This window comes from Lampetra planeri, chromosome 14 (genome assembly GCF_965212315.1).
Source record: "Lampetra planeri chromosome 14, kcLamPlan1.2.h2, whole genome shotgun sequence".
In the NCBI taxonomy this organism is placed as follows: Eukaryota; Metazoa; Chordata; class Hyperoartia; order Petromyzontiformes; family Petromyzontidae; genus Lampetra; species Lampetra planeri.
Window position 1 is genome coordinate 6118715 of NC_136120.1, and position 144179 is coordinate 6262893.

Consider the following 144179-nt stretch of genomic DNA (forward strand, 5'->3'; position numbering starts at 1 on the left):
ATCAACTTGTCCAGATTATAAATAAAAATAGTAAAAAAAAAATTTAAGTGAGAAGTTTAAATTAAACATGCCAATTTCAGTTTCATTTAGTTTCATTTATTAAGTATAGCCCTGTGAGCCATGAGGCTCTTGACTCGGGTGCAATCGCAACAAACTAAATATGAACAAAGAACATCTTAAAGTAACGACGCGCAACAGAAACATCCAGGGACTAGTAAAATCTTCCAGAAAAAAGCACCGTATATCAACGCTGTGTGCAAAAATCCCAGTGGGATGCAAGTCGAACAATAAAAACCATAAGACAATTTAGATAAAGTTGTCGGGCCAACTCCGTACTTCAACAAACGAACATGGCTTAACCATACGTTTTCGAATATCACCAATATAAAGCTATAAAAACAATGTAACAGTGATCATACGAACATTAATTAAAATTTAACAACAAACGATATACATAACATGTACAATCAAACTTTGCAGCCATAGCTGGCAGCATTATTCACTCCATAACAGCAGGAGTATTAGCAGGAGTATAACACATTTTCAATGCACCTTTAATGATCAGCACACTATAATCGAAACTCAACATACTTTGCAGCAGACATCCAGAGCTGTGCATTTCACTTCAGGCCACTCTGCATAGCAGTGACATCGGGGGGTGTACAGCTCCTCAAAATCAGTTTTGAGTGCAGATCTCAGTTTTTTGACGATAGCATTCCAAACCCTTGGGGCATCAACAGCAAAGGACGTTTTTCCAGTATTTGTATGGCAATAAGGAATGTGAAGATGGTAAATGGTCACATTTGTTCTTCGAAACAGTGAGGAGATCCAGCAGGTAGCCTGTTGATTTTTTTGCAAGTACATCGTGAATAAATAATATCTGATGCACAAGCGGTCGATCATTTGGAGAGGTTAAGTTGACCCAATGGGTCCTCTATGGGCAGTTCAATGCAAATCTTAAGGCTGAGTGATAAATTGGGTCAAGCTTCTTCAGTACAGTACTGGGGGCTGATTTATATACGATATCACAGTAACCAAGTAGAGGAAGTATGGTCGCTTTTATAAATTCCAAACGGAACATAGGGGGGAACCAATGCTTGTGTCGATACAGAATTTTTTTTTGTCTTTTTACCAATATAATCAATGTGATCTCGAAAATAATTATTGAAGGAATGTAATTGGGAAAAAATAACTTCCTGCTTTTGTCCTGGTGAGAAGCATAGCACCTTGGTTTTGGAGGTATTCAGGACTAGTTTAAGAGCAACTAGCTGATTTTGTAGTTTGTTGAAATCAGCCTGGAGCTTAGCAATCACGTCATCCGGAGAGCGGCCAGCACTAATCAGTATCGTGTCATCTGCAAACAGATTTACCCTGGAATTATTCAGGTCAGTGCCCAAGTCATTGACATAAATAAAAAAACAAGAGGGGCCGAGGATGGAACCCTGTGGAACCCGTTTTGTTGTGTTAACACTGTTTGACCTCCAACCATCTATGAATACAGTTTGGGTGCAAGAAGAGAGGTAATTTTACAGGTTTCCAAGAGAGGAAATTGCTTTCAAAATAAAAATTGTCTTAAGAAATCCTCAAAGTTCTCCGTCTCAAGAAATCCTCAAAGTTCCCCATTTGATTCACTCACCAATCCACTTCAGCTCATCAGTAGTTAGTCACCTCCTTATTACCTTTCTATGGCTACTACCATGATTACTGTTCCCGTGAACTTTACTCTCAGATTCCTCCACCCATGTTGAGGACTTTGTCTACAAAATTGTTGGCCGGTCGGTGGCGACTATGCAGGCCTTCAATCCAACAATAGGGAGGTGAGGGTTGGTGGATAAAGCACATATTGTGAAATCCCTTCCCTTGGGCATCGAGGAGAAGCCATACCCTGGCTTGCCAGGTGAATGCAGAACAGCATAAATATGTACTCCACCTTTTCTGTGTGTATATATGGGATCTAGTGTTTCCCTATCGCATGCGTGGGTTTTCTATGGGTGCTCCATTACCTCCCACATGTAAACACATTAATTGGCCGATAACGCCTTAACACCTTAGGAAGACCACAAAGCCTGGGTAATTGTTGGCACCATATCACCGTGTGGCTGCCTTCCGGTGTGTTTGTGGTTCCTTACACCTCTCAGTCGTTCTCCCTCGTTGCTCAGTCAGCAACTGTGATGAAACAAATGATGCTTTGCTGATTGTGAAAGTGTTGCCGAATGGACAGCATGATAACAGTAATGCATTTTGTTTGGGACCCGTGTACGTGCATGAGCCATGCTTCCGGAAATAAAATGAGGTCTGCTCTTGTAGCAGTGGAGCTGCTTCTGGCATAATGAGCAGTGTGGCTTCGAAGGGGTTGAGGCTAATGAAGAAAAATGGTCCTAAGGCCCCTAGCATTGCTTTGCATTCTTTTCTCATTACAAGCAAGCCGGCGTGCACTCGCACAAACCAAATACGGGCTTTGATCAGAAAGTAATTTTTCGCAATGACAATCTTGCACAAACATCTAGGATAATTTTGTCAATTTTTTATAACAAAACAAAAGATCATCTTGAAAATACAGTATCACACATGCTGAATTCATTTACAAAAAAATGCCACTTGCAGACAGCCGTGATTTGTTTTCATAGCGGTTAATTCAATCGGCTTGTTAAAGTAGCATGTTTATGTTCATCACAATGCAAACGCAGAGGGCACGAAATACTGTTTACGCAGGTTACTGTCAAAAAGAAATGTGCATGTAAGCTCCATCATTACAGAAAGACATTATACTGCCACAACAAAAGCACAACATTTCCACCACCCCCACCCAACCCCATAAAAGACCATTAAGCCAAACCTCTCCCACCTCTATGAGAATATCACTCTTTGTGCGCATGTGGACAGTGTACACTAATGAGAGGCTGATCAATAGCCAGCCTGGTGAGGTCGTCACCCATGCCCGCCCGGGCAGCGGCAATGCAGGCAGCTGTGGTCGAACACCAGTGGACAAGGCCACTCTTCCTCGAGTCAATTTTCCCGTTTAATGCGCGGTGTTCAAAATTAAGACGTCTGTCCCGAGCTAAGATGCTTTATTTCAGTGTAACTTATTTCCAAAAGCAAAATTTAGGGCCTCGAGATATTTTGCAGAGTGTCCTGCACGTTTGCTTCTCACTTCCATCTGCACTCCTCATCGCCTGCAATGTGCAGGGGTGTGCATGCGATGGCCAAAACACCCGTTTTACCATAACGTTCGGTACAAGTGCTGTTAGTGAGCACCTGGTAAAATGAGGGGTGACGTCCACTTTGTCCAACCACTTTGTTGACACATCTTACCGGCCACTCGTTATAGGCAAATCAGTATAAGGGAGGTCCAGATAAAATATCAATTGAGTTGGTGGTGTGCATATCCAGGCTTTCAACGTGGGTTAGGAGGATTTGTGGTTGCGGTGTTGTGACTAGCACGCCACTACCACACACGCACACACACAAGTGTGCGCACAAACATGCTCACATTGATATGTACGCAATTCCAAGTGTTTTAAAAATGGAATACAAGTCAATTAAGAATGCAAACGATAAAATGTTTTATTTAAATTGCACGCATTTGTTTAAAACACAGATCACTTATCTGCATACCATTAGTACATTTAATAGACACAGCTAAGCAATGACAGGAATAATATGATGATATAATATAACATTGCATTATGATTACAACTAGTTGTTTTTAATAATTATTTTACTTTCTGTTGAAACTCAACAATCCATGTTCTAAAATAAATGTATATTGTTAACTATTTAATTTAACTTGCATTGCATTAACGTCAAATTTGTATTGAACAATGTATCTGCAGAGTCTTTAAATTAGTATATTGCTCTTTACCAGAAGAAGTTAATAGTGTTTCACCAATTTTCCTCAAACTACAGCATATACAATCTATACAATTAATAATACAACATAACCTTTCCTCATCACAACAACTAAAGCATTTAGTATTTCAATAAGGTTTTGCATGTATTTAGTGCTTAAATATTATGGTATTACAAAGCATTATATTGCTAATGTAAATGCTTCAGCTATATTTTAGATAGCTAGTGTAGGCAGTAAATAAATATCTTAAAATCATAACGGAAGTGTTAAATCCACAATTGGCAAAGTGCATTTGCCAGCATTTGAACATTTCTCCTATGATTTTTTTTTCATCAGCATCGAATGTGATGACAACAAATGCTGTATTCGCAAAGTCATAATTAGGGCATAATTTTTCTAAATCTCAAAGTTTAAGGAACCCATCTCAGGAGGCATCGTCTTCTGGGAAACTGCCTCATGCGTTTCAAACCACAAGAAGTAAAAATGGTAATGAGTTTGCTGATATATTTACAATCCTTTTTTAACTCTTATTGCCAATCACTTATTTTCACTCACTTGCTACACAACTAACACACCTGTCACGTGTACAGATTCCAATGCTGCATAAGCATGAGGATTAAAATTCATTAAGCTGCTGGAAGAAAATACATGTTGAATTAAAGGTTTCCCTGCTTAAAAAAATTCAGACAATCTCTGCTGGTGTTCCCTGAGCCTGTGGTCTAAATTCCATATCAACATGACAGAAACCAGTCTCTCCATCGGACAACATTTTTTAAAACTAATTTGAATGTCTCATAGGGATGATTGTTGCACAGACGATCCCTGACTGGAATGTTCACTCTTGCAAATCCAAAGATTGCCAGTTCGTTCTCCTAGCACGGGAGTCAGTGGCGGCTCCTGCAAAATCTCTCAGGGGGGGCAAATGTCTGGATGATTGATAAGGATAAGGTCCACCCATACAATGAATAAATTACCAGCTTAAGCATGTAAAGGCAACTTCACTTCTTTAATATTAATGAAAAATAAAGTGACTCTTACAATTCATCTTGTTTGTTTATATACTCACTATTAAAACAAACCACTCAAGTTTATTTTATTAAAGATTCCACTAGGTGGCGATAAATTATATTGTTGGATGAAACGTGCTTACGTATGATGACGTTAGCACGTATGATGACGTAAGCACGTTAGTGCATGCCCTCCCGGAAGCCATAGAGAATGCATTGCAGCGCCCACGTTCGAAAAAAAACATCTTTGAATGTAAGTCTATGGGGCCACTCGGGGCGATTCTCAGCCGTAGTGAAATCGCCCAAAAAGAGGCGGTACTCCACAGAACGTGACATGACGCTGATTGGACTATATCCAGAGGCTGACAGTGACGGCTAGCGTGACTCTGTGGTTGAATGACATTGGTGGTGCGTCGCCCAATCGCCCTAATGAAGAAACCGCCCCTGACGGGAGTTGAAAGAACAGTGCAAGTTTCTTAAATCCCCCCCCCCCAGCATCTGTCCACCAAGCAGTGTAAATGTGTACACTACGATTAGTCGAAAACACTTGGGGAGTTGATACGCCAGCATGGAAGAGCAGACCAAGTACCCTCTAGACTGTCTATCTTGTGTGCTATGCAGTGGAGGCACTTCCGCGAACTGTGGAATGAGCAAGACATTGCAGGGCTGCTCTCTTCACGTTTATCTATTATATATGCCTTGAAATCTATCTGCAGACCACCCTATTTTCCACATGTTTGCACGGATTAAATGGGAAAAAGCATCCTAGTATTAATGCCAGACATAACTCGGAAGCACTTAATTTATCTTCCATTGAGTATTGGAATTTGTGGAATATGCCTGTTAATATGTGTGTTCATCGGCATCTTTTCAGAAGGACAAGCAGAGAAAAATTATTGTATACATGCAGATAACAGGGTCTTCTAAAAGTGTCACCATATAAGCACAAACATTTTTTTTGATGGAATTCTTATTCCAATACTGAAGACCAAAAGAACCCCCACAATAATGCTGGTTTCTGATACAGACAAAAAACAGCGATTCAATAAAATAATTCCTGGTATTTGCATGTTTATTTCATTGTTAAGGCCATATTTACGTATAAAAGGTACATCGGAGTAGCATTTAAGCTTCTCTTACTGACAGGCCAAACAAATCTGGATGAAGTGGATGCATTTCCATAATCAGTCCCACAATTACACTTACACAGGTTGCTGCTGGGTAAATCGAAGCAATACCAAATTAACTATCTTCCAAAGTTATCAAATTATTTTTTTGAATTAATTAATGCATTTCATATGAATGCCATGCTAAGATTAGGCTGCATGATGACACATTGGCAATATTCTCATCATAACCAATTAATTCACTTATCTAACTCATTTATACTGTCAAGAGGTATAGTCTACTATGTATTTGTGAATGACAGAACCACTACATTTAAAATATCCCACACCTGTTGAGTCAAACTAGTTTTTTTCAGTGTTGCTCTTAATTTTGGGCACAAGTAAGTAAATGGTTATTCGTTTGTTTGGTACATCTTTACTGGGGTGGAGAAACATGTTGTTTTTTGTGGGACGGCTCTAGTTTGGTTGTGTGAACAACTAATTTTTATCAATTTTCCAAGCGACAAGCTGGAGAGCCCAGAGAAAGCCGATGAGTGCGAGGAAAAAGAAAACCCCCCAAAGAACTGCCATGGTAAGTGAACAACGTATTTGCTGCAACTCCTCCCCAAAGGCACAACATTGCTGCTGGTATGTCAACACTTGAATTCACAATGTGATCCACCAACTTCAACCAACCGGGTATCTCGGATTACAAGTATACTTCACCTTTATTTTGATCAAGCAACCTCTTGAGGCCATAATTTTTGGACAAGTGGTGCACAATAGGGTGTGGCGTTTTGCAGTTAACCCACACACCTCCGTTTATAACCACGTGATAAAGCTCTATGCTAATCGTGCAAAAGGAAAAACAATCCATACGTGCTTGTTAACACTTGGACATGTAAGAAGCTATCCTTGACAATTATAATAAATGCAATTGGCATGCATTTGTACATTAGCAATCGTACAGCTGTAAACTTATTCTATTTACCCTTGTTTTACAAATAATTACAATACACTGATATATAAGCCCATCAGCGAATTTTCGATGTAAAGCTTTCGTGACTGCAGGGATTCATCTTCTTGGTTCTTTCGGTAAAGTCACGTAGAAGGGAAGTAATAAAATAATAAAAATAAAACATAATAAAATAATTCTCACGACGTTTCGGCCACAACGCAAGCAGCCGTCTTCAGGTGGAGAACAGGTCTGTCAAGTAGACAGAGTCTGAATGGCACGCTCCAGGCTTGGAGCGACTATTTATGCTGGGATGGAGGGGCGAAGAGCGTCTTGACAAAATAATTTGCATATCAAGAGGAATTTAGCATATTTATGGGAAATGCAGATATGCGATTAGTACTACTTGTGAAATGCGTAGGAGGTTTGGCGAGGGGTTTAAAGTCATTATGCCCATGTATTATGCAGGATTAACAGTATCAAAAGGAGGGAGTAAGGTTAGAATGAATAAAGGTCAGTAGAGTTTAGTACCGCAGAGGTGGTTTTTCCAGTGAAAGGCCGTTTCGACAATCAAGGGGATTTCCCTGTCCCCAGACGACCTGCTTGTCAGTTTTGATGTGGTTTTCTTATTCACCAAAGTTCCTGTAGCTGACACCATCGCAATCATTGAAGACTTGGTTCATCAAGGACTGAATGCTGGGGTACCCCCCCTGGTGAGACACTGCTTAACCAATACGTACTTCACCTGGAATGGAACTTTCTACAAGCAAACTGAGGGCACCCCAATGGGCTCCTCCCTATCTCCGGTTGTAGCCAACGTCTTCATGGAGAAATTTGAGACTAATGCCATCCAGACTGCCACTCTACGCCCGACCTTATGGAAGAGGTACGTAGATGACACTTTTGTCATCTGGCCACATGGCCGGCTTGCTCTAGACCAATTTCTCGACCACATCAATTCCATACACCCAGCCATCAGATTCACCATGGAAGTAGAAAAAGATGGCAAGCTACCCTTTGTGGATGTCCTAATTAAAAGGAGACCTGATGGTTCAATGAGCCACTCTGTCTACAGGAAAGCCACCCATACGAATGCTTACCTAAAACCGGATTCCCACCACCATCCATCCCAGAAGAATTCCCTCATGAAGACTATACCATAGAGCCCAATGCATTTCCGACCAGGAACACATTAGCAGTGAACTCAAACACGTACGCCAAGCTCTTAAGGCTAATGGTTACTCCGACTACACAATCCGCAAAGCCATCACTCCAACCATCAAGAAGGATCCTGTTGAGGAGCCTCTCAAGACCATCACCTTACCCTACATTGCTGGGGTCACAAAAAGATCTCCAAAATCCTGATTAAACACAAGATCCAGGTCCGATTCAACACAGTACATAAAATCCGTGATCTGGTCCCGTCTGTAAAATATGTGGTTCTAGACATACAGTACCCTGGCGTCTACAAACTAAGTTGCCTCTGTGGTAGCAGTTACATTGGAGAAACCAAACGACATGTCTCGGACCGCATCCGTGAACATAAAGCAGACTTGAAACACGGTAGGACAAACACCTTAGCCGTGGCAGATCACTGTTACAATTCAGTGGGTTCACATGATATTGACTTCTCCAAGACAGAGGTTCTCTGCAAGCCATCTGGCTACCATGAGAGATTCGTTCATGAGGCGATCCACATATACAAACACAGAGATATTTTCAACCGAGAAGATGGATTCCGGCTTAGCAATCATTGGAAGGATGTAATAAACCTTTTCGGATCTTAACTGATTATGTCCACGTTTACGGTGACTTTCAGACCACGTTCCACTCACTGACATTGGCGATATATCCTGTATTCTCCGCATGGAATCGATTCGTTGCTCCGCTGCAAGCTTCCTACCACCACTCTCCCATTGACATATTTCGTTGCTTCCTCTTAGTACCTTCCACGCGACGGTCAATGGTATAGTGTATAGCATATTGTATAATAATAAATAGTATTAAAGTGTAATGTTTAATACAATGTATAAGGTAATATATAGTATCGTAATTGTATAGTGAATATACAGCAGTGTGGTATACAGTTGGGTGGGCAGAATAATACATAGTGTAATATTACAATGTATAGTCTAAAAACATATTAGTTGCTGCGGCGCCATATTATTAACATTCTTTCCCTTTATTAATTCTAACCTTACTCCCTCCTTTTGATACTGCTAAGCCTGCATAATGCATGGGCATAATGACTTTAAACCCCTCGCCAATCCTCCTATGTATCTCACAAGTAGTACTAATCGCATATCTGCATTTCCCATAAATATGCTAAATTCATCTTGATATGCAAATTATTTTGTCAAGACGCTCTTCGCCCCTCCATCCCAGCATAAATAGTCGCTCCAAGCCTGGAGCGTGCCATTCAGACTCTGTCTACTTGACAGACCTGTTCTCCACCTGAAGACGGCTGCTTGCGTTGTGACCGAAACGTCGTGAGAATTATTTTATTATGTTTTATTTTTATTATTTTATGACTTCCCTTCTACGTGACTTTACCGAAAGAACCAAGAAGACCCATCAGAGAAGTTACACAGCCTTCTACAGCCATTGAACCTCAGCCCACTATCTGTGTAATGTTGTTATTTTTATTTACATGCTATCAATGAATAAATGTTAAAATGTAAACATTTAGTAGCTTTTTAAGAACGTGTCAGGTGTTAATAATATGCAAATGCAATGCAAATGTTGTCGTTATCTTTTTAAATAGCGTTAAATTATACAGAGTATATTGGACATCCTACATAACTAAAAAGGCACAGCCCCCAATTAGTCTGGATTGAGAGGTTTCCCTGTAATAATAATTATATGTTTCGCACAGATTAGCACGTACCAAACAACACCGGCAAAAATAATATAAGCGGCCATTTATGCCAAGTCACAGTGAGGCACAATCGCGTCTCAGAGGATTAATGTATTTTATCTCTAATGACTTTAACCTCAGCTTTGAGGTTTAACTATTCCTTTACCCCAAAAGGTTCAATGGAAGGAAGTGGCTTTGAAAATGCAGATTTACAGCACTTAACAAGGCTTTAGAGGCTCCCAGAGCTGCTACAGAAGCCATAACGTGGTCCGTGTGTAAAATACCAGCTAAAGGGCCCCCGTATGCACAAATACAAAGCGAACCCAACCTTTCGCATTTGCCTCAGGTGCACAAAATTAGCATTGTCTAACATGAAGGCCTTCCAAGTAAAATGTGGATATATATTTTTGCATCTATATGCAACTGCATCTCAAGATGCTTCACGTAAATAGTGGGCATATTGTTGTTGCTTTTGCAGAGAAGCAGTCACGAAAGTCATGGCAGAGGGTACTTATTAAGCTTGAAATCGATCAGGGCCAGGGAGTCGACAGAACATAATGCCTAGGGAATAGGAATTCTATATTTTGTGGGCAGCAGAGGAATATTACACACCTCTGACTGAGCAAAGGTTGACTATGGGCTTAAAGAAAAAGCATTGGTTGCTGGGACAGAGAATGCATGAAAGGATAAAGTGAGATTAGTGGGCACAGGTGAGTATGTAGGGGCGAGTCCATGGATGGTCTTGAAGATGGTTAAAGTGCGATCTTGAAATGCATTGTGTGATTGGCAATGGAGTGATCGGAGTATTGGGGTGGTCTAGTCTCGTTCATAGCTGTGGGTGAGGAGTCTGACACCAGAATTTTAGATAATTTGGAGTTGAGAGCTCACAAAAGATTTGCGGATTTGGAATGTAAATGCTGTCTCCTTGTTGAGGTGATTATGGGTTTAGTTTTGGGAACCAATGATGTAGGCATTTAATTTTAAATAACCTGCTACCATTAACATCATTAACACATTTTCATAAAGCAGACTTCCCTTTGTACAAGAACAAAGTTGGCATGTCTGTTTAGGTTTTTAAAAATAGAAAAACATTGCAGCTCTGCTTTACATTATATTACCGATGCTAATTGTATGCGTTCGTGTTATCTTGATTCGGATACCAGGCTAAATTTCCTGAAATGAAAAAAACGCATTCACCACTACATCACACTATGTGTAGGTGTTTTCTTCAGAATGAGGATATTAACTAAGATTGTAAAAAAAATAGCAATTATCAATATTGTAATAATGTATACATCCCGTCACCACCAACCACTTCCATTTTAACTATTTCGGCAAGAGTAAACTAAATGACAAAATGACAAACATTACCACCACGGAAAATAAAAAAAATACACACACAACCCTCGAAGATACAAAAGCTAGGAATACAGTTTTTTTTTATTTTGGTTGTAATCTTAATTCAACATTATTTCATGCTCAGATAGAGCATGACAGTCCCATCAAATGGACATACCAAATTCAGGCAAACAGATTGCAAAGACCATCACTTCTTCACAGCATGAAGAGCTGCATTGCTCGATGGAATCTTAGTGTTTTGACTGCTGTGACCAATGCAGTGGCTATGTCACATTTCAACAAGTGGACATCATATTGACTCATGACTTGTGAGCAGATGCACTGTCGTTTTTGACATGCAAAGGATCTGTCAAGTAGCTTAATGAAACAGTGTGCCCATGTGTATCACACTGCGCACCAACTACTCCACCATAGCACTGATTACTATTTTCACACAACTTGATACAAAATTCTTATTGCACGTCATGTTAGCTACCGCTGCAATGACCTTTCCAAAGGTAAATAAAAAAAACCTTACCACTTCATTCAGAAACATGCCTTAGAAACATAAAGTGTGGGCTAATATCCGTTTGACATCAAACTGTTGAAAAAAGCTAGTGGGCTTGGGAAAGACACATACCTAGACGAGATGATGGCAAATCGTCTAGAATAATAATAACAGAAATTACAGTGGCAGCCAAGTACTGGGACACATATGACAGGATGACCACCGAGAAGATGGAGCGATGAAATCAGGTCGCTCGCAGGGTGCTAGGTGGGATTGTTGCACTGGTCAATTGTCAGAGATGCCCGCGGCTTGGAAGGTCTCCATCCAGCAGTGAATTGATCATGGCTGCTGATGATGAACCGTTTGGGTGCTGCTCCATAGCAGAGGGTAGAAATATTGACAGACTTGCAGCCAAATACAAACAAACACGTTGATGTGGAGCCTTGGATACACTGGGGAATTTTGAGTTGACATTATGAGCCTACCGTCTATTTTATTTTATAAGGTAGTGTTGATGAGTTTCGTTTTTTTCCCTTGTTCACACTAGCAATGTGATGTCTTCTTTTCATTTTATAAAATTAATTCAGTTGTTCTTTGTTCACACTTCAAAAAATACATAATGCAAACTTATCTATCACACGACAGAAAATTCAGTTTAATTATTTTGAATAATGCAAAATATACTAGTCTTTAAAACAATACCAAGCCAATCCGTTTCCCTGCATTGATAGATTTAAATGCGTAATGCATTGTTCATAATACCAATCTGAACCATTGGGTATACACATTTAATCTCTGCTCATAGACCAAAAAAAAGTGTAGTCAGTAAAATACTCCAACATATCACAAATCGTGCCTTTTAGTAAATTGTGCCAATTTCACATTTCCATGGTTAATCATCGACAGCCTTCTCCCAAGCCACCGTGCCTCAAATAAACAAGCATAAAACGCGTGTAAATAATAACACATTCAATCCTTCAGGCACCTGTGCCAAACCTCTTGAGAATGCATCATAATGTTTGCAATTCCTGTTAGAATTCATGTATCCATTTTATGTGAAATTGGACCTTCGCCTCCATCAATATTGCTTCCTTCCCATACAGCCGCGTTGGCGCTGTGACTCGAGCGTTCAACCCACATCTAAATTCCGGTCAGAGCTGACTCAACCGATCAACTCTCTGGGGCAACAAAATAAATACCACTTTTTTGTCAGAAGCCAACAGTGGGCATAGCATGTTGAATGTCTGCCACTGGCTTAGGGCCACTGACAAAGATGGGCACAGCCCCATCGCTCATTGAGCAGGCGAGATGCTCTCCTTTTACGTAAACGATACAACATAAAATCGCCGCCTCTCTTTGGCTCAGCATTTGCTCAAGCCGAAGGCATTTTTCAGCTCCCTGCACGATCTCTCCGTCTCCTCCTCCTTCAGCCGCGTTGCATGCTCTTGTTTACATGACCCCGGCAGATGCCAGGCAATGAAGGCAGCAACCACCTATTCAGTGTGGGCTGCGACCGTGCGGTCGCTTGAGGGAATATGGCAGCGAGTTTCAGGTTGAGAGACTTTGCCGTGGTGCCACAGCACAAGTGTAAACACAGCGTAAACAGCAATTGCACCGCTACTAACCGTGCCAGCGATTGACACAGCAGTGTGCCCTTCACTTTGACTTTCTGCGCTCTGCATTACAGCTGAGTCGATCTGATCCGCGGCTGTAACTGCCGTGTGTGTGAGATGCTCTTGCGTTATATGTATGCTACTTGGCATAGTTTTTTTGCAGGTGCTTAAAACAATACATTTCTCCAAACCCTGGGTATATAGGGTCACATTCAAGCTTCTTAGAGGGTAACATTAGCCATGCTCAAATGGGATCAAGTGAGCATGGGGTAGTACTTATCTTTGTAAGTGACCCTGCGCCAGTGATGTAAATTCTACATTCCCATAGCAGGAGGGAGTCTCTGTAGGATGTCGAGTGTGAATTTCCAGCAGTGGTAATTGCTTTACCAACCCCCGATGGATGATGGGCTGATTTGACCCCAAAGTGCAATTTGCACTTCATGACCTTCTGATTATTTTGGCGCTTTCAATGTCCAAATGATGGGCCGTTTTATTAAGCTGTCATTTGTGGCCAAGTAGCTTCTGAAAAACATGTTGATACCTCAGTAGGCTTTGTCTGATAGATGGGGATGGTTTAGTTGTATGTGTATGTCTTTTGCCAATTTGTATACCTTTCCTATACTTTGCACTCCTATCGTATTTTTTTATTGATTGTTGTTGTAACGTTATTATCTGCCCCAACTGGGCATCTGTGAAAAAGAGCTGTATAGCTCATCGGATTCCTCCAGGATAAATGAATATTCTGATTATGATTGTATATCACGTACTTTCCCATATCATCACCTGGCAAGACACATTCAGCTCGCAAAATAACATATTCAGTTGCCAGAGAAAGCATTGCATCAGGTGGAAAGGCAGTATTTACCATGTGCTTATATACGATTGCCAATGCAGTCCCTTCAGTTTTAACCACCGTCACTGCACATGGTGCTGGTCTCTATGCAGAGTATACGATTCGATGGGAATTCTAGTTTGCTTCTGAACCAAGAATAATGCCAGTTTATACTGAATTACATATGGGGGGTAAGTAAATGTATTTATTTATAGCAGACTGGTTATTCATTTTATATTTTACCTGCATTCCTCAAAATCTTTTGCTTTTTTATAATTATTGTCAAAAAGGTGAAACACTAAGCAGTATATTTAAATTCTACATCAAACACATATAATTCCTTATGTCACATACATCCATTATCCTTCATTGGTTTCCACTTTGTTTGCACGGAGAACAAAAAAAAGATAACATTTAAATCCGAAAAATATTATATCGTTTAAATGACCTAACGATCCAATACAAAATACGCTCTTAGGTGTCCGATGTTGAAATTCCATGTAACTGTTATCTCAAAAACCCCTTTGAAAACCTACATTAATGTGGTTAACTCAAAATAACATTCGATTTAAGTGTCATATTAATGCGTACCAGTGTGTAATACATTAATATCAAAAGTTTGTTTTGGCACTAATTTTTATAATAGTGTGTTGCATAGACATGCGTACACACACATACTAACGGCTCGCTGCTGGCCTCTTAATGGTGTGGTGTTCACACAGCAATACACTTGTGAGGCAGTGTCCCAGTGTCGGCCTCCTCCATGCGGCCGTGGCTGACCCTTCCACCTTCCCGTCCCTCGACGGAATTGAGTATTAAATACCATTGGCAGGATTATTTTTTGTTTACAAAGCGATACGCACGTTCTTTGGATGTGACCGTCCGTCTGTTCCTTCAGCGAGCCAGCATTTTTTTCATCATAACAATCTTAATGCTTTGTAGTTGGTGAAAATTGTTTCAAGACTTACATTGGAGTGAAAGTCATGCACGATTGAAACTGCTAATTTGTGCATTTTAATACAAAAACAAAGTGGCTATATTGGAGGCATTATATCTGTATAATCGCACATTTGTGCAAACATCCACAAAATGTAATTAATTGTCGAATGGACACCTAATCCTTAAGGCGTTGATGTATTTCAGATGTTTAGTTTCAGTATCGCTTCCTTAACACACATAGTACACGGTGCATTACATATGTATTTGGAAGGCATGAATGTTTACAAAAGAGTCAACAAATATAACGACTGCAACTTACAGAATCCTAGTCCACTGCTTCTCGTTTCCATTTTGAATGCTCGTTCATATTCCTGGTGGACAATTCAGTCCAGAAACCTTTAAAGACTTCTCACAGCTTAGCAAGAAAAAAACATTTGTGTAATTAATAAATGCATTGAACATCTGCGCACTCCGTTAATTACAGCCTTCTTCTAGCCAAAACAATAAAGCCAGCTAAGTACTGTATAATGTAAATAGCCATGACAATAAATGCGTTGAACTGCAAACTTGAATTTCCCACAATGGGATTGTTTTGGAGGGGTCATTTGTTTTATGAAGGAGAAAAGTCAAATATTACTTTAGCCATTAAACCAGAGCTACATATTCTTTGAATAAATGCCTAAACAATTATTGATGTTCAGGTGTAATTAACTCAACTTAGTCCAAGCATCCCAAGCGAGTGTGGGACGGTGGTTATCACCGATTAGCAATGTTGGCAACGTACGGTGCAAAATAAGTTCAACATACATACGTGCATGGCCCTGAGAAAAGTGAAAATTACACAGTACTATGATGAGGTCCAGTTTATCCACGGAACAACTACTGATGGTTTTCCATAGAGAGGTACTGAACTTATTTAATCAACCTAGGAGGGATGACATGCATCGTCGCTCCCTCACCAGGATTTTAACTTGCAGCCTAATCACTCGTAATAGACAAAGCCAAATAGTAAGGTTTGTCACGTAAACAGAACATGCCAATTCATTACTAGTACAGCACACCGGTGTGTTGGAGAGCCAAGCCACAACATTTGCAATCTGATTGTAAATGTTGGCTGTGTCGGATGGTGGCGGGTTTTAAAGATACATTTATATATTTACGCGATCTCACCCAAAACAACTAAATTATGGATGATATTGGTCGCGAAAGCCTACGTGTTAAACTGAGCCTCATCACTGTTGAGTTGAATGCTCTAATCGTAACGACACTTGGCCACATGTATTAATGAACATGTATATTAATGTGGATTTACAAAGCAAATGAAAACATTTCAGACCATATTGCATACCAAAAGGATCAAACCACAACATATCAACACACCGGATATAAATTATCATTGCATATAACACAATGGGTTAGCATTGCAGCTAAATAGTGCCTCACATGTTCCATTCATTACGTATTTTAAAACTTTGCTGTGTTTTATTGGATGTCAAGTTATGCTTACTGTTCATATATTGCTTCATGTAAAAGATGATTTAAACATCATAAAATGCAATTTGTCACTTTTTTTATTAAAAAAAACACATTTGAAAAGTGTGTTTTTTATTCTCACATAAATAAACTTTGTTAAACAAATAATATGAACAAATGCACACGCAACGACAATATAGATGTTCCACGTCCAATGCCTTCTTGAGAGTAATTGCATTCTAAGTTAAAGTGTATTATTTATTTCCGTAAATCCAACCATGCATTTTATAGGCTTTCCGGAAAGTCGCAGCACATTATCTGGACACTTTACAATAATCGTTTTGCGCATACTGTACAGTTTTATTCCATAATTCTATAATCAATGGAAATTATCCACGTTTGCACTCACGTAATTTTGCAATTGTTTATTATCCTGGATAAGTGTTAAAAATATCCCTCAAAATATGGTGGCCATATTACTGTGGGCTAAAATATGTGTTTAGTTGCATCATAGTCCACCTAAAACATTAATATTTTCTAATTAAAAACGAATTACGTGAACCTCAATCTTTAACATTTTTTTTTAATCTGAGTGGATAGTCTGTGGTTTGCGAATTGATAAATCAATAAAAAAAATTGTTACCATCCATGGAATCCTTGCGGTTTCAACTACAAGATACAGCAAGAATATATGCAATACACAAACATTATTTATACACAAACAACATAGCTATTCTAGTAGTCATAATTACATGCTGACCATGTACTACTAGAATGGGTATCATTAATTTCACAGGTATCTAATGGGTATCTTGTATTAGATGATTTCAATTTTAAGTTACATCTACCACAAAAGTGGAATATTTATATGTTCCTTGGTCTAAATAATACTGATCTGACACAGTTGGCCAAACTAATTATATAAATAATAAAGGTTTTTGCTTGTGTTAGATTACATATGTGTCGTTAAACCCACCACCCGACACAGCCAATTAATAAGGTTTGTCACGTAAACAAAACGTGTCAATTAGATACTACTTAAACAGAATGTTGGAGAGTAAACCCACAATATTTACATTTCTAGTATGATGTTTCGCTGGTGATTACAACCAGCTTTATCAGGCGATTAGCCAACATTGTGAAGAAGGCCTCCTGTTTCAGTTTTAAATAGAATAAAGGAGATGCCATCACTGTGAGCCTATCAGGTGCAAAGACCAGACGGACGTTAATGTTACAATGGGTCATGTTAATCTGAGAATATGCTGTACTTACCACTGGTTTGGTTATTCACAGTGAATAAACATACAGTGGATTGATTTTATGTTTAGTTTATTGGACATACATGATGTTAATCTGAGAGTATGCAGTATCTATTATTGGTTGGGTTATTCACAGTGAATAAACATACAGTGGATTGATTTCATGTTTAGTTTATTGTACATACATGATGTTGATCTGAAAAAATGCAGTATCTATTATTGGTTGGGATATTCACAGTCCATAAACATATGGTAACCTGCATATGCATGCAATTAAACAGTTCATTACACGACAATACGCTTCCAAGCAGACTACCGATAGTCTAACACATACGTCCAAATTGATTACTCTTTATTCATTCTAAATGATTGCTTTTGAAAGCTCTATGATGGCATACGTGTAGAAATGATCTTGTCTTATCATCGCACACAATTGCACTGGAACGTATCAGGAAGTAATTCAAATGAAGTTGAAACCAGCCAGTGTGTTTTTTCCCTCTCCACTCATTCTCACGACTGTGTGTTAAACAGCAGTGTATAACATTCATGCTTGACCCTTGTCCACTCGCGAATTACCAAGGGAGTTGTCGTAATATTCATCCAGGAGCCCTCTACGATCTTTTTCAACTTGACCCTTTAATATACCGTCTTATTGAAGCATCATATCCACGTGTAAGATAATGTTTCATTTTAATGCTAAGTATTTAATAACCTATGTATTATTTGATGCCGAGGGGTTATACAACTGAATATTTGAGTTCAACCTAAGCAGTTTTTTTTTCTAAGTTCTACTGATCTTATTCCTAATGCCATAACATGTTTTTTTTTCTACTGCGAATAAAGTTGCTTGGATTTTTTTCCACTGTTAATTTGCTGTGTTTATAGTCTGGCATCCTGTTTAGATATATATACTTGATGCGCTCCATTTGCGATATGTTTCATCCAGTGCTCGTCCTTTTACAAAAAAATTAGGGGTCAAATTCATACACTTTCCATCCCTGTATGTCACATGATGTTCTTAATAAGTCAATTTAAGAGATCTCGATCCACAAATCGCCTAAAAGATTGTTGAGATGTTTTTTTTTAATACATAGGTTTCTAGCATAGAAATATTTGACCTGCAACTTGGGGGAAACCACGGTGCATGCAGACAATTCACACAAGATGGGAAAATGCTTAAAACTTCACACAGATAGGTCAATAAACCTATTGGTTGTAGTGCCACCTACTGACCACAAGCATCCCATCTGTTTAGCAGTCTCACAAAACATAATGATCTATGGGTAATTTACCAAGCTAAGCATGTGCTGCCAGGTTTGGCATATACAGTATAGAATGTTGTATTCCCCACTCCACCATCATTCATGCAATGGGAGCAATCCATTACGTTCTGCCAAACTAACAAACCATTTATGCAACCTTGGAGTCATCATCGATCCAAAGCTATCATTCTCTCCAATCATTTCTCAACTCTCCTGGACCTCCCACCTCCATCTGTGTATCAGCTCCCAAATACGCCACTTCCTTTTTCTATCTGCTGCTAAGATCACGATGCATGCCTTCATCACATCTCTCAAATTGGCGACTGCAACTCTCCTCTAAGGCGTCCCAGAATCACTCAATGTCAAACTCCAATCAATCCAGAACGCCTCCCCTAGATTTGTCTCCAAAGCCAATAAATAAGACCAGATCACCCCCATTCCTAAAATCACTTTGTTAGCTTCTAATTCAGTCGCAGATCCACTACACGATCAACTACAAGATGTTCAATATCCTTCAAGGAATCACCACCACTCAAATCTCTCGAATACAATTTGACTCAATGTTTTTGATACACGGACTTTTATAGGTGAATTACAATGGTCTAAATGGTCACTAATATCCAACCCCCAAAAGGTTTGTAAACGTTGTACTTCCAACACGACTGATTTTAATGCAGTTCTAGGTATTTAGCAGTAATTGGGCTTGAAAAAATATTGCCTATTGACCCAGCTCGTTTTTTTATCTTATAATTGATGGGTCACGCATTTTAGTCACCTATTTAATTAATCTGTGACATGCTTTGTAGCTCACACTATCAGCTGTCTTGAACAAATCCCTTCACTTAGCACATGCAAATCAATGCGATTCACACGTTTATTCCACCTGCTTCATTCACTCTACCTGCATACTGTACTCTGCAAGATATTGCGGCTAAAATGAACCCATCATATGGATATTGCTACCTCATATACCAAAATAGAAATTTGCTCTGCTTATACACGTGACTATGTGGCACTGCGGTTACAGCATTTGGCTAAAATTTGGAAGGCTGTGCATTTAAGTCACAGGAATTAACGCTGCCCAGCAACTATATAGTGTTCATAAAATGAGTATAGATTTACATCGCCCGCCTTACACGTTCTGTGTGATTTCGCGTACATGCAGCTTTCTAATTTGTTCTCAAAGTTCGCTCTATGCGGCTATGCGGTTTGACCGTGGGACAACTGTGTGTGTATGCGCGTGTGTGTGTTACTCGGTCCGGCAAAACAACCCCCTACCTACTCGTGGTGCCGGATGGGCAACGCCGTCGTGGACAGTGCTGTGGGGGGGAGGGCCAATTCTGATTGGCCTTTCCCTTTCATGGCGTTTGTAATCACCACAGGTGCCAAATGGGGGCTCCGGACGGGTGCGAGGGGCTGGTAACCCCTCCACCTTCAATTAATTACCACTAAACCACGAATGAAAAATGTAATTAATAAGTTTGTGCCGGAGGCCCCAGGGGACAGGCGTCTATGATGTCTCCTGGCCAAACCCCATTTGGCGGAGCCAGGAGATTGAATCTTTACCCTCAGGGCTCCTCCAGAAACAAGAAAGAGCCACTACAAATGGCCACTTGGAATGTTCGAACGCTCACTGTGGAGGACAGGCTGCCACTCCTCTGTCGGGAGCTGGACCGGTACCGCCTAGATCTCTGTGGTATTCAGGAGGTCCGGTGGACCGGCTCTGGCTCCTGCCATCATGAGGGGTGGACAGTCCTCTACTCGGGGCAGGAGACTACCAAACCACAGGGAGTGGCTCTTCTTCTGAACAAAATAAAGAAGGGGGCGTGGGAGCGTGGCGGTGAAGTTTGGGAAGCTGTAAGCCCCAGGCTTCTTTGGGCTCGCCTTCCCATCAACCGGAGGCAAGGAATGGTGGTCATGGTTACTTATGCCCCCACCGAAGACGAACATCTGTGGAGGAATGCAAGCAAGGCTAATGAGTCTGATGCCTTCTATGACCTCCTGTCACAGGTGCTAGCTAAAGTGGCCCCTCGGGATAGAGTCATCTTGTTGGGTGACTTCAATGCCCGAGTTGGTCATGATGCTGGCACCTGGTCTGGAGTGATTGGAAGGCATGGGCCAGATCAGCTCAATAACAACGGTAGGAGGCTGCTAGATTTTTGTGCAGCTCATGGGCTTATAATTACCAACACGCTGTTCTGGCATCGGCACATCCACACAACATCATGGATGCATTCCAGGTCCAAGCAAGAACATCTGCTGGACTACATAGTGACGGAACAGTGTATGCGGGCCCATGTCCTTGACACCAGGACCTACCGTGGAGCTGATCTGCCTTCTGACCATCGACTTGTCATCTGTAAGATGCACCTGCCATTCTTCCACTCCAGTGGTAGGTGTACACCCAGGACCCCATTCAAATATAAGGTGGCCTGGTTTCAGGTAGCTGATGAAAGTTGCAAGAGAGAATTTCATCATCGCTTTCAGGTGGGGTTGGCATTGTCCCCCATTCCTCCAGATGGCGAGGGGAAATGGGCGAGGTTTAGGACTGTGACTCAGGCAGCTGCAATGGCTGCTTTGGGTACGTGGTTCAGACCTCCCCAGAGGCCCTGGCTGACAGAGGAGGTGTTCAATCTGCCTGAGAAAAAGCGACAGGCCCACTCTAATCGTCTACAGCATCCCACGTCAGAGAATGAGGAGGCTTACCGCAGCCTTCGCTCAGAGGTTCGGAGAGCCATGAGGTGCTGCAAGGATGGGTGGTGGTCGCGGGTTTCTGAGGAGATGGAGTCTGCCTCAATGGCCTGCGATCACAAATCCCTATATAACTCCATAACAAAGTAACCTGCAGGGCCACACCTATTACCATCATTAGGGGAAAAATGGTGATCCAATCTCCGACCCCCAAGAACAGGTTTGCAGATTAGCTGGGCAATTCTCTGAAGTCCTGGGTGAGGGGAAATCGATCTATATGGGAAACATTGTAGGACAAAGTGGGGATGACCCTGCTGAGGCTGCGGTGCCTCAAATAATGCAAGAAGAAGTCACCTCCTGTGAGTGGCTGGCTGAGGTGCCATCTGTTGAGGAAGTACTAAAGGCGATCCAGAGTCTAAGACCAGGAAAGGCACCGGGAAGAGATGATCTCCTAAGCGAAATGCTGAGGGAGGGTGGCGGTTGTGCATGGACTGCCCTTCATGACATCATAACAACAGTCTGGACCACTGGACAGGTTCCGCAGGGTTGGAAGCATGCCCTTGTGGTCCCCCTCTTTAAGAAGGGGGACCGCACAAACTGTAACGACTACAGGGGCATTTCACTACTCAGTGTGCCGGTCAAGGTCCTGGCAAGGATTATTCAAAATTGCCTTGCCAGGCATGCTGAGGAGAGCCTTGCGGAGCCCCAATGTGGTTTCAAGAAAGGGCGGTCCTGCACAGATGTCATATTTTCTGTCCGTTTGCTACAGCAGAGGTGTAGGGAATTCCAACAAGACCTACATCTCTGCTTTATTGACCTGGTCAAAGGCATATGATACCATCAGTAGACCTGGGCTTTGGGTTGTTCTTCGTGCTTTCGGAGTCCCTGACCCCTGCACCTTCAATCATGATCATTAAGGACCTTCATGATGGTGAGCGAGCCCGGGTTAAACTACGTGGCCGGGAGTCGGAACCATTCCCTGTTCACCTTGGGGTGCGACAGGGATGTCCTCTGGCTCCAACATTATTTAACATCTTTTTCGACCACGTCGTCCTTGAAGCCTTTGATGGCTGTATCAGGGGAATTTTCATCTGATTTTCATCATCATACAATGGGAGGCTGATCGATGCCCTGTTGCGGTCAAGGAATGGCTCCCTATTGGTCAACCAGGTTATGTATGCCAATGATCTGGTAATTGTCGCTCACTCAGAGGAGGAGTTGGAGGCGCTGCTGCTGAAACTGGAGCGTGCCACTAAGAGGTGGTGCCTTACCATCAGCCCACCAAAACAAAGCACCCGCCTGGGTATTTTGTACCATTGGGCACTCCACTCCCACAACTCCCAATCGGTGATGGGGCAGTTGTGGAGAGAGTGGAGAGTTTCTCATACCTGGGCAGTGTGCTCATGACCGGTTCCGATTTGACAGCAGAAATCTCACTCAGAATCAGTCTGGCGGCATTATCTTTTTATCGGTTGCGTAACGCTGTGTGGAAGCTACCTGGTCTGTCGCTCCGCACGAAGCTTCAAGTCTTCTCAGCCACGGTCATTTCCTCCCTTCTCTACGCTTGCGAAACGTGGACCACCCTAATGGAGCATCTTCACCGATTGGAAACATTTAGGCTGGCCTGCCTGCGATCCATCCTGGGTTTAACCAGGCTGGATTGTGTGAGCAGCTCACAAATCTTTGAAAGATCTGGGCAAAGTCCCATTGGTGAGGTCCTCCAGCAGGCAAGGCTGTGAATGGCGGTTGTTGTTGTGTTACTCGGCAGACAGCTGTCTCGTGCTGTTTCGCATGTACTACAAAAAGCTAGCGAAACCTGTGCTGCCATGTGGGAAGTTTTACAGTTCTATGCAGGTTTTGGTCCCCATTTTAGAAACGTGGAAATGCCACCAAGGAAGAGGAGCACAGTACGAAGGTTTTACTTGACGTATACAATGTTCACTTTATTCAGTCTATATATATGCTTTTTTCCCCCCACGCATTTTTGCACCCACACATAATAAACACATTATACCGATTTGCCTAATTTTATAGACAGGAATTCTATAAGAACACCGCAATGAACAGAATAAGTAGTAAGGGTTTTCACGTAAAAAAAACAACCTGATTGTCTCACAAGTGACATCACATTTATGCCTCTATTTTAGACCAAAACAGGAAGATTTCTCCACAACTCTAGGTGTCGCCTGATGAGGCTGGTTGTAATTACTGGCGAAACGTACTCGAATTGTAAATGTTGTGGGTTTACTCTCCAACACTCCGGTGTGCTGAACCAGTAACGAATCAGTTGTACAATATCTATCATACGCTGCCATGGTAGATTGTATGTTTTGAACACTAAGGAATTGAGTAAGTCGAAAACATTAGTTTTTTGTTATTGTGGAAAAACAAACTTTCATAAATGTTTCAAGACAATGGTGTTAGCTATTAATGGAGCCCCTTCGTGTACGCTGCATTCCTTTCGTATCGACGTAGCCTGGATGTGTTTTGGCTTAATCCATGGAATGTGGATTCGGATCAAGAGGAGTTAACTGGAAGAATTAAAAAAACACGCACGGACTTTGTAACCTTTCCCTGCTAAGAAACGAGAGTACGGTATGCTTTCAACCGTGTTTATTTCCCCGCTGATCGCTGCTCGGAGACTACTTTGAGTGCATTTCCCACTGCTGCTTGCAAGCATCTGCCCGAACACGCGAGTATCGCCGAGTTGTTAAACAGAAATCTGCAGTAAATAAAGCAACAACATCAACAAAATGCACACGTAATTGCAAACTGCAGCACTCGAAAATGTATCCATGCTCTTCGTGGCTCTGCGATCGGCGGCGTTACACGGGGATCGTTTAATACAAAGGGACCATTTAATACAAAGGCACACAAGGGGGCAGCCCTTCATTAAGCTTCGTATGAAACTAGCAAGGAGTAAACGCCGAGGATTGCGCGGTCAATTTGGAGGAACGCGAGAGGCACGATAGCAGTCACTGCTGCAGAGGTATAGGGGAGATGTCTCGCACTCTCGTCCCATAGCCTCCCGCCAATCAACTCTCCACTTTACACATGAACACAACTCTGCCCGCTTCCCCCCTCCCATTGTTAATTAAACACAGACAACAGAAGCGATTGCTTTCTCCTAACCGAGCGCGCTGAGCCACAGCTAAATATTAATCACTGACATATAATACAGGGTTAAGCACCAGCCACCCTAAGTCGGTGATCACGCGCATATTGTGGAGCGAATATACCAAATGATTTTGGTTTAATTAAAGAGTTAAAATGTAAATGAAAGTAGAAAATTACCGCACTCCATAATTGCATTTAAATGTACTTTTATATTCGTGTAATTAAATTATGCAATGCATTATTTATTGAATTTTGTAAAAATTAAGGCAATCCATTAAATGCCTCATTATTCCACGTTAGAAATGTAATACCTTTTACCTCAATTTAGTTGATTCAAGGACACGTTGCCACAAGTGTTCTTATAGTAATGAGGACATATCTTGCCTTCGAGTGGCATGTGACGCGTAACATGTTACAACACATCTCGCATACAGGAATATATATATTGTTTTCATTTTGCACTACACACTTGTTCAATGCTATCAGAGGTGTCATGTATCTGTGAAGGTCAGCACAATTTAGCGTGCAATGTACCATCAAACATATATATTGCAAACCTTCCTCATGACTACCATGAAGCAAGCTGTAATTTTGGAAAATAATTTGTAAATTTTCGAGTTTGAAAAACAGAGGGCACTATCTTGAAATGGCATAGTGGCAAAACAATCTATAATTCCACAGGGTGCATTGAGTGCATCGTAGGATCTTGGGGGGCGGGGGGGGGGGGCGTGTCGGCGACTTATGATGACCTTCATCCAGCAGTGGATTGATTGTGGCTGATGACGATTTTTTTTAAAGTGCTTACTTGTTGTTGTTTGTGCAGAAACACTTCAGCATACAGCCGCAGTGGAATTATGTTATCTCTGCATCTGGTATCGAGGAGGTGGTGGGTTCGATCCCAATCTTGACGATGCCTATATATTTGAAGTTTGCGTGTTCTCTTTCCCTGTGGGCGCATAGATTTTTCTCCTCGTCCTCCGGTTTTTTCTTCCAGATGTTATACATTTTCACATGATGATAAGCCACTTCGTTAAGCTATCATTTGTGGCTACGTCGCTTCTGAACAAGAACTACATACCTTAGTGGGTTTTTTTACCTGGTAAAATACAAAAAAAACGTTACTTGCCCATCGATTTGGCAGTGCAAGATAATCGCACATATGAGCTGTCTTAAATTCCACATGTTTAACTGCCCATGGGAATCCAACAAAAGTATAGACTCGAAATCTCAGTGGGATTAATTATTTTTGAAGAATTGTTTATTTAACTTTTTATTGACAATTGCATTTATTTAGCACGCGTACCAAACGTGGCGTTATTTTCCACCCATCACCTAAACAATGAACAGAATTAAAGCGGTATTTTCTGGTTGATCGGTTGGTGAATGCTAACGCCACAGAACGTATATGTGCGTGAAGGCAGCTATTTCTTTTTTGGAGAATACCTTTATATCACTGGCCACAACTATAATAAATGTTTGTAAAGGTATGAGTGCAGCAATAGGCGGTGCCTACAGTGATCACATTACAATGTTCACTTGATGCATTTGGCAGGTAAGAACTTCCACTCTTGACTTTTAAAAGAAATGCATGGATTCGACAGGCTGGACCAGAAGCCTATTGTGGAGCCTAAAGATTAGTACTGTTGGAAATAGACCAAACAGCCCTGCAGTATAATACGGCCAAGTCCGCGGTCAGACCTAAATTATGAATGTGGTTGTTTACATTCTGTAATGTGACATTGCTTACGTGTTTTGAATGCGTTAATGATACTATGGCTGCATTGCAGGGAGACATTAGACAATTATTGCTTGTTGCTTACACATTTGTTTCCCACGGGGATTGCAGTATAATTATTATCAAGCTGAATGCTAAAGGCATCGTGCAATACTTTTGTAACCACGAGGCAATTATTATCATGTACAAACATAAGAAATTATTAGTTATTTTCTATCACTTTGAAAATACGACTGCATGTGCAGTATGTTACTCGTAAGCTGAGTGAAGTTGCATTTAAATATAATGAGCGCATAATGCCATGTCTGGCTGGACTCACCTAGGGTGTATGTATGTTGAACTTCATTCGCACCATACGTAATCAACCGTGCTAATCGGAGGTACGGGAGGACAACAACCAAACACAAAAAGCAGTTCTCAAAAAATGAGTTTTTATTCCAGATTTGAAAGTGCATAGCTCCAGTGGCTTCCTGATATCGGAAGAAAGAGCGTTCCAGGCGGCCGCTAAATTGCATCTGAAAGTGCACAATGAAGTTGACCGTCTTTGTTTTATGGTAATCCAAAAGCCGCAGCAATTAAATAAGCCCGATTCCGCCAGTTGGTGTTCACGAGCGGGTATTTCCAGCACTGCCAGGGCACGTCCCAGCACGCTACTGGGCACAGCAGAGTCACTGTGGCCACGGTGCTGATCGGGTGTCCCCCGCACGAGCGGCGCTGTTTGTGCACGCTCACCGCCACCTCCGGCCTGCCGCTAACTCGTGGAGGATAGGGCCAGATTTAGCCGCTTGCCTGAACCTGGTGTTTATTGAATGCAGCCTGCATGTACATTTCAATAATATAAGGGGCACCGTGGTAGCGGGATATTAACTACCTTCGCCTGGTATACTGGAGGTAGTGGGTTCGATCCCGACCCTGACGCCTGTACATTTGGAATTTGCATGTTCACCCCGTGGTCACGTGGCTTGTTTTTCGGGTCCTCCGGTTATTTCTTCCACATTTTAAAACGTGTGTTTATTATTCTGCTGTATATGTCCACATAATACACTTTGTTGAGCTATCATTTGTGGCGAGGTCGCTTCTGAAAAAAATAGCTATATCGCTCAGTGGGCCTTACCTGGTAAAAGAAGCATTTTGCATTACAACCACATCTGAGTAGGTGTAAGGGCACTTGAGAGACGTCGGACACACCCGGTGGGTAGTGACTGTCATTAAGGTAATATCAGGATCCTCTTGTTAAAGTATTATATTATGGACACGGGTAATGCAATGCATTTAAAGTTTTTTCATTGTTTGCATGATTTGCTTAGATTATATATTATGCATGCGATGAGTTTGAAAAAGTCCTTTGTACTCTAGCTGTGGTTACATATTGCCACACCATGGAGGCCAAATTCTCTTCATCCAGGCAATTATCCACAAAAATGCATGTAACTTGCTGATTTGAAACTTACATTATTCACGATTTATTACGTTGCAGCACCAAAATACAATCTATTCCTTTTTTCACCAAATATCATCTGCATAATATTTACACAGGTATATTGATAATTGTGCCCATAGCACCATCTTAACTTCGACTTCGATATTAAATGACATAGTGGCCTTCATGGACACTTAAAATAAACCAATTAAATAATGTACTGTACAGCATTTGCACAGCCGGGCTATCGGCCACTGTGGTTAGAGCAATCGAATCACGAGTGGAAAGTTAAATGTTCACATTTAGTTTGGAGATTGCTCAACATAGGAACCTGGGATTTCTACTGCTGGCTCAGGTCCATCAATGAGTGCACCGCTCCATGCAGATGAAGACCAGGGGAGACACTTGGCCTTCGACGTTTAACTGACACATTACGAACGCCTCAAGTCACATATCGCCATGCCCCCATCAGTGCAGCAATGTGAATTTTCGCAGTTAATTTTGCACATTCTGTAATTTTCACTATAAAACAGGCAGTGAGCAACCCGAAAGTTGTCTAGAAAGCAGTCCATGAGCAGCAGGGGTGATTGCAAATCAGCAGCCATCGCATATTGGTCAGAGATTGATTTACGCATTGATCTGACGCCCACTTCTAAACATCTCCTTATGAGTTATGCTACATTTTTGCATTATTTACGAGACCATTCCAAAGACATTTTGCACATCCTATTTTTATTATTATATCTGCCTTGCAGCACTAGTTGAGCAAAATTGCCTATAAATTGTTGATGTTTTGATAATTTATGTACCTCTTTTCATAAACTGTAATTTATAAAGGAGGAACAACTTTTTTTTGAGTATCCCTAAACACTGTGCTGAATAATAATATTTTTGTTCACCTTTAGTCAAATCACGAGTAAATGAGACCCCCTCCCCAGTGCTGTGTCAGCCACGGGGGTTGATTGACCATACTTGATCACTCTCGTCAATGTTGAGTTGGTGAGAGAGCGACCCATACCGGTTTAGATTTCACCTACCAAAATGTTTGCCACGTGGAGAATACGAACTCGGGTCACAAGCTTTGTGATACAGTACGTGAACCACTGCAACTTAACAATATTTATTTAAAAAATGCCGTAGTGTAATTGGATTTTTTGGTTCTCAACAGTAATTCATGCTTGAATAATCCCTGCACATTTTGATTATACAATTCTTATTGGTGTTATTATTTTATTTTTGTTAATGATAATATTTGTAAATTAAGTGTAACCACATCCGAGTGAATTGGGCCTTATAAATTGGGGCACGACAAAAAAAAACATATCTATAGAGGATTATATCATCGTTTATTTCACAACTAGATTTTATATTCATAGATTTTATATATGTAATGTGTATGTACAAAATTACGAATTTAAGCAGCATAGTATATGTCAAATGTTGAAGTACTGTTGATGTCATAAGTTGAAAATATGGAACACGAGCCTCTGGAATAAAACACATGGTGCGTTCATAAGGAATATATTGTGAATTAATATTTACCGGCATTGGGCATATTCTCAGGTTGTGATTGCTGAAATGCACGGTATTCTATAGCTTCTTGAAACAACAACAACAACTGCCATTCTCCACTAAATGGCCATGAGTACCCCACCGCACGTCTTCTGTCACACTTGGTGCATTTCAATGGAACGTGAAGTGAGAATTGGTTGCTGGCAAAAAAAGTCACAGGACAGGACTATGTGTTATGGATTAACAGACATGTCTGGTAGATTCTCCACTCTCCATTGTTTCTAGGGGGGGGGGGGGGGGGGGTTACAGCTACCACCAACTGCAGAGTAGGGCCTTTCACAAGCCTCTCCTAAAACGCCTGCCCTGTACACCGCTAATAAGTGACCGCAAAGTTCGCTCAACTAGAGCTCCTCTTCCACCGTGAGAGCTTCTGCTGCTAAACAGTTTGCCATATCGAGGTGCGGCCGTACCTCCAATCCCACCAAAACAAGCAATAGTTAATTAAAACAAAGGCAATTATCCCCCCATAATAGTCTGACGAGGCAATTAGGGTAAGTGTTGTTTAGCAAGCACCTATTAAGGCCGAAATGTAGCACGAGCTAGTGGTGTGGCCAGCACCATGCGTCTGCCCAACATCTCGCCAGTGCAGACTGTTTCGCACCACAACAGGGCTGAGTCCACCAAGGGGAGACCCAGGGCAGGTTGAAATTTTTGTCACTAATGTTGCCTTAAGCAGAAATAAAACTCAGATCACCGGGTTTTTGTTGTGCAGCGCTCTTACCTCTCTTCACTACCACTCCCCATGCATTCCCGTTTAGTCTAATAGACTGTATGAGAAATTGATCTTAACAATAAACTATTGAGGTAGACATAGAAATTATGGGTGATAAAGCCAGCATCCTGCCCAGTCACCTTTGTATTTCCTGTGGAGATATTCATAAGTAACATTGAGGATTCATTTGGGGCTGGGGTTGACCCAGGGGTCAGCTCAGGCACTTTCTCGACCACTTGGCTTTGAGCATAGACACAAATAAAACCTACACACAAACATGTTTATACAGCATGGGGTAACCATAATCTACGCCTATATTTAATAAACATTAAAATTACTGGAATTCACTAAATTGGGAACTTTTTTCCCCTGCAACAATACAGTAATAATACTTCACATGTAAGCAGGCTTTAAATGTCATTTTATACGTTTGCAATGCACTGTTTAGAAAATGTAGTTTTGTGCAAGTTTAGGAACAAATGGACGTATACTAAAATAACATCTAAGGTCAATGTTCACACTGAGGGATTCAGGCTCCCACAACCTTTTTTGTATTCATGGACAATTTTAACAATATCCTTTTAGTTAAGCCTTACCAAGAATTGTCTGAGGGCATTTGCATTGACTTCGGGGTCCATAACTCAGTTAACTTATCAACACTTCTAAAGCAGCTTGCACCGTTCAAATTGTTGAAATAATACGCTGCTTATGGAGTGTTACTTTTAACTTGATAGTCAGTCCCAAGCGAACACAAAATCCCCTGAGTGTCATAGCTGTACAGCTGTCCATTTCAAAGTACTATAATACGTGAACCGGCTAAGTATGTTAAGAGAGGCAGTGACTTTAAGGCTCCGAGGCCTTCATTAACTCTGCTTTGCCAAACTTTCCTGAGATAATTGTTCCAATAATCACTTTTATATTGACCACGAGGTAAATGAGCTGCGAGACAAGTGAATATGCAGTATGTTAGCTAGACATTATCACGAGGAAAGATGGAGAGCAAGCTACTAGAGCTAAGTATTACCTTTTCGCAAGATAAAGTATACATGCAATCTCTTTAAACCTCTACCATCAATGCAAGTCAAGTTGATATAAATATATATGTATCAAGATGTCAAAGTGTGCTCTCCCCACATAAAATTTGTATTGGGCAGGCCCCACCTCTATTAATAGCCCTAAGCCAGTGATGTAAATTACAAATTAATAGGATTGGGATTAACTTCCCCATAGCAGTAACATTGTTGCCATTTCATCAAGTCTCAAGAAATGCTCGTCGAGTTAACCGCTCACCATCAGTTGAACTCGCATCCTTTTGATTACAGATCAAGCACTCTGCCCAGTGGCATCTGGAAGAATACTTGTATATTTGCAGTACTGTGTACATAGGCCTGAGCAGGATTTGAGCCTGGATAGTGCATGGGTGGGTAACCACTAGGCATAAAACAGGTGTCATAGGCTGCTGCAGGGCTGCCTTGTCAGCAGAGGGTAGTACATGAAAAATACATTGTTATTCTCTATTATTCTCCAACATCTATGCTCCATGCCTTCAACCCGTACGGACCAGTGTGGTCAAGAATTCAGCAGTGGACTGATGAAAGGGCTGCACATGGAGATGTCAACAGTGATAGCAGTTTTGATTTATAGTCAGTTCATTGAAAGAGAGAACTGATAAATACATTAGAACATAGTTGTACTTCGTGAGGTATGCAAATTACAGATAAAAACTCCATATATTATTAAAATAGTAGTAAACGTTTTCACCACAAATGGAGAGAAGACAGTTATTACAGATAAGTAAGATTCTGAGTCTCAGGGAATTGAACACGACGGTAGGATTTAAAAGTACTTTATTTTACATTGAATATACTTGCTAACATTCAAAGGATCAAACCCCTGCAAGTAAAATGTAATTCAAATTTATACTCCAACGACATAAATATGTAGTCGACCACATGTATTAAGAAAATTATTAAATTATGAATGAGTGAAAAACACACTTCATCATCTTCTTGGTTCTTTCGGTAAAGTCACGTAGAAGGGAAGTAATAAAATAAAAAAAATAAAACATAATAAAATAAAATAATTCTCACGACGTTTCGGCTACAACGCAAGCAGCCGTCTTCAGGTGAAGAATGAGACACTACCAAGCTAGGAGCTTATATATAAGCTGGGTTGGAGGTGGAAGAGCGCCTTAACAAAAAGAATGTGCATATGATCATAATAATAATTGGTGACTTGAAATGTAAAGGTAGTTAAAAAGTGTAGATATGAGAGAGTATGATTTTAAAATGTGATACACGACTCATGCATGTGAGGAGAATGTCTGTTAAGAGTTCACATCAAGCAAAGACAATAAGATAATAAACACATTATTCAAAACTAAGGAGTCTAGAAAATAACCATTTAGGAGCTCGATGCAGGCATTAGAAAGTAAAATGTACTTAATTTTTACTGACAAACTGCACATTGTTAGATATAGCTCTCCTCAGCAAATAAAATACAGGAAGCGATAACAGGCTGAATAACAACATCAATTTGAATTGACAGTATACAAGATCAAAGTGCAATCGTGTCTCAAGACGCTTTACTAAAAAATGCATTAGGCCCTAAAAAGAGGGGAGAGGGTGGTAGGGTAGGGGTTATGGCAGGGAACCATGGGAGAGTGCAATACTGTGATCCCGCCAAGATTAAGGCAACAAAACAAAGGCCCAACACCAGCAATGTGCCCCAACTACAGCTGGGGTAGTCAGGCCAATCCAACGTAGAAACGAGTTCCACACTATATGCACGGGCAGCTCAGGTGCTGCACAGAGTTCAAGAGCAGCCAAGGGAGGAATGAGGCCCCCCATTTGGCCAACGAGTCTCAGCAGAGGCCTTGGCGGCAGGCCCATGGCAGAGACAGGGTAAAGTTAGCGTTGAGGCGCAAGAAGCGGGGATACGGAGGAGAGGTCAGTCGAGGGTAAGGAGATCCCATGGGGAATAAGCTAAATGATGTGGGAGACAAAAAATAGACATGGCAAGGGAGGTGGAGGGAACGACCCAGCACAGTTTTGGTGGAATACTCGTTACACTTCAACATTGACATAAAGCACAATTACAGGCAATTAAAAAAGACAGTTTCCATCAACAATGTAGTTCAAGTAGTGTGGTAATAATCAGCATATACAATTGTGCTGCTTGTTGCTAACCAGTGACATTCGGGGCATTAGGGTCTGTGCTCAGCAACCGTGAATAAAAAAAAGTTTTACTAATATTCAGCTCCTCATATTCTTGGGTCTTTCGGTAAACTCACGTAGATAGGTTCAAAGAAAATAACAAATCTACGCAACTTTACCAAAAGACCCAAGAATATGAATTCCTGCAGTCACGAAAGCTTTAAGTCAAGATTCAGCTCCTCGTGAAGCCAGTTTCAATGTAGTCAACCTACAGATTACTCGAGACCTTTGCAGAAGAGATTACGCAATTGCAGTGGGTTTTGGTGACAGCGCACATTACCCGATTGCACTGTCTCACACATTCCCCTATTATTGTGGATCTGCAGATGGAAGAGTTAACCAATGAGCACCTACATAAGAAGAGGACTCAGCTGGGAAAAGAAGAAACCGACGGTTAACAATCTCATTAATATTCATTTTGCTCCAGCATAATAGGAACGATTATAATTATGCATCTGTTTCTGTTACTGCTACTAGCTCCGGTTATTACAGAGATGAGCATTCAAAACTCCATGGGATTATCATTGAAGCAATAACACAGGTCGTTTGGGAGCTAATCAGAAAGTGGCATGACTTTTTAATGTGGTTTTCGACCTCTAAGTTCTCCAAATTGGAGTGTAGACAATTAAGAACTTTTAAACCACTGCACTACCTTAATATTGCTGATGTGTTAAGAAACACAATTATTTTAAGCACAACTGACCAAGTAACTTTACCTCCAACTACTTGACAATAATACAAGTTAAAATTATGCACCAATTTTACATTAAAAATATATTAACACTTTTAAAATTCACCTAAGGAGTTGTTTAGTATTTGTAATGTATTAATTGATCGTAAAAACACAAGAGTACTTCTGTCAAACCCGCTGCTAGATTAAAGTTTCTAGTCGTGTGAGTTGTTTGACCCTACATCATTCTGGTCAGTGTAGGCAGGTGAAGGAGGGACCCAGGGCTAGTTTACATTTTACTCAACACTCGATGGTATCCATGGCAGGGACCAAACTCAGGCCATGAGTTTCGATTTAAAGCTTTCGTGACTGCAGGGATTCATCTTCTTGGTTCTTTCGGTAAAGTCACGTATAATATAAATAATAAAATAATAACAATAAAACATAATAAAATAATTCTCACGACGTTTCGGCCACAACGCAAGCAGCCGTCCTCAGGTAGAGAACAGGTCTGTCGAGAAGACAGAACCAAGAAGATCAGGCAATGAGCTTCATAATGCAGCATGTGAACCATGTAACATAATAATTATATAGTTAAAAAAAGGTAGACCTGTTGATGAGTGTGATTGTATGTTTTTTATTTAACAATAATTAACACCTAAATTACTCAGATATTTTAATGATTCAATTGTTATTTTTCTTATTATTTTGATGTTTATAATATTTTCTAAATAAGTAAAACCACATCCGAGTTCATTTGACCTCATTATATTGACGTATTTACAGAGGATTACAGCCACTGTTGACTTGCCACTCAAAGCTTGAGATCTCAGAGGATTGAAACTTACAATTCAGTGGAAATATTCTTCCATTGAATTTGATCTGGAGTTGGCCCAACATCATGACATAGGGCCACAAATCTGGGGCAATTGTTGTCATAGTTTTTTTACTGCATCATTGCTTATCTGTGGCTTTCCTCACCTCTGATCAAACTTTCACTGTCAAGAGTGAAGGAAAACTTTGCGCTTTACAAACGTGACATTACAATCAAATGTGTGGGTCAGAGTGAAATGGTCTCCTTTAATGTGTCTACAGTACTGTAAATGTATAAACCATTCGATAATAACCAACAATTTTCTACACTTGAGTTATTTTCTTTCATAATTTACTTCAAAACAGTTTACAACACTTACAATAACACTTTTTCCTGAACTATACATATTTTACATTTACAGGTCGCAACAAAATGTTCCAGATATTCAAGACAAAGTCAATAACAGACAGACCATGTGCCTCAAGCACTGAACTAAAATAGGAAGCTCTCATCCACATGCCAGTATTTTCCACAATCTATTCACAACCATTACACACCCCTGCCTTCCCAGCACTGTCTTGTGTGCTGAGCTGTCATACATTTTTAAACAACGAAAAACTCAAGACGTTTTGAGAAAGGAGGAAACCACTTAGCTTATTCTAAGTGTAAGAACCAGTAAATTCACGGTGAAGATTAAAGGGTATACTCAAAGCATTGCTGAGCTACGCTAAAACATTAACAGTACCAGAGATGCAATTGCCTGCCCAAGCCATGACTGGCAGATGGGCTTATACTAGGAACCAGAGAGCCTTTTCTGAAGGCATATGGCCTCCTATTCCATGCTGGACAAATGTCTTGCAAGAGGTGGAGATGTCCACAATTTAACCCCTTCGTATGCGATATGCCAATCGACTGTGGTGAACCCATTTATACTGCTGGGTGGACAGAGGCCGAGGGATTTAATAAACGTTCCCCCATTTCATGGGCCCTCTTTTTCCAGTACCAAAATATGACAATAGATTTCCCCCTTTTTCTGGCAACAAAACAGGTGTTAAGATGTTAAAACACCAAACTGAAACCTTTTACAAGAAATTATGTCTGCATTAACCACAATACTTGTGGTCAGAATGCAAAAAAAACATACTCTGATAATATATGCATTGTCTTTGCAGTGGCTGACCATTGCTCTCCTAGCGTCAACGCAACGCTCCCGTCCCCCTACCCCCCTCCCCTGCCCCCCCCCTCTCTTACCTATATAAGCTCTTACCACGGTATCTGTCCCCCACTTCAGCAAACAAATCATTGCTGTGGGTTTCCCACCTGATGATGATTGCTTGTGTTGCACCCAAAACGTCGTGAATTAATTTATTTTATAGCTACGTGACTTTACCGAAAGAACCAAAGAGTAGTATGGCTTAAGAATGTTTAATGTTTAAATTTGTATTACTCTGGAAACATGCATTGATCCGAAATATCTCATGGCCCATGGACTTGATGATTGTTTTATTCTAGAAATAAAAATTTCCGTTGTTCATTCTCGTTCAGGTTCAACAAATTAGTATAATTTTATAGGGAACCAAATGTCTTCGTTTTAGTTTTGATAGACTGGCTCCTGCCACATGAATGTGGAATTTCAACACAGACTGAGGCCTTCCAATGCACTCCCCAATCATAAGTAGCCTATAATCATTTGTACAATGATATTTGACGTAGAATCTGACAATAAGTTATAAAGTAATTTAATGGTTATATATATGTATATGAATGTTATTTATTGAATTGTCAAATGTTAAAATAATATACTGTATATCATAGTTAATTTTGTGATAATAACAACATAAACCATTATTTAATTATATATTGCTACTAAAATGCACATCCAAAGCAATGCTGTTTTAGTTAAAGTTAGCATGTTTAATACATCACCATGTTTGCTTCACAGACGTTTGAAAATAATTTATACAAAGACATCACGACTTAAAAAGCAACTCTATTTGTGTTAATCTCACCCAACTCTTGGACTCAGTCTAATAATGCACTTTAAATTGATTTACACCCTGCAGCTTACACATGGATTTTTAATTATGGCAATTTAAGCAATGAAGTGGTACTATGAATCAAGATGTTTTATTACTAACGGATCAATACAGCTGTTATCATTCCACAGTGGCTTTAGGGTTTTCCTAAGAGATCACAAAGCAAATGAGCAGTCATGGGAAGGCCTCCGCGGAAATGACAAAGAATTAAACCTTTGGCGTTATTTCGTTTCTGAAACATAGAAATGCTCACATCGAAAATATTTGTTTTCATTTAGATCACCAAATCATGGACGTGTAATCTTTTGGTTTTCATCAACACCGTTCAGTTGTTGTCTAATCAAATATAACATTGATGATTAGTCATATACATTGTTTGTCCTTTCGAACAACAGGACACCGTAGGCATTTCCATCGCCTTCTAAAAGCAACGTATATGCTCGATTCTAGCATATGCCCAAGTGCCAGTTCCATTCTCAATAATGTATTTACCATGGCTAGACAACGCACTTGGAATTCGACAGTGTAGTCCCCTCCACCCATCAACACAGATTTAACCTCCTCTAGCCTGAATCTCAAGCCTTTGAATCCACCTTCTGATTGCTACGATCACAGCATGAAGTAGCCACACATTTTAACGTGCATTTACCAATTAAATCTGTTATAAATGTGTCGTGTGAAGAATGTGACAACTTTATAACTATTTTTGATGAAAGTGCATTTAGAAACCTGGTCACGTTTCAATAAAAAAGAAACCCCAGTCAATTTTAATACTGGGTCATGTAAGGTCAGCAATACTATGCTTGGCACAATTATATAATCTGACCATATTATGATGTATTATGGATGATATTGGTCGCGAAAGCCTACGTGTTAAACTTATTATGGTAGTATATCGAACGAGGCATCAAAGAAGTGTCACTTTCTAATCCAAAGCACAAATGTGGCTGAAGTTGAATTACTGTTGACATATTTGGAGTGAACTCCAAGTTCCCACCTGACTGTACTTGGTAGATTTCAACGTAATTAAGTTAGGTTAATTGCTATACTCTTTGGTTCTTTCGGTAAAATCACATAGGTATAAAAAATATTAAATAAATGTAATCACGACGTTTCGGGCGCAACACAAGCGTCCGTCATCAGGTGGGACAACCACAGCAAGAAAACAATTGCTGAAGTGGGCAAAAGAGCTGCTGTAACAAGAGAAGGGGGGAGGAGCCAGGGAGGAGATATAGAGAGTGTGGGGTAAGGGGGAGTGGAGCGCTGAAGCTAAGGCACATACACGGCAAAATGTTGCGCCCGAAACGTCGTGATTAAATGTATTTTATATTTTTTATACCTACGTGACTTTACCGAAAGAACCAGTCACCTACACTATGGATAGCACCATGGTTACTGTTTCCATATCCTTACTCCTTGATTTATCCTCCAATAGTTGAGGACTTGTTCAACCAGACTGCCCATTTCATCTCAGCCAAACTGTATTCAACCACCATGCTGCAGGTCAAAACACATCTCTTTCGCATATTTTCTTACATTGTTTGACTTTGTAATTCCCAAAAATCGTATAACCTATTTTTAGCTTGGTGCTTTGAGCCTTTGAGCCTGTCCTCAGCAACCGTGATAACCAATGTAATTCTACAAGAATCAGATGAAGTTCATCGCTATACTTAAATGAGCGATGGGGGAATTCTCATCAGATCTGTTGAGCCCGTGGCAATTTTTCTTTTTCCATGGTGGTGGCCACTTTTTCCATGGAAAAGCACTGCTGATTTTCCACAAAGTTTGTTGACCCCAGAAGGATTTGAACTTATGATCTGTTGAATGCTTGCTGAGCACTGAGCGTAACTCACCCGGTTGGATAGCCTAAAATATCCCGTACATTATCCCTTCTGAATGCTGGCTTGAGCCCAGGTGGCTTTGGAAGAAATTCTGTCAAGTGCAAAGCAAAGCACCAAGCACTCTGACCTTTCTGCCTTCCCAAAAGTGCCTGCAGAGAAATGTGTCCACTACTCCAATAGGCATTGGGCGCACATCCGTTAGCATGTACCCACATAGCCATATCACTCGTATTGAGACAAATCCTAATTGGCAGCTTATGTTATTTTTAGTGAACGGCTTATGAATAGTACTTGGATCTTTTGCTAAACTTTAGAAGTGACTTATTTGTACTCCATTCTTCTGTAAGAGTAATCCCTGCTCGAATAAAATCCTACCATGATAGGTATAAGGATATACACAAGCATCCATTTGCCGAAATAAATAATAGGAATACTTTCACCATTAATGGGTCAACACATTTTGCAAAATACATTCTCCATATCCAATGCTATATATGCTAAATTTTTCAGACTATGCTATACAAAGATAAGAACAATTAACATTGATTTCATTGCCCTCCTTAATTCAGTGAAATATGTTCGGTAAAAGTACACACAAAACGTAATAACAAGCTATATTTCGATATTTGGTCTCTGCCAAAAATATTGGGTTAAGACTTTATCGGATTCGGTTTTAGGTAACGCCAAATTGCTTGGGGAATTAAGGTCAACTTAAAAGTACAGTGATATATTCTTTAACTGACAGGCCTGCATGTTTGAGTAGTCCCCTTAATATGCGTTTCAGGGTATAAATCACTGGGTGCTTGCAATGTATGGTAATGATGGTTTGTGGCCTGTCTTTGAGTGGGCTTCTGTCAGCATGATAAATAGGCTTAGGCTACTGGGAAAATTCCATGCATCCCACACTTTTTCACAATACAGAAGCTCCCCAAGGCATTGAAATAAAATGAAACCTATTTACTTCTTACCAATTTCACATAGTGAAAATAAAAATAAAATAAGACCATGTTAAATAATAAACATTAATAGAGTTAGATAAACAGAGCCTTTTTTTACTACTTATGCCATGCTTCATGCAATTTCTATAACAATCATATGAACTCATCACAACTTATAACATCTAGTTAATTATTAGTCTAATTTAAAATATGGTGTTACACATTAACGTTAAAAATGGTCATTATTGTTTTGCTTTGTAGGGTGTCAAATGTCGGAACAAAATGTAAATCATTCTTTCTTTCAATTATGCAGTAATGAGCACGCAAAAAAACACAACTGGAAATGTATTACGATCATCGGAAACATTTTGAAAGATAAATTACACGCGCGTCCTCTTTTGCAGACTCCTAATTAAAGTTTTGTTGAAAATTCCATCTAAAAATAAATTGACAGCAGTTGGAGTAGGCTCATTTGCAATGTACTGAAGTGGCACAAAATTCATCTTTCTTCCAAATATTAGCAGCCCGGACCAATTATGTGAGGTAGCCAGGCCTGTTATTTTTTTCATTTAAATAAATAAGAAGCAGCCATCTGTCTTTGTGACAGTGGATCCAGATTCAAATCCTGGTGATACATTGGTTAACTATCTTTCCTGGACTTGTTAAAAACTCACCCCAGCAGTCCAATGCCCTCTGCATGCACAAGTGTCAGCACACGTGCCACTTTGAAATACTTTAACAAGCCACAATTGAAGAAAAAAAATTGCAGCACAATTCTGACACATTTTGAAAGCAACATCAAGTATCCAAACTCAAGCAATTAATTATTTAGCTACAATCGTCTCACACAATTTAAATACCGTGCTACTTCATTCCTGTCAAAACTGATACGGTTGAAATTTTAACGAGTCATATTGAACAATTTCAGGGCTATATGCTTGACAAGAAACTGACACGTATTCATTCTTCAATGTTTAGGGTACATAGCATAAGGCAGGGCGGGTATGTTCATTAGTTTGTATTGAGGTAGAGACAGCCAAGAACGCAACTACTGCAGATAATTTACAAACTCAAACAATCCAATCAAATACATTACTGGATGTAAAAACATTCTTATGGGATGCATATGAAGCCATATCAGAAGGTTTAATTAAAATAACACCTCATAAAATAACACTGCCTATAATTTTGCTCCACATATCCACAAAATAGGTAAATCCGGCTGGAATAAAGATCACTTTGTTCACATGCCAGTATGGATTGTCCATTTCATGAGGCTTGCCATGCCACAGGGACTGGCTCTCCATGGGATACTGCAACAGAAGAGTCTCCGCTCTATTCCCTACCATTCTGTCACGATCATGACGAACCCTGGGCAGGACCCGAGACCAGCGTTAATATTGCCCGTTAGGACCCAGTTATCCAGCTGCCAGAACAAGTTATTTTTGTCTATGAGCCCACAGGGTTCAGGTGGTGAATGATAGCAGACTCAAAGGCCCAAAAACGATGATAATGGCTTTGAGGGTGCAGGGTGACATTGATACTGAATTCACAGGTTCGGCTAAATAGCTCCATGATCAGACGTTTCGCCTTGCAATCCAATGTTTTACCGAGTTCAAATCCTGGTCAGGTGTCAACTGAGCCCATTACCTTACCAGGGTCAATTAAATGTAGTTACACTTTGTGGGAATTAACAGCTCTTACTAAATCAGAAACAGGGTACCTACAATATGACCGTAGTATGTGCAGCACTCATTCAGGGTCACCAAATGAGATGAGCAACCTCTCCCTGCTCATTTGAGCCCAGAAGTGAATGTCTCCCCTCTCATTTGAGTGGGGAGACACTAACTTTTTACGTCATTTTCAGGTGAATATTAACCACTGCTCACCACAAAAGATGTCGTTTTACATAAAAAAAAAAAAATACCAATTCATATTCTTTGTTTCTTTCGGTAAAGTCACATAGATAGAAAAAAAAACTATGACGCTTGGATTGCAACACCAGCGGTCGTAATCAGGAGAAGGGGGTTAGCCTCTAAAAGCAAACTGTTTATAAAGGTGTAATAAAAGACTTGACCACGATATCTGGCTCAGTGTCCTTTATTCGGTCCGTACTGCGTCCCCACACGGCTGTCTCTCTTATTCTCTCTGTGCTGGTTCCGATGTCACTCCAGTCCACATCAGCAGCCCCGCTGCTGTTCTTGTCGCTCTTGCAGCCCCACAGCAGCTCCGCTGCTGTACTCTCACACAGCTCCCTTGGCTGTTCCTGCTGCAGCTCTGACGGCCTCGTGCTGTCTCGCCTTCTCGTCGCTCCTGCGACTCCTGGCAGCCACCCCGCTGCTCCTCACACACAGCCTTACTGCCTATCTCTATCTGCAGCTTACACCTCCCAGTAGCTCCCTACTGTTCCCAGGGTTGGCTCCCGCTTCTGACGGTGCCCCCTCGGCTCGTACGCCCGCGTGGCCCCACACCTTTCCATTCACACCCCGACTGCCTTCTCCTTCCGGTTTACCCGCTTAAGGACCCCCTACCTTTCACCCACGTCACCTGGCTCCGCCTCCTCGTGACGTCACATCCGGAAGGTCGCTTTCGCCCGCATTACAAAGGTTTAAAATAGTCGTAGTGGGCAGCTACAGCCCTGGTGGTGGGTTTCCACCAATTAAGGTGCTGCCAGGTAATCATTGCACCTCGCTTTACAGTCACACTGTTGACGGTGGAGGTTGCTGCTAGAGGTGATAGTAGTAGAAGGTAATGATAGTACTGGTGGTAGGCTTCCACCAAAAAAGGGCTACTGACAGTGGTGATGGTAGTATTGGCCAATGATGATCCTGGTGGTGGGCTTCCACCAATTAAATGGCTGCCAAGTCTAAAATGGAAACATAACAGCCAGTTATGACTTGAACTGGTTGATAACATCCTTCCAGTGATTGCTGAGTTTGTACCCATCTTCTCGGTTGGAATTATGTCTATGTCTGTATATATGGATGGCTTCATGAACGAATCTTTGTTGATAGCCAGTGGGTTTGCAAAGTACCTTCGTCTTTGAGAAATCAATTTCGTGTGAGCCAGCCCCATTAAAATAATGATCAGCTATGGCAGAAGTATTGGTCCTCCCGTGTTTCAAATCTGCCTTATGTTCACGAGACATGTTGCTTAGTTTCCCCAATATAACTGCTGCCGCAGATACAGCTTAGTTTGTAGATGCCGAGATATTGCATGTCAGGGATCTTGTCCTTCACAGATGGGATCAGATCACAGATTGTATGTATTGTGTTAAATCAGACCTGGATCTTGTGTTTGTTCATGATTTGAGAAATATTTTGGATACCCCTGCTATGTATGGCAAGGTGATGTGTTTTATTGGATCCACATATGGCTCCTTCCTCACGGTTGGGGTGATGGCTTTGCAGATTGTGTATCCATTCGTCTTGAGAGCTTGGTGTACATGTTTGAGTTCACTAGTTAGGTGTTCATGGTCGGAGATACATTGAGCTCTACGGTGTAGAGTTTTGAGAAGGTAATTCTTCTGGGATGGATGTTAGTGGGAGTCACGTTTTAGATATGCATCAGTATCGGTTGCTTTCCTGTAGACAGAATGGCTTATTGAGCCATCTGGTCTCTTTTTGATTAAGACATCCAAGAAAGGTAGCTTTCCATCCTTTTTTTTACCTCCATGGTGAATTTGATGGCTGGGTGTATAGAATTGATGTGGTTGAGGAATTGGTTCAGAGCTGGTCGGCCATGTGGCCAGATGACAAACGTGTCATCTACGTACCTCTTCCACAAGGACGGGCGTAGAGTGGATGCCTGGATGGCGTCCGTCTCAAATTTTTCCATGAAAACATTGGCTACAACCAGAGATAATGGATAACCCATTGGGGTGCCTTCAGTTTATTTGTAGAATGTTCCATTCCAGTTGAAGTATGTATTGGTGAGGCAGTGTCTAACCAGGGCTGGTACATCATAATGTAATCCTTGTGGGACCAAATTATTGCATTGGTGAAGGGCACAGGAACTTTGGTGAACAAAGAAACTACATCAAAACTAAAGAGCAAATCACCTGGCGACAGTGAGATGTCCTTAATTGAAGATACCAGATCAGCTGAGTTACTGTAAGTACAAAAGAGGTGGTCTTATCAGTGAATGGCTGTAAGGTCTCAGACAGATATCAGGCCAGTTTGTAGGTGGGTGAGCCAATGGTGGAGACGATGGGATGAAGGAGTCTACATTTTTATGGATATTTGGTAAGCCATATAATTTGGGTGGTCTAGCAGCAGAAGATTGTAAGGAAAACCGTTTGTTCTGTTCAATTAATGAAGCTGAATCAGTGATGATACTGTTCGTTTTTGTAACTAGGCTGTTGGTGGGATCTCTATGAATGTTTGTGTAGCTACCATCATTAAGTAGGTCCTGAATTTTGTTGTTGTATACAGTTTTGTCAATGATGACCATGGCATTGCCCTTGTCGGCTGAGAAGATGATGATATCATCCCTATGTTTAAATTGAGATAACTCAAAACGCTCATCCTTACTGAAGTTGCTGACTGGTATCTTAGCGATTTTGAGGGTTGCAGTGATTTCAGATCTTGTCACGTCTGCAGCGATGTGTTAATTCCATACACCCAGCCATCAAATTCACCATGGAGGTAGAAAAGGATGGGAAGCTACCTTTCTTGAATGTCCTAATCAAAAAGAGACCAGATGGCTCAATGAGCCATTCTGTATACAGGAAAGCATCCCATACTCATGTCTACCTAAAATCTAACTCCCAATACCACCCATCCCAGAAGAATTCCCTCATCAAATCTCTACACCATAGAGCTCAATGTATCTCCGACCATGAACACCTAACCAGTAAACTCAAACACGTACACCAAGCTCTCAAGGTGAATGGATACTCTGACTACACAATCCGCAAAGCCATCACCCCAACCATGAGGAAGAAGCCATCTGAGGATCCAATCAAAACCATCATCATGCCATACATAGTAGGAGTAACCAAAAATATTTCCAAAATCATGAACAAACACAAGATCCAGATCCGATTTAACATGGTACGTAAAATTCGTGATCTGATCCCGTCTGTGAAGGACAAGATCCCTGACATGCAATATCCCGGCGTCTACAAACTATGCTGAATCTGCGTCAGCAGTTAAATTGGGGAAACTAAGCGATTTGTCTCAGACCGTGTTCATGAGCATAAGGCAGATTTAAAACACAGGAGGACCAATACTTCTGCCATAGCTGATCATTATTTTAATGCAGCTGGCTCACACGAAATGTATTTCTCTAAGATGAAGGTACTTTGCAAACCCACTGGCTATCAACAAAGATTCGTTCATCAAGCCATCCATATACACAGACATAGATACAATGTCAACCCAGAAGATAGGTACAAACTCAGCAATCAACCAGTTCAAGTCATAACCGGCTGTTATGTTTCCATTTCAGACCTGGCAGCCCTTTAATTGGTGGAAGCCCACCACCAGGACCATCACTGCCCATTACTACCATCACCACTAGCAGTAGCCTTTTATTGGTGGAAGCCCACCATCAGCGCCATCGTTGTCCACTACTACTACCATCACTTACATTAACATTATCTGCCCCACCCATGCTGCTACACCCATTTTAAACCTTTAAAAACAGTTTGCCTTTAGAGGCTAACCCCCCTTTTCTTAATGACGACCGCTTGTGTTGCAATCGAAACGTTGTGGTTTATTTATTTATTTATTTGTATTCACTTTATTATTATATCTACGTGACATAACCAAAAGAACACAAAAATATTAATTCCTGCAGTCACTAAAGTTTTAAGTAAAAAAAACATAAATAATACCAAGTATTATTATTGTCGTAAGACATATAATATTCAACCCCCTGTTAATATACTTCTGAACTCCTAAACATGTTTTATTCGTCATGGCAGTTGTTTTTGCGCATATATATAACCACACTGGTCAGTGCGAGTTGGAAAATTTTGATTCAGGCCAGATTTAGATATCACTCGTCACTCATGTTGGCCAAGGCTGGGAATCAGATGCAAGTCACTGTGTTCATATCACAATGTGTTAACCACTGTGCCACTTCTACACCCCCCGTCAATTATAATTCAGTACTGTGATAGTGCAATTGTGCTAAAAGAGCCACTCTTGGAATAACCTATACATCATAAATAATATGTCTGATGGAGATTATATTTTGGAACAAAAATGTGACACGAAACATAAACATCTACAAAATACGAAAATGAAGTGTCTATAAAACAGACTGTACACCTTTTAATATTTCTACAAATGGTGAATACAAGTCGCATTTGCCAGCCGAGGTGGTACCAACCATCTCCCTTGGCCGAGGGCCATGGTATTGTGGCAGTGCCCCCTCATGGGTTTTACGACCCTGCTGACAAAATGCAGGTAGTACACAGATAAAGCATTGCCCTGGAGAAGGTAATGAAGAAAATACTGCACTTAAAAAATACCCCAAAAAAATATTTCCAGGCCTGTTGGTGCAAAGTCTCATTATATGCACGTGGACACTGTTGGTTGACTGTATGCCTTTGTTTTCTGAAGGTAAGAACACATTTCTCAAGAGCACAGGCTACGTCGGGTCTTCTGTTGACACCACCATCGGTGTAATGTTCTTCGTATGTAGTCATTGTGTACTGCCAGGCTATTACCTGCAGGAGAAAAGGGGTAACAAAAACGAACTCTCATGGAGACCACATTGTGTTTGGCACAGGCAATCATTTGCTATGTTGTGAATTTATTTTTCGATATCTTCCCCCCACTCAACCATATGTTTTCATTGGTGAGACATGGCCAAGGCAAAGGTAACAGGTACGGGTAAAATAAAGGGCTTGGAGTGTTCAACATTAAAGTTTGAGAGGTGGTGACTTTGTTGTGGATGGTGTTTGCAGGGTCACGGTGCTGAATCAATCTCCAAGATTGCTTCTGGGCAGGGAACATCGCAAGCAGCTAGAGCAAAGGTGAGGGGCGGTAAGAATAACTGCAAGCAACAAATCCTTGTTTTAAAATTGTGTGCTGTGCTGTTGAATGTGTTTGGCTGTTATCACAAACAAAAACAAATGTACACGTTTTTGTTCGGATATCTCTGGGGGCGTTGGATATGTGCACCTACAAGTTATGGCAATGGGTAGGCTTTGAATACGACTAAGCGCCCAGATAATGTTAAACAGACAGAATACCGATGTACATATGTACACGAATATAAACGTGTAGATATTTTGTCGGATTGTATTGGAATCGTTAAAGATGTAGGACTTGAAATATCACGCGCCACGCGTTCTGTTGCTAGGCAAGCGAGCAGAGTACAGTGGGAGCATCTGAGGACACGGTTGTTGTTGTCGTGGCATTAAGGGGGGGGGGGGGGGTCGTTAAGAGACGCGACAGGTGTTAGGGGTGACTGAGGACGCAGGCCGGTGATTGGTCAGGAGGGTGAGTGGCTAATGACCGGCGCCGGCCTGGCGGCATTAACATGGTCACGTGAGGCTGGGGGGCCTGGGGGCGAGTAGCAAATCGGGGGACGAGATAATTGATTGGGACTGATTGGTGCGGGGATAAAGGGCACAGCGTAATGGAGAGACCGGGAGTCTTGGTTGGGATTGGAGCTGGAGTGGTTGGTGCCCGGGAGACAGATGGAGCAGCAGTGAGCAGGGATAGATACGATAAGGATAGAGAGAACACAGTGTGCGGTAGCAGTGGATAGAGAGAACACAGTGTACGGTAGCAGTGGATAGAGAGAATACAGTGTACGGTAGGAACGGGGAGACATGGAGTGTTGTTAATGGCGGGTTGTGCATCGGAGCGAACGGAGAGACACGGAGCGATGATGAGGAGGAGGTGTGAACTCTATGCGTGAATAAACGAGACTAGAAAGACAACGAGAGTACGAGTCCTACACATACATGATTCTGTGCACAGTGGCTGACACCTTCACAATATCTACAACAGAGGAACACTGTACACTATTTTCGCCTAATTTTAAGGTAATCTAATTAAAATTCGAAGCTATTTGCATTGAGATATGAAAGTTTAATTCATGGATAATTTTTGATGGAATAACAGTCGTTTTTGCAGCAAAACGGCCCCAATGTAATTCAGGTGCACTCAACAAGCCTATTCCGCTCCTTACTACTCTACAAATGCAGGATGGGTAGGGGTAGGGCCAAATATATCAATGGGAAAAAAAAACTACGTATAGTTTAGGTGATCTGTGCCTAACACCTGACACTGTACGCTGTGTGGTGTAACACCGGGTAGGCGACGTGGATCTGAGTGACGTCATAAATGATCCGATTTAATTTCTGCATCACGCGAACACCATCTGGAATGCTACCTCATAAATTAATTCCTTATTGTCGTACAAATACTGGAGGAAGGGCCTTTTCTATTTATGCCCCCAGGGTCTGGAATGCTATTGCCAATAAAATGGAACTTGGATCACTACCATTGAGATCTTTACTTAAAACTGCTATAGAGGAGTTGTACTGTACACCCCTAGCTGCCACTGCTATTCAGAATGGCCTGAAATAAAATGTATGATCTTGAGTTTTTATTATAGTTTGCTGATCTTTAAAGGTGTATTTAATTGTTTTGATTCTCCTATTGATACTCCTGCTGTTATGGAGTGACTCATGCAGTCAGCTATGGCTGCAAAATTTGATCGTACATGTTATGTATATCGTTTATTATTAAATTTGAATCACAGTTCCTATGATCACTGTTACATTGTTTTTATAGCTTTATTTTGGTGACTTTGAAAATGTTTTGGTGTAGCCATGTTTGTTTGTTGTAGTACAGAGTTATCTTGATAACTTTAATCTACTTTGTCTTATGGTTGTTATTGTTTGACTTGCATCCCACTGGGAATTTTGCACACAGCGTTGAAATACTGTGTTTTTTCTGGAAGACTTTGCTGTTTTTTCAAGGATTTTTCTGGTGCGTGTAGTCACTTTAAAATGTTTCTTGTTCATGTTTTTGTTTTGTTGCGGTTGCACCCGAGACAAGAGCCGAATGGCTCACAGAATTCTACCTAATAAATGAAACTGAAACTGAAATAAACTGGGAAAACAAAAAGTAATTGTAATGCTCACTCGAAATCTAAACCCCAAAAAAGGATGATGCAATGGCATATGTCTGTTTATTCGTTAGTTCTGATTCAAACATTCATCTCAAGGAAAACTTTCGGCAGATGATCGTAAATTTACACCAGATTCTTATATATAAAAGTCTCTATGCGCATGCTTGTGGGGAATTTGGCTCTCGGACGGTGGGGTTTAACACCGAAATAATTTGCCAGCCGGCACGACCTTAGCCCCGTGGTGGGAATAGGCTATTCCGTTTTCACGTCCGTACATTTTAAAGTCCTTTAATTAACGAATTAGTGGCATTCTTATTTTAATTATTTACTTATTGCGCGCCATCCACCATAGCAACTCACGACAATGTCCTGGTGGGAGGGGGGGCGGATCCTGTCAAGTGATGCGCATTCACTCCGGCTCACAGGGGACATTTTATTTTATGCGTTTAACATGGAATAAATATATACATCACGCTGCCGATTTCTCTTCACAGTGTGATGTCCTCTTCCCCACCCCCCACCCCAATGCGTGCAGTTTCTGCTATGAAGTCCTTAGACATTCATTTAATATTATTAAAGTGCTTACATAATATTATTCTGCCTCGGGCGGGGGGATAGTGGGGGGGGGGGTAGCGGCCCAGCCCGCAGCCTGGGAATGTCTCGCCTCCTCCGGCTTGCCAATCTAGGCGAGGCCGCGGGCTCTGCATGGGACGAGGCGTCACCACGCCACTGAAAAGTACAATTTTATTGAATCTTTCGCTAAGAACTGAGGTTTATTGTTTACTATTATTAAACAAATAAGTTTACAAATATTACAATGATAATGTTTGTGTGCACATAACAACTCTGCTTCATTGTTTACTATTAGGAAACTAATAACTTGCCTAATATTACAATTATAATGTTCGTATGCAGAAACAACATGTGTGTCCCTAAAGTCGATGTCTGTGTGTGTGAGTCCATATGTGCTTGTGTGCGTGTAAGTCAATGGGTTTCTATGTGTGTGGGTCCATGTCTGTGTGTAAGTCCATGTGTGTGTCTGTCTTTTTCAAACGGATAACGCACCATGTGTGTGTGTGTACGTACAAGTGTTTGTGTGTGTGTGTCAGTCCATTCGTGTGCGTATCAGTCGCCGTGTGTGTGTTAGTCCACATGTGTGTGTAAGTCCATACATGTGTGTTTCATTCGATGTGTGTGTCTAAGTGAATGCGTGTGTGTGAGTCCATGTGTGTGCATGGCTCCATCTGAGTGTGTAAGTCAATGTGCGTTTGTGTGTCTATGTGTGTCAGTCGATGTGTGTTAATCCATGTGTGTGTATCTAAAGTAGATGTCTGTGTGTCACAGTCCATATGTCTATGTGTGTGTAGGGCAATGTGTGTGTCAGTCTATGTATGTGTGTGTAAGTCCATGTGTGTGTGTCTTTGTCGATATATGTGTGTGTAAGTACATGTGTGTTTACGTCAATGTGTGTGTGAGTCCACGTATGTCTGTGTGCGAGTCGATGTGTGTGTGTGTGAGTCGCTGTATGTGTGTACGTCGATATATGTGTGTGTAACTCCATTTGTGTGTATCTAAAGTGCATGTCTATGCGTGTGTGAGTCCATGTGTGTGTGTGTGTAAGTCCATGTGTTTGTATGTGTGAGTCGATATGTCTGTGTGTGTCAGTCCATGGGAGTTTGTGTTAGTCGCTTTGTGTGCATGGCTCCATGTCAGTCAGTCTAAGTCCATTTCTTTGCGTGTCTGTATGTCCATGTGTGCGTGTGAGTGAATGTATGTGCTTTATTGACCTGCTCAAGACCTATGATACCATTAGTTGGCCTGGCCTCTGGGTTGTTCTTCATGCTTTCGGAGTCCCTCAAACTTTGCTCACGATCCTCAAGGACCTTCATGATGGTGAGCGGCCCCACGTCAAACTACGTGGCCGTCAGTCAGAGCCATTCCCTCTACACCTTGGGGTGTGACAGGGATGTCCTCTGGCTCCACATTATTTAACATATCTTTTGACCACTTAGTTTATGAAGCCTTCAATGGCTGTACCCGAGGAATTACCATATGGTACAGATACAATGGGAGGCTGATCCATGCCCTGGTGTGGTCAAGGGATGCCTCCCTATTGCTCAACCATGTTATGTATGCCGATGCTCTGGTGATTGCTGAACCTGCAGCTTGCCACTAAGAGGTGGGGCCTTACCATCAGCCCCTCCAAAACAAAGCACCTGCCTGGGTATTTTGTACCATCCAACAATCCACCCCCACAACTCACAATTGGTGATTATTATATGCGTAGTGATTATTATATGCGTAGTGACATCGCTGGATGTCACCATGCTGTGGGTGCAGTTCCGGCCCTAGAGGGGCATGGTGTGCGATGTAATGACATCGCTGGATGGTACCAGGCTGTAAGTGCAGTGCCAGCCCTACAGGACAGGGTGTGTGGGTGCCGACCAAAGGTTAATGTTGCGTGAGGCCATGGCACTCTGGTTGACCCAGTAGGACACGTGACCGGTTAAGTGACCGAGATCCTTCCCTAAGATTCTGGAAGGTGGACGTGGCCAAGGGCCACGTCCACCTTCCAGAATATAAGCCGGGTCCCAAGATCTCCATTCAACAAGTCTTCCGGCACGTGGACCGAGGCAGATGTTGTAGTCCTGGGTCCGTAGTAATAGTTACGTGGTAACTAGTGTAGTTATCCGGGTGGTCACCACCTTAGGTTGTTATTCTGTTAAGGGGAAGTTACCCCGTGTGGTGTAATTGAATAAATGTGTTGCCTCCAAAGTCTACGTCTGTGACTCAGTTGAACCCATTACATATGTATATATGTAGTGAGTCCAACTGAGTCGCAGATGTTAACTTGGGAGCATCACTATTTATTTAACACAACAGCGCCAACATAGCATAACCTATGCTCGGGTCTTGAATGCCCATCTAGCCACGCGATGGCAGAACTAGACACGGTTCGCTATCCCGGTCCGGACCACAAACTTTGTCCCGGTCCGCCTGGCTAGAGGCTTCTTCTCCCCGACGTGGATCTTCGAACACCAACACTTGAAGAACCCTGAGCTCCTCACGGAGCTCTCTTTATAAGCCCCCGGGCTGAGGCTGGCTCCGCCCTTAGCCCCTCTCACCTTCCAGGCTCTTCGGGCCCCTTCTTCAACGTTCCCGAGAGCTCTCCGGAACCACGTGACCGCCCCGCGGCCCCCGTCCACCGGTGCCCCCCCTTCAGTATCGTCCGGTCACGTGACAACAGGTCAGCCAGAGTATCATGCCCCAGCGTAACCCTGGCTGGCTGACGCTCGCTCTCGCTCCCTCATTGGGAGCCGGCACCGCACGCTGCTCGTGGTGCCTTCGCGTTCTCCCGCGCTCACCCAACCACCGCTAGAGTTGGTACTGCAGCCAGTAACCTGGGCTGCCCGCAATGACAACATCACCTGCCGTGACTTCGCAAGTCCAGCACCATACAGTGACACGTACAGTGACTACATATATATAAAAATGTAGATTTAATATTTTTTTCTTTATAATTGATTTTTGCATTTAGTTTGTTATCCTTCCCCCGCAACTCTGATTAGCATTGTTGACTACTTACGGTATGAAAGAAATTCAACATACACAATGATTATTTTCATGGTGGAAAGTTTCCACTGTTGGGCCCATGACTGCTGGGAGGATAATTCAGAGGACATGGTGGCCCATTCCGCCATCCGTCATGCACTAGTTTGTGGCCACCATTATGAAACGTTTGCATAGAATTATCTGCGAATAATTTAGAGATTTATTTTGGTACACACGTAAAGAAAGCTTCGAGATTAAGATTAATAAAATAATAATTATGACGATGATGATAATGAAAACGGCATTGGTTATGAAGATGACAATCAGGACGATAATGGCACTTTTGCTACTGCTGCCGATGATATTGCTTCTGCTGTTGACGATGATGGTGAAGATGGTGTAGAAGATATAATAACGTTCCTGGGAACACCTACTGCATCATAAAACCTTTATAAATGGTATTTTGCACGTGGTTAGAAACCACATGAACCAGACAAAGGTCACATAGAGTGAATGACACACAAATCTCCACACAGATGCACTCACGAATCCACTTGCTTCACCATCTGCTGGCCATCCTGCAACTCAGTAGTTTAGTTTAGGAAATATGTTATTTTACGAAGTAAGGCCCACTGGGCTATATAACTATTTTCAGAAGTGACCTGGCCATGAATGATAGCTCAACGAGGTGACATCATGTGGAAATGTACATCAGCCAAATACTCTAAATGCATTTTTCTAAATGTGGAGGGAAAAACCGGAGGACCCGGAGAGAAATCCATGTGACCATGGTAAGAACATACAAATTCCAACTATACAGTCATCTTCAGGGTCAGGATCGAATCCGCGACCTCCTGCATACCAGGCAAGTTGGTTAACATCTCCCCACCGTGGCGTCCCATATCATGGGTTTAACGTGATGACTGCAGCTGTTTGTGTTGTACTCTGCACCAGGCACCAAATTTATGTTCAAGTTCAGCTGGAAGAGGCCTAGAAACGGTTGCTCTCTTACCGCTCGCCAATGGTGGCAGCCATACTAGCCGCCAATCAAACTCATGTCTCCAATAACCGCCGTTGACCTCAGTGAATAAGTTCTCATTTTAGCAACCCAAACATAGTAAAGGGCATTTAATTACGAATTAGTGTATGAATTACTAATCTGTTCACCGATTAACAAGTGTAGCCTCAACTTTGTTGCCTTGATAAACACACTAAATTTACTTTTCGTGCATGGAATGAAGAAAATCAACATTGTATGTCATATCATTTTTTTGGAAATTTTAGAATGGGATACATATTATGCTATGAGTGCATTATGACATATATTCACTCACACGCACACATGGACATACAGACACGCAAAGAAATGGACTTACACTGACTGACATGGAGCCATGCACACAAAATTACTAACACAGACTCCCATGGACTGACACACACAGACATATCGACTCACACACACAAACACATGGACTTACACACACACATATGGACTCACACACGCATAGACATGCACTTTAGATACACACAAATGGAGTTACACACACATATTTCGACGTACGCACATACAGCGACTCACACACACACATCGACTCGCACACAGACATACGTGGACTCACACACACATTGACGTAAACGCACATCTACTTACACACACATATCGACTAAGACACACACACATGGACTTACACACACATACATAGACTGACACACACATTGCCCTACACACACATAGTCATATGGACTGTGACACACAGACATCTACTTTAGATACACACATATGGATTAACACACACACATCGACTGACACACATAGACACACAAACGCACATTGACTTACACACTCAAATGGAGCCATGCACACACATGGACTCACACACACACATTCACTTAGACACACACATCGAATGAAACACACACGTATGGACTTACACACACATGTGGACTAACACACACACAGCGACTGATACGCACATAAATGGACTGACACACACACACAAACACTTGTACGTACACACACACACATGGGGCGTTATCCGTTTGAAAAAGACAGACACACACATGGACTTACACACAGACATGGACCCACACACATAGAAACCCATTGACTTACACGCACACAAACACATATGGACTCACACACACAGACATCGACTTTAGGGACACACATGTTGTTTCTGCATACGAACATTATAATTGTAATATTAGGCAAGTTATTAGTTTCCTAATAGTAAACAATGAAGCAGTTGTTATGTGCACACAAACATTATCATTGTAATATTTTATAACTTCACCAGAGTTGTTTCTTTTTGTTTGCATTTTGACTGCTTGTGTTGTGGTTATTGCAAACATGATGCCTTGTATAAAGGTGTCAGTTTTTGTACCAGTTGAAAGGGTAAAAACCTATTACTATATTTTGCCACTGGTAAAGGAGGTCTCATAGAGTAAATGCTTACCCCGAGCTCTCAATACTCTGATAGTGCGTTGTCTTTAAGTTGTACGCCTTTTGGCGTCATCTGGTCCAACACCAATGGAAACTAGGCTCTAAGAAAAGCTGTCTCGGGTGTGGACCAATCAACTTCAAGGACAGTGCATATCATTATCATCATCAGAGTTGTTTCTTTTTGTTTGCATTTTGACTGCTTGTGTTGTGGTTATTGCAAACATGATGCCTTGTATAACCACTGGTAAAGGAGGTTTCATAGCGTAAATATGGAGATTGTCATAATGCTGTACGTGAAATTAAATGTATGAAAACTAAATGCACAGTTCAGTGTTGTTTATTTTAGTATGTTATATGTAACTAAACACGTACGTTTCAAATATGATTCACGATTCAATTCTGATTCGTAATTCGATTTTTAGTTAGGCCACAATGATCTGATCTAGAAAGTCAGAGTAACAATCCCGACTGTTGAAGTGGTGTATCTTTTTCTCTGATTTCCTGGATTGTTACTCTGACTTTCCAGATAGTGTCCTCATGATGTCTGATGGAGTCTCAAGTGAAACACCACACCTAATTGCTGGATTTGGCTGTGAGGATTGCTTTTCTTTTTGTGCTGAGCTGAAACAGTAATAATGAACGTGTTGAAATATTGTAAAATTAACATTCGTTTATGTGGCTCTGTTGGGTGGTGAAGGGTTTTAACGACATATTTGGTCAGATCATTATGTAGCCTAATCAATAAATAAGACCAATTTATTATACATATGTATATTTATAAGGCACATTTCATCCATATGTGGCACATTAAGAATATACCACTCTTTTAATTATTTCCTTGTGCAGCAAGGGAATAAAGTGTGATTCTGTGAAAGTCCTGATGTACTGTGCAGTGCATCAATGCATGTGTGTACAGCAGCATGTGATGACTGAGTTGTGCCTGTAGGTGGCTGCAGGGTTATTGCATAACTGCACTTATACACCAGTCACATGGTTAATGGCGACTCGGTTCAAGAATTGCTGTGTATGCACACGTGCTGTTGCATCTTACAGGTAAATGACCCAAATGTTGTTTTAATCGTTATAGAAATGTTCTAGACCTGTTCTAGACTTGTTCTAGACTTCAAGCTTGGCTTTGAATTGTTAGTTTGTGATTTATTCAATTGGAGGGGTTTTAGCATTGCATTGTAAAGGATGACGCAGTGTAATTACATACTGTAATTGTAATTCTCTAACCCTAATACTGTTTAGTCTATTACCATGCCCCTGTACCCAGAGTATGACTACATGCAATGCTATTGAGAATATAACACATGTAAAGTAGTAAGTTGTACAACGGTGATGAATACATTACATATACTGTACATATACAGTACAGATAATTGGTGTAAGATACCGATATAAGTGGATGGTATAGATAGACATACAGCTTAGGATTAAAGTAATATTCGAATAGTGAAGTGCAAATGTTATTGTCAAAGACAAAGATGGTTTATCAGTAGTGGAATTAGGTTTAAGAGAAAACTATTATTAAAATAACCGCACTTGTACACCAGTAACATGGTTAATGGCGACTCGGTTCAAGAATTGCTGTGTGTGATACACGTGCTGTTGCATCTTACAGATTAACCACAATAAATGTGTTTGCCCTCGATTTGGAGCACCTGCCCACATCCTTCATTTCGAGTGTGCAACACATGGATCAAAATGCACCACACAAATCAAGTCAAAGACAAGTTATATTAATTTTTGCTCTTCATGAGGATAATAGAGTAATATAATGCAAATGACAGTTGTACATCACATATTTGCAAATAGTTAAGTCTCAAGCCAATGGATTGACCATTGGATTAAAATGCATCCAAATCTTAGTCGACTAAACCGACCGTTTGTCTCAGCTTGCATATATACAAAGACAAAGGGACAAAACTACGTAGCTATTTTGATAATCATTCTGCCACTTTTTGGCAGAATAACCGTTATTGCAGGAAGACTGCCCCATTTATTCAATTGTATTTATATGTAGGGGCCATTCAGCACTTCAAGACCACTTGCTTCCACTTACCTTCTGACAATTGTGGAATTGTCAGAAAATATTTTGTCGAATTTACACGTGAAATTTAGTGCACCTTTTTGTTACCCTGAATGGGCCATCCTTTATTTTAAAATACCGCTTTTATATATTGATGAAGTAATCCTACAATTAATTATAAATGCTGACGTAAAATGCATCCATCTCACAATCATCGGTGTCGGGAAGCAATTCATTATCCAATTGTGACTGTGGTTCTAATAAAAAAAACTATTTGCAAACATTTGTATTCGTATGCATTACTATTGTTTTAATTTGTTTTCAATATTTTATATAGACAGTTATTATAACAGATGCACCTCGTGGCCATTGACTGAAATAGCCAACCTTCTGGGCCATGTGTAACATTAGCTGTCAGCGATATCTTAACCGGTCCTGGGTCACCCAATTCTTCAATCCATGCAAACCAGAGTCTTGAAGTGTGGTCAAATAAGCATCCGTGGTCCATTTTGTTGGCATTGAAAACGGCCAAGGTAATTTTTTCAACATCAATGCCGATGGTGCCTGGCACGACCTTTGGCACTAAAACGACCCCTGACCTTGAGCACCCACTCAGCCAACATTAGCACTGCTCTTCTTCAGCTTAGGTCATTGGCGTTCTAAACGCCAAACTACTGAGCAGCTCGGTGCTCCTAACTCAATCGATGGAATATTGAGTGGCTTAGTGGTATTTTTTTTCTTTTAGCCTAATCGAGTGTCTCAGACATGTGGACTAATATAATCAAACACGAAAGTTCCGACAACAGCGAGGCCTACCATCATGGCGGACCCATCGACTCACCAAGTTTGCCTACTGGGTCGACTGCCTCCAACCCAGCCAAAGGTATGTGTGCCGCTGGAATCGGTTGTTATTTATTGATTTATAACATCACCTTCCAACAACGTCCTTTGCGGTCATTCTATGAATGCAATCTGGGTGCCAGTATCAATTTCGTCGAGTTACTTATGTATAGGGGCATCACCTTTTCCACATACCAAACCTAGACATATTTGTGTTAGTCAGCCTTCATCTATCAAAACTGTGTGCTACACTGGAATATAAGTTCAGCACGATAATACCACTAGATCTGGGTACAAATCAATTTCTGCCACCTAAACACTGAAGCCAATTCCTGGACTGTCCCACTCAAATCTGAACAGGCAGTTATCCTAATCCTATTGCAGTGCACTCACTAATACATTGCCAATCAATCTTGAAAGGCCTTCAGTCACAAAGGGCTGTAAATGATTATTCTAACTACGTATTCATGTATACTGCATGTTTTCAGTTATTTAAGACAAAATTGGTGTTTTTGTACAGATATGTTCTTCTCTGAGAGCATAGTAGGTACTGTACTCTTCGTAAGTTATACATTGATGATTAAGTGACACACAAAACGCTTAGTGGCACTGGTAAGTAAGACTCTCAGGATACATAAATAAGCAATAATGAGCTATAAAGTTGGTTCTCAGTGCTAATGTTACCCCCGCGATATTAATTTATAGTACTACCATATTTGCAGCTGCAGTAAATGTGAAAGCTGCAAGCTGTTGTAAATGGAAAATCATTTAATTGACAGGTAATGGACTGCCAAGTGAGTGCCCTTAAATGCTGACTCGGCAGTGCAATGTCCCTTAAATACTGTTGAATCATTGTTGGTGGGCAGTTTGTGGCTAAGGGCTCTCTGACCATAGCACTGATATCAAATTACGGCACAACTATGACACTAAAATGTTAGGGGCATATTAATGAATCGATTTATCAATCACTATGGATAAAGGTCACGATACAGAAACTGAATCGCATGTGCATGAATTGACTGGAATTGCAATCCATAGGTCAATCTCCCGGTGTGGCAGTATACATGGGTAGAGAAGTGTGAGTACTCTCACCTGTTCAGATTGAAAGAGTTGGCCATAAATAGCATATAGATGGGCTCTCTAGACCTCCCCCTAGTGGCGCCCCTTAGGTATGTAGCCGGTGTGACCTATACTGTGTTAAATCACACGTATAATTTTCCACTTTATGTGTGGCTGTAATTGCTACGGAGTGCCAGGTGTGTTTTTCATAACTGTCAACCCATACGGTTTACTAGTATTCTTGTACAAGTACATTGCGTTTTCAGGTCCATACGGCATACAGCCGTTGATATAGGGCATTTTTTGTTGTCTACTTGTGTTTCTCCCTTTAGATGGGACTTTGTAGGATGAAGGTTAAGATTCATAAGGGCACGGGGTGATCAATAAGGTTGAATTGGTCTGTAATAAGGTAAGCACTGATAAGGGGTTCACAGGTATGTTTTTTTTGTATTAGTATAAGTCAGGTCAATGATGATTAGAGATAGGACCCCAAGCCTCTAGTGCACAGCGGCCCACGCCCAGTGGTTTTTAGACTATGCAGAGGACGGGGTACACCTCCAATTCAGATTTGTGGTGGATTCTGTGCCGAGGGACTGCGCTGAGGTGTTGTGTGATGTAGAGGGTGATAGGGGGTTGCGTCTGGTCATGAATGAAGGCACGCAAATTCTCCTCGGAAGAACACTTTGAAATAAAGCGTTGCCGATTCACACACCTCTGGTGCTCGTCGGTTGTGGAGTCGCTCACTTCTCCGGAGGACAGAACAGAACGCCGAGTATCGTCCCCATCGTCTCTGAACTTTATTATTGCTATTGTTGTCGATTTAACCTACCCATCTCCTCGTTACGATTCACGGGAGGAGAGGGTACCGGGCGGGCCAGCTACATGTAAACATGAGTAATGCCAGGGTTGCACAGTTACCTTTTACATGCTGTGTGCAACGGGTTCAAGTGATTTCTCGAACCATTCGAGGCTGTTACATTCACCATAGTGTAAATAAAGATTAGATTTTTTTTATAGAATTGCAATCCAGAAATGTGACCATTTTTTATTCTGATGGGAGCGAATCGCCACACCTCGAATACATAATTATCAGTATTCAATAATGCAGATGCAATGGTAGAATTTAATATTCTTTAAGATTAATAGGGCTCTAACGTTCTCAGATTTCAGCTCATGCGAAGTGTCACGCCACTAATTTGAACATTCTTGACAACGTATTCACTTGATTAAACTACAGTTTCCCATAATCTAATAGTGCACTGCACATTGACATTGATATAGCACAGTTGCTCATTCAGTCAGGTGCACAGAAAGCGAGCAAATATATCAAAATGTGTCAGAATGTCAGGAATACATATTATGTATCTGTGGAGTTAAATGATAGTAGAAAGGAAATGTTTATGATTTCCGGGCTCACACAATGATTAGTCGTAATGATGACACAGTGATGTATTGATAACTTCAATCAGGTGGCCTCAAATCTCGTGATTTCACTTCTCAAAATATCCTTTTCCCAATAGCGATATTGAAAACCTGTGTTAGTCTAAAGTATAGGGCTATGGTAATACACTGATTTTTACTTTGTCTTTCACCCCACAATTCTATTGCAATTCGATTTCAATATCATGGGATGATGAAACATCCATTTATAACTCAGGCAGACAGGATTGCATTATCCCTTGTTGGAGAAATGCCTCTGAGATATATTGTACTGCATATTATCCACATTATGGATGCTGCATATTTCACATTCTCTTCGAATGGAGATGTTCACCACATGGCAGAGAAATAATGTTTTTTTAATTCCAATAGCTGCATTAAGTGAACAGTTAAATATAATTTATTTTGTAGAAGACATTAAGAAGCCAGGCGGAGAACAGAAACTCATAACACTTTAGAACCTGGCTGACTGCTGACGAGCAACTTGAATGGATGTGTGAAAAAAAGAGCTTCATAGCTCATCAGATTCCTCCAGTATAAATATATATTCTGATTCTGAATGCTGAAACCCACCCAGAGTCTGCTTGTATTTAACCAGTGGTTGCTGAAAAAATTAATTCCTAGAAGGCAATACGGAGGGACAGATATGGGAAGGAGGCTCAGTTTCGTCATTGTTGCCTGCCTGGCTTCATATCGAGGATGTCAACAGTGCGAGCTTCATGCTCTGACCTCTGAGTCCGTTGGCCACCTCAGCGTATATCGGGTGTTCAGTTTTACCTCCGATATTCGTTCATATATCCCAATCCATTTTTCGATCCGGAGAAACCTTTTGTAAAAGCCCACCAACTTGACCTGCCAATACATGAATAAATATGGAAATATGATATAACAACAATAATTACCAATGCATAATCAGCACCATAAATACATCACTGTAGTTAGTGCTAGCTCCATCGAAGATGCTAAAGTGAAAAACTATACACTTTATTTTATTATACTACAGCATACAAGATATTATGTATACCCTATCTTGTTGGCAGGCACCTATTTTGGACAGCACATGAAGAGGTGTTGTGGCTGCAACCGCACATGCCCACCTTTGTCTCACAAATATTCTGCGGTTGAATTGTACCTAGAACCAATTTAAAGTAAACTTCTTATTTGGGCTCAAATTCTAATTTCAGTCACTGTTAAAATTATACAGTGCACTAACAACTATAAATACAAATATTTCCCCCTAATAGCCTTCACAGACTGTTGGTTGTAAGTGCTGTTAGTGAGCACCTATGAAAGCCAACATGGCACACAAGGGCCAACACCATGCCCGGCCACCTTTGTCTCTGTTCATGTTAGCAGTAGGGATTTTGTCTGGAGTATATTGTCACGAGTCAGAGTATCACTGCCTTGTTTAAGAAGCCAACAATATAGACAACAACTATAGTCAGTGGGCACAGGTACGAAGTCCCCACACTTTCCGAACTTGGGTGGCAAACAAAGACTGTAGCCCCCACATCAACTTCTCCATTAACAGTTCCTCCGTACAAGGAAGATGGGATTTAATTGACTTCATTTTAGAAGCAAAATGTACGTAGTATTAATACGAACCTTTGTTTAAATAGCGTCTATAGATTTGTAACGTTATAAACTGTTTTTTCTGTGGATGGACACTTAAACCAAAAAGGGTCAGTAAACAAAATTAGCACTTAATCTGATGCAGGGATTAAAACTCATAATAATTTACGCGTTGAATTCAGCCACATTTGTTTCCTACTACCTCAGCTACAGCTCCTCCACATTAAAAAAATAAACTCCGTGACCACTCCCCGTGTACCTCGTACCTACCCACTTTCCCTTCCTTACTTGTTCCAACCAACTTGGTGACACTGCTCACCTCAGCAGCTATTTGAAATGCATTTTATACAAAAAATGTTTACGTATAATTACAGCTATTTTGTCTTCTCGTTACCTGTTATGCTGTGCTTTTAAACTTCAAGGTGTAAATAATTTGTAGCATGGCACTTTGAGTTAGGCAAACATTTGTAATGCAGTTGTTAACTCTGCACAAGTTTTAAAACTGCCATATATAAGACCGCATTTGTGAATTCCCTGTGACAGATATGGTCCACGCCACGGGCATGTGGGATATTTACCATTGACTGAGGACCAATAATGAAGATTCATATTGCCAATGGTAATTTGTGCAGGAACGCAATGGATCGTTTAAGTGCTTCGCGTTTGTCCTTTCTCTGGATTGTATTTCTTGCTTGAACCATTTTTTTCGTGCCACGTTTTTTTCCATCTGTTTAGCCTCTATAGTTTTCCCACATCCCTATTGCTTGATACTGTCTTAATGAGCTCTCACTTGGTTATGAATAAAGTATGTGAATACATGGCGTATTTACTTAATCGCTTCCACTGGAGGTGTTATGTGAAGTCACATGTGTGCTTTAATGACTGCGCAAGTGATTTATCAATTTAAACACAAGCAGATACACCAGTTGCAAAATCCGTCATTTCCATAGCCAGTGGGTGCCATCCTTGCTCGAAAGTGTTGGCTTTGTGTTGGTGGTTCTCAGCTGTGTTCCCTAGAAAGCCCAGCTCAGCCAAACGCCGGTACTTCGTATTTTTTGTATAACAGAGCCATGCCGCAGTGATGAGCCTGCCTGGCGTGGCTCAGGAGGTGCCAGGAGGGTTGCCACAGATCAAACCCAGACATCTCAGTCAGCTAAGGTATCTCAAAACTGCGCAGCCTACTGCAATAAAGTTAAACACAATAGCGGAACTAGATCTCGGTCCAAAATTCCTGGGATTAAACTGGAGGGCAGGTGGCAAGCTGAGGTACCAGGTTTGTCAAGTCAACCCAGTAGGACTTAGGTGAGACACAAGCTCTAAAATAAGTTTGCCAGCTGTCCTAGTTTTACGAGAACATCCACATTTTCCCAGGTCGTTAAAAGTAGTTTTTTCTTATCTGTGGTAAAATACACAATTTCAAACAATGCATTTACATGTAATTTCTCCCCTCTTCCGATATTGTTAGATATGTTTATTCCTTATGTCAGATTTGTTAACATCAGATGGGTAACCCGAGTGTAGTCTCCATTCTGAGCAAGCATACTTTGCAGTCGTCATGGAAATGCGACAAAAGTTAAAAGTATAAATGAACAAACTCATCTAATAGCATGTCCATCATGGGGATTGCGCTATACAATCAGAACATGTGCAGGTGCGAGCCATATTGTTGCATCACAGGATTATTAAGGAGGCCTTAATACTGGATATATGTGAAAAAGAGCTGAATAGCTCATCGGATTCCTCAAATATAAACAAATTGTAACTTGGGTGTAGAGAGTAGGCATTTGGGGAGTAGATGAGTAGGGAACAGTAGGGGGCAATCCTCTTGAGGCTTTGGAACCTCCAGGCATCATCCTCGTGCTCTTTCTGGGCCAGCACTGGGCTGTTCCTAATATAATGGTTGTGGAAACAACACATTAGCGACGTGTATCGTGCTTTAATTTCAGGGTATGTGGCAAAATGACTTGACTTAAACATGCACTCGCTTGTAGCAAGCGATCCAAGCAAGTATGTAAATAACGCTACTTCTATAATAACATTTCTACGTGCCCTGGCAAGCAATCCCTAAAGTTCACCGTGTACTTTCGCTAATAAAATCGTTTTACTGCAGACCAAGCCACGTAGCATATAAATGTTTTACGACCACAAAAGGTTAGGGGGAGGCCTTGTAGTCAACAAGCCATAAATCAAACCCTGGGCATTCGTCTAAAGGGAGACTTTAAGAAATTTCCGACACACAACTTTGTGTATTTGCATATCATGTGAATGCATGAACGTATGCACGTACACAGACTTGCGAATGTCTGTGCACATTATCGTTTAATATCCATATGTGCGCATTTCTTTTAAAACATTAAAAACTAAAATAATTTCTTCCAGCCATATAAAACAAGTTTTATGAGTTGGTTAAATATAGGGAATTGATGAATGGTAGGAAGGGTCATATTTATAGAACTTTGGCTGCTAACAAGGCCACTGTTCTGGCAATAATGAAGACTCGTCAGCCATATGGACTTGTTAGAATCTTTAATTCCGGATTTTTCAGTCGAATATTAATGAGTAGATTAATATCTATACAACTGTATTTGTATTTTAAATAACCATTGAATCGAACATGTTAACAAAGTTCGATGAGTAAAACAATATCAATGCAGTTAGATATGTAAAACATATATATTTTAATAATAGAAGCAACATACATGTTATTGTCGTGGATTTCAAAACAAAGTCACGTAATAACGCTTTTAATTAGAAACGCACAGAAACGACGTCACATTTGCGCTTCGATGTGAAACTATTTTATTTTCCAAAATCATCTAAAATATCGTACCGAGACACGATGTTTGGCTTTTTTTTAAAGATTCAACCCAAAAAAGCACGAACAACATCCCCCGTGCTCACATCTGCGTGTCCAATAGCTGTTACCAAATCACCCGGAATGCATCCAAGCTTGTTAGATTTTATAAGCTAAGCATGGGTGAGCTTGAAAACAAATGAGATAACGTTTAAGAAAGTGCCTCTTCGTTGGTATGGCGTTGAGAAAAAAAAGCAGCAGGGCTACAATTGCATTGTCAGTCTTATGAGCCATTTCACAGCGTCCGAGTTGGCTGAGTGGAGTCCGTTTGTTCCACCAGAATATACGCGCTGTGTTGGGCAGTCATCAGTGACACGCCTGACGGTTTCCACCTCACTGTAATCACAGTTTGCCGAGTCATTGATCTTCTACTATATGTTGTTTGGATATGGTTGTGTGCAGTCCAAAGTTGTGAGGGCAGAGAGAGACTAGGCTGTTTCTTATTCGGGTCTTCAAAAAGGTTCTTATAAACGAAACATGTATTTATTTTGCCAGGTAATGCATATTGAGCTAGATAGCTCTTTTTCAGAAACGACCTAGCCATAAATGATTGCTCAAAAGTAGCTTTTTACGTGGACATGTATAGCAGTCGAATACTCTCAACGCATGTTTTCTAAATGTGTATGGGGAAATCGGGGGACCCGAGGAAATGTTTTTCGATCACGGGGAGAACATGCAAACTGCAAATATACAGGCGTCAGGGTCTGGATCGAACCCCAAACTGGGCAGTTATTATTATGGTTATTTTCAATTTATACGTCTGAATCAAGCAACGACCTTGAATCGCGACAATTCAATGAATCACCGGTGGTGGGAAGCAGGTCGTCTGGAGGAGTTATTTGTTCCACTCATTCTTGTACTTATTGTGAAAGTGAAAATAACTTACATGAATTATAACATCGTAATAATGATATATTTAGCCAGGGAAATATGTTCGGCGATTATGACCAATGGTGTTTAAAATACAGGTTAATGTAAATGTTTTGGATGGTTGATGTAAAGATCAATTCATGAAAATGTGGTCATATCACAATTAAATTGCCGGAGACATTACACACTCTAAAAAGCAAATTTTTGGAACAAAACAAATTGTGAATCTTAATTCAAAGTCGACAAAACTAATAAATTATTGATATGTAAAGTTTATTGCAAATGTCTGGCCGTAAAAATGAGGCACATGGGAAAAGCATTAATTTTATTTCAATAATGTGGTTAAACTTTCATTCTCCTTAAAGTACTCACACACATTCAGAGTTTTGAAATAGTTTACAAATAAAACGATGTGCAGTGGTTACTAATAATTTAGATAAAGGGCATACGCCCTTTGTTTTTAAAGGAAAACATTTTCTTTATAAAATAAATGTCGACGAAATATGCATTTATTTTAACATTATTGAAAAATATAGCATAGTTTTGTTGATGGTAAAAACTGAAAAGAGGGATATATTTTCATCGAATGAGGAAAGGTGTATTTAAAAGAACGTTTGGCTTTTTTTAAGTGTATACTCATATCGTGATTCATCTGACGTAATGCCATTACGTAGGTATTAGAAATGCATTTCCAGATGATAGAAAATTTCATTTTTTGTCAGATAATAATATTATTTTCCCACTGATATAGCTGAGCAGCGCCAGCACAGGCCCTCACAGTTAGGGCTGATTTTCCACTGGCTTATTGGGAAGGCAAACCAGAACCAAACCACTAAACTCAAGCTTCACAAGACCTCTGAATCTAGCTTGAAGGCCAAGCAGGGCAGGGGTGTGGTGGTTAATGAATGCCGTTATACAGGGTGGCCCGTAGGTCTGGAACCATAGGGAAAAATAACTAATTCATATTTTTTCTGCAGGCCCAAAATGTTTATGAGTAAGGAATATCGAGTCCAGATAATTCTACTCATAGGAAATCAAAGTCAGAGGGAGGTCGCTGTTGAATTTAACAGACTGCATCCAAAACCTCGAGCCAATAACACAGAGCTGTGTTTTTCCTATGATTCTAGACTTACGGGACACCCTGTAGACTAAAAGTCTGTTGTTAGGAAAAATGTAAGGAACTGGAAAGAGAGGAAGACCGAACAGAGTGGTTTAACAGCATTAAGAGATTGGTGCCATAAAGATGGTGCACTACTTGAGGAAATTGGCACAAGAGGAAAGTGACAACAAATAACACAATGTGCAGTGACCACCTATGGTCTATCTGCCCATGGACCGTGATAATGGCGGTAATACATTGCCTGAGTCAGTACACTGACTGACGAAATGTTAATTCATTGCATGCGATGGCAGCGGCATGGCTCAGTTTCTATGGAAAAAAACAACCTAGTGCCTCCTGTGCCACGCAGGGCTGGCTCTGCACGGCTTGGCTGTAGTGGAAAAGAGGTATAAGAGACCATGTTGCTACGTGTAACCAAGGTTTCCAAGTATGGTGGAAGATTCCTATGATCAAGTGCTTCACAGACAGGGTTGGTTGATTCCACTTTGGATCCTCAGGCATACAAGGCAATCCACCAACGGAAATATCACACACCTTGTAGGTTACACAATCATTATTACATATTTTGTTGTGTTTTATCCAGACATTCTTCAAACCTGAAACAAACATATGGAATTGGATAAATATCCCAAATGCCTATATTTATTTTCCTAAATAAATGTATACAAATTCTTGGTTCTTTCGGTAAAGTCACGTAGAAGGGAAATAATAAAATAATACAAATATAAAACAATAAAAATTCTCACGACGTTTCGACTGCAACACAAGCAATGATCATCAGGTGTGAAATCCACAGCAAGAAATTTTGAAAAAAGTGGAGGTTTTTCCTAACGTCAGCACCACAGACAGCGATTTGGCAGTTGGCCAGATGGACGAGTCCATCTATTTTCGGAAAAGAGGAAGGGGGAGCAGAAAATGGAATGCGGTCTGAAAGTCACCGTAAGCGTGAACACAATCAATTAAGACCCGAAATGGTTGATCAAATCCTTCCAATGATTGCTAAGCCAGAATCCATCTTCTCGGTTGAAATTGTCTCTGTGTTTGTATATGTGAACAGCCTCATAAGTTTGAATGTAATAGCAAGTAATCACAGCACTCGTATAAAAAATGCCAGTAAATTTTAATAATTTTAATGATGGAGGTAATTATATCATACATTTTCAGTATCTGACTTACATTAACCAAAAAATTCAATTTTTCCTAAGAACATCCAAAAAAAAAAAATTACTTGTGATGTCCAACCTGAATTAATTAATGATTTCGCCTGAGAGACCACCACATTTTTCTGAAAAATGTTGTGAATAAAATGTGAGTATTTTAATGGGATTACATAATAATCACATCAGAGACTGAGGACATTTGTAGTGAGCGAATGCAAATGTTGGTAGACAGAATGTCTCACGACATTTCAGATTGGATTTTTTTTTGGCTCTTAAAACTGCAGCAACTGCATTTGAGCCATTGTAATCACTAAATTAATTCCTCTATGCCAAGCGAAGGTACTTTTCTGTATAGTAGCACAATTATTCATATAGCTTTGAAATGTGGTTTGTCCTGGTATGAAGACATCGTATAATTTGTCTCCATACGAGTTATAAATGACACAAATGTTGCTTGCTTGTGTAGTGGGTCCAATCACAGCGCACAATAAGACTTGGAGGCAACACGGTTTATTAACCAACATCAGATAACCCTTAACGGAACAACATAAGGTGGTAACCCACCATTCCTACACTTAGCTATGTACACTTGGAGTAAATGGCTATGTACATTCTGGATGGGCAACTACCAATCGGACCAGGTTAGCCAACACGCTGCCTGGTCTATGTGTGCGACGCCCGGAGACCTCAAGACCCGCCGACCCACAATGGTTTCTTCTTCACAAGGACCAACCCCGGTCCCCCCCCCCCGGAGCTCGGCTTTTATCCTTATGACGCCTCTTTTCCCCGATCCTTCGTGAGGGTTCAGGACCCACCGCACGTGTTCCTCAAACCTGGTCCCCCGCCATCCGCCCCACATCCAGTCACGTGCCCCTTCCTGTTTACCCAGCCTCCTCTGGTATGCCTATCCGGTGTCCGGGGAGAGGCTCTGCCCCTACAGAACCACCCACATGATACTCCCTCTGCACAACGGTACTCATAACAACGACACCACACTTGTAAAAAGGTAATGTTTACAACAAAAATCACCATACATGCTAACTTCAAACTAGCACTGCGTCAATATGACAGTGTTGCTATATTTCTCTTTCGTCATAATTTCCCAAATCTTCTGATGATGCAATTTTTCTTATTTAGTTCGTTCAGTGTCTAACGTCATAAAGATATGAACAGAAAGCCAATGCTGTGTACTTGAACAAAATAACCATTCACGATCAAGGCAATGCACATATAACTTTACTCATCTCCCTTAGCTGTGATGTTTTGAAGAAAATACTTTTGTAATTTAGGCCTGATAGATAATATAGCTGTTTTGTGGTTAGATCGTGTAAATATAAATATATAGTTAAACTCGCCACAACCCGACAGACAATAATTGAGGTTTGCCATGTAAACAAAACATGCCAATTCGTTACTAGTACAGCACAATGGTGTGTTGGGGAGCAAAGCCACAACATTTGCAATCTGTACGACGTTTTGCCAGTAATTACACCTAGCTTCATCAGGCGACAGACAAATTTGTGGAGAAATCCTCCTGTTTCGTTCCTTGACTGTATTGGGTGGTCGCGGGTTTAACGACACATTTACAGGATCTAACCCTAAAAAACACTATATTTTGGATAGTGGTCGCTGAAGCCTAGGTGTTCAACTAGGTCTGATTGGTTTACCAAATGCAAGGTTCTTCAGTGCTTCCCAATCATAATTAAGGCACATGCATTTGAAATGCATGTGGTTCCACACTTTTCCGGTAAAATACATTCCCATTTGATGGAATTATGCAATATGCATCTGTGTCTGTTTTTAATTGGGCTTGATGGTAGAGTTAAAACTCACTGCAACTCCATTTGGAGCCATATTATTTTATTATATAGGCTATACCATAAAAAATACCTGACAATTCGTGATGGTAACAAGTGGCGTTAACAGTTTTTAGGTATCGCATTTCGGATGACATGTCTCACTGCTGGTTTGCTTGTGCGATTAACAATTCCCAACACCAGTGGGAAGCCATGTGCTGGGAATTTACAAATGACTTCCCTGCACTGCCATGAATCCCAGGCAATTCCTAAAGGGGGGCAGAGGAATGAAAGGGGGCATGACATGCTGGCGTTTTCACATGTACAGAATTCATGATGGCCATTGGGAATTTTCCAAAGATACTTTTATGAACACGCTTGGGTAGGTTTATGACATTAATTAAATCTGCCAGATACGTGAGTGTTTTGTGACAAAATAGTAAGTCGTTAATGTAGGTGTGTATGTTGAACAGCTTTTATGCCACACATAGCCAACGTGAGGGGGAAGGACAACTAGATAAACACAGAAAAACGTACGTGCATGTATATTTCAAGAACCTGAGATAATGGAACTAATCACAGTGGTAATGACAAGGAAACATCTCTTGATAAATAAATAGCAATATAATCTCTTCAATGTATCTCGAGAAGCACATGTGCTAGTTAACGGGAGTACCACTGTGTTCTAATTCTGTAACATTAAAGCAGTTTTTACCCTTTTAAACTGGTAAAAATCTGACACCAGTTTAAAAGGGTAAAAACCTACTACTATATTTTGCCACTGGTAAAATAGGTCTCATAGATTAAAGCAGTGGGCTAAAAACATAGATTTGCCAAAACAGTAATGATGCTGTTTCCTTAGCTTAATTCAACAATCCCTTTTACTTGGTTAACTATTTTAAATTTCATTAAAATGTTGTACAACTGCAAATTGTCAACTTGGGAGTGGTGGTGCAAGTTAGCATACTACACATTGAACCCAGTGACCTGAACTCAAATCCTTGCCACGGCGAAAATCAGTGAAGAATGTCTCTCCTAGCCAATATAGTCCATTGTGTGGCACATTAGGAATGAATCAATCATTTCATTATTTCCTCGTGCAGCAATTGAGTAAAGTATGGTTTTGTTAAGGTCCTTTTTGTTTCGTGCAGTACATTAATGCATTTGTGTACACCAGCAGGCGATACTGAGTCGGGCCTGTAGGTGGCTGGCAGGATTATTGAGTAACCTGACCTGTACACCAGTCACGTGGTTAATGGCGACTCAGTTGAAAATTGCTGTGTGACACACGTGCTGTTGCATTTTATAGGTAAATGACCCAAATTTCTTTTTGATAGTTATATACATATTATAGTCTTTAAGCTTGGCTTTGAATTGGTAGTTTGTGATATGTTCAATAGGAGGGGGGTTAGCACTGTACACTGTAAAGGATTGCATACTGTAGTTAATGCTGGTAATTATCTAACCCTAACAGTGTTATTCTATAAACATGCCTATGCACCCAGAGTATAACTACTTGCAATGCTATAAAGAATAGAACATATAAAGTAATAAGTTGTACAATGGTGACAAGTACAGTACGTATACAGTTCATATCCAATACAGAACACATTCCTGCGGAGGGAGCTGGTAGGAACGTTGGGTTGCTCAGTCAATGGCCAGGGTCAATGGCGGCATGGTGTATTCCACAAATATGCCTGACTGTGAGGGCGGGCACAAGCCGGCGTGAGTAGGTTAAACGTTGAGTTTTATAAGGGCACCAGGGTGACCAGCCCCTCCCCACCAGCCCCAGCCCTCCCACCCCCCCACCCAGCCCCACCCTCCCCACCCAGCCCCTCCCTACCCTCCCAACCCAGCCCCTCCCCACCCTCCCCTCCCCACCCAGCCCCACCCTCCCCACCCAGACCCTCCCCACCCTCCCCTCCCCACCCAGCCCCTCCCTCCCCACCCAGCCCCTTCCTGCATGACGGGCGGACGGACACAATAATCCTTTATGGGCTGGTGTAACCAGGAGGTTCCTACCAGTATAATGGGTGTAAGATAACAAGATAAGTGGATGGTATAGATAGACATACAGCTTAGGATTAAAGTAATATTTGAATAGTGAAGTGTAAAGCTGATTATTAAAGACAAAGATGGTTTATCAGTAGTGGAATTGGGTTTAAGAGAAACTGGTATTGAGTAACCTGACCTGTACACCAGTCACGCGGTTATTGGCGACTCGGATGAGAATTTCTGTGTGTAACACATTATAGATTGCCAAGAACATAAACAAACTTACAAACAATGCTTCTTAAAGTCCCACAATGAACAAATGCACCTGTCTTCACTGATATGCTATTTGTGCCTCTATTTTGTACTGTGTACCTGACACCCTGCCTCATGGCTAAGATAACCTTAAATCGTAACTTCCTGGTCACGTGACCAAACTCAACACCATATCAGGGAGTTCCTGTGTAAGCACACCCCCATATCTGCCGTGAGGCAGAACAATTTGAATACTACGGGCATAGTTGTGTTCCCGCCTGTCTGTATAAGTGTATTGCATATTTGCATCATGTAAGTGTGTAAGAGTGTGTGTTGGGTGGTGGTCGCGGGTTGCTGAGGAGATGGAGTCTGCCTCAGTGGCCCGCGATCACAAATCACTATTTAACTCCATAAAAAGTAACCTGCAGCGCCACACCTATTACCATCATTAGGGGAAAAAACGGTGATCCAATCTCTGACCCCCAGGAAAAGGTTTGCAGATTTGCTGAGCATTTCTGTGAGGTCCTGGGAGAGGGGAAATCCCTCAGCCAGGAAAAATCATGGCACAAAGTGGGGATAACCCTGCTGAGGCTGCGGTGCCTCAAATATTGGAAGAACTCACCCCCTGTGAGTGGCTGGCTGAGGTGCCATCTGTTGAGGAAGTACTGAAGGCGATCCTGAGTCTGAGACCAGGAAAGTCACCGGGCAGAGATGATATCCCAAGCGAAATGCTAAAGGAGGGTGGCATTTGTGCACAGACTCCCCTAAATGACATCATAACAACAGTCTGGACCACTGGACGGGTTCTGCAGGATTGGAAGGATGCCCTGGTGGTCCTCCTCTTTAAGAAGGGGGACCGCACAGACTTGCGGAGCCCCAATGCAGTTTTAGGAAAGGGCGGTCCTGCACAGATGCCATATTTTCTGTCCGTCTGCTACAGCAGAGGTGTAGTGAATTCCAACAAGACCTACATCTCTGCTTTATTGACCTGGTCAAGGCCTATGATACCATCAGTAGGCCTTGGCTCTGGGTTGTTCTTCGTGCTTTCGGAGTCCCTGACCCTCTGCTCACGATCATTAAGGACCTTCATGATGGTGAGCGGGCCCGGGTAAAACTACGTGGCCGGGAGTCAGAGCCTTTCCCTGTACACCTTGGGGTGCGACAAGGATGTCCTCTGGCTCCCACATTATTATACATCTATTTTGACCACGTAGTTCGTGAAGCCTTCAATAGCTGTACCGGGGGAATTTCCATTTGGTACAGATATAATGGGAGGCTGATCGATGCCCGGGTGCGATCAAGGGATGGCTCCCTATTGGTCAACCACGTTATGTATGCCGATGATTTGGTAATAGCTGCTCATTCAGAGGAGGAGTTGGAGATGCTGCTGCTGAGACTGGAGCTTGCCACTAAGAGGTGGGGCCTTACCATCAGCCCCACCAAAACTAAGCACCTGCCTGGGTATTGTGTACCATCGGAGACTCCACCCCCACAACTCCCAATTGGTGATGGGGCAGTAGTGGAGAGAGTGGAGAGTTTCCCATACCTGGGCAGTGTGCTTATGACCGGCTCCAGTTTAACAGCAGAGGTCTCACTCCGAATCAGTCGAGCGGCAATATCTTTTCATCGGTTGCGTAACACTGTGTGGAAGCTACCTGGTCTGTCGCTCCGCACAAAGTTTAAAGTCTTCTCTGCCACAGTCATCCCCTCTCTTCTCTACGCTTGCGAAACGTGGACCCCCCTAATGGAGCATCTTCGCCCGTTGGAAACATTTAGGCTGGCCTGCCTATGATCCATCCTGGGTTTAACCAGGCTGGATTGTGTGAGGCGCTCACAAATCCTTGAAAGATCTGGGCAAAGTACCATCGGTGAGCTCCTCCGGCAGGCAAGGCTGCGTTGGCTGGGTCATGTAGCCCGCATGCCCAGCCACTGCATGCCTAAACAGCTTTTGTTCGGCCAGATCGAGGGGGCTAAACGGGCGCGGCACGGGCTAGAGACGAGATGGAGTGATGTGGTACAGGAGGACCTGGAGCTGAGTGGACTTGCCGATGACTGGTACCATCGGTGTCAAGATCGGCCTTTGTGGAGGAGGCTCGTGAAGGACGCTACTGGGCAGTTGGAGGCAGTCGCCCTCCAACAACAACAGAGGGCAGAGGAGCGACGCTCACAACAACGAGCGGAGCGCCGGGTAGCTAAAGCACAGGAAGTTGGCACAGTAGGGGGCACAGGTGGTGCATCAACCAGTCGTCTCGGTCATCTCAGTCAGTCGACCCGTGGCACCTGGGTCTGCCCCGTGACCTCCTGTCAGCGGGCGTTCGACACTTCACGTGGCCTCAAGGTGTACATGGCCTGGCACAAGCGTCGTGGTGACGTCACCGCCACTTAGTGGCGAATGGCGGTTGTTGTTGTTGGACATATTTGGGGTAAGCGGGAATATAGCAGTTAGCATGATGCACTACAAACCCTGCGACCCAAGTTCGCTTCCTGCCAATGGCCAACACCAGTGATGATTATCTGAACCGGTCCTGGCTCCTCCCCTCGGTCGACTCAGCCTCAAATGAGTAGCTAGTGTGTTGTATAAAACATCACCACATGGGAGACAAAGGCGATCAGGCGAAGTGTTGGCCACCCACCCCCTTTGTTTACCGTGCCCGCCTTCATAGGCACTACTCGCTAACAGCACTTGCCCCAGCAGTCTGTTAAGGCTACGCGGGGGATATTTGTCTTTGTTGGACATATTGAGTGTGCGTATGGACATAATGAGGAGTGGTGGTACCAGTGGTTTGCACACTGTGCTACGAATCCACCGACTAAAGTTCAACTAGGTCCAATCAGCCTTAAACGAGTACCTGGTGGAAAGTGTAAACATCAGCACTGAAGAGACAAGTGGCCAGCCGTGGTGCTGGCCACATCGCCCCGTTGTGCGCTGCGCACATCTTCATAGGTGCTTGCTAGCAACACTTTCCTGAACAGCATTTGTAGGCTACTTGGAGGATATTTGTGTTTTATTTGGTCATAGTTCCATCACTCACGGGCGAGGATGCATTGTTTGAGTCATATCACTACATGTCCAACTGCTGCGCAACCAGCATCTTCTGCTTGGTCACACAAGACGGGACTGAATGAAAACATGCCATTGGCTAGAGAAGGGACAGCCAGATATGGTAGAATAGGAATTGGAGCTGAGTGGACTCATCATGTACGATCGGTATCGTGTCAAGATAAACCTCTGTCGAGGGCCACGTGAAATATGCAACGGGGAAGTTTGTGGTAGCCGTCTTCCAGGAACAGCCAGAGGCAGAGGTACAACTCCCATAACCAGAGCAATGTGTGGCTAAAACCCAGCTGGATTTCACAGTAGGAAGTGCCGGTGATGCATCTCACAGTCGCCTTATTCAGTTAACCTATTGTAATAAAAGACTTGACCACGATATCTGGCTCAGTGTCCTTTATTCGGTCCGTACTGCGTCCCCACACGGCTGTCTCTCTTATTCTCTCTGTGCTGGTTCCGATGTCACTCCAGTCCACATCAGCAGCCCCGCTGCTGTTCTTGTCGCTCTTGCAGCCCCACAGCAGCTCCGCTGCTGTACTCTCACACAGCTCCCTTGGCTGTTCCTGCTGCAGCTCTGACGGCCTCGTGCTGTCTCGCCTTCTCGTCGCTCCTGCGACTCCTGGCAGCCACCCCGCTGCTCCTCACACACAGCCTTACTGCCTATCTCTATCTGCAGCTTTACACCTCCCAGTAGCTCCCTACTGTTCCCAGGGTTGGCTCCCGCTTCTGACGGTGCCCCCTCGGCTCGTACGCCCGCGTGGCCCCACACCTTTCCATTCACACCCCGACTGCCTTCTCCTTCCGGTTTACCCGCTTAAGGACCCCCTACCTTTCACCCACGTCACCTGGCTCCGCCTCCTCGTGACGTCACATCCGGAAGGTCGCTTTCGCCCGCATTACACCACCCTCCCCCATAGAAAAAACCCAGCCGACCTCGGCTGAACAACACCAAAGCGTAATGCGGTGAACCGACCTTCCCCCTTAAAGGACACTAAGCATGCAATATAACAACAAGAACAACACACAAGTAACATCGACGAACGTACAAAAGCATGCGATAAATACGACGGCAAGAACAAGAACAATAACAACATACAATCAACGAAACGTAAGCGATTTGGAATGAGTGCGGGTCGCCGGCCCGTCCCGGACGGTCGGCGGCCCACTTGTGGAACGGGGACGCGATGGAACACGAGAAATGACAGGGGGTAATTCCCCTGCTGCGATTGGAAGTCCACCGACATCTCGTGTCCCTGACGAATCAGTCTTGGTCATATTCGGCGAATGCGCCTGCAGCGGGGTCGGAAGGGTCGCCGGGCTTGAAGGTCCCGCAGCCTTGGCAGGCGCCCTCCGAGCAGGCCCACTCCTCCCCCGCGGTGTCACGGTCGGCCTGTCTGGAACAGGTACGACAGGCGCTCTAGCAAGATCAATGGACGCAGGCGGGGAAGAGTCAGAGTCAGCAGCAACAGACCCCGGCAAGGCAACATTGGGAGATGACGCATCACGTAGGGGAGCAACATATGGTTTCAACCGCAACGTATGAACAAACCAACGGCGAGAACCAAACTGAACGCGCGCCGACTGTGGATTGGGAACCTCAATGAGGCGCACAGGACCATGCCAAGGTTTGTGCAATTTAGGAGAGGTCCCCGGCCGCACCTGCGGGCAATGGAGCCAGGCCAGGTCTCCCACCTTCCAGGGGCACTCCCCCTCAGACCGCCGAGCATACCGCTCGTTCCGGGCCTGGGCTTTGGCCGTAGCCACGCGGGCGTTTTCCCGCGCCTCCGTAACCCGGCGAACCGTGTCCTGAATGTATTCAGGGAGTGGTTTACGAGGTCCCTTCACCCCAGTACCCAATTGCACATCCACCGGAGGCACGTTTTCCCGACCATACATAAGGTAAAACGGCGAATACCCTGTAGCCGCATGGGGCGTCATCCTGTACGCCGAAAGCACTCCGGGGATGTGCAGATCCCAATCCGATTGCTGTTCACTCACAGTATGGCAAAGCATGGCAGACAATGTCCTGTTCAGCCGCTCAACCATACCATCCGTCTGCGGATGGTATGGAGATGTCCGTATCTTCTTGGTCCCAAGGCCTGCGCACACTTCAGCCAATAATTTAGAAGAGAAATTTCGGCCCTGGTCCGTGAGGAGTCTCTCCGGCGCCCCCTTGTCCATAATGTACCCAAACAAAAAGGCGTCGGTGATGGCCGCGGCTGACTGATCGGGCAACGGCCAGGCCATCGGCCAACGGGAGAGATACTCGACCCCTACCAGCAAATATTTATTTCCCCTCGCCGATGGTGGGAAGGGTCCCAATATGTCCAGTGCCACCAATTCATTGACTCGAGACACCTGAATCGACTGGAGAGGCGGCACGTAAGGATGTTTAGGCGGCTTACGCCGGGCGCATTCGGGGCACGCGCGCACGTGCCCTACGACATCTGTCGCCATGCCGTGCCAAAAATAATGACGTTGTAACGTCAACAAGGTCTTCTGCACCCCTAAATGCAATAGTGTGTCACAATGGAGAGTTCTAATCAACTCAAATCGCAAGGACGTTGGTACCACCACACGCCAGCTTTCCTGGAACCTTTCTTGCCACATAAGCAGACCATCTCGGAGAGCGGTTCGCGGCCCCACAGCCGAACTCGGACTCCCCTTGTCCCTCATAGACCGCTTCCGCATGGACAACAACGACTCGTCCATCATCTGTTCCCGAATCCAGACAGACCGCGGCAGATTCAAAACCCCATCAGTCGGTCCCGGTTCCATCGGAGTATCCGACTTCCCGACGGCCAACGTGAGCGGCTGAGGGGGGTTGAGAATCGGCGAACACCTATGCGTCCCCGACGCACATTTACAAGGGGCGCGCCCTGGTAATCTGGAAAGTGCGTCAGCGTTCGCATGGCGCACTCCCTTCCGATGTTGAATTTGGAAGGAAAACTCCTGCAGCGTGTCCAACCAACGTGCCCACTGTCCCGATGGCTGGTCCATTTTAAGTGCATATTGCAAGGCCGCATGATCCGTACGCACAATAAAAGAACGACCGTGAAGGTACGGTCGAAATTGCCGTAGGAAAAAAACAACCGCCAAAAGTTCTCTACGAGTGACACAGTAGCGTGTTTCCGCAGGCGACAAGACTCGGCTACCATACGCCACGACGCGCTCTACGCCCCCTTTAGACTGTGATAATACCGCCCCAATACCTGTGTCACTCGCGTCCGTATCGAGAATGAAAGGGCGATCAAAATCGGGATAATCCAATGTCGGGGCCGTAGCCAATAGATCGCGCAGACTCCGAAAGGCCGCCTCTTCCGGCTCTCCCCAAACAAATTTCCGTCCTTTACCCGTAAGGAGATGCAAGGGCCTCGCAATCGTCGCAAACCCCGGCACAAATCTTCGGTAATACGAGGCAAATCCCAAAAACCGTCGAACATCCCCCACAGAGGCCGGAGTCGGCCAATCTCGGACACACGCCGTCTTTTCCGGATCCGTGGACACCCCCTCGGCACTCACAATGTGCCCCAAATAACGGACGGACCGTTGCAGTAGGTGGCATTTCTTTGGTTTGAATTTCAAATTGGCAGAGCGCATCCTCGTGAACACTGTCTCCAGCCGCGTTAAATGTTCCTCAAATGTGCGGCTGAACACAATAATATCGTCCAAATATATAAGACACGTCTCCCACTGCAACCCCGTCAAAACGAGCTCCATCAATCTTTGAAACGTAGCAGGGGCCGCATTCAATCCCATCGGGAGGCAGTTGAATTGAAATAACCCCTGCGGCGTACGGAATGCGGTTTTCTCCCGTGAGGACTCGTCAAGGGGAAGCTGCCAAAATCCCGAAGAGAGGTCCAGTGTGGAAAAGAACTTAGCCCCCGACAATGCGTCAAGGGAGTCGTCCATACGCGGCAGGGGGTACGCATCTGCCACCGATATCTTATTCAATTTCCGGAAATCGACACAAAATCTCAAGTTGCCATCCTTTTTCTTAACCAAGACCACAGGAGCGCCCCATGGGCTGTTAGATGGCGATATAATGTCCGCAGCCAACATGTCTTCCACCGCCCCCCGAACGTGTTCTCGCTCCGCTGGACTCATCCGATGCGAATTTAACCGAATAGGGGCAGCGTCGCCCGTCTCAATGTGATGGGAAAGCAACGATGTGCGTCCCAAATCCAAATCGTCGGAGCTGAATACATCCGAATACGTCAGCAACAATTTACGCAGCGCATCACGTTGCCCCACGGACAGGGAAGAATTTTCGTCACATAAGGTAGCGATCCAACGATTATCCGAACTCCTTGGCTCGGAAACACCAGCGACCACTCCTCGGCGATGCGGACAATCGTGCGTCGCAAACGCCGTAGTGGCATGTGCCACAACCGTACCGGCCGGAACACGGATGTTTTCCACCCCCGCATTAAGCACCTGTAAAACCGGTAATTGATCCGGCCGGACGATGGTCTGTGCCCCAACTAACGCCAATCCCGTTGTTATCGTGGCGGATGGTGACAACAAGACCCCTAATGCTCCTAGCCGATTGGGCAGGGGCTTCCGATACCGCAAGGGTATAAGCATCTGTGAACCAGGTGGGATGTCCACAGATGCGACGGACAGCGCCTGCACCTGTACGGCCGAAGCAGGTCGCCCCCAGGGCGACGGCAGAAACGAGATTCGACGGCCCCCCGGCAATTCAATACAATTTTCATTGATTTTAATCAAAATGGGCATCTTAGCCAAAAAATCCGTGCCTAGTAAGCAAGGAACCGCCAAAGATCTCGATATTAACACAACGCCCGAAGCCGACACATCCCCTATAGATATCTTAGCATCCACCTGGCCCACAATCCCCATACTACCCCCGTTTGCAGCGACGCAAGACCCATAAACCGGACGCACAGCCCCCGGCGGAATGCCCAACAGATGGAAAATGACATCCGATATAATAGTCGCAGACGCTCCCGAGTCGACCAAAATGCGCACGTCCACACCTTGTATGGACCCCGGTACAGTGGACGAACCCGTAGCGGCCGCGACAACTCTCCGTGCCAATTTGCGCCACTGCGTAACTGAATGACAAGGCCCCGTCGATGGCCTTTCTTTAACAACAACAATAGGATCGCGCAACACAGGTGGTGGGTGAGGTGTAAAGCCTTGCCGAGTGTCTGGTGCGTGCCGACATGCCTGTTTCGGAGGTTCCTTGGTCGGCTTGTCCGGTGTTGTGGGCTCCTGCTGCGGCGGACCCGGGAAGCGGGCCCAGCAATCTTTGGCGTAATGGCCCCTACGGCCGCAGCGGAAGCAATCGGCCTCGTTGCGCCGAAGCGCAGGTCCTGCGTCCCGGCGGCCCCCTCCCGATGGCGTAGCGCGCGGCCCCGGCCTTCCGCGTCCCGGCCATGGAGAGGAGGCAGCCGTCAGCTCCTGTGGACCCCGCTCATCCGGCACATAGATCGCCCTTGTGGGGTCCCACCCCATCGCGCCTCCTTCCTTGACGGGCCCACCCGTCCATGCCGCCACTTGCTTCCAGCGACGGAGATTAAACTGCGCGTCCAGACACTTTGCTGCCGCCCGGGACGTGAGCTTCTCATGCCCACACACAGGCATGGGGATCCCCAGATCCCGAGACAGCTCCAGCATTTTTCCCAATATGAGGGGCTCGAGCAGATCCTGTGGCGTGTCAGGATATGCTGCCATGGCCAGCTCCAACACCGCACCCCTGAACGCCACGGGCGATTCTTCGGGTGCTCGTTGTCGTTGAGCGAATCGCCGATGCGCGTCGTCAGGTGGCTCATAGGCGTCGGCCATTTCCTCAAAAACTCCACATAACGTCTTCTTCTTATCGGCCGTTATGGAACGGAAAAATCGCACAGATTCGTCGTCCAGTAGAGTCGGCAACACTTCCAAGGCTTCCGCATCGGTCCATCTTGCTGAACGAACCGCCGCCAAAAATCGGCAGGCGAAAGCGCTCCAATCGCCCCCGATAGAGAATTCCTTAACCGTAGTAAGGTGGCGACTCCGACTCCTCTTCACGCCGTCTTCCAATGATGGTTGTTGTGGAGGTAAATTCAAAATGGCGTCGGCCCGCGGCGTGGCCAAGATGGCGGTTTGGCGCCGCGGAGCGCGCAAGATGGCGTCTTCTTGCCGCGTGGCCAATGGCGGCGGCAGGGCAGGCAACGTGGCGGCCCGTGGAGCACCTTCTCGTTCCATCGTCGTCCTTGGCGTAACGAGGTGACACAGATGCGCCAGGACGTCCTTGAGTGTCTCCAGTTGTTCTGCCACCTGTTGCCATCTTTGCTCAGCGTCCGATGTTGTTGACGGACCCGCCATCGCGCCGACATCTTCCACGCCCGTCCCCGTGCTCGCCTCAGCAGGGCTCTCCTCCACCACCCCAGCAAAATCCGTGGTCGGAGGGAATTCGTCGTCGTCGGACGAAGAAGCCGATGCTGGCGCCGGGGGAATTTTCTTCCTTACTTGCTTAGACATGCCGTTTTACTTCTGACCCCAGTGTAATAAAAGACTTGACCACGATATCTGGCTCAGTGTCCTTTATTCGGTCCGTACTGCGTCCCCACACGGCTGTCTCTCTTATTCTCTCTGTGCTGGTTCCGATGTCACTCCAGTCCACATCAGCAGCCCCGCTGCTGTTCTTGTCGCTCTTGCAGCCCCACAGCAGCTCCGCTGCTGTACTCTCACACAGCTCCCTTGGCTGTTCCTGCTGCAGCTCTGACGGCCTCGTGCTGTCTCGCCTTCTCGTCGCTCCTGCGACTCCTGGCAGCCACCCCGCTGCTCCTCACACACAGCCTTACTGCCTATCTCTATCTGCAGCTTTACACCTCCCAGTAGCTCCCTACTGTTCCCAGGGTTGGCTCCCGCTTCTGACGGTGCCCCCTCGGCTCGTACGCCCGCGTGGCCCCACACCTTTCCATTCACACCCCGACTGCCTTCTCCTTCCGGTTTACCCGCTTAAGGACCCCCTACCTTTCACCCACGTCACCTGGCTCCGCCTCCTCGTGACGTCACATCCGGAAGGTCGCTTTCGCCCGCATTACACTATGAAACATGGGTCCTTTGACTCTCTGCCAATGAGCCTTCAACTGTTGACGTGCCTTCAAAGTGCACCTTGCCTGGCACAAGTACTATATAACATCACCGCTGAGTGAGTATACAACAAAGTATGTGTGGGCTGTGCGTGAAACATGTTTGCAATGGAAGAAATCCACCGTGGATATCGACTTTTTATTCAACCGCATTGCCCCCTCGCTGGGAGAGTTAGACAGGCGTATGATTATGTGGAGTGGAAGTGGCGGAGAACCTCATGAATAATTCAGAGTGTAGATCTTTATATATGTACCGGAGGCAGATCTAGAATCGTCCTGGGTGAGGGGGGGGGCAGCTATTCTTCCATTTCATTGTAATGTATTTTAAAATGGGCATTACATAAACACTAATACACGTAATAATACAACGTCAAATGTACTTTCTCTGGTAAATATTAAAACAGACCAATGTTTTGGGGTCACCTCGCTGGCTTGGGTCTGCCACTGCTGTGCGCAGTATTGCATTTTGGTATTGGAAGAGGGGAATATCGTAGAGCAACTAATTCATTTGAAAATGTACTGGGCTCGAGGAGGAGAGATGACCAGAAGTGGTACTGCTATTTGTACATTTATTAGCTGTCAATTGGAACTTTGAAGGGCTGGAACAGTTGTTGTCAAGGTTACAAGGTATGCACTTCACAATTTTTTTAATTGTTTTTCAGAGGGGAAAAATACCATTTTTTAGGTCGTGACATTTTGGCTGTTTGTATCAACACGTGATTTTGTAGCTGGATATTTTTTACCACCTTACATAATGGACACATGGCTGCAGATAACCAATAACAGAAATATTTGCTATGTAAACACCATAAGTGTAATTCGAGCTATGAGTTAATTGTATTTTTTTAGCTTTCTCTTTCATCACCTATGAATGTTTAAAATGTGCAAATGTAAAACATCATTCTTGCAATTATATTGCGATTGTGCAATATAATCGGTGTCGTACCAATCATGTGTGTTACCCATGAAAATAGTAGACCAGAGGATATTTTCTGCAAGAAGATATCACAAACTTCTGAAATGCTTTAAATTGCCTCTTAAGTCCACGAGGTATTGCACTTTCTCACTTGCTGTGCTATAGAGATCGTCATGCATACACCTTTGCATACACAAACACATACAAAGCACATGTGCTCACATGCACTATTTGCGTGGATCTGGTCATCACGATATGCATGCTAATCATGTTGCCTGGTTTGCACGAGGCCATGGGTTCGATCCCGACCCTGGACGCCTGCATATTTGGAATTTTCATGTTCTCCCCCTGTTCGTGTGAATTTTTTCTCTGGGCCATCCGGTTTTTCTATCCACGTTTAGAAACATGCGTTTATATTACTCAGATGATTGGCTGATGTACATTTCCAAGTGATAAGCCACTACGTTGAGCTATCATTTGTGGCCAGTTCGCTCTTGAAAAAAGCTAATAGCTTGATGGGCTTTATTTGGTAAAATATAAATTTAGTGTAATAAAAATGTGTTAATGATTTGCTTAGCCTTACTATACTTTGCACTCCTATTGTGTTTTTTTTGTTTGTTGTTGTAACTTTCTGACCTGCCCCTACTGAACATTTGTCGATAGCTACATAACTAATAGAATTCCTCTATTATAATTAAATATTCTGATTGTGGCAAATCAAACTATACATAAGAATACATTATTTGCATTTCAAGTAAAAAAATAAATATTGGGAATAATATGACGAATACAACTACACAGAACAAGAAGCAAACGACAAAAAATTGGGATAAAATAGTTTTATTGACTCTTGAATTGAATTAAGACTCATTATTGACATTTCATCCAATCCCGAGGGTAGTGGCGGGCGATGGGGGGTAGGGATGAATTACAGCAAACATAACACACACACATTCACTACAGCTGATGTACAGAGGTCAGCATCACACAGGGTGTTATGGGAATTGGTTTGGTCAGCAGTCGGCATCGTGCAGCAAGTTCAGGCAGCAGTCGCAGGACAACTTTGCAACATATTTTTGGAGGTGCGCAGACAGCTGGGCTGCGTGTGTAGGTGAGGGCACTTGCTGCAGGACACATCAGGGATGCGGTTCTGGCTGTGCAACAGTTGCAGGAGGTGTTTGACCAGCTGTCCAACTCGCCAACCAGGTGGTGCTGCGGTGCGAGTGCTCGACTCACAGGTTGCGATGATGTGTCTTGGTCACGGGTCATGTCAGCCCATCATCAATCACTACTATCATCATCGGCATCGTGATGTATCATTACCATCATTAAACGCCATCATTGTTATCCTCTCATCACCATTTATCATTACCGTGAGGTCCATTTATCATTTCCACTAGCATCATCATCATTATCATTCCCCAATAATAATTTATGAAATTAACATCACCAATATAATTAACATTTATCATCATTGTCCCACCTTAGTGGTACTCCATACGTTGCAGGGACATATTATCATCACGGCTAACGTCAGCCCATCATCAATCATTACTATTTTCATTGGTATCATGTTTCCTTACCATCATTAAACACGATCCTCTTGCATCCCCATTTAGCTTCATTTATCATTTCCATGAACATCATTATAATTTCCACCATCGTAATTTATTAATTCAACATTGCCATCATAATTTTCAATGAAAATCATCCCACCTCAGTGGCATATACAATTTGTGGTGCTAATTTGTGGGTAACCACGAGTAGTTAAATGTTGGATAAACTACTTTTCACTCCGTGAATGTGTAATCTCCACTGCTGGCTGAGGGCTGCCAACAAAGATGAGCTTTGTAGGTTCACTATGTCCTGAGTGGGAACCTTCCACCTTGAGCTGCCCTTGTCCCATTTAACATGCAAATGTAGGAGGCTGTCCAAGATGGATCAGCTTTGATCAGGAGCGGGGATTTCACCACAACATAATTTCCGGTCATCCTTGCCGTGGCTTTTGGCTAGCCATCAAACAAAGGCAGGCAATGCATTGCGCACGATAATATGCGTTTCTGTGGCCGTCTGGAAAGCCCTTCCTTCTGATATTAGGAAGCCGCTGGGAGCTACGCACGTTTAAATCTAGATTGAAATTACATTTCTTTAGAACTGTTATTTAGTCTTTAGTTTGTTGTCCTTCCCCCGCACTTCCCATTAGCGCAGTTGGCTACATACGATGTGAAAGAAGTTAACTTGTGACAAGTTACCTTCTGTGGAGTAAACTTGTTCTATACCCACCAGGATAGCTCTCTGGGCAGCTCACTGGCAGAAATTATCTTCATGGCAAAATTAAGCTTTTATGTATATATTATATTTAAAATCACCCGTGAAAACCATATTTCCGATGTTAATATTGAAATGTACTTTCCCGGTATTCGCACACGTTAAAGAGTGTACAACAGACGCTGGAAATGTCGTTATTTGACTATTTTTCCCATATGTAATAATCCCTGATGTCACATTGTGCAGTGCATCATAGGCCTGCTTAATGAGTGTGGACTCTCGTACTGTGTCCACTGCCACTGGGAATCGTCCTCGTCTAGCCTCGTTTGCTTCTGATCCTGGCCCAAGGGAAGTGCTTCATTAGCCACGGTGCACTACCGACCCTGGCCCCACGCCGCTCCATCCCCCAACCCGCCCCCCTTCCCTGCCATACACGGTCTGACACGACAGATGGGAAGGAATTCTAGATGAGAGTTGACAATTCGAAGTAAAAATATTGTAGCCGTATGATTGTACTCCACATGATTTTTGTATTATATTGGGTTTTTTTCATTGAACACAAGCCCAGTACACAGCACGAATGTAAAGGGTACAGAGTACAATTCTTTTTCCAGGTAAGGCCCACTGAGTTATATGGATATTTTTCAGAAGTGACCCGGCCACAAATGGTAGCTCAATGAATTGACTTATCACGTGGAAATTTATAGCAGCCACATGCTCTAAACAAAAGTTCCTAAATGTGGAGGGAAGGTGGTTTGCCTCACTGCTCTACTCACGTGGAGGCAAAGTCTGGGAAAGTACGCTCCACCTGGTTTTAACTCGCACTAAAGAGTGATGCCATGGAACGCGCTCCTCCATATCTTACAATTGGTCATGGGAACGCAGTATGCAAGTCTAATACAAGAACAAAGGTGTAGCCCCGCAATGTATGTGTTCACAGCAATGCTGACAGAAAGGCCTCCACAATATGGAGCACGAGGAAGCCCTGCAAGAAGGTACACTGTATGTTTGCCTGCTATTCCATGCTGGCCAGACATCGAGGATTGGTGAGAGTACCATCACACATGACGTGCCAACCGACAAGCTACGGCGTACCCATTTGTATGACTGGGCGGACAAAGGTCGCAGGATTTAATAAACTCGTCTATTGTTTCAACTTCCGCGCCGGGAGATGAAACTGGAAACATCTGAACTGCGATTCCAATCCACCCTAGTTTGAAAACTCAACCCTCTAGATTGGAAACTCATTCTACATTGAAAACTCATTCTATATTGAAATCTCATTTCTTTAGAATAGTTTTTTGTGTTTCGTTTGTTTCCTTCTCCCGCACCTCTGATTAGCATGGTTGGCTATATACGATGCGAAAGAAGTCCAACATACATACCCCGGCAGCATCGCGAGCGACTGCACATGGCAGGAACCAGCACCAAATCACCAATGATGAAACATGTATTATCCCCAGCATGCATTTACATATTTCAACATTAAAAACATTGGAAAAATTGTCCGTTATGAATTGACATTAACGCGAATGCATTACACGGCACTTTATTTGCCAAATCAGGAATGATTGTGCAAAATCAACCGCATTGCCAGAGTAACAGATTATTAACTTCCTTACAAATTAGAGGACCTTGTTTGTATCAACAATTGATTGTGGCAACAAAGCCTAGTTCTATTCTTTGGTTCATTCGGTAAAGTCACGTAGATAGAAAAAAAATAATGACATTTTTTTAAAACACTAATGTAGACTCTAGCCTGGTTCTTAATCGGAGTGAGTGTGCTGGCAATCTATAACGTAGACTGTAGCCTAGCTTTTTAAGCTGGTGAGTGTATAGGTAGTCTGTAATGTAGACTGTAACAATGGTTAATAAACTGAGTGAGCATACTGGCAGTCTATAATGTAGACATATTATTGGTTCTTTCAGTAATAAAATTAAAATAAAAGAACCAATAATAAGTCTACATTCTCGACTGCCAGTACACTCACTGAGGTTAAGAACAAGGCAACAGTCTACATTATAGACTGCCAGTACGCTCACTGAGTTTAATAACCATTGCTAAAGTCTACATTACAGACTGCTAATACACTCACCAGCTTAAAAACTAGGCGACAGTCTACATTATAGATTGCCAGTATACTCACTGCGATTAAGAACCAGGCGACAGAAACATTAGTCTTTTTATTCACTTAATTTTTTTTTATTTTTCGATCTACGTGACTTTACCGAAAGAACCAAAGAATATGAATTCCTGCAGTCGCTAAAGTTTTAAGTCAAAATTAAAAATCTAGTCCTAACAGTCCTGCCTTTATTCTGAATTAAAAGGCTGTAATAGTACCGTTTAGAGTTGTTGCTTGGATGCCATGTGCTTATGTTAATTTATTCCATCCATGTGTAATTGTGGATAGCCAGCTTGATTGCAATCAGAAGCTTGCTTGTTCATATTTTGCTCAAGCAAAAGCTCAGTCTATTATCTCTTCAAGGTTGATAAAGTGAGTACCATTTTGTGGAAAATCAACAGTGGTTATCCTACAACCGCAAATGATCTAACCAAAGGAATGTGGAATTTCCATCAACGGTGTAAAACCACCCCACAATTAAGTTTACACATGACCAGAATTGTTACTCCCTCATGTTTAGATAATAACATTCCCATATTGTACTGTAAATCTCCGAAGGGTTAATGGTACTGCTATAATATTACGTCCATACATTGAAGTGTGTAACAGTTGTGTAAAATATATCATAATTGTTTCGTGAACTTGTTCTACGCGACTTTTATTTTCGCATATTTATCTTGAACCCAAATTTTCAGGTTTCTCTATTAAGTTATTTAATCATTTGCTGTAGTTCATTACCCTTGCTTGCTATCATGATGGTTCATATTTTCTCCAAGTAAGTTTGTGTTTTTTTGCAATGCATTTTTAAGTCGTTTTCTACTGCTATTGTAAGTAACTTTGGGAGGGAGGGGGGAGGAAGTGCGTGCATTCGTCTGACTGCTATTTACTATTTATGCATGTGTTTTCATTGAAATTGCTAGATTTTGTGTTAATTGATTTTATTGTTTCTATTTATTTTCATGTAGGTCTTTGTTTGTGAAAGGTGGATGAGTGGATAAATTTCCTCTGAGTCAAATTTGTTTCAATTGTCTTCATATACTAGGCACAATGATAATTATCTGATTGATAGTATATTGTGGCCAATGGGAAAAAACCTTTTCCTAATCTTGGCTTGCTCATGTGGGTCGTCTATACATTTGCCTACATAATTAGGGCAATTATTGAAGGTGGACCAGCAGCAAATTATGAAACAAAGATGTGGCTTAAAACAAGTGGGTAGGAGTTTTGGAAAAAAAAATTAGTAATTAAAATCCACTTATACATGGCTAAATACGAACATAATAAGTGTAAATGCCTGCTGTGACGGGTGGGTCAAAAACAAGTCCCATTGACAAAGAAAAAGGAATAAAAGATGAAAAGTCTGGAAGAAGTATGCGGAGGTATGTGCAATTATACTGATAGAGCAATTCCTCGGACACGAATTAGAGACATCACATTGTGCAAAAAAAGAAGTGGGTTCGGGCAGGACATTTCGCTAGAAGGGATGATCACCATTGCTCAGGGCTCATAGAGATAATGCTAGACAAATGAAGGGACATGCCTGAGACTATGCCCACCACAGAGATAGAGCAATATCAGCGCATGTGCAGAAGCTGGATGTGTCGATGCATCGCGAATACATCAGAGATTGTAGGATGGCTCGAGGAGACCTTTACCGTGAATATAATTCATTTGAACAGGATTCCCACAATGACTCTCAAGATTCGCAGGAGGGTCTATCTTGGGGTGTTTTGCCATTGCCTTGAGCATTTCCTTTTGATGTGTAGTAGGAGGAAATGAGAGCATCACTACAATGTGAAAACACTCAAAATAAAAATCCAATGCATGGAAGCCAACTTAGTTGTTCTCATAACATGCAGGGTTTTTTGGGGGTTTGAGAGCCTCTCCCCATATGCATTTGTATGGGCTTTCTTCTGAGCTGCGTAAAAAAGGCCCCTGGTATGCGTAGGTGTTCAATGACGTTTGACAAACACCCTTTGTTCTCCAGGCTTGACACATACACATGCACTCATTTAAAAGGGTTGACATTGCCACACATGTCACTGCTTAGCATTCAACCACTTTTGAAATGAGAAACAGATGCTGCTGCTGACCTATAGCTGTGAGAGAATTGATCAACGCAGTACTTACTCGCTGTCATCAAATCCACGACAATCTCAGCTACAACTAAATAAATTATAACATATACTCTAACATGCTTCATTCATAATTAACCACACTCATTTATGTTTCAATAAAATAATATAGACCTCCGTGCCATTGCACAGATAGATAAATTCACTCAACATATACACCTGTTAATACATAGTCGCTAGTAGTCTACGATATTCTACGAGAATTCACCACAACGAGCGATTTGAATGTCGACCAATTTGTTTGCAAAACGAGCAAATGTTCGCGTAACGAGCGGAGGCCGATCGCTCGAATGCGTTCTGTGGCGGCAGGGGGCGCAACGCGGCCCGCAGCTGTTTATTTACCAGTTGAGCTGTGTGCGCGTGTGTTATTTGCCGTGTGCGGGCGGGGGACCTCGTGGTGGCAACTGTAATGGTTAGGTGGGGGAGCGGTGGCTGGGGTGGTGGGGGTTGGTGGGGAGGGTTCATTAATTGCAGACCTTGAGGACAGACATCTTGCAAGCACTGTGCTTCTTAATGTGTGGTGATTGTTACATTTGATGTTTGATTACTTTAAAAAAATCTAATTTGTATTTCTCACATTAAAAAAAAGTTGTTAAGAATGGAAAATTTCGGGGCCGAAACGTAGCTCGGCTTTTAATATGGGAGTCAATGGGAAAACGATGATCGTGAATTTTGTTTTGCTTATGGGGCAATTTTCGCGGAAAGTATCTGGCTCGTTAAGAAAGACACACCTGTAATTATTTTGTCAACCCTGAAGAGATGATCTGCTGAATTTTCAGCTGATTGGGAATCGAACTTGCATCCTTCTGCTGTGAGAAAGCAACAGAAACCACATTGCCACCCAAGTGGGTTATTAATTAATACAAATTCAGTAGTTTTATTTGAATGGTACCAGCAATTTGCATCTAAAAGTACTTCTCATCGGTAGGAGGCAAACATGGCTTTCACGAACTTCACTTCCACACAGGAACCTATTTAACAATTATTAAGGAGCTGAAAAAACACTCTTTTAAGATATTGGCGCAGCATTCCACTTGCAGGACCCTCCTAAAAACATATCTTGAGACGTTTGGTATTGCCAAAATCAACACATGCTGCTCAATATGCTATATCTTGACAGTTCAAATGAAAACAAAGCGCAATGTTTTGTTATATTGTTATGAAAAAGAGCCATTGCCCAAAACATCACCTATTCAATTAATTTAAAAACATCCTGTTGAGTTTTTGCTATGAATATATATTAGTATCATTATAATAAATTGTTCTAAACTATGAATCAGCCAAGTGAAATCCTCTACACATTAAATAAGCTTTACATATAACCGTTGTGATTTTTTTAAAACACCAGGCACGTCCATGACCATTCGCCAAACTTGCAATCCGATCTCCAAATATATAGACAATTTGTGCAGTGGTGCATAAACATTGACAGAATAAGCAACTGCCATGACTGTCCAGCTATGACAAGAATACCACACCTAGTTTAGTGTGAGAAAGGATAGGTGTAAGTCATGTTAAATATTTAATGTTACAATTATTAGATTGATACATTTATATGCTAGCATGCATTTTAATCGACGTTATTAATCTCAAAATGTACGACTATTAATCTCAACAATCTTTAAATAGTGTATATTGACGCATATTTGTAGTTGAAAAGCTTGGGTCTAATAATTATAAATACAAGCATCAACGTGGCAAGATATTTAAGTAACTAATGTTTGATCTAACGTAAGATATTTTATATTCAGCACAATACACAATTTTATATTGTGCCAATAAGGCAATACTATTTAAATGCATTATGGAATGTGATACTCAAGACATGTTATTTATGTTTGCTGCACGATATAACGTCACGTGGTTACAGAAGGATGTTTTTTTTTACCTGAATGAAAAAGAACATCTTGACTTGAAGCTTTCGTGACTGCAGGATTTCAAACTCTTTGGGTCTTTCGGTAAAGTCACGTAGATAGAAAAATAATTTTAAAAAATTACGTTTCGATTGCATGTCAATCTGTAATGTGACACCACAGATTGCTAATCTCTAGCAATACAATGGCCGAGGTATACCTAGCTCTGCGATCTTACATTGACGTGCAAATTCCATCTCTAGTCCCGCCCACTTACCCTTGGGTAGTACCCATCTCAAACCTTTATAACCTATGGCTGCAGTAGCTCTCTTGCTATATTTCTTCCTGCCTCAGCAGTCCGCCTGCTGTATTTTTTCACCTGAAGACGATTGCTTGCATTGCGATCGAAACGTCGTGTTTTTTAAAATAATTTTATTATTTTTCTATCTACGTGACTTTACCGAAAGACCCAAAGAGTATGAAAAGGAACATCTGAATTACATTTTTTTATTATCACAACTCCAACTTCGACCTAATTTGGGGTACATTAAACGAGAGGTAAAACCAATCACAAACCGCTGTGATTAGGTTCCTTCCTGCCATGTGCCTTTGGTCGACTTAAAAACACATTATTTTATAAATCCAGTGTTCATATAATCAAATAAAACAAAACGAAACAATGTTTAAGCTTTGCCTTCATATTTAAGATTACATGCAATATCTAACCTCACTCAATAACCTTAATTACATCCCCCCCCCCCCACCCATGCATGTGGTTAACATATGCCTATGAGGCCAATACATTTGTGCAGATACAGAACTCAGGTCCATTCATTTATTTTACATAAATGGCAGGTTGCTCCTTCTCTGTGTCGTCAACTCCACGTTCACATGGAATAATCTGCAGCTTTGACATCTGCCGGTGACAAAGAGAAGTAAAATCCACCTCACCGAAGTTGAAAGTTGCAATTCACCGAGACCAGCATTCACAAAGGAGAAACAAAAACCACTGGCTTTGACAACGTTCATTATTCCACCTTTATTTCCCCCATTATAAAAAAAACCCAAGTGAATCCCATGATTATTTAAGTGTCATCATGCACCATTACTCATAAGCTGGTATTTAGGCATTTGTTCACCTCTTTCCAGCCAGGTGGCTCAACGGTAAAGTGAGCGGCTCGCAAAACGGAAGGTTACGAGTTTAAATCCCGATTGGCGGTTGACCCTCTCCATCATCCCTCTGGGGTCAACAAAATAGGCACCACTATGTGCAAAAGTCAACAGTAGTTGTCCTGTGGATAGACTCACCCCATCAGAGGCATGTGGAATTACCACCGTTAGCGAAATAAACAGGAGTTGAGCACCTCCTCAATTTTAATTTGAGCAGGAAATTTTATTTTTTTGTTCATCTCTCCTTGAGAGAATATTAATATAGCGAAAAGGATAATAAAATTAATGGTTTAAATGCTGAGCACACTGGATTTCCAATATAGAGGCCGCTGGCTCGTTTTAATCTCCCGGCAAGGAGGGTAAAACAAATGTGAACGTTTATTCAATCCCCCACCTCTGTCCACTCAACAGGATAGATACGTTAACCGCAGTTAATCAATTGACATATTGCATGTGGTGGGGTAAAGTGTGGATATTCCCACCTCTTTCAAAACATCTGACCAGCGTAAAAGAGTAGGCCAAATACCTACTATAGGTGTTCTCTAGTGTCCCTTTTCGTGGAGACCTTTCCACAAATTGAATCAGAATGTTTACTTGTTGTGACGATTGCGCCTTTTAGCAAGGGCCTGGGTTCGTTCCCTGACTTCGGAACCTTTAGGTTTGAAGTTTGTGTGTTTTTCCCAAATTCTGCACGCATTATATTATCGAGATTATTTGGTTTCTCCCTAAGATAAAAAAAACACCCCATAAAATGTTACTGTATATGGCCAAATAAACAGCATTCGGATTCAGTGAGGCCTTCCTGGGTAAACAAGCATAATACAAATAATAGTTACTTGACATGAGCAAGCAATTTGAGGGCAGCACCTTTAGCTTTTTACGATACTGCGGAGATAAAATATATAAAATTGTTTCAAATATACATGTATTATATTTTACTTCGTATTGCACATTCTACGTGATCTGTTAAAATGCTGACAGCATTATCAATCATCCGATGTTCAAAAAAAAAATTATTGGTGGATTGCTGCCTGGATTCCTGTCTGCCTGGCTGGCGCACAAGTGCGCGGTAGTGACGTCACCACGCACATCTGCACAATTACGTCACCCACATGCCACAGCGTTGAGCCGGTTTCGTGCATCCCGCTGACGTTACGCCTCCCTCTCCCCCACACACACTCTGCAATGGATCTCATGCAAATGTGATAGAGGAGGGAGATGGAGTAGCGAGGAAAAGACAGAGAGGAACTGAGAGGATAGGGTGGGGAAAGATTAAACGGGCATGGAATTGAGAGGAGATAGAGCAAAACAGGAAGTCGAGAGCAAGGGAAAGTGACAAGCAGTGGAAGGGAGGATTATGGAGTGACAAGAAAGATTGAGATGGGAAAGGGAGAGGTGGGTAATAAGGAGAGCGAGAGTGAGGGGTGACAGAGAAACAGGGAGAGAGATATGTGGGAGGGAAGTGAATGATGTAGAGTGGAGGGAAGAGAGGAGTACATAGGGAGGGAGAGGTAGAAGAGGGGACAGAGGAAACGAGAAACCGTTAGGGACAGAGGCAGAGCGATAAATCGAGATAAATTGTGATAAACAATACAGAGAAGGAAAGTGAATGGTGGGGAGAGGCATGGCTTTATACAAGAGGAATATGTTTATTCTGAATGGCTGGCTGGGAGGGACGGACGGCTGGTCACGTGCAAAGGACGTGCGGGTTGCTCGTGTAGTGAAAAAAAAATGTAGGTTGCAATTTTAAATGAAATGTAATACTTAATGGTCAACTTTTTGCTTTAGCATTATCATGGTAACTAATACATCTACCCTTTGTTAATTAATATCTCACGTTAAATTAATTCTACGTGGCATTGCCTCAGATATATAAAATGTTACAAAGTACAAAACGGTATTTTAGTTTAGAATGTATCACCTCAGCTCTTGCCTGATTTCAGTGAGCTCTGAGCGAATGCATCTACAAATGAATAAGCTTGGGATGTCTTAAATAAAATGCACAATGACCATCTAAAATAGAACACGTAGATTTTCACAACCAATGTTCTAATTAGGTCGCGTGGATAAAATACCAATGTGTGTCGTACACCCCCCACAACCCAACATAGACCAAAAAAAATGGCAAAAAATACATCAATATTCAACTGAATTTCAGACCTGAATAGAAAAATGTATTCAAAGTTTAAATAGTGAACGTAGAGAGCAGCACATCTGTAATCATCACACTCAACACAACCGCATGCGGCAAAGATGCAGTGTTTAACTTTTAAGTTTTTAGAAATGCAATACGATGGCACATATAAATTTAAATGGGCGAAGTCCTGATGAAGATGAATACTGGTTAGCTAGCCAAAACACATAAGTGCCCTTCAAGTAGCGCTCTAAAAATATCCTCTCAATGTTCCTATGGTCAGTTGGAAGGGCACTCATTGCTGTGAGGAATTGCTAATATTTCTACCAACAGGCACATCAACTTTACTTATGGTATCTTTTAGGTCATAAACTTACAATTATTGCAGTGCATTTCAGTTCCAACTATCGATATTTATTACTCTGAGCTACATACATGCATAATATTAGAGACAATAAGTCAAAGTGTCTCTCAGCTCAAAGGAGTAATATTACTTTAGGGCATCTCAAATCAAACATTTAAAAGGGCACCCACAGGGTTTGCTGTTCCTGTGTGCACAATTTGAATTTGCACCTGGCCTGTGAAAGACATTAGTCTGGAAGTAGGGGGGCAATGATTGCCATGTATAATTCCAATTGAGAATTTGTGGACACTTTTTTGAAAGTGGAAAATTTGCACCGTGACACCAGCGCACAGTGACCTACGCATTTCACATCTGCTGCAAAACCGATGGCACACATATACTATGGTTAATACGCCCACAGTCTCAGACAGAATAGCCTGCTGGATTCCTACCATGAACCTTTGCAACAAGCAGCGAATGCATTGCCGCTGGTCCACATCACCGGCTGATGTGGTGGTCCTGGTGGTCCTGAGCCAAGGTAGACAATTCCACATTCAAAGGGAATAGGTCAGTCTATCCATATGATGTCCACTGTTGACTTTCAAGTGGTACGTTATCAACATCAGATAAAATGCGTGCCTGTTTGCCAAAAAGTAACCCCTTTTGAACGTAAATGTGACATTCTGCTATGTATTTGTAAACTGCATAGATAACTAATTTGCAAAAAAAATGAAATTACAACAACACAAACTTATAATAACAGAAGATCTACAAAGAGAAAGATGTCTTATGTCGCCTTTACTAGACTGTTAGGGGGAGTGATGTTAGCAAGCACCTATTAAGGCTGGCCCAGAACTCGAGGATTTTGATATAGCCAGCACCTCACCCAACCACCTTTGTCTCCCCAGTATTAAAGTTGATTGCATACTTTACGAAGTATTCAATTAAGGCTGAGTAGACCACGTAAAGACACCTGGGACCAACCGGTTCAGACAATCGACGCTGATTTTGTCTGTGGCCGTAGGTCGAACCCAGAACACCGAGTTCATAACCCATGATGTGGGGGAGGAATGATCCCTCTCCCACATCATGAGCCAATGCAGGCGCCACGAATTGTTGGAAGCAATGATTCAGAAACTTGCCGCGTTAAATTACTCACAAGGTGTGGAGGCATAAACGATTCATGCATCGACTCCAATGTGAAATGAAACTTCTTTCCCGCTGCATGGTCACATCTTTAACCATTCTGCGAACAAAGCGAGGAAGGCAGGGAGGTGATGCAGCCGTGAAGTTGACGCTTCATTGTGAGTTTTTATTTCACCTTTAGTTTTTTTCTTCCCATTGCCGTGCGTATTACTGCTACAGACAGATAGCACAAACTGTTTTTTATTACTAAACATGTTGGAACCATTTATACGTTTGTACATAAACACACATACATACAAGCAAAACTGTAGACTACGCGAGTATTTTATTTCATAAGTCTTGCCAATATTTGCCACTTTCTATTTTTGAAGTACAGTATAATACAACTCGGTGCCAGCTATCATCGCATGTGGCTGTGTGAATATAAGTCTATTTCTTCATTAAATGCCATCACAGAATAAACCACCTCTGAGTAACATTCACGAGTGATAAACAGTGCCGTATGGGGAAGGGTTAACCTTAGAGCAAGGACACTTATGTAGAGAGGGAGAGAGTAGGCGTGCGATGAATTATTGACCTCGATTCTGGGCATAGCAGTCCACTCAGGGACAGGGTTATCTCTTACCATTAATATCTGTAAAAATAGTACGTGCAATGCATAGGGCGACACGGAGCATATGCTGCAAGTGTCACAACACTTACATTATTGCGTATGGCAATTTATTACGTAAATCCACCCAAGAAATTTGCACTTTTGTATTTATATACATATTACAATATTTCTCACGCACACACACTAACAGATTATTAATGGTTAAAATATTAAAGTCATACAATTAATCTTAAATGATAAAAGCCACTTACTATTGCTTGTTATTTAATGTGTTTCAAGTTGCACGAATAGAAAGATATAATACATCGGTGTTCTGAAATGCCATGCGCTACAAGTTTATTCCATTACTAAGCTAAACCTGTTTTTTTTCATACACATCTGTGCAGCAATGTATTATTTTAAAATAATATATTTGTTTAATATGAGCTGTTTTTTGCGCATTTTATTGTGAATGCAAACCACTTCGTGGCATGTGCTGAATACCGGGCACCAATCTGAACAACAATTAACACGAGTTTACATTTGCATATGTATTCATATGTATTTGAGCCAAATAAAACAAAATATGTCCGTCTTCAGATGCATGACATGCATATGCCATTGATCGCCAATAAGTGGCAATTATTTTACTACGGTGTTTTTTGCCAGGCTAGGTGCAAGTTGCGGCCATTTGAAGTGTGGAAGGCTCTTCGGAAGGAGGTCACACCACATGACCCAGGTTTTAAGGTCCGATTGACTGACTGGCAGATGCATCATCTGTGCTATCCATTGTGCCAACTTGCTGCGTTTTACTCACCCGGCACTCCACTTAGTTGTTGTGAGGATTACACCACTGCCCACTATTGTTTTTGGAGGGCGCCTGCCGCCAACTGCCAAGTCGTGTCCTTCACGGTCCTTCCCCAACGGGACTGATCTTGACACTGCTGATACAAGTCATCAGCAAATACAATCAGCTCCACGTCCTCTCATAACACTTTGGACCGTCTCCTCACCAGACTATGCCATACCTGTTTAACCCATTTTGTTTCACCCCTTCTATCCAGTCAAACAGAAGCTGCTTGGGCATACAGTGGCTAGGCATGCGGGCTACATCAGGAGTGCTCACTGATGGCACTGTTTCCAGATCTTTCAAAGATCTTGGAGCTCGTCACACAATCCAGTCTGGTTAAACCTAGGATGGCTTGTAGGCAGGCCAGCCAGAATGTTTCAAACCAGCACAGATGTCCCTTTAAAGGGCTCCATATTACATAAGCAGGGAGGGCATTACTGTGGCCAAGAAGACACAGAGATTCGTATGGAGCAATGGGTGAGGTAGCTACCACTTTGTTACGCTGCTGATGAAATGAAAATGCTGCTCAAGTTATTCGGAGTCAGACCTCCACTGTTAACCTGGAGGTCGTTATTCGCACACTGCCCAAGTGTGAAACTGCTCAAATCTCTCCACAACTGCCCCATTGCTCGTGGGAAGAAGAGGGGTGGTATTTGATGCCCTAAAATACTCAGGCAGGTGCTCTTGTTTGTGTAACTGAAGGTAAGGCCCCATCTCCTAATAACATGATCCAGGCTCAGCAGTGGAATCTCAAACTGCTTCTCATATTGAGCAGCAATTACCAGATCATCATCATACAATCGGGAGCCATTGAGAGTAACCATTTTCATGTTTTAAGTAAAATTATGATAGCATGAAAATGTGTAATTTCCATCACGAACTCAGGTCCACCATGTGTACTTGTGTATTTGGAACATAGCAAATATAGAGTTTTGTTGATGCGTTTTTATAGGATACAAACATATATGTATATATTTTCATATGAAGTCCTTAGTTAGATTTCCAATCGCATATTTTGTTTTGGTAACATTTTTTGCCACTACCAATTTTAAGCCTAAAACAGTGTCAATGTTTGTTCATACTGTATATTTACTTATAACCCTGTCACTTAATGAATACATTACATTTTAACTACATGTCTACAACTGGAGATTTAAATGAATTTTTTTTAACTATCAAAGCAGATGCGCTTCCTAATTTAAGTTCCAAGGGAGCCGTCGCGATTCTACTTCATAAACGAAAATCATTAAATTGCTCGCCATAACTCAACGCGCCAAGCCTCGGAATTTCTTCTGCAGGGGAGGTGCCAGGTTATTTGAATGGAGCTGTCAGGCACAACGATGCACAGCCTCTTGAGCCGAAACCTGCCAGCACTCCCTCTGAATATACGGCTGTTGCTGAAAGTTCCGCTGATACCAACACTTTAACAGATTGCATTGATTTTCATTAGCATGGCAGAGGAGCCGATAAGCCTGCTTACCTGATCTGCCTCACACATTTTTCACAATTTAGACACATAATTGATATTTCCCTCCCGAGAAGCTTCCCAGCCAACCTTTCATGCATGATAAAATATGATAGATTAGCATTCAAGATGATTTTTAAATTAGCTTGAGGCAAACTATGCCTAATAGATTGTCTTTTTGTACGCGCTTTGAAATGCCTTACTTTATAAGCAGCATATAGGGGCTGAGTTTTTTTATACACTAGGAAACCGTCATGAGATGTCGAAAGCTGTCAAAATAAAACAAGTTCGATAATTAAGTCTGTTTAAGCACTGCAGCTGCAAAGCGTATGTGCTGTTAGCATAAAACAAAACAATCTGGATGGCTTGCTGGAACCCATGAGGTGAAGTTTATGGCCAATCATAGCTTCAACACGCGAAACGATCAGGCCAATCAGATGCACCAAACAGCCATATGGGCTTCAACAAATGATGTCATTGGGGTACCACCATGTGCCGCCGTTCACCCCATTATCATGATTTGTGCACGTGCCCCTATTCAAGTAGACTTAGGATTAGCCAATGCTCAGGCCAATTATGAACGCTGGAGTCCTTCATTGTACGCTCAACCTCACTATTTAACCAAAAATAAGAGACATTTATTTTCAAAGGCAAGGAGCCTAATCCATGTTTTTACATTTTTCAAATCCTGTTAGAATTTTTAAGTGCTGGCAAACCAATGCTAAAACCCTGCAGAATATAGATATATTTTTTTACATTTTATTCCAAAGAAAACTTTTTATAGCGCAGTGTTGTATTAATAGAATGAACGATTGAAACTAAATACTGCACTGGTTTTCTGTGCGAGACGTTAATTTTATTTCTACCATCACCCTAGTTGCATGAGACGCACGTAAACATTCCGTATTGATAAGGATTGCATAACACCACGTAACATACCATTTTAATTGACATTTAACTTTTCCTTAATTTGCACTCATCTCACTCTTAACCAACTGCAGACCACATGAGTCGTCCGTGAAGAACATCAAATCTAACCTATAAAAGACATGTTTTGTCTGTCCGTCTGTCTGTGCACGTGTGCTTGCAAGGGATTTGGCTCTCAAACGGTGGGGTCAATGGTGGGGTCAACATTTGACAGGCAGCACACCGTAAGCCCCATGGTGGGCAAGCGCTAAGCCGTTTTCCCATGCGTAAACTTTAAAGTAGTTAAATTAACAATTGAGTGCAATTTTTCTTTATTTAATTATTTCCCAGTCCCACTCAAGCTGAATGGGGGTTGACCCTGGCAATGCACGCACGTCGTCGGTGGAGGGTGGGGGCGATTTCTCCTTCGCGTTCAAATTGCCAAAAAAATACACGCAATGCTGATGTAAATTCATCAAAGTATCACGTCCTCTTCTCTCCCCCCCCCCACCACAATGTATGCACTTACTACTGTAGGATTGGTAGATACTAATATATTATAGTGCTTAGATAGTATTATTATAGCTCAGGTGGGGGGATGGTGGGGGGGGTAGCAGCCCAGCCCAAAGCCTCAGCTGGCTGGGCAATCTAGGCGAGGCCGGGGGCTCTGCACGGGACTAGGCCTCACCACAGCACTTTGTCAGGTTAGTAGTTTGTGCTATAGAGTCGATATATACTGCTATAAAGTATGAATGTACTACTGTGGTCATAGCAGGTACCATTACAGTATACACTGCTGTAATCCTGGCAGGTCCCACCACAATATGCACTGCTGTAATCATAGCAGGTACCACCCCAGTCAGTATGTACTGCTGTAATCATTCAGGTAGCACCACAGTATGCACTGCTGTAATCATAGCAGGAGCCACCACAGTATGCACTGCTGTAATCATAGCAGGTCCCACCACAATATGCACTGCTGTAATCATAGCAGGTACCACCCCAGTCAGTATGTACTGCTGTAATCATTCAGGTAGCACCACAGTATGCACTGCTGTAGTGACAGCAGGTACCACCACAGCATGCACTGCTGTAATCTAAGGGGGGGACCACCATAGTCAGTATGCACTGCTGTAGTGAAAGCAGGTAACACCACACTATGCACTTCTGTAATCATAGAAGGTCCCACCACAGTCAATATGCACTGCTGTTGTGAAAGCAGGTAACACCACAGTCAGTATGCACCGCTGTAAGCATAGCAGTAACCACCACAGTCAATATGCACTGCTGTAGTGAAAGCAGGTTCCACCACAGTCAATATACACTGCTGTAGTGAAAGCAGGTACCACCACAGCAGTATGCACTGCTGTAAACATAGCAGGTACCACCACAGTTAGTATTCACTGCTGTAGTGATAACGATGTGAATGGTCAGAAATAAAACCCAGGTCAAAGGATTTTAGCAGTGTGTGTTAACTGCTATGATAGCACACAAACGATTATGATCACCCATATAGCCATATGCAATCTTGGAACAAATATTGTTGGCAAGTACCCATCAAGGATGGAATAGTACACAAGAAATGTGGTGTGGTCATCACAGCAATCAGTTGCCTTTATCTTTCCAGAGCAGTGTGTTTTCTGCTTTGCCCACGCCAGTGACGTGCGGTGAGGTCAATGGCTGGAGAGGCACTGGCTAGTGTCAGAGCCAGATTCACACACTGAGGGGGGCGTGGCTGCACGGAGGGGCCGTGTCCTCACTGTGTTAGACACGCCCCCCCCTCAGTGAGGCAGATGTGATAGCTGCCTCCCCTGGAGCTTTTTCATTGCAGTTTCATGACGAGACCAGCGAGCCTAAATATCTTTATACACATATGTGAAATAAGTTACCTGGAGTATGGAAGGCGAGGACATGAAATGAAGGGGACTACAAAAATTACATTGGTGACATACTGAGATAGTAACAGGCACACGCGTATTGCCCGCGCTCCATCCAGTTACTGAGGGGGGGTTGCGCAATCAAAGGAGAGGCTGATCTCGTCGCTGCCTCACCTCTCGTCTCTTCCTGTATTTGCAGCGGAGCTCCGCAAATTGGGCGATTTTGACTATAAAATGATTGGAATCGTACACAAATGACATTTATAACACAGATCAGTGGAAAAATCTTACAATTAGTTTTAACTTTTCGTAACAGCTATTTTCATTGGAGTATGACAGGTGAGGCTCTGTCTCCCTCATGACCGCACGTCCCTGGCCCACGCACAAAGATCACAAACTGCACCGGGTACTCATTTAAGCCTGAGATTACCAAAAACAAGGAACAGGGCATTTTCAGTCCACTTCCACATATGGGCATGACCAAAGAACGGAGCATATACTGTCTTACTGTGATCATAGCACCGTGTGCCAACTACTGTGCCTTCACCCACATACTCGCACAGCTACAAACAGATCTCATGCCAAATTCATGTTTTGGCCATCATTCTGCCACATTTTGACAGAATGATGGCAAACATCAGTGACACCTGTTTTGAGCCTCCCTTAGGTGCACTCACTTGATGCAGTTTCTGCTTTGGAGGTAAAGGTTAGCGGATTTGAATTATGTCGGTCTGTACATAGGAGGTTAGTGGCTCATCAGTACTGTAGTTAGTTGCAGTATCATTATCATCCACACCTTCATTTATCATCATTGATCATCATCTTTGCTTTTCCTTACCATCATCTGCATCGATCATTATCATAATAATGTATCCTTGTCATCATCAGCATGATCTAAATATGCATCATAATTATAATAAAGTGCTATATATAAGATACGATATAAGGTAAGATAATTAGAACCACTATCATTATCTTTTTTTGAATCGCCATCATACATCATCAGCGTTAATCATTACAATAAACTCCACGCATCATCATTGTCATCATTAGAAGCGCTAACATTGCTGTTATCATCTTCATTGTGTTTAATTAGCGCTCAGCTATCACGTTATAATTCTTCACCTCTGCAGATGCAGTGTGTTAGTTTGTATGTGTGTGTGAGACAGCCTGATCGGTCAATTCTGTCCATAGGCAGGCAGAGAAACGTGTGCTGTCGGCACACACAGCCTCAATTCCCATTGGTACTCCCCGAAAAACTGATTGACTGAGGACATTTTATTTTGTGGAGTGGGGCTCCACCCATTCCACAAGGACATTCAAACAAACAACTGCTTCAACAATAAATCAGACTTTCTAGCTAACGATAACATTTTTGCAAAGTGTGAAAACAAAACTGACAAGCATCACACCGCTGACCTTTTTTTTTAATCAGAAGTTTCGGCAAATGACTTGTTAAGCAACCACCTATATTCCCAAGAACTTCAGATTTTGACTTTGGACTTTCACCAATTGTGACAAAGATGTACTTGTGTATTGTTATTGTAAATCTATAAAGCAATAGATTACTTTGATAGATCTTTTTTTTTTACAAATCACAGCATTTCGAAATTACCATTTTCTTTTGCCTTTTTTTATATCAAGGCACTCATATATCTAACTTTTGAGCGGTGAATATAATTGAAAGGTAAATTGTGAGTGGCATTTTAAAAGGACATATATTTCACATAACATTTTGTTCGGAGTGTTACTGGAGCATTGAGGAATGGTTGCATGCCACACCATGAGATATACGGTTCGTGGTATGCCATTCGTAAACATTCTAAACCAATAAATGCATCAATGGAGTAACTTCACATAATAAATAAAATAATATTCATCTATCACACGTGGTGGGCAAGGGGCATTTAATTTATATTGGCACACCCCAGCTCTAACAGGTGTGCTGTAATAAATTACCTTTTGCATATAGAGCCAAGCCTCTGTTGTTATAATAATATCTTAGTGTGTACAGATATCGTACACACAGATATATATATAAAATTGCCCGTTTTTTTACGAATAATTTTCTTTTCTGCATGTTGAAGGATTAATTTGCACTATATATCATCTAAAGATGTTGAAACTTTATTTGTGTTAATAAATGCCTTCACCTCCTCCCATCTCTAAATACACACATATAGAATTATACTCGGGCAAAAATGGAATAATAAACAATACACTGGTACTACTCCGGAATGAATTAATTTGTATCCTGCTCCATTTCTCAAAGCAGCTTGATTAATAACCACGAGGTGAATATTTTAGTAAAATATGAGATGAAAACACTATAAACCACAGTGGTTAGGGGAGATGCAATGAATGTTGTGGCAGCTCAAGGTACCGAATTAGGCTGTGCACAAATTGTCGTGCCCTCTATCAATTCCTACACCTGTACGCCTCATAGCAGTGCACATGAGTGCACACGGTTTGCAATTATCTACGCAATGCGCAATTTTTCACGAGAGTGCTCTAATCTTGAGCTCCCACCTGCTTCATTTTAATCCGACTTCACTTCGAGTAAGATCCTGGTGTACTCAAATGGAATCTACACTTAATTAATGGGCAGTACAAGTTGGCACATTTCAGCGGTAATGGTGAAATCTGGTTCTACTCCTTCATGCCACGCCACTCATTTCTTGCATCCCTCTCCCATCAGTGTTAAACCGCACACCGGTCACATTACGTTGCATCCTCAGTGGTGACCTGAATCAAAAGACATGCATGTGATTACAGCATGGTAATTCATGAGGAGTTAATTGCAGGTTGCTGCCCACAGTTCAACTACGCCAACTGTTGAGGTGCTTTCCCAGCAGCTTAAAGGAGGGCGACTGAAATATAGTCAAAACCGTATCTGGCCAATGTTAAATATTACCCTTCTCTTACAGGAGCTACGCTTACAAGGATTAATGCTTGATTCAGTGACATCAAATTGTGTTGTGCAGGGGCATTTGTTTTGGCAGCAGTGTAGGTGGGAATGCCTAAGGCTAGAACATTTGGCTTCACATGTGTGCTTGAGCAAATTGAGCATACAAAGCAGCATGTATCTTGTCATTGTTTCTACATATACATGTACAAAGAAAATGATCCTCCATGTAGCCTACATAGGCTGTTGGAACAAGCACTGTTAGTGAGTACCAATGAAGGCTGGCACAGCGCACGAGAGGATAGTCTGGCCAGTACCACACGCGGACCACCTTTGTATTGTCTGATAGCCGATGATTATACACTGCACTAGGTACTAATTTAAGGCTGAACAGACCAGGGTGAGGTCCCTGACTGATTATAATTATAACCAATGACTAAATTAGCCTTGACCAGAAGCTGACCTTGGTCCGCTGGGTTCACAATGGAGTCTGATAAGCACTGCACTATCACTTCCAACACATAAATACACACTTGCACTCTTTCCACAAGGAAATGCGAAAAACTAGCAGGCCTAATACAAATATAGGACTCGTACTCTCGTTGTCTTTCTCGTCTCGTTTATTCACGCGTAGAGTTCACACCTCCTCCTCATCATCGCTCCGTATCTCTCCGTTCGTTCCGATGCACAACCCACCATTAACAACACTCCATGTCTCCCCGTTCCTACCGTACACTGTATTCTCTCTATCCACTGCTACTGTACACTGTATTCTCTATATCCACTGCTACCGTACACTGTGTTCTCTCTATCCACTGCTAACCGTACACTGTGTTCTTTCTATGCACTGCTACCGTACACTGTGTTCTCTCTATCTACTGCTACCATACACTGTGTTCTCTTTATCCACTGCTAACCGTACACTGTGTTCTCTCTATCCTTATCGTATCTATTCCTGCTCACTGCTGCTCCGTTTCTCTCCCGGGCACCAACCACTCCAGCTCCAATCCCAACCAAGACTCCCACCTCTCCGTTACGCTGTGCCCTTTATCCCCGCACCAATCAGTCCCAATCAATTATCTCATCCCCCGCTTTGCTACTCGCCCCCAGGCCCCCAGCCTCACATGACCATGTTATTGCCGCCAGGCTGGCGCCGGTCATTAGCCACTCACCCTCCTGACCAATCACCGGCCTGCGTCCTCAGTCACCCCTAATACCTGTCGCGTCTCTTAACGACCCCCCCCCTTAATGCCACGACAACAACAACCGTGTCCTCAGATGCTCCCACTGTACTCTGCTCGCTTGCCTAGCAACAGAACGCGTGGCACGTGATATTTCAAGTCCTACATCACCCACCCCCCCCCCCCCTGTTGAAAAAATTAGCCGTCCCGGCTAAACACAACGCGTCACGCGGAAACACAACATACAAGGAAAACACAATATACAACAGAATGTACACTATCCCCAACTCCCAAAGTTTTAAGAAAAAGTCAATCGTCTTGAGCGGGTTCCCGCAGCTGGTCCGTCACCCCAGCTCGACTGAACAGGGGGCAGGGCATCTCTGTCCGTGGGTGCGGGGCAGCGTCCTGCCCGAAACGTGCGCCCATCGTCGTTACACCGGCCATTCCCCGATGAGACCCCAACGTGGTCTCGTGTGTCCCGGGGTGTCCCCTGACTCAAAAATGGTGATCCTGCAGACACACGGGGGGTAGACTGCTGAGGTGCGTCCTTCCGTCGCCGCACAGTACGCTCGTCGGACACATCCAATACAGGCTGTTCCGGGATGGGAGATGACGCATGATAAGGTACCCCATATCTCTTCAAGCGCGACGTTTAAATGTGCCACAATTGGCGACCGTATCGAATCCTCACACTCTGATGCCGACGAACTTCCACAATCTCAAAGGGCCCCTGCCAGGGCCGATGGAATTTCGGTGATGTGCCTACTGGCAGCATCGGACAATGTAACCAGGCCTTGTCTCCCACCTGCCATGGTTCACGTGGAGGCTGTGTACCGTGCAGGCGCTCATTAGCTGCCTGCCTTTGTTCCGTATTTCCCAGCGAGGCCTCCCTGGCCTCTTTTAACCGATCCAATGCCTCACGCATGGGGACAGGCACCGTTGGCGACTTTCCTTAAGATTTCAACCCCAGCCTGACCAAGGCCGGGGCTTCTGGTTCGCGACCATACATCAAATAGAAGGGTGAATACCCTGTTGAAGCGTGTGGGGCTAATCTATAATCGGCCAAGGCCACCGGGACATGAAGATCCCAGTCTGTCTGAGTCGAATTAACCTGTTGGCACAACATAGACGTCAATGTTTGATGAAGACGCTCGACCATCCCGTCGGTTTGCGGGTGGTATGGGGATGTCTGAATTTTCCTTGTACCCAATGCGTCACACACTTCCTTCAAAAGGCGGGATGAAAAATTCTTACCCTGGTCCGTAAGCAGGTGCTCCGGGGCACATTTGTCAAAAACGTAACCCTGCAGGAAGGCCTCCACGATCGATCCTGCCAATTGGTCCGCTAGCGGCCATGCCATAGGCCACCGAGTGAGGTACTCGACCCCCACAAGCAAGTATTTTTGACCCCGCGGGGTAACGGGGAACGGTCCCAGAATATCAAGGGCTACAATATCGTTCACCTACGAAACACATATCGACTGCGATGGTACCCGATATGGTTGTGCCGGCGCCTTCTGCCGTGCGCACTCATGACAAGCCTTAACATACAAATGAACATCATTCTGTAATCCCGGCCAATAGAAATCGTTACTCAGAGTCAAAGCCGTTTTCTTCTCCCCCAAGTGCATCAATCGCTCGTGCGCGAATAAGTTCCCCTCTCAAACATAGTGGTTCCACAATACAAAACTTCTGCAAGACGACATCCCATCTGACCAGGAGGTCGTCAACAAGTCGAAGAAAAGCCCGATCATCCGACTGTTTGGAACGAGAGGCCCGAAGCCTCATTTTGGTAAGCGAAGGATCGTCCACTTGCAAGCGCGCCCAACGATCCCGTGACAATCCCAGCAACCCAGGTGTTGTATCTATGCCCTGTTTTCCGTTATTAATATTAAGAATAATTTTAAAAAAAAATTCTCTTTTTATTATATCTATATATACTTTTTTAATTAAATAATGAAAACAACCCACTACAAGCACACCAGGAATCTGTGAAACGGCCATTAAACTGGTAAGAAGTCGGTCACAGAAAGGTCATAGACATCCAGATGGACAAAAAGATGTCTGGACTAACCTCCCAAGACATCTGGAGATGTACAGATAAGGTGCAGAGTAAATAACGGTTGAAACTTCGCGTTTTCTTAACGTTTTCCTTACCGAAAAGTAGAAACTTAACAAAGATAATTAACCAACAAACAATAATATTTTTATTATTAGTATATGTTTCCTACCTACACGACCTTCCTAAAAACTAAAGAGTACGAATTCCAGAAATCTTAAGTGGAAACATAGTTACACTTAAGCTCAGGACATTAAACTATAACTCAGAATAAAACACCAATCTCTGGTGAACTAAACTTGGCGAAGCCCCAAAATAATAATGTGACGAGGATCATTACGAATATTCATTAAACATAGACGAATGATAACCACGATACTAAGACCGAAGGAACTCATAAAATATAATTCAAGAATAAATGTAACACACAGGACCACATAAATGTATTACAAACATCTCCTCAGCCACCTTTGTCTTCCAGCGGGGTCTGGCAAGCAAGGAGGGAGCAAAAAGGTCACAAAGGGGGGTGGTTTGTGCTGACATTATTTGTTTTCTCTCGCAAGAGACGCGGAGAGAGGAGAGGGTGCTCACATTTTGAGTTAAACACGGCCGTCTTTGTCTCCCCGCAGCACAAACAGATGGCCCATGAATGCTTGGAGGGTTAGGAAAGGTCGCGAGGAGGAGTCGCGGGGGTGTCTGCTTCTTCTCGCTCTGTTTTTGTTTGTTTTCTCTCGCAAGAGACGCGGAGAGAGGAGAGGGTGCTCACGTTGAGTTAAACACGGCCGTCTTTGTCTCCCCACAGCACGGACAGCAAGATTTGCACACGCGAGCAAATAACATTCCCCACCCCTCCTTCCAGAATGGTTACACAGCTGTGTCTTTACTAATAAACACGCACACGACACACGAAACACACGGACGCAGATGTGTTCAACCCACAGAAAGATATATGACGGCCTTCAAACAACTCGGGAAGACTGAGTGGATTTTCCCAATATAAGCCGGGGAAAAATCCATTCAACACAGATCGTCAGGGGCTCTGGCCCCCACCACAGATCTCCAGGGCTTCGGCTCCAACTCTTCTCGTTGCCGCCAACGAAGAAGCTTTTCGTCATCCAGAATGACGAGGTTCGCGGGGTAGCCACGTGCAGCTACAAGTCGAGGTCTGCACCACCTGAGAAGAATCGCTACCCTGAGTCGCCGAGCTGCGAGTGAAGCCAACAAAGACGCCAACGTCCACCCTGCCACGAACGAAGCATCGCTCCTCGTCAGAGTGACGACCAGCGAACAACCCGCAGGAAAGGCGGAGATCGCCAAGCGAGCAAAGCAGAGAGCGCGAAGCAGTGGAGAAAGCCTGGTCAAACGGCTGTGAGGAGGAGGACAGCGCTGTTGAATGCGCCGTGTGTCTAATACACACCCAGATCAACAAGCATCAACCAAAACCGACTCGTCATCCCGCAGTGGAGAAAGAGAGTCAAAGTCTTCCGAGCGTCACCGAGCGCCACCGAGCGCCACCGAGCGCCACCGAGCAACACCGAGCGCCACCGAGCGCCACCGAGCGCCACCGAGCGCCACCGAGCGCCACCGTGCGCCACCGAGCGCCACCGAGCGTCACCGTGCGCCACCGAGCGCCACCGAGCGCCACCGAGCGCCACCGTGCGCCACCGAGCGCCACCGAGCGCCACCGTGCGCCACCGAGCGCTACCGAGCGACAACGAGCGACACCGAGCGACCGAGCATCTTCAAGGACAGCATCGTGCCAACTCGTCGTCCAGCAGTGGAGAGAGAGCGAGGGAGCAGCAGGAGCAGAGCGGCGGCCACGCCCAACCCAGAGAAAACTTCTGGCCGCTGTTCGTATCCTCCCACACCACACAAGCTAACGACACAACTCCTGGCTCTAAGAATTAATTAATATTAAAAGGGGACAATGCACACACAGCACGCACACAAATAAGACTTAAAAAAAAAAATTGTCATTGCGTTTCAAAAAGGGTTGTCATTTCGAGGTGGTGCGTTCAATATCAACGGATCGTGCAAAGCAGTTGCTGTCGTCGAGTTACATGAAAAATAAATGTTTTAGTCATTCATTTTTGTTAACTGCATAATCACGCCAATGAAGAAGTATTTTTAGTCATTCATTTTCGTTACTGCATAATCTTGTCCATGAATTTATTGACGTATACTTGCTTTCGGATAAGAGAGTGTCATGTGCTTGTTTAGAATAAAATTGTTTAACACCAACTGTTCGAGTGCTTCTTTCCAAGTCCATGCAAAACTATCTTATTCTTGATAACTGTATCCTGCGATGAGATATGAAAATGGAGACCTAAAATATCATAACACACACTAAGATAATCGGTAAACGTTTAATCGATGATAATCGTATTATCCTGATTGATATAACAATGGATAAACGAAGCTAAGCCTAATTATCATAACTGCTCACAGTAACATAATCGCAAGCATACGCATAAATTACTACGATTATCTCCGCGATTATCATAATTTATGCATATAATTACACACATTATCATGATTTATGCATGTCAATACACACATTAACATAATTAATGCGATTTGCGCATTTTTCGGAAAATTATTTATTTTTATTATTTTCATCAAAATTTCATAATCCAACACATACAACACAGGCTCTTTAGCCGGTGCTTCGTCAACCCGGTCTGAATCGGCTGCAGCGACCATGGCCGGAATGCCCTGCAGCGGTGGCCTGCAGCGCAGTGATCCCTCGGAGCATCTACACAAGCCCGATGATGGAAGCAATCGGGACAGAGCATCCACGTTAACATGACGCGTCCCTTTTCTGTGCTGGACCGTGAGTGAATATCCCTGCAGGACCTCAAGCCAGCGGGCCATTTGGCCCAAGGGTTGATCGATCCGCAAGGAGTACTGTAGTGCCGCGTGGTCGGTGCGGACCAAAAATTGCCGCCCGTACAAGTATGGTCGATACAGCTGCACAAAGTGTACAATCGCCAACAATTCCCTGCGTGTTACGCAATATCTTTGCTCTGCCGGGGACAGTACACGGCTGCCATACGCGACGACCCTTTCAACTCCATCAATAATTTGCGACAATACAGCGCCGATGCCCGTATCACTGGCATCGGTGTTCAAAATAAACATTTCTGCAATATTTGGATATCCGAGCGGCGGTGCATCCGCCAAAGCGTCCCGGAGCGTTTCAAACGAACGCTGTTCCTCATCACCCCACAGAAACTTCTTACCCTTAGTCAGCGTGTGCAGCGGCCTCACAATTGTGGCAAAGTTTTTAACAAATCGACATTAGTATGACGCAAATCCCACAAAGCTACGTACTTCCGACACTGTCTTAGGTACTGGCCATGCACGTACACAACTGGTTTTCTCCGGGTCTGTGGCGACCCCCGCTTCACTGACCACATGCCCCAAGTATTTAACAGACGTTCTCAACAAATGGCATTTTTGGGGTTTAAATTTCAAATTGGCGTCCCGCACCCTGCCAAACACAGCCCGTAGCCGCTGCAAATGTCCCTCAAAATCCTTACTGAACACGATGACGTCGTCAAGGTATATCAAACATGACTCCCACTGTAATCCAGACAAAACAAGTTCCATCAATCTTTGAAAGGTGGCTGGCGCGGAGTGCAGCCCCATCGGTAGCACATTAAATTGGAACAACCCTTGCGGCGTGTGGAAGGCCGTCTTCGGTTTAGATTCCTCGTCCAAACGCAATTGCCAAAAGCCAGACAAGAGATCCAAAGTGGAAAAAAACTTTGCACGGGACAATGCGTCCAATGAGTCGTCAATGCGCGGGAGCAGGTATGCATCCGCCACTGAAACCTTTTTCAATTTGCGGTAATCCACACAAAATCGTAGAGAACCATCTCGTTTTTTAACCAATACGATCGGAGCTCCCCATGGGCTGGAAGAAGGGGAGACGATATTCTGTTGCAACATCTCGTCAACCGTTTTCCGAATGCAATCCTTTTCCAGCGGGCTCACACGATGAGGATTCAATCGAATTGGGGGTGCATCCCTAGTATCAATGTGATTTCGCAATAAGGTCGTGCGACCGACATTAAACTTCCCTGAGCTAAAAACGTCCCTGAATTCCCAAAGCAACTCCCTTAACCGCGTCCGCTGCTCGGGTGTCAAATCGTCGTTGCATTCATACAAATCGCGAAACCAGCGCGGTTCCTCCTCCTCCCGTGGCAGCGTGTCACCACCCCCAGTTGCCAAACACGCATCTCCTTCCGAACCCCGCGCGACCGACCCGTGCGCCAACGTAGTCCCCTCTTGAATAACGACCGGCTCGTGCCCCGTGTTCACAATCTGAATGAACGGTTCGGCTGTCGCCGGCACCATCGTAAAAGCACCCACCAAAGAGGGCATTCGTGCCACGGCATTTGAGGGCGACAACAGAATGCCTTCCTCCAAGTTACCCACTGACAGCCCTTTTTTCAACCTTAACGGCACAAGCATCTGCGTCGCAGGCAGAATGCGCACCGTGCGGCTAACCACCGCCTGAACCACAGCGTTGACACGAGCATATTTAGACGGAGTTCCCAAAAATTTAAGGCACTTCCCAGATGTCAATTCCAATTGTCCCTTCTCAATCGAAATCTTAATTGGTATCTTTTGCAAAAAATTCGTGCCTAACAAACAAGGTACAGCCAAAACAGACGAAACCAAAATGTATCCAGTTACGCACACCTCCCCGACCTGTATCGTTGCAAGTACTCGACCCAAAATTCCCAAACTGCCCCCATTTGCCGCTATACATGGTCCATCCACAGGTTCCAAAACATGGGGCGAGGTTGGTAATAATCGGAAAGTTTGCAAGGAACTAAGTGTCGCCGAAGCCCCCGTATCGACAATGACTCGAACCTGAACCCCTTGAATAAGTGCCATCACATCCGACGAACCCGGCGCGGCTCCCAAAACACGATGAGCCAACGCACCCCATACAGCATTCCCCTGTGCATCATACGAAGGGGGATCAACAGTGTGTGGTGTCGCGGATGGGTGAGGTCTAGGAAACGGCCGTGTATTGCATGTGTTGCGACTCGCCTGATAATCCTGCGCTGGGTAGAATCCCCGGTTGTATGCTCGTGATGATCGCGGGAAGACGCCTCTCCGTCTCCAGCAGTCCAGTGCGAAGTGTCCTCGACGCCCGCACTCGTAGCACGTCAGCGGACCGCCACGTCCGCCCGTCCCCGAGCGGCGGGGTGGGCCCAACGGCGGTCGTGTGGCCGCTGCCGTCAGCGACGTCGGCTCCCACTCTGGTAGGCCTCCATCCGCCCCGACATCCACCACCAGGGGCTGTGGTGGCACCGCCCATGGCTCGTCGCAAAGATCCAGGTTGACCTGGATGTTCCTGGCAATCTGCAAAGATGACCCATCGTCGTCGCTGTCGCTGGGAAGTGAGACGACGACTCGTAGCTCCTTCGCCATCTGCAACAGCTTCTCCTGGGCCAAGGAATCAAGGGCAGCCTCATCCATTGCCGGGTAAGCCGCTTGGCTGAGGGTCAATAGCGCACTGCGATACGCGAGGGGAGATTCTCCCCCCCGCCCATCGCCGCAACTGAAACTTGCGCTTGGCGACCGATCGAGGTTCATAAATGTCCTGCATCGCCGTGAATATCCCTGACAACGACAAGCGAACCCCCCGAGGGAGGCCGTAGAACGTCGCCAGCGCATCGTCGTCCAAGGCCGTTGGCAGGGCCCGTAGCGCTTCAGCTTCCGTCCACCCGAGCGACTCATACGCTGCCCGAAATCGTTGTCTAAACGCCGTCCAGTCGCCGACTGTAACCTCGAAGGGTTCCACGTGCAGTCGGCGTGGCGTGCTCGAAGGCCCATATGATTGCATAATTTTACTTGATTAAATATTTTTTTCATATTAAATATATAAGTATTGCTCCAAATGTTGCCCCATTGCTGACCCAGTAACATGCAATAAAAAATTGTCAAACTCTCACTACTTTACTGACAATAACAAAAAACTAACTAAAAAGGGACACAAGCTTATATAGGTAAATATGGAGCCTGTAATTCCATGCTACCCCCCCCCCTCCTCTGGGGGCCATTTGGCCTACTCTTCCACTCTGGTCTTTGAAGACATGGGAGCATTCACACTTTACCCAACCACACGAGACCTGCCGATCGGCTAACTGTGACGCCTCTAACCTCACGCTAATATTGCAAAGAATGCCTTTTGTTTCTGGAAGTGTACGAACACTTATATCCAATTTTCCAGGTAAAGTTGCTGGGTAGATACCAGTCTAAACTAGTCTATTGTCTATATAGTGTTGATGGCAGCAGAGAGATAAATAAAGGAAACTCCATTCAATGTAATTCTTCAAACAGATGAACAAAATACATTCAGTCAGGTAATTCCATATTTCTGATTTTTTTTAAACTTGTTATTTGCCTTGACTGCGTAATATTGTCTGAATGTTACAATGTCCGTCTATATTATATTAAATGCTAGCTGACATTGGCCGGCAACTTGTGTTTCCTCCAGAGATCGCAACCACCACCCTAAGACCTGACATGGTGCTCTGGTCCCGTTCGCTCAAGAAAGTCTTCATCATTGAGCTCACAGTACCCTGGGAGGACTCAGTAGATGAGGCTTATGAGTGAAAACATCTGCGCTATGCCGATCTAGCTGCCAAAGCACGGCATCATGGCTGGAACACAGAAGTCCGACCAGTGGAGGTGGGCTGCAGAGGTTGTGTGGCAACATCTACAACCAGACTGCTTAGAGACCTGGGAATTAAGGGCCAGAGCCAGCGTTCGGCAATCAGAGCTGTATCGGAGGCGGCAAAAGGCAGCAGTCAGTGGCTCTGGATGAAGAGGAAAGACCCCAGCTGGGCCCCAAAGTGAGAGGGCCAGGAGGTATGCAGTCAAAAATGCTTGACTCAGGGAGGAGGACGCCCCTGCCATGCATAGTCCCATGAGATGTTGGCTATCAACAACAAGGCAACTCCTATGACTAATTGGGAATGGGACGCAAGCGTAGGATTGATCACCCTGTCGCTGGCCGCCTTTGGGGAGGGTGTATAGTATGAAAGGCCGAAACACCCTAGGAACCAAAGGTTCACTACTGACGATGCGCTCCCCAAATTTCACCAGGCTCACTGTTCATGAACTCTTGGAAGTGCTTGCACAAAGGATAGTAACATCTCATCCTGTGTTCTTTGGAACCGTATATGAATGGTGAATGTGTATTGAATTGCAAACATTAGAATGTAATACATAATTTATTATCAGTTACGTGTAATGTGCAGTAATTTGTTTGGTGAATTATTGATATGTATTTGCTCAGAGGCTAGTTGTGTTACTAACAAAAATTGAATGAAAGGACATTCTATTAGCAAACCGATTAAGATAGAGCAAAGCCATTAAACTGCATTTACGGGTGTCTTTCGAGCTTTTTAGGGGAAATGTTGTTGGTCACGCAATTATTATTGCTGATACTTTCACTTTAATGTCTCGCATACTGAGACAGCCTTTGTCTGAACTCACTTTGCAATAAAAATCGAAAATCTGATCTAAAAATAATACCCCCCACGAATGCCTCAACTGCTCATTAGCCCTCTGACTCAAACACACAAACATAATGAGAAAAAGTCTCCAAATATTTGGATAAATTGTGCTTCTAGAAATAGATTTCTTGAAGGAAAACAAACCAATTAGATTGTTGACCACTGTGACCCGCATGGGCAATGAGTATTCATAAAGATCAATTTAATTCTTAATTCCCCATGTGTGGGAGCTGCTAAGGCCATATCCCACTGTGTTGTGTTGCATTACAGAGGTTTTCGGTGATGTAAACTATTGTGTTTCTGTGAGCTGCTTGGTGGTGGAATGGCTGCTACCACAATATTTTTTTATCGAACCAAGCCTTTGGTTCTGGTCATGGTAATTGGTATATATGAACGTGGCCTAAACATCATCGCATATTTCACGTGGAAAGTGCACAAAACATGTCTTAAATGAACACAATGCTGATTTAAATATCACCAGAAGTTGTATGCAAGTATAGCATGTTGAAAAAGTTCCAGCCTGATAGATAATTTATATTTGCATCCATCCATACATTTATTTAATATATATATACCACGCTCATGCAGAATTCCATCAAGATGGAAATTCCGCCACAGTAGCATTGCATGAACACAATGACGACGATAAAGACAAATGCTGATGATGACAATGACCATGAAGTCGAGGGAGATGTAATCGATGGTTATTATTACAATAATAAATTATAACGCTGGTCGCAATTATGATGGTGTTTACCACGTTACCAGCATTGCGCGTGCTTGTCTGCCTTCTGCTGCCCTTCGCCCTGTTTAGCGCAGCAGAAAACCTGCTGGGAAATTTTGTGCGGACATTCCGTGAGAATTTAGTTAAAAGTTTGTGACAAAACATGCACCTGGATGAGGTTGGAATGGAACACCACTCTCCCCACGAAAGCCACGCCCCCTGCCCCCCCCCCCCCCCCCGAGAGTTATTGAAGAGTTTCGGCATTCGTAGAAGTCTACACGAACGTTATATTGTTGAAATCGACTTCAGATTTAGTAGATATGCACAGATTACACACATATACCAGAGTGTTTCAAAACAATTGACCGAATTTCAAAGCAGTATATTTCACGATGGCAGCATGTTACAATTACACAAAAAGTTACAAACGGTTTAATGAGTTATTAAGTTTTACTAACCATTTTATAAATGCTCAATGTGCATCCCAGCTGCTGTATGGACAACATCGAGACGATAGTTGAATTCGTCCTAAATGCCTCTCTTCTCACGTTTTCCTCTGAGGTGCGTGGTCGCCCTGTGCTCTTCCCCTTAAATAAACAGCCTGTTTCCTCAAATTGTCGGTACTAACGATAAATGCTCTTTGACATTGGCGGATCAATGCCAAAACGCCGTTAAAGCGCACGCTGCACCGCAATTACGGATTCAGTCTTGCTGAACTGTAGAACGCAAAACGGTTTGTGTTGCGGGGTTACCATCTTGCGAATGACTATGGCTAGGGGCTGTTTGTGCACTGGGAGAGGCATCTAGTGATACACTCTATGCCTCGCCCTTTCAAGTGGTAAGAGTTTCATTCATGGGCGGTTCGTGGTTGCAGAGATATAGCGATTTAAAATCGGGTCCATCTTTAAAAAAACACCCTTTATAAAGGAAATACATGCATTAATTAGTTGTATGGATAAAGTATAACTTGTCACTTCATGCCTCCATTCAGTGACATGTTATTACGTCATAATGAGAACGATTATTCTAAACATAGATAGCCACACTGAATAAAATAGTGAAACGCACATACAATACCTGCTACGTGGTCAATGCCTGCACTCATGTTGGGCATTGCACGGTATTCACAACACATTTCAATGAAGATAACTGCCAGATTTTACAATTACCTGGTTAAAAAAAAGAAATGTGCCTCGTTGAATAATGTGTTTCATTTTAATATTTTTCCCTCTCTTGAAACCAGAAGAAGATAAAATGTTGTGTTCTGTGTGAGGGCACTGTTATATTAAGGAAGTATATTGAAATACAAAACCAAAGCATTGAAAGGCATAGGCAAATCCTCTTGCATTACACATTAAGTGCCTCATTGTAGTAGGTAAATATATTCATCAACCTTTTTGGCATTTAATACCCGTCCTGCGTTTTCGTCCAATTGTTTCCAATTTTTGCTTTTCAGTGTCGTTGTGATTTATGCACAAAACAGGAGTGTCAGTTTCAATATATGCTTAATGTACACCGCTACACCTATGCTATTGGCAAATGTCACATTTTCATTTCGCTTGTTTGCGTACCAAATTCTTTTGTTTTTCTCCGCGGAGTCTTTACGAACCGCATGAAACTAAACAACATGCTGAAAAATCCATCGAGGGATGTCCAAATTGGAATGAGTTGCTCAAATGCTGCACAGAAGCAAAAAAAACCTCCAAACACATTAACTTCCGCATGACCTGTATTCTGCATGTTCTAGAGAGCCTTCTGTGATTGGGGATTATCGGGCCACCCTTGGTGTTTTTTGACAGTGCTTTACTTTCAGTGGGCAACAGATTTTGGAAACTCAGCAAAATGCACAAAACATGTCCTCTGGAAGGTTTCAGCCCTCGTTTGCATCATGGATCCCGATTTATTTGAGAAACAGTCAGCATCCAGAAGCAATAACAGCATCCCGTGGTCATAATGGCATAACACACGCTCTAAAAGTAAGAATGTGGGAGTTGTGAGAGATCTACACTTTTAACTGGCTCACTAGGGAAGTCGTGGTATGGTGGCTTGTCAAGAACAAACGGCACAATAATTGCTGATCTCAAATATCATGTTACTGTGACTCACATGTTGTTCCTTAGTCCAACAGGCATAAGTGTGCAATTTCCAAAGTTATTAGCGCATATTGAGCCATTCAAAGCGAACCAGAAAAAAAGCAATAGGCAACGTGAATGTAACATTGCATAAATTGGAATACTGAGCAGAGTCTGCTCTAAACGCTGAAATGTCACAAATCCCCTGGTCTCTATTTTACAATTGCTTCCGGTGATTTGACGTTGTTTTAATTCTCAGGACAATATTGTGATATGCTTTTTTATGGTTTTTGTAAAAAGAAAATCATTACATTAATAACATTTAATGTAAATTCTCTACTCACAAGCCATAAGTAATTCTACAACTGTTTTAATGTAGCTGTCTTGTCCCTCGCTCCATCGTTAAGGTCTCTAAAGGTTGATATAGCTTCTTGAATTGCTGGTAATCCAGATTAATTCTTAGCTCCTTCGGTTACATTCTATTAGCGGCTTAATAACAGCTTCCACTTTGTCATCTTATCTTGAAACGAGTATCTGGCATTGGTACTTCGAATTCAGCATTTACTTTGTCTCAGGCAGACACGGTCCTACATTTTCCAAGCTCGTTTACAAGGAAAAGGGTTCCCAGATAATTTGTCATTCCCCGACCTATTAAAAGATCTGCAATGCTGAGTAAATACTGTACAGTGTCTGTCTTTCTCACGTTAGAATGCACAGTCCATTATTAGTATTATTCAGCGAGACATTCTTGCAGTGGTGGAGTGGTCAGCGTAATGGACTTGCAACTGGAGGTTGCCGTCTTCATTTTGATTTCTCCCAGTGGTAGTTAGAAACAGGCATTGAGATTATTTGATTATGTTGGTGCTATAAATGTCCAATTGATGGGCCACTTTGTTGAGCTATCATTTGTGGCCAGGTCGCTTCTTAAAAATAAGTTAATACCTCAGTGGGCTTTGCCTGGTAGTTGTTTTATTTGTATGTGTTTTGGTTGTTTGTTTACTTTTCGTGTACTTTCACCAGATCATGTTTTTGTCATGTTTGTTGTTGTAACGTTATTACCCTCCCCTGCTGGACATCTGTGAAAAAGAGCTCCATAGCTCGTCAGATTCCTTCAGTATAATAAAAGAATTATGTTTCTGAGTTTAAACAATGGTGCAAGTGTCTCAGCTCGCCCGTACCTCCATCCTTCCTGCAGTATTAAGGATTGACCACAGTAAGTCTTCTTCTGCTTTCGTATGGATTCATAGGAGCAGATTAAAGATGCAATTTTAGATTTGTTATCCTCTCAATTGTCTATTCAGACGCAGAGTGGATCTCGTCCTTTCCTCTAAAGGAGTGAAGACAGCAGCTGTTTACAATGTGGTCGATCGTTTGGGATTCGTGGCCGCATTCACAGGCCATCGAATATTTACCACGCCATTTGTGCATTAGGTGGCTGCATCGCCCATGCCCATACCTGAATCGGTTGATGGTCAACCATTGGTGGCGTAAAAGGTTGAAACTGGGACGTTAGAGGGTAGGGTCCTGTACGAGATGTTTATTTTTGATGTCGGTCACAGTCCAGACTCTCGCTTCCACCTCTTCATTTGTATTCGTGGCATAGAGTGAGGCTGCTGTGATCCAGAAGGGGTGGCGTGATTTTTGGCAAAAAGGCGGCACTGGGTTTATGTCCCGATGTATCGGAAGGTACAGGTGTTCACGAGAATGTTTTGGTACTCCTGGACGGCCGCTGTTTCGCAACGGATTTGCGGTGGAGCGATGTGGGTGAGCACTGGGAGTCCACTGGGCCGGTGTCGACTTCAGTGTACCTGAGATGGCACGCATTGCAATGTTCAGTTTGTCGATAACTTGAGTGTAAGTGCTGCATCCCCACACAGGTGAGCAATACTCTCCCGTCAAATACAGGAGGGCAAGTGTGGCAGTCCGTAGTGTTTGCGCATCACAGCCCGAACCAGTTCCTGTGGTGCCACGACCGCGGAGCAATTCTGCAAGCACCGCGATTCCCTCCTGCCCCCTGCACTAAAACACACACCTACACGCAGCGCACCCACATAGTGTCCTGGCAGGGGATTGCCTGGCACATCGGTTTTTAATCCGAAGGGCCCCTAGAGAGAAAGTCCCACGGTTGCCCGGTGCCAAGAGATTGGCCGACCATTGCAGGGCAGGTTACATTGCGATGCCCCTAAAATTGGTTTAAAATCGAATGGGCGCAGAAATTAAAGGTTCCCTGGGCCAACTGCAATGAGGTACAACTCGGGGGGGAGGGGGAGAACGGAGGACGGATCCCTGATCAAGAAGGGCGCAATGGGTGGCCGCCGCCACCCGCCGGTCACAGGGAGAGGGACGGTGGTGCGGGTAAGCGCATGATTGGCCGCACGGTACAATGCCACCCTGGGCCTTTGAAGTGAGGGGATTAGGCCACGGTAGAGACGGCGGCGCGGGTATACGCATTATTGGCTGTGCGGTACAATGCCACCCTGGGCCTTTGAAGTTAAGGATATAAAAAGAGTAGTCCAGGACGATTTTGGTCAGTTGTCTTCAACCTCTGGACCGTCGAGACCCACTCCCTGCAGTCCTGCCTCCTCGAGCCGCTCACTGCCTCCGTGTGATGCCACCGAGTGCAGCTACCAGGCATTGATTTGTAAAGTTTTCTCCCATCCTTCTCCCTCCGACTCTCACAGCGTCCGTGCGATGCCATGAGTCCAGCTTCGAGGTACATGGTAGAACGCTTGCGAAATATTCCCTCTACAGGTAGTGTGTATTTTCGCCATTAATAAACTTTAGTTCAGAGTATCAGTGCAGTGTGATTTCTGTGTGTGTGGGTAGAACCTCGGCGTGGTGTCTGTGATTTGTGTGTGGTGCGACTGCGCGGGTAGACAGTGTGCGCGAGAGAGCGAGCGCAGGGCTGCAGCTTCAGGGTGGTGTTGGTAATTTGAGGGTGTGTGTGCGGCACGCGTGTATTAAAACATACACGGTTGCTGACGCTCGTGTGTGTTTACGCAGCAGCAATAGCACTAAAGGCGACGGGCGTGCGCAAATTTGCGCAGCCCTTTAGCGCTTGCCTTCGTGTGCAAGCGGATTAGTGCTTAACCCCCCGGAGGTGCACGTGCATATTCATACCGCCGTTTTCTTTAGCACTAGCCTTTGTGTAAAATGAGCGCCTTCAGGGGCACGCGCGTGCACGCAGCCGTCTTCGTATTAGTGGTGGTGTACGTGGGCATGTGCGAGATAACCCCAGGCGGTGGTGAGCCAGCCCGCGGGCGCCGAACGGCACGGTGGAGAAAGGAGTGGAGGACGGGGTGGAGGGGGCAAACGTTGCGCTCCACCTGCTCGGCGAGGGAAGAAGGGCGGACGTCGGCCTCCACATTCCCGCCAGTTTACCACAATCAATCAATCGGCAGGTTGTATGTGGCAGTTTAAAATGTGGGCACTCCCACCCCTTCCAAGATATCTCGGGCCAGCGTGGAAGATTAGGCCAAATACACCCTCGCGAAGATATACATGGCGTGAGCGAGTCATTGCAGGTCTGCATCTTTACATTTTCAGGCTACCGAGCCATGGAGTCTGCAGGACGATGATAATTATCACTCGGGACAGATTATAATCAGATTATAATCTGTCCCGAGTGCCCGGTCTCATGCGACCAGGAAGCAATCTCACATTGTGCACAGGTGCACCAGCACTGTGGCATTGCCTGGGTACCAAGAGTTTATAATGATGTACATAAGTAAGCATTCACTATCCCTGCTGCAACTTCCCTGCCAGCCACCACTGCCCCCGTCCCAAAAATGTCACCTTCCAATTCCACTGGTGGTATACCAGGCTCCCAAGCCTGACATGTGGCTAAGATCGTACAGCTCAACGGAGGGCGCACTGACAATACGTGGAAAGTGTGATGTGCCCCTTGCACGCCTAGTGTGTATGGCTAATGCGCAGTCACACCTACTCACTGTGTTACACATTTTAGGCACAGACACACCACAGCAGGTTCAGCGCAGCATCCACCGAGGTTTGCATAATTATCACAGGACCTGTGCAGTGCTCCTCCATGCACTGTGCACACAATAGCCTCTCTAACATTTGTGAAATTTTCTTTGTCTTTTTTACGTGCAGAGCACGTACAGAGAAAAAGGAAACGAACCGTAGCCACGGATAGGACTGAAAGGCAAGCAATGTCATTGTGTGGGACGTGTGTTGTTTGAGTGGCAGCATTGCCAATGAAAACACATAAAAAGCGATGTGAGACTATTGGTGTACCCCTTTAACCACTGCACTCGGACTCTGTAATCTCTGCGGCGTTGTTATTATATCACCTGATTGTGCGATGCTGCGGCAGAGTAGCCGTCTCAAATTTTGTAGCAAGCGAGTTCCAATCTCAAACCAGGAGACGGACTCAACGATCATCCATCAACGGTCATAAAATGGGTACTACTTTGTAGGAAATCAATGATTATGGTTAAAATAAGTGATTCCGGCCCTTAGAATTGGAAACAAAAATAGCAAAGGAGTCCCTTTAAGGAGCATTGATGCTTAAGTGACAAACCTATAGGAGGGGAGTATGACCAGTGCCATACAATACCACTTTTGTCTCCCACGTACTCATTTTGATAATGCACACTCAATTCATGTGGGGTAAATCTATAGGATGCACAAGGTTAGGTTGGATATCATTATCCACTTGCGTGCAAAGCCAATAATAAAACTTTGGCCACCAGGATTGTTACACAATGCTACTTTGCACCGTTCCCATGAATACACACACGCACATTTTATGGAAAAATTAAATACTCCTTAATAAATGCCTTCACGATTAAGCATGCATATGCTGTATATAGGCATTCGTTTTATGTTTTCATAATTATAGCTAAATGGTGTACACACTGTGCATTAGTAAGAACAAACCACCAAGGAGCGCAACAAAGCAGCTTTATCTGGCCAAAGGAACAGATGGCAAAAAGGTTACCTGTCCCCGCATGCACAGATTCCAGGCACACTTTATACTCAAGTGCTTCCTGAAATCACACCCTGATGACCTTCAAACTTTTCCTGCCCTCTGAATCAATTTCAATTCTGCAGGCGGGCCTCTTGGGCTTATCAATTTTTCAACACATAACACTTTCAGATAGATCCCCCCCCCCCCAACTTCAGCAAATGAAGCACAACGAGAAACCTTTGCGATACACACAGGCGCGTGGCTGCACTTGGCTCCGAGCTCCGAGTTTGTGTCGCGACAGAATTTTAATGGAACATGGAACAATACAATGAAAATGCGGTCCCTTGCAAATGACACCCGCCCCCACTCCCCATCTGTAAAGCTGTCGGCATTTTGTGATCAGTTTGCCATGACTTGAAAGGCATGTTTCTGTTTCCAGTTGCTCGTGATTTGTGACTCGCTTTCACAGCTGATCTCAGAGGGAGGTCTCCGAGAGTGTCTTAGCCGGGATCTTTAAATCATAATTAATAGCCCACTGAGCATACACACCCCTTGCTTGCGTGAGCTGGAATTAATATGGCGCTGTGTTGGAGCACTTGATGTGCAATCAGAAGCTTGCAAGTACAAAAAGCAGGTTGGCAGTTCATAATCAGAATCTTTCTTTATATTGGAGGAATCCTATGAGCTATAAAGCTCTTCTTTACAGATGTCCAGTAGGCGTGGCTCAGAAAGTTACAACAAACATTACATAACCACGATAGAAGTGCAAAATATAGGAAAGCTAAGGAAATCAGTTTAATACGTAGGCTGTTGCGACCAATATCATCCATAATACAGTTTTTTTTGTTAGATCGCATAAATATATAAATGTGTCGTTAAACCCGCCACCACCCGACACAGCCAATTAGTAAGGTTTGTCATGTAAACTGAACGTGCCAATTCGTTACTATTATACGTAGCACACCAGTGTGTTGGAGAGCCAAGCCACAACATTTACAATTAGAGTATGGGGCCGTCTATAAATGACGTCACGCACCTGGGGGGGGGGGGGGGTCAGATATTGGTGACGATGTGTGACGAGGGGGGGTGGTTGAGAAATGTGACGTCACATCAAAATGCGCAACTTTAAATAAATATAGACAACACGTTCTACTTAATTAAATGTTTTCTCCTACAACATCAGAGTGCAGCGCCACATTAAATACGCACTACAATGACAATAGATTAAAGTGATTTGAAGCATGTTTAATTTTCAAAATTGAAATATGGTTTTGGGGGTGGGGGCTGACAGACCTTTGTGACGTCATATTTGAGGGGGGGTCTGACTTTTTGTGACGCCGTGTGACGAGGGGGGGGGGGTCAAAAATCGTCCGAAATCGCGTGACGTCATTTATGGACGGCCCCTATGACGTTTCGCTAGTAATTACCACACTAACACAGCCACCGAGCTCGCCGAGCTCGACATTGCTGCTCTGCGATCTGCCATTAACATGCTAATCTCTCATATTAACATAGCCACATCCACACCCTCGTCGTGGTCGCCCACCGATATTACATTAACATGCTAATTTATCACAATAACGTCACTAGCCCCGCCCACTTCGTTTATGACCTTTGAGCTACATCCATTTTAAAGCTTTAAAACAGTCTGCCTCAGCAGCTTTCCCCTTTTTTTTCTTCCTGATGACGAATGCTTGTGTTGTGATCGAAACGTCGTAGTTTTTTTTTTGTTATTTTCTTTGAACCTATCTATGTGACTTTACTGAAAGACCCAAAGAATATTTTTATATTTACGCAATCTAACCCAAAAAAAACTCTATTATGGATGATATTGGTCGCGAGAGCCTGCGTGTTAAACTGGAATCAGCAGCTTCAAATCAAGATTCAAATTAAGATGGAATCAGCAGTTAGACATCTCCCACATAATCAAGCTGAGATGACTAGGCATGAGGTTGCCAACGTTATTGAGAACAGTAAATCGCAAAAGCAAATATTATCTTCAGTGAAGCAAAAGCCTTAAGAGAATTGAGAGCAAATAAATATATCAACATTCTTGCTGCTAATAAGGGCCGATCAACTGTTGTGATACCCCATGAGCATTACGATAATAAAATCAAAGATCTAACCCCAAAAAACTGTATTATGGTAAGGAAATCACTGAGCAAAAATAATTAAACATTTGTATTTCACTGGGTAGGGCCCACTGAGCTATATCGCTATTTTTAACAAGCACCTAGCCACAAATGGTAGTCCAACGAAGTGGCTTATCATTGAAAATTCTAACAGCCAAATAATCTATATAATCTAAACAAATGTTTTATAAATGTGGAGGCAAAAACCGGAGGACCTGGATAAAAAAATACACGCAACCACAAGGAGAACATGCAAACGTCAAATACACATCACACCACCATTGTAGCTGCCTTGGGCCATAATTCTTTGAAATAAGATAGGTACCTCTTTGTAGGAAACCAACAGTGAACATGTTATGGCAAACTGCTCTCCACCATAACAATGTGAAATCTCAGCCACTTGCGACACTGACTCAGCGCTACCAATAGAGATGAAAGTTGCCGTATTGCTCCCTTGAGCAGCGACACACATTTGACTTTTCGATGTTACTATGTTATATGAAACTAAAGTAAAGACGAAAGATCCCCCCTATAGCCTTAACAGACTGTTGGGGAAAGTGATGTTAGAAGGCACCTATGAAGACTGGCACAGCACACAAGGGAGCGTGTGGCCAGCACCATGCTCGGCCGCCTTTGTCTCCCCAGTGGCGATGTTTATACACCACACCAGGTACTTATTTGAGGCTGACTCAAGCTAGGGGAGGCCCACGACCAGTTCAGATAATAGTTACTGGCGTTGGCCGTGAGAAGGATTTGAACTCGGGTCACCAGATTTGTAGCCCAGCATGCTTTCCGCTACACCATCACTCCCCACAATTGGTGACATGGCCACAAATATATATTTTAACGTCTTACTCAGCCTCAACTACTGTAGAAGATTAATCCAACTCCAAGATAATTCGCTATTGTAGTTTGAAATGCAAACGACAGAGGCAGGGAAGTTTCAGAAAGGCATGCAGAATGTGGTCCACGCTAACAAACTGGATTTCTTTTCTCAACAGGCACCAGAATACGAGACAGCTCAGCAACTAATTACTGCTCTAAATTGAGCATCGCCAAAGTGCGGTATGCTTGTTTCTGAAACAAATCTGCCAAGATGAGGAAGCAAAGCAGCCAAAGTGTCACAGTGTTGTCCCAAAATGGCATGGCACATTGACGCTCCTACACGTGGCATGTTCAGAATGTGACATGGTAATATACAACTTTATTCTGATGTTATTGTTGTAAAATAGTGCACTGGGTGCCGGTAGAGACACAGCAGCGAGGGAATAATAGTGGCACAGATCCACTGTGGTACCGATTATCTGGCTGGGCGGATCTGCTATAGAATTGCTCGAATCACTTGCAAAGCTGCAAGTGCATATACCAGTCGTGAGTAAACTCAGCCCTTCCAGAGGCAATAACATGACCACCACATGAGAAGTCGAGCAATTATTACGAAAAGCGAATCTTCCCCACCATGGTAATGTGGAATTTCTATCACTGGCTCAGAGCTGCCAGTGGAAATGAAGCCTGCGTCATTGCTTGTTTGAGCTGGACAAACTCTTGAATGCTGACATGACTTACCATCTCATTAGCTTGGGCTGAATGCATTCACCGTGTATACATTACAGGTCCTGCCATCGTATTGAACGCAGACCCACAACAACATGTCAGGGCTGGAGAGCGATGATGGTGCAGCCTTAGGCTCAATACAGCCATCCAATGATCATCATGTAGTGCAATGTCATGGATACTGCCAAATTATAGCACATAGATACAACACAATGTGACATCGGTAAACGTCGTGGAAGAAGGCTCCAAGCGCATTCACGAGGCACATCTCTCCTCATTCAGCCTTTCAGACTCTCCGGGCAAGCGTTGTTCGAGAGCACCTATTCATTCGAGCACATAACTCAAGCACAAGGTGAGGCGAGCAACGGGTGGTGAGGCCAGGACCAAGTGTGGTCACTAATTCCCCGCAGTGCTGATACTCACACATGATGTAAGGTACATATTTATGATGTATTGTAAGAAACCAAGGTTCAACGTTGAGAGATTCTAACATGCTGCCTTCAAATGATGTTATAGATTATGGGGCAGGGATTTTCCCCAGGTTATGAGCATTGTAGTGTAGTACACGGAAGTATACACATCAACTCTTCCATCTTCCCTAAACACATGCATGCACACACACACAATTGTTCTGGCAAGAGGCCAGATAAAACATTTTATTCCTGACATTTTTTTGTTATTTTACCAGGTAAGGCCCACTGAGCTCTATAGCTCTTTTTTTCAGAGGCGACCTGGCCACAAATAATAGCCCAATGAAGTGGCTTATCACGCAGAAATGTATAGCAGCCAAATACTCTAAATGCGTGCTTCTAAATGTGGAGGGAAAATACCGGAGGACCCGGAGAAAAATCCACACGACCACGGGGAGAACATGCAAACTCCGAATATACAGGCGTCAGGGTCGGGATCGAACCCACAACCTCCTTTATATCAGACGATGTACAGTAGTTATCATCTCGCCACCGTGGCACCCAATACAAAACATACAGACTCTTAAATTTAACACAGGATGTCAGCAACGTCGTCTTCTATTATTATTTAATTTAATTTATTTCTACGTGGCTTTACCGAAAGAACCAAAGAGTAATTCGTGCAGTCACGAAAGCTTCAAATCTAGTTTGAACCACCTCTACGGGGAGGGTTTGCCGTGCTTGATTGTTTCACACTTAACTTCTAATTTAGCAATCTTTGGAAGAACGTAATCAACCAGGCTATGCGTTAACTGTGTGCTAACCGACTCTACGTGTTGCATTGCATTACACTTCCTAATTTTACTAAATTTGCTTTCTACCGTGCTTGTTTATAAGTCCATTCTCTCCTCCGGCCGCTATGGGCAGGAATTCCACATATCGCTCCGTGCTTGCTTGTTTAGAAGTCCAGTGTCCAGCTCGTCCGTCCCCTATTGTCAGGAATTCCACACAACTCCCCCTCTGCCCCCCCTCTCTCTCTATTTAAAGACTCGACACAGATACCTTGTCTGTCTGTATGCCTATGTGTGTGTCTCTCTCTCTGTTTGTCTCTGTGTGAGTCTCTCTGCTTGTGTGTCTGTCTGTGTGTCTCTATGTCTATGTTTTGCCTCTCTCTCTCAAATTTAGCAATCTTTGGAAGAACGTAATCAACCAGGTGGGGTGTTGACTTGTTTTTGGCCAACTCTCTGTGTTGTATTGCATTATGTTTCCAAGTTTACTATGTTTGTTTTTTCATTCATTTTAACTGATGATGGTTGCTTGTGTTGCAATCGAAACGTCGTGTTCTATTATTATTTATTTTAATTGTGACTTTACCGAAATAACCAAAGAGTAATTCCTGCAGTCACCAAAGCTTCTAATCTAGTATGTGAGCAATGCTTTCAACAGCCTGCAAACGAGTGTCCCGTAAGTTAGCCGAATGTGTTTCGTCTTCTACATAAGAATTCCACCTGTGTACACGTACATTTATCAATCAACTGCTAAATGAGGGCCTCCCTATGCCGTGTTGGCCATGGGTGGATATGTTACTATACTTCACCACACCTGTCAGTGTGCGTTGGTGAGAATAGGCAGCACAGATGTGAGAACACAGACGTTCAGTACAGCAGTGGATTTAGCTGCACTATGTGTGCACGATGTTCATATATGTGCCTCGACTCATTCATACATGTACCTTAGTACATCACAATATGTCACGTATTAAAACAATTGGAAGAGCTGGAAGTTTTGGTAAATGTTATTTAATATCACTACAGTATTGTAATATCACAGTGAGGCTGCGTCAATGAAAATGCAGTCCACATATGGGTCATTAATCGCAGCAATGCTAGTACCATGATCGTGACTATTTGCAAGAATGACTCAGGTCTGATGTGCTCCGTGCTTTCAAATGGTTTGATCAAAACTAAACAATAGCAAACCATACGTTGGTCATCATAAATATGCAAACGAATGCATCGTTAAATAAATAATGTGGGTGCAATACAAAAAGCGTGGGTGAATCCAGTATGGCAAAGTCAAGCGGCTGTGAGCGATCTGGACATGCATCATAAATTCATGACGAAGGCAAATGCAAAGCAAAGCAAGCTGCTCAAGGTGTGCTGGGACGATAAAAGTCCGTGACGATCGCAGGGGAGGCCTGGATCCAAGGGATATGCATGCTGCTCGCAAAAAACATTTTCCAAATCATGAGAGAAAAAAAGACTGTTGGCACAAGTGTGCTACGAAAGTTAATGATAACACTGGCTGACCCATCACACCAAGCAAGCCAGCCATCAAATTACAAGGCTATGTTAAATGCATAGTGTGGTTGCAAGTCTATAAGTCGAATAAAGCACGCTGTAATATTTCAGTGTCAGTGAATTCTAAATGTTTTACAGTTGAAGAAGTTGGTATTCATTGGAGTCAAAGCAACAGTTTTAAGTCGTTATAGGTCACTGGATCACTTGGATATATCATTATGGAGTGTTTAAGTTGAACGGTACTGAAGAACATATAAGAGGGACAAAATAAATACGCGAACATCACTGGTGGGTGAAATCTCAACCAGTCTTGGGTTCACCCAATCACCAACCAGGACTGACCAGCATGGTAAGCATGTTCAAACAATCTCTTTGACTAATGCAGCATAGGGAGGCATTCATTCAGCAGTGAATTCAGAAAGCACTGTATATTATCTGTAGTATTATTATACACTTGACCAGGATTTTAACTTGCAACCTTCTTCCAATTTCGAACGGTTCACACTGCCACAGCACCCACCCAGCCTGAAGTATGTGTGAGGTTCAGATATGTGTAATGCGGGTGTAAACGACCTTCCGGATGTGACGTCATGGGGGGAGGAGTTACGTCACGTGGGGGAGAGGGTTCAGGTCTAAAAGGGGAGAAACCGGAAGAAGAAGGGAGGTTGTTGGAGACTGGGCTAGAGTAAGGCCACGCAGGGCTAAGGCTGGGGAGAGTGGCGAGATCGCCACACACACAGAGTACGGATAGGGCACCGTCGGCCAGCGGTGACCGACCCCGGAGAAGCGGGGAGCGGCGGTAAGGCTGCAGCGAGGGCAGCTGGGAGGCTGCACAAAGAGAATAGCAGCGGGACTGCTACGGAGAAGAGAGAGCAGCGGTGGGGCTGCAACGAGGGCAGCTGGAGAAGCTGCACGAGGAGATTAGCAGTGAGGCTGCTACGGAAAAGGGGAAGAGCCGTGTGGGAAAAGTATACGAACCCGAATAAAGGACACCAAGCCAGATACCGTGGTCGAGTCCTTTATTACATATGTATAGTGAACGTGGCAATGATGGTACATTGGACAGCATACCAGACTGAATCCCTGCTATCACAGGTTCGATCCATGATTATTAACACCACCAATGACAATTTACATCAGACTGGCTTGGGCCTCCCCCCTTAGGGCTGCTCAGCCTAAAATAAGGACACGATGCAATGTTTTCAAATCAAAAATGGATGTAAAAAGGCGACCGGACACAGTGCTATAACTCATCCCCTTTGTTACACTATCGCTGGATTTAACAGGTCATCACAAACACCTCTTACTTCAATACCTTTTATTGCTGAATGGGGGGGGGGATCCTTGTACTTTTATAGAGTGTATACACTGCTGACAATGTGTCACTTGCGCATTGTGATTGAGGCTCATATTATTTATTCACTTCAAACACCGTGGCAGCACTACTTTACCCCTGGCTCTGAGGGTAAAAGCCACCCTTCAGAGGATAGCGATGGGACCTTTTGTGACCTAACCAGGGCCAGGGTCCTCAAGTGGCCTGTATGACAGCGTGAGGAAATAACTCCCACACGCGCCATGCTGTCCTTGCACTATAGCCGCACTGGGCCCATCACAGCCACATTGAAATGCCGCTTGGTATTATTTATACGCGAAGTGTGCCATAGAACACTGTGATGTCTGTCAACTGAAACAAACAGCAAAAACCCATACCCAGTATAACTTGCGTCCAAAAAAACACGCGCAATGCACGTTTTGATAGGTGCCTCATGAATGTAAATGACCACTGATATACTGTACATGTAGATATACAACCCCTTTTCTGACAATCCACTGCTGCATGAGAGCCTCCCAATGCAATGTGGGCCATGCGGGTTACTTGGCCATACTTTAATGCATTGGTCATTGTGGGTTGAAGGTGGGGAACGTAGACGTTGTTGTATTACATTGGGTTTACCTGGCCATCTCATAGTCCACCTGGCAGGCTCCTGGTGGTTGGCCATCCAAGTACTAAAACTAAACTTTTTATTTCACCAAGTTAGGCCCACTGAGCGACGTAGCTCTTTTTAAGTAGCAACCTGGCCACAAACGAAAGTTCAACGAAGCGGCTTATCGCGTGGACACTTATAGCAGTCAAATGCTCGAAACATATGTTTCTAAATGTGGACGGGAAAACCCGTGGACCCGGAGAATAAATCATGCAGCCTCTAGGAGAATGTGCAAACTCCAAATATACAGGCATCAGGGTCAGGATCTAATCCACGCTCCCCTACATACCAGGCGAGGGACACCACAGTGCACCATAGCCAGGTTCAACTCTGCTGAACATCCGCAATCTGACAAGATAGGTGCATTTTGAGTGATTTGATGACAGGCAAAAACATAGCTAGATGAATATGTTGATGCACATCCGATCATCACGGTTTGCTACACACGGTTAAACACACGTACGTACACGTGAAGTCCATCAGGGTGGCAATTTGGCGCAGCATTTGACTCACATTTGGCCACAGCTTGATCGAGTCAGCCCAAAATTTCCGTCTATGATTCATAAAAAGGGTAACCACCACTATGTGTGAAAGCAAGTGTTTGCCAAAGGGAAAGACTGGTCCTACCAGGGAGGCTTTTGGGAATAAACCGTGATTCTCTGGTGTGCGTCTCATTTGCTTCATTGTGTGAAACTATTGAACAAGGTATCCGCAATGCAATTTATCTAATAAAGTGATGATACAATAATTGGCAAATCCTATCTGAAAACAGTTGACAAAATGCGAATAACTGTGATCTGGCTTGCCTAGGAAAGGTAAGTGAGAAGCTTAGGAAAATGCATGAGACAATCGTTCAATAAACGATGGCTGAGTACATTGGAGGGGTATTCAAGTGCTTTGTAAAATGTCTTAGCTTTGACACTTTTTAACAGGGGAAATAATAAACGTACACGAATGTTCATAACTGTATTTTGTTGAAGCTAGCAGGTGTGTTAGATGTGCCTTCAAGATTTCACATTTTTGTTATTTATTGCGAGTCTGAGCACTCACGCTGTGGCAGTAACGATTGAGTACTTAAAATTAAGTTCTCACCTAAAATTACTGTTTCAAGTTCCCTTCGTAAAAATATGAACACTAATTGAAACATACTTGCGAAATGACTGACAAATTATCATTCCCCATATCGGTATGAATGTTGTCCCTAAACCACGGACGGCAGTGGAAACACCTGTGCCTCGCATCAAGAAGGGCCTGGGTTTGAGTCTTGACTCGTCTTTGTGTGGAGTGTGTATGTTCTCTTCGGGTTCTCCAGTTTATTTGGATAGCAAAAATAATAATTGGAATTGGTCTGGGCCAAACATCGCAATGTTCAAAAATGACTCTCAAATTACTCAATTGGGATTACGCATCGCAACATTGGCCCCTACTGCAAACGCATGGCAAAACGCCCTTGAAAAAGAGTATTGAGACTCAGGCATTCCTGTGTAAACAGTCATAATCATGAATATGTAATGAAAGTTATCCACATAGAAAAGACACAAAGCATGTATGTTTAACTTTTTTCGCACCATACGTAGCCAACCGCACTGAACGAAGGTGTGGGGGAAGTACAACAAACTAAACATTTTTTTAAATTATTATTTGGCTATACACTATTTTCCTGAGCCAGGGTCACTCTTGTAAATGAAACTCATCCTGGTCTCTTAATTTATCAGCTGGTCACACAATAAATGAAACTCACGATTCTGATTGAAAGATTGCAGTGGCATGTATATACGTTGAACTTCTTTCGTACCATACGTAGCCAATTGTGATAACCGGAGGTGCGGGGAAAGAGAAACAAACACAAAAATCAGTTCTAAATAAATTAGTTTTCAATCTAGATGATTTAAAAGTGCGTAGCTCCAGTGGCTTGATAATATTGGAAGAAAGAGCCTTCCAGACAGCCATAGAAATGCATCTGAAAGTGAGTGATGCAGTGGCCATCTTTCTATAGGTATAAGTGCAGCCCTGAAATTGTTTTCTCACATCATGAATTGTCATGTTTACGTGACAAACCTTACTAAGTGGCTGTGTCGGGTGGTGGCGGGTTTAACGACTTATTTATATTTACACGATCTAACCCAAAAACGTCTATTATGTATATACCATGTCAGTGGGTACTGTAACATTACTAGCTTGTGTCAATGGTAATTTCCATACAAGCGCAAGGTCATCATCTGTTGAAAAGTATATCGTGCCGCAAGTGCTAATGTACCCTGCTGGGCTCACATCCACTGTTGTTTTAATAAGCCTACGCAGGGGCAGATCTCACTAATTACAACAGTGATGCCACACCATATGCTAGTCTCTGTGTGCGGCACGCCTGACTCACTCGGCATCTCGCCGTGTGCCTTCTGCTCACATGTACGGGTGTGAATGTGCGTTCGCCCGTGTGTGCGTGCGCGTGCATGTGCTTGCGCATCATTTACCAACTTAATTGTGACGTTCCTCTCGCCCCAGTTGGAGGAAAGATGCCGGGAATCAGACACTTTCCCATCGCCAGCATCGATTTCAAACCGATCCAATTCAACGTCCATTGTAAATAACAATAAGGCAAAGACACACGGTACGCAACAATTATATTGAAAATATCCCTGCATATAGAAGTGTAAAACCAGTGATCATATCGGGTTGGGTGTCAATGCACTTGCAATTCTCGGGCTGCAAGCTAAAATCATGGTTGGAGTTCGACTCATTTAATCGTTCCTCCAGTTTTTAATATATGAGTAACGCTTGTTCTTTAGTGATACCGGCTCTTGCTGCAGGGATGTATACTTTTTTTCCCACTGGCTCAGGGCCTCCTTGAGGCATTAGCTTCATCTCACTGCTCAAGGCAACATGTAGAGACTGATGTTTAAATTTAAATGTGGATAATTTAATAGTAAGGGTGTAGTAATCATCCGTTAATTGTACCTGGAGTGTAACAGTGTGGGTATTTGGGTATGTATGTTTGTATGTATGTATCATGCCAAATCCTCTCGGCTGACTGATTAGTGACAGTGAAGAAAAGGTCCTGTTGTGGTATGGAACAACAGTGTTAACCACTTTGATAAAAACCTAATAAACAATATCTAATTAACTCCCTCATAATTACATTTTTGGGGGAGGAAATGCAATACAAATTAGCAGTCCATAAATATTAAGATATTTTATGAACATTTTCACAAGGCCGGTTTTAAAATCCCGAGACTACGGAGCCTTGACCACCGATGGCACCCGAGGCAAAAGTCAAAAACAAGTGCTGAGGAGAGATGTCGTTGAGCCAGCGTTGTGGCTGAGGAATCTTGTCAAGGACTGCTCTCGTCGACCCAATACCAGCAGGTATCTTAAATGAAAGGGTATATGCAGAGAATATGTCTTTAACTAGACCGCATCTATAAAAAAAAAATACATTAAGGTTATCATAACATGCTCCATAATATCTCCCCAGTCACATCACTGCATCTACACTCGCAGACGTTTTGGATATGCAAATTCTGTGATCTCACTGGAGTGCCTGGGCAGATTGGCTGTTTCTGATGTTAAGGTCTTTTTTAGGTCTTGTTTTCTGACATCAATAAACCTTCAATCTAATGCCAGTTAGGTACACATAGCCTAGGTACATATCTACAAAAGCTGTTTGATTTTTTTGGGGGTTACATATTTCTTGAATTGGTACAAAACGCATTGAAACATATATATACATTTTAAGAAGAGAGATGGCAAAACATATATCTTCTGCCACGCAAAATGTCACAGTGTATATTAGATTGTATTTGAGCAATTGTGTCAGTACTCATTCTGTATATAACGTATGTGAGTAAATTGCATTCTCCACCACAACACTCTGTTTATTGCGCATTATGTAGTCACCTAAACTGCAGTGTTACCATGATGGCTGTGTGGTTGAGTTGTATTGCTAGTACATCGCAATACTTGCATCAAAAAAAGAGCTCGTAGCCGGCAACAGCAACTGCAATGTTTGTCGAGCTGTTACTTTGGCAGAGTAGTACAGGACTGGATTTGCTCGTTGATTAATTCGATTTGTTCGCCATTTGGACCAACCGTTATTAATTCAACTGGGGCCCCATGTATATTTAATTTGTAAACTCTGTATACATATATTTGAAATAAGTCTGCCTGCTCCTTTTACATAATTATGCTGTGGACAACACTCGCTTACATTAACAAGTTGCAATTTACACCAGTGTGTGCATTTTCATTTGAACATAATTCAATTCGGCGATGTTATGTTTAATTTTCAGGGGCAATGTTGTTGATTCTGCACAACATAATGCATCACTTTTGTTTGCCACCTCATTCCCAGCGGCAAAACGAGCACTAAAGTATGGATTGCTGTGTAAAAAAAAAAAACATCCTGTGCAATATTTCAGTCAAGTTAAAAAAAAAATCCGGCCCAAACACAGCAGTGGGATGATGTCATGTGTCTGTCGGGACCCTGAGTCTGTGTTTGGAAATTCTATATTCCCATAGTAGTGACCAGTTTCAAACTGGAATATTCTCATGCAATCACTGTTTGCTATCTAATTCCTGCCAATGCTGAGGGTAACCAGGAATTGAACCAGTCTCGACCGGATTTTATTCACAGAACCACAAGCATACACACTTAAAAGGAAAGTATTATGTAAACATGAATTAGTGCTGTAAATCATATTCTCCAGATTATGAAATGCTCCGGAAATGAAGATGAACCCCAAACACCCAGTGTCCATAAAGTTATACAAATGTTGTCACACGCACACACACCTACTGGATTATGATATGCGACCCCATTTTCTTCTTGAAAATATAGGGGGGAAACGTGTAAGATAATCTGGAGAATACGGTATATATACATGTATGGAACCTCTGAATACTATTATTTGACATTGTAATTATTAATTTACATTAAATGCGTGTTAGGTGTTTTGACAGAATGACTAACCGTAACAATCCAGCACCATGAAAGATCCTGAGTTCCAGCCCTGCGATAATGACACGTGGTTAATGGGATCAGTATGTCGAACCGTACGATCAATGACTGCACAAAACTACATGTTGAAACACGTATTCCCAATTCAAACATATCCAGCGTTGAGAATATAAATAAGCACGCATCTGAGAGAGATAGTTAAACATCGCATTTGCACAGAGTGCCTGGAGGATGCCAAGGCAATTGAGGAATAGACATCACCAGGGAATGCCAAAGATGCAGCTCCATTTTTTTTCATGTCAGGTGGTGCTATTGCTGTCAGTTATGGAATTTAGTCTTGCACTGTGAAAGGTGCCGAGGGCATATTTATTATATCGGGAAGAAACACAATTTAAAACAAATTCTTGGCAAGGTGGCATTAATTTACAACTCTTTTAATTTCCTTCCATCTGCCGTCAACCTTGTATGTATGTTATTCGAGCTTCTTTCGCACCGTACGTAGCCAACCGTGCTAAATAGCCATCTGCGCCATGGAACATGTTCGCTTTGTGTCCTAAATCCCAAAAATGCGTTGTGCAAAGCAGTCCCTGGGGCAGTTGGCAAGTCGCATTGCAGCATGTCGATTCCCGTGATGTGAAAAACCAGATGAATGTGAGTGCAAATCCTCTATTGTCACTACACCTAGATAAGTGGCCTGTGGTGGTTGTTACACGTAGATACGATACATTAAGCAAACGGCGTCCGGTGGCAGATGAGGAATCTGTTCCATTGAGCCATTATCTCAAGATCGAAGAGTGTCTGAAGATGCTCAAGTGACCATTTGACTGTCGTTAGCAAACAACTCGATCAGGTGCCACGTTGCTGCCAGGCAATGAAAAACTTTCCTGCAATATATACATTTAGGTGTAGTTAATTTAACCAAGCGATAAGATTATGGGTTTTTGGAGGTGGAAGAATCTTAAGACGAAATAAGAATTACATATAAAATGTCATTTTGGCAGTAATACTCAATGCCATATATATATTTACATAAAAAATTCGTAAAAAAGAAAAAATATCTCCACACTCAAACATGCTTTGGGAGAATGTTAATTTGCATTGGTGGTACAGAGGCAGTTGTAGAAATACACATTCCTGTTGTGGGGGAAAGTATATCCACAAAACAACCAAATCTCACCACAAAATGGAAGAAAACTTAATGCAATGTACATTCGTATATTTTAACAAACCATGCCTTCAAGCAACATTTATAAATAAATAAAAACACTCGTGCATTTGGTGGGAGTTTTAGCTGTGCAGGACAAGGCCGTAATTATAATATATATTAGGGGGGACACATCCCCCCCCCCAATGTTCAAATATGCTCAAAATATCCCCCCCCCCCCCCATTTCTTGCTATAAAATAATTTTTTGTTTAGATGATTGTGGTTATGGTTGTACTTTATTAATCCCTAATCCCTGCCATTACATACTGTACAATGAAACAAGAAAAGGTAAAAAAGAAAAAACAGAGCAATGTAATACAATACAGTATTAGACATTATTGTAAAAAATTAATAAAAAGTCCATCCTATGTGTTAGTGAATTTTTTAATATTTTAGGCAGGAAATTATTTTTCAAATTTATATATTTTTCTGGGAGGGGGACCCCCAGACCCTCTGGAAGATTTGGTCCCCCCCAATGTTGACTCCATGGCTACGGCCTTGGTGCAGGACACAGATCAATATAAAGATCAACCTTCAAATAGGCGTGCAAAGGCAATAATATAAACCTATGCCAAATGGTCAGGAAACTTGCACAGTAAAACTGTTCTTAAAAAATGAAAGTATATTTGACTATCAATTCTGCAATGTGCTTACCTGCATGCAAGCCCTGGCGGCAAACGTCTGATATTTTCCTGGGTGCATTGTCAGTTCACAGCTCTGCGTTGACAGAAATAGAAGATCACTATGAAATAACATCCTTTAGGCAAATCCCACTGTTCTGCCTGTGGCTTATTGTGTCATCTGAAGATGAACTACCTGGATTGAGAATGTCACAAAACGTCAGCATACGAGCTCTTGTAGTGTTAGTCTCTCAAGCCGGTGTCTTGTTTATAGAACTTTCTAGTGGGGAACACGCCACAAATATATTACACGTGCAAAAGCAGCAGGAATTATTCCAGCACATTCCGTAGCCAGTGAAGCCAGCACAATACATATCTTGTTGTCAAAAACGCTGGCATTTTGTAACCCAAATAAAGTTAGCCACATCACAGTGTGACTGACAACACCACCACCACCACCACTGCAGACATAATTTAAAAGGCATGTTACAGATTGTGGACACATGTCAATGTCTAAGACAGAGCTGTCAGTTTCTGTATGTACGAATACGGTTCACTATCGTGGTGAGTGAAATGCTAACAGTGGCCAGTGATGGAACAAGGGCATGCACTATGCAAGCTGATACCAACCAAGACGGGACCCACAGTGAGCAGTTATTGTGGTTTTGTGCGGACATAGGCCATTAGGAGTTGCATTAATCTAGCTCATTAAGAATATAGATCACATTGTTAAATAGGCATATGGCCTCAACTTGGACAGATACTTGGAAAGGATACACACTCAAATCCAATGGACTGCAACAAAGGAATGCAATGCACCCCTTGCATTCATCACGCATCCTCCTCTACTGCTTTAGGTTGCATTTGGAATAAGCCCATGAGCCTCCTCAACAAGATGAGAAGCTGTACCAAGCTCCAACAGATGGTCTGTTTCATCATTGAGGACTGTCCTATTATTTATGTCACAACAGTAGCGAACTGCATGTTTCCACCAAAGGCGGCGGGCACTCGGGAAAAATGTTATCAGTGTAACCCAGATGGACCTGTTCACAAACAATTCAATCGCCCGTGGTAATTGTTCACGTGCCCCCTAAAAACACACATCTTGGGAATCAGGCAGAGTGACACATGGCCCTGTGATATATGACTCTCCCCCCGTCTGGCTTGTACCCACTAGCAGAGTAGCCATGGCCTGGGAAAGAGAACCTCACAGCAATGGGCAGCAGACAAAGAAACCTCCAATGGCCTCAATAAGGATAAAGGTGACCTCCACACGCCACTCAAGACGGAATCAAATTTTTTAAAGGAACATCGGGGCTGCAGCCTCGCCCCGCCTGACCTAACAGAGTTAGACTCATATCCGCATGTGCTAGTGTCTCACCAATGGCTTTACATTTTTCATTTTAAGCGAGACAAAAAAAAAGGACGTTAACATATTGGTGTGTAGAGTACGCAAGCTATGCCTGCTAATCGCAACTGGTTATGGCCATTGTGGCAATGCCTCCCACCAAAAAAAAATGTGCGCTGTTTGTTATGATGAAGATAGCATAGTGGGATACTTAACTTTTGCTTTAGATTTAAGATTGTTGGTATAATCGGCATGATGGATAAGAAAGACACGTGATTTAGCATCGCTTCTCTGACATCTATCTACGTTGAACTTCTTTCGCACTGTACATAGCCAACCGTGATAAACGGAGGTGTGGGAACGAGGTGACATCAAGAGGCTTACATTTGTTTGCATTGGACCAGTGTCCGCAGGGCAATGACCGTTTTAGAAAAGATCTGCGCCACTGAACTTTAAATCACCTTTGCAATGTTCTGTTTTTGTTTCACTTGTCACCCTGCACAACCTTGCAAACAATGTTCCATCTCAAGGAACTATCCAGGTAAATATGTAAATAACGTAACTTATTAAATGCGTACATTTACATGATTGTGAGTGTAATGCAATTTGAATTTGAAGGAGATACGCCGATATTTAAACCACGCTATATACTTTTTATATGCTGGTTTTGAGATGCATTACATATAAAGGCTTGCATAGAGTCTAAGCCTAGTTTCCAATACAATTTTAGCCATAACCACAATACAATATAAAACACATGGATTTTTGACTAGAGTTCAGACATATGTCCTTGTTTGTCCATTTTCATGGTCTCAGTTCATCATAAAGGTCTCTCAAAAATGGTTCTGCAACACTTCTCTTGATTGTGCACATCACACTCTGAAAGCACAAAATTGAGAAATGTCATTCCAGTGAATGGTTTTATCTTGATCCAGTATGAATACCAGACGCAATAATAGGTTCACGTGTCAGACAAGAAGATACTCCTCCTTGTCACAAGTGTCTGGAAAATGTGCTTGTTTTTGAGCTGAGGAGTGCAAGACTGCCATGCTTAAACCTAAGCACGGGGCTGTTAGTGATTCAATCTTAAAGGCAATATTATTGAATAAAAATAAAAATAAACAAAGATTAAATGTATTCAACTACCACAAGGTTGTGCTTCAGTTATATTTACACAAATAAATACAAACCTTTTAATGTTATTCATCTAAATCAAATAATGAGAGCTACTACAATTAAGTAAATCGTGACACCTTCGTTATTTAAACACATGCATTGGGGTGATTTGAGAATTGGATCCTGCACATGATTTCATTTAGAAGCTTTGTTAATTCAATGTCAGTTTATTTTTTATCGTTCGTATTTAGCCTCTTTATATCCTTAAACAAATCAATTAAACAAAACTTAAATGAAAATGATAAACAATGCACTACCACGTGTTATTTATGCTTTACACATATGGCCAATCCAGTTATTGTAATTATTATTTTAATCCAAATTACATCCAAATATACATCTATTATTTATGTAAGTTACTTAAAATATATGAATGTTTTGGCTATCTCGACACAAACATGAAGGGAATAAATGAGGATAACTGGAAATTACAGTGCCGATTACGTGTGATTAATTTGACCATAAAACAAGAGCACGTTGGCATACTCTTGTGAAATGTCATGAACTATGGAATCATTAGCATCGCAATGCAGGCGTGCTTATGGGCAAAATGTCCCCTTTTAAAGAAAGGCAATATCTCTGGTATCATCCAGCCTCCACAAAGCACAAGGACTGATATTAGATTTTAAAGCAGCACAATTTGGACTCACAAGCCTACCTTGCCATGATTCCAAAATATATCTCAATGACATTTCAAGGTGCCATACATCACACTGAAATGCAGTGTCGCCTCACGTTGTGAAACGTCTTTTTATAGTTCTGCAATTACTTGTATATTTTTTTCTTAAATAGTATTGTGAAACTGATCCAACAGTAGCTTGTCAATAAAAAGGCAATACCACGCTTGATGAAAAACTTTAGTGAGGCATTCAATGACATCTACCTTTGCACTGCAATGCCTGGCATAAGTCACATATACTGTGGCCACTTGAGTACACTTTCTCTTTATCTAAATGAAGACAGATAAGATACATTTTAAAAAGACCGGGTGTAAAAGCAAAGCTGACATTAAATGAAGATGGCTTTTTGACTTATGGGCACACTTTCACGTAAAGAGCTCTCTTCAACAACATACACACACACACACCCTGACTTCACATCACAATATATAGAAACCCACTTAGAAACGAGTCTTGAACCTATAAAAGACCTCAAGAGATATATTAAACATGTGTTTTCATGAATTTAAATCAAATGTAATTTGATAAAACTAGCACCGAGTAGCTCAACAGCAAAATATATTTTCACCATCATATAAAATATTGTAATTGACTTGTGTTCCCAGGGAGTGATGAACATTAAATATTTAAAAAAAAAACGTTACATCTAAGCTAAATTTCGGTATGCAGGATACATGGATAATTATAATGAAGGTCTTGATATGAATCAATTAAACAAGCTCTTCAAAGGGTTAGACAATGCAGATAATGTTGCACTTTTAATTTTACAAGTAACAATTTAAATGTATGGCATTTAATTGCAATCACATTCATGAATATCACTGCATAGTGTATTAAGTGTTAAGTGAACATTTCTTCATCAAGGTTAGTCTTATCAGTATATAGGCACATATATGTAAAATCTAAGGCACCAACATGCCCTGACATAATATATCACCTCTGCAAGCAGTTCAAACCGGTGCTTAAGTTTCCTTTTTTTTTTATCGAAAAATTAAATTGCACATTGATGGCCGAAAAGGGGTATAAAGCTGGTGAGCAATTATAGTAAGTGCCACAGTAAGCAAGGACCAGGAAAATATACAGCATGATTTTGTAACCAAAGGCCTGCTAATAGGTCAGTTTAGCTATACATTGCTCTCTTTTCTTCTCCGTATTATATATAGAGCCTAGTATAGAGCACCTTGGTGCAGTCTATGTGGTGCATTCAACATGCATTTAAATGTGCCACTGTACGGACATGTGTTTGGTTTAGTTTAGCGCGCACAATTTTGTGAATTTTATTGCGACTGCAAATTGAATGCATTTATACGAATCATTTATCGTAAAAATGTTTGTTTAAAGTAATTTGTGTATATAGTATCAGTGAATACAACTAATAATACCTTGTGGCAAAGGTGATGTGCCTATACAATAACTCATTACCCTGACCTAATATATACCCAAAAGGATATTGATATCACGTGACTTCAAGTCGTTCAATAGCACTTATCCATTCAATTGCATGGCAATGACCCAAATTACCAATCAAATGTTATAAATCAGTTTTACTGTGCGCATGCAATAAGGGCAACTGCACCCGTGTGCAGATTCTCACAGCAGCAGTACTGCGTCAGTGCAAATAAGTCTAACAATAATGCATTCACCCAACTGTCAAGTCAAAGTGTATCCATACACAGACATATAATGGGATGGTAGTCATCTCCATTGGGTGCCCCTGAGCCTGTAATGAAGATCTCACATTCCCATTGTGGGAGGCCAGTCTGGATTGCTATGAAGTACTACTCACTTGATCTGCCCCAGGCCGATGACATAGTCCAGAAATGTGTCGAGTATTCTAAGCACAGCACCAAGCATGCATTACTAAGCACGACACATTATTCTGCTATCTCATTAATGTGGTCACTTTTCGCCAAGAGTGGGTTAAGCCAAGCCATGTACTCAGTCCATGTGCAATGAACACAATTTTGAGGTTATTGGTGATGTTATTCAAAAATGTTTTATATTTTTTCAGGTGAGGTGGTGCAAAATCCTGCAGTTAGGGCTGGCGGATCCTGCTGGGATGAAGTTATCACTGGCGAAGATATAGTTTGGAATCTGTAGGTGGCAATATCGCAAGTATAAATCTAACCTTTATGTGCACTCTGACTGCGCTTTCCTCACATTTGTGAGCTCTGTGGATAATCCGCTTTCTTCCTAAGTAAAACAAAACTTGGCCAGACATTAGCCTCAGCCTCGGTATTTCTATGAAGACTAAAGAGACATGAATGCATGTCAACTTATTCAAATTGAATTTCGCCAACATTTAAATTCACATGAGTTGCATAATATTCTTCTCCAAAAGGCATGTTCTTCCCTCTCAACACCTTGACATCAGGTGTGCTGTTATTTATGGTACAGTATATATATATTTTTTTTTTATCACTGACATTGTATGGAATTCCTCACGTGTCTTCTTTTGACTTTAAAAAGCATGCAGTGCACCATAAATGCCTTTATCGACATCACACATAAAGGGCATTTACATATTTATCACACTCGTGAGAGGGACACATTTTTTGGGAGAGCATATAGATTTGTGTTCGTACTATGGATTTGTATGTAAAAACATTTTTTACTGT